The 144,179-nt window shown below is 37.7% G+C and overlaps 1 protein-coding gene across 1 annotated transcript; it reads left to right on the top strand.

Annotated features, from left to right (window-relative positions):
* The first annotated feature begins 43,534 nt into the window (after nt 1-43,534).
* LOC131065747 (phosphatidylinositol 4-kinase beta 2) lies at nt 43,535-106,610 on the top strand. Its single transcript, XM_058000370.2, has 16 exons — nt 43,535-45,508; nt 47,100-47,285; nt 47,466-47,514; nt 71,482-71,614; nt 71,817-72,345; nt 81,143-81,223; nt 81,388-81,510; nt 83,716-83,785; nt 91,309-91,406; nt 91,498-91,602; nt 94,573-94,626; nt 102,473-102,616; nt 102,714-102,767; nt 102,861-102,935; nt 105,096-105,179; nt 105,361-106,610. The coding sequence occupies exons 1-16, from the start codon at nt 44,249-44,251 to the stop codon at nt 105,460-105,462; spliced, it is 3,147 nt and encodes a 1,048-aa protein (XP_057856353.2). The 5' UTR covers nt 43,535-44,248; the 3' UTR covers nt 105,463-106,610.
* The last annotated feature ends 37,569 nt before the right edge of the window (nt 106,611-144,179 follow it).

A 144,179-nucleotide genomic window follows, 5' to 3' on the forward strand; every position in this document is an offset into this window, starting at 1 on the left:
TGCATTTATTTATCCATATTTTATTTATACATAAGATCAAAGCAACTGAATTAACATACATTCCACTGACATAATATTACAATATCCATAAATACATGGCTTCCAAAAATACCACAGAATCCAAAAGTTACAAAATCAAGGTTACATAAAAGTTTGATACAATGACCACAAGGTCTCAACTAAACAATAATCACGAACATGAGTTGGTACATGAACCACGAACCAAGAAACACCAGCGAAGCCTTTCCTCACCTGAAAATACAATTCAGAACATTCGATGGGAAGTGGCACTACCATCTGACCATGTGATCCTGAAATAGAACCACCCCACCGTGCTAGGAGATAGTAGAAGACCCTCAAGCAAGCAAAATAAGACAAGTATGATAGAACTACATGACTCCGCAAACATCCATGTGACTCAACTCACAAACACTAGTGACTCTAAGGAGAGAGTGTCATCGCATGGCTTACGGTGGTTACCCTGGTAGGCCTCCATAGGTCCCGGCCCTCATCCTGGGTTATCCTGGCAACCTCTCCCGAACCTCTGGCTCCATTTAAGTCTCATGCGGACCCTACCAATCCTTTCGTGAAGACAAGGTGGTAAGTTTTCCATTCTAGGCCTTCTCACCACATCTTGAGCCTATACAAGCACTCAACCATGTGCGAGGCACATTATCTTAATTAATATTTAATCTACCCACCCCCTAATCAATTATTAGGTTATCACTTCTTAACTGACTTTCGAGGGGTTGTCCTGCCATCCACTTCGGGTGTGGCCCCTGCTCGAAAGCCACTCTCTCACATAGGACACTAACATGAAAGGTCGCTCTACAAGAACTCTATGGTGAAACAGGCAGCCATATCTAATCCTGACGAACCACAGGTGAAGGATACACAATCACTAACCCAAGATTGACCATTTGGACAAAACACACAATGGCTCACATCTACGAGGTTATACAACAACATCTGACCAAGGAGATATAACAACATATGACATAACGACAACTCAACCAGAATTGCAACGAAATTAAGCTTAACTGCAAACACCATTTACACAAGATCCTAATACAGACAATCTTTTCTTTAAACATCCAAAAGCATAAAATACTTGCAATTGAAGATTTTCCAGAAAGTAAGAAAATACAACTATATTAATACAAGAAAATCAATGTTGTCATTTGTCCAATAAGGTTAAATAAATTCACATATGAATTAATCTCTTAATATGTTTCCAAGCATAAATATAAAATCTAAAAATTACAAGCTTTTCTAAAAATACCCAAACTTTGAATTAATATATATATATATATATATATATGAATACATATATATACATGGTATATATATTATATACTTATAATCATATTACAAAATATATATGTAAACTCATGAATTAATTTTCACAGTATTAAAATAATACTAAAATAATATAATGCCCATAATAAAAAAAACAACTTATATATAAATATATATATAAATACATATTATATATATAATATTTTTAATTAACAAAAACCAAATTATACATCCTTGGCATGAAAACCGAAAGTGCCCATGTCCAAAGTATACACAGGGAAAAGCGAAATCAATAAACTCCCTGCTACCCTACGGTAGCATGTGCTACTACCGGTAGCACTGCTACCTTATGGTAGCATATGCCACCGCCGGTAGCATACTACCGTCGGTAGTACTGCTACCGTACGGTAGTCGTACTACCGTCGGTAGTTGCTACCTGCCCTAACCTCTTTTTTTTTTTTTAAGTTTTCAATAGCATAAAACTTACAATGAATTTTCTAATTCAATAAAAATTATTTTCCAGAATTTAATTAAAACAACTTTTCCCCAAAAAAAATTAAATAAAATAATTTCCCCATAACTTATAAAACCCAAATAAATTTAATTAAAATTAGATCTATTACCATAGTTACTAAATAATTACCCAAAGATTACACAAATATTGATAGAACATCCATAGCCAAATATCAAAACTAAACCCCAACAAAAAGGGAATATTTTCTCTGGGAATATTTTCTACCAAATCTTGCAACTATTAAGCACAGTAAAACATCTTGACAAAATTTTGCCAGAATAATCCTTCCAAAACCTCACAAAAATTTAATCTACAAACACCTAAGAAATAATCTCTTTCCACAAACTAAAATTAATTTCAGGAATGAATTTTAATCAAGAACACGAATTAACTAGATAAGGGTTTTGGATCTGACAAATAATATACACACACATCATTCAGAAAGAGGGAAGAAATAAAAATATTTCCTTTTAAACAAACAATCAAAAGAAGCCACCCAACCTGGTATAGCTTTCCTGGAAGAAATTTGTAGGAGAGAATCAATCCTTCAACAAGCCTACAAACAATTTTTCTTCACCAAAATCTCTGAATCTTTTCCCTGTCCTTCCTAAAATAATGGATATCTTCCCCTTTTAAACTAAAATTCTAGGTTGCATATATTTTTTCCAACACCCAATATTTAATTTTAGTAATTGTAGACACCTAAAATTGCCATGTCTAATTAAATAAATATTTTATTTATTTAATTATCTAAGCTTAATTCTTCTATTAATTAAATAAATCTTTATTTATTTAATTAATTCATTTATCCTCTTCTAGCCTTATTTCTCATTTAAATAAATACATTTATTTATTTAAATTATCATTTTCCTAAATTAAATAAATATCTTATTTATTTAATTATCCTACTTCTTCTATTAATTAAATAAATCTTTATTTATTTAATTAATTCATTAACCTTTTCTACCTATGACACATGTCATTCATCTCTTAATTCATATACTACCTACCCCTCTCATTATTTTATTATTTCTTTTACCTACCCTCTAATCATAGCCGACCTCCTTTTTACACCTCTCAATCTTATCCCTCCATTTCATATTGTGTCTTCTATTTAAGGAGATGTCTTCTTCATTATCAAACCCTAATCGACAATTTGGAGGACTTGACTACACTACGATCCTACTTGCAACCACATTCCATTCTTTGTTGAGCTCTTGTGCATATAAAATCTGAGAGCAAATATATCAAGCAAGATCAATGGAGATAGGAAGAATGGAGATCAAAACCCTATTGGACATGTGATGGTATAATCTTTGTGATTTCATTTGATTTGCATTGTCTTAGGTAATCTTCATATGTTATGGTGGATCTTTGTTGTTGTTAGGCTAGGGTTTTGTGGTTGAATTCATTTAGCCTTTCAATCTTGTTATTATTGTTATCCATTTTCACCATATACATTTTGGCACGCCCGGTGGGACTCTTATCCCTTTGCATTTAACCTCCTTGTTGCAGATTTTGTGTTTTTGAAGTTGCAGATCGGACATTTTCGGCAGCATTTTTTTTTTTGGTATTTTTGCGTCTGCGCACTTTCGGATCGCATTTTTGATTTTCAGGCGCGTCTGAGACAACTGGATTCGTGTCTATGTTTTGGAAATATTTCATTTTGCAGGTTCCGGGAGAGGCACGTCTGTGTCTTTTTTATCCACGTCTATGTTACAGAAGCGCGTCTGTGTCGTTTTCACCCGCGTCTGCGTACAGAAAGCGCGTCTGTGGTCTTTAATCGCGCCTGTGTCTCACAGAACCATGTTTCTATTGCGGAATCGCGTCTACGTAGGAGGTAATCACGTCTGTGTATTGCCTATTTCAAAATTTTGGAAATTTTATTGATTCGGTTTTCGGATTTTGCATTTAGGGTTTTCAGATCTGGTTTATTTTTGGACTAACATTTTCAGATCTAGCTAACACAATTGGTGCAGCTTGCCTTGGAAGCTAAATCATTTGGTTGAAGGCCCCTATTTTCACAAAGTCTTTTGGGTTTTAAAAATTTACCTAACTTGTGTGCTTGCAGGAAGGGGTGATCATTTGAAACAACCCAAACTACTAACAAATCTTTGGTGCAGGTCCTTGGCAAGGGTTTTTGGATTTTTATTGTGTGCCTTGTTTTCATAGACTAGCAAACACTTCCATTGGTGCACTAAAATTGAATCATTGTCTTTTGTGTCTTGAGCAATAGGCTCTTTTTGTTTAATCTTTAGAGGGCCTGTCTTCCCGTGTGGTCATTAGGACTACTAGTGAGAAGAGGACGACCCAAGTGGTAGCGAGGAAAACCCACCTCATCCGAACCACTATAATCAAATGTATTCATGGTGAAAACTATGAATAACGTGTGCTGATTAGTTCATACCGACACTATGTCTCCCCATAAACCCGTTTGATCAAATTTATTTGATCAATTGTAGGACGTAACCCCTACCGGCTGGGAGCCTTCTGTATTTACAGAGCTGAAAGTGCTGCATGTATGGCCACACGAGCGGATGCCCTTACTAGCACCATTTTGTTTTAGAGGCCCAAATCCTTCTAGTTGTTGGGGTAGGAGGTCGGACCTCTGGTAGCGGCCCACACACATACGGTTCTTAGTAGAGATACAAAGTTTGCCATGGGGAGTTTTCATGGGGATTGATGCTTGGCTGACCCGAGAAGTGAGTGCCGAGGGTGGAGCCAATGAGGTCAAGCATCTAAGTATCTGCTCTGAATAGCGTAGCCTCGGGGGTAAAACCCCATTTGGGATCAACAACTATTGTCTTGGCCAGCCATAAGAATTGTGCTTGACTTATGTTAAACATTCAAAACATTCAAGACCAAACAGCAAAACATTGTGTCTTTTGTGTCTTCAAGTGTATGCAAAACATTTTTACATCAAACAACACACTTTTCTTGGAGTCATTTTGGAGTCTAAACACTTGCAAACATTGAGTCCTCATCAACATTGTGTCCTCTTGTCACAAAAAACAGTCAAACAGTCAGATTTGGTCACAACAAAATGACTTCACAGATTGGAAAAAATTGCACAAATTTTACAGAAACGCGTCTGTGTCTGTTTTAACCACGTCTATATTGTATAGGCGCGTCTGTGAAAGGTAGAATAGCGTCTGTGTTTATAACAACGTCTGTGTTGAATAGAAACACGTCTATGTCGGGTAACCGCGTCTGTGCAGTATACAGTCGTGTCTGTGTCCAGAATTGAAAAACTGTTACAATCCAGCAAACATAAACAAGAAAATCTTAGAAGCACGTCTGTGTTAAACAGAGTAGCATCTGTGTCAGGAAACCACGTCTGTGAAGTATACAGTCGCGTCTGTGTCCAGAATTGAAAAACTGTTACAGTCCAGCAAGCAAATACAGTCAGTTTCGGAAATCTTGAGCTTCTTAGGTCATCTCTCTAAGGTTTCATTTAGCATTCAACCTGTCCTTGGGTCTCACAAAGTCCATCATTGCTTTACACCTTACATTACATTCACATTTGTCTAAACTTGAGTCAAAAGGTCACTTGCTTGTCCTCATCATACTTTGTCAACACACTACATACAACAACACTTTGCTAAGTGGTCCCTCATCAAGGTTTCTTACCTTTGGATCTCATTTGGTCTTACTTAGGGTCAAGGTCAGCTTACCTCATCAAGAGAAACTATCCTCTCTTTGGAAGTCACACCTACTCTACTACATACATACTTGGTCTTACACTTTGGACATTGCAAGTACACTTCAGACTCATTTACATTTCATCCAACTCTTGGTCTTCCATACTCTTTCCATTTTTCATCTAGTCTCACACATCTTGGTCAATACCTAGTTCATGGTTGAAACCCGTCTTCAAAATTCTAGGAGAGAAACTAAAGAGGCTCAAGAGTCTGCAAACATGAGTTCTTAAGAGTATGACAATGATTTATTTTTCAATACTGATCACACTACATTGCCGGACATGGATGTCTATAGAAACAATCCAAATGTTGAGAACATAGACACTACAAACAACAATGCTACACACAATGACAATGTGGACAACTTTTCAGTACATTCAGCAGATGTGGAAGAATCCATTATGAATCCCCATTTCAATCGATTGGTTGAGGAAATAATGAGGAGGGATAGACAATACTTCTTACACATGATGGCACAAAGTGGAGCCAAGATACCTCATGATTTTGACATGTCTCAAATAATGGAACATAGACCTTTGCAACAACCTCACTCCAACATGGATCAAAGGAGACCTAATAGTGGAGGAAATAGAGGACCACACATGGTACCTAAATCACCATCAGCTTTGCTTCAAAAACCAGAGGTCCCACATACACATGGTCAAACATATGATACTCACCTTCGCAGACCATTATGGAAGTCTTATGGAGAAAAATATACTCAATCACATATCAATGCTAAGGATCAACCACCAAAGCAATGGGATATTCCAAGGCATGCTCAAAATTTGGACACAAGGAAACCTCATGTCAAATTTGGGGGCAACACAATAGAACATGACATGCCTGTAGAATATGGTATACATGCGCAAAATAGATATGGGGTTCCTCAACATGAATCTATACCAAATGGTCCATATACGCAGCATCACTATAGACCTCCTCCATATGAACATGTGTATGATCAATATCATCCATATATGCAACATTTGCCTCCTCCAATGGATACCTCAAACATAGGATATGGTCCAAGAAGTCGATCTCCCCCTAAGAGCAGTTTGGAACAACAAATCAGGGACTTACAAAAGAAAATGGAGGACATAAATGCACCAAAGCCAACATACACAATGAGAGACATATGTCTTTATCCATTTGACAAGAGCATTCCAATGCCTCCATTTCCTATACACTTTGTGACGCCTAAATTTGACAAGTATAGAGGAAAAGGGGATCCTAAGGCACACATAAGACAATTTTTCACAGCTTGCATTGAAGTAGCTTCAGAAGAGACATATTTGATGAGATTATTCCCATAAAGCTTAGGCGATCAAGCTATGGAATGGTTCTCCCAACTTCCACCTGGAATTAAGTCATGGGGTGACTTAGCAGAGGCATTTATTCAACATTTCTCCTCTAACATAGAGACAGACATATCAGTCACTACTTTGTGCAACACTAAGCAAAAAGAGGGAGAATCTTTTGCATCATTTTTACAAAGATGGAGAAATCTAGCCAGCAGATGCTCTTGCGAAATTCCACAAAAACAAATGGTAGAAATGTTCACCCAGAATGTTAACAAAGACATTGGTTATGATCTAAGGAAAGCTTGTTTGTCCACCTTCAAGGACGTCATTGAAAAAGGCTTAGTGACGGAAAAGGTCCTAATTGAACAAGGAGTCATTAAGATATTCAAGGAAAACAAAGATGACTTTAAAGGAAAAGACAAGCCAAGATTTTGGAATAAAAATAAGAACAGAGTCAATGATGGTGTTGTTGATGCCAACACAGTGCGACCCAAAGTCATCTTTTCAGGATCAAGTTCTACAAACAATCAAGTGAATACTCAAACAACTTCCAAGTCACGAAGGAAGTACACTCCTTTGGGAGAACCACTTGAGTCAGTTTTCAAGAAGCTAGTGGCAAACAAAGTAATCACAGTTCCAGATTTTCATCCATATGAACCAAAGGTTAAACCAAATTGGTGGAACAATGATGAGTATTGTGAATTTCATAAAAGCAAGGGTCATAAAATAGGTAATTGTCATCGACTGAAGAATATTGTGCAAGATCTCATTGATAGAGGTGACATTGAGATTGAGGGATACTCATCCAATCAAGAACATGAGATGTTTAAGGAACCATTCCCAAAGCACGACAAGGGAAAAGCTAAAGTCACAGATGATCAAGCCAACTATACTAGAGCACCTTACAACTATGATTCAACTATCAATAACATCTCGATGGACAATTACGTCTCTACTATTATCATCAAGGACAAGACATCTGAGAATTCTACTCAGAGACCCAAGATTGTCCTAAAAGGTGTTGGATCTTCTTCCGAACCTACCTCTGAATGTCACGTTACAACCCGTCGAGGTAAAATTACTTTGCAAGGTGCTCCAGCTAAAAACACCACTTCCTCATCTACCAAAACTGAGTATGACCTTGTAGAACAGTTAGGGAAGACACCCGCGCTCATCTCCATCCTTGAGCTCTTACGCATATCCCCCACTCATAAAGCCATTCTTGATAAAATCTTGAGAGACACCGCCGTTCCTACTGATCTGAACGTGGACCAGTTTCAAGCCATGGTGGGATACCTTTCCATTCCACACTCCCTTACATTCACGGAAGCTGATGACGCCTCTGTAAGTCAGCCACATAATGCACCATTACATATTGAAGCCTTTATACACAAACATCGAATAAAGCGAGTCCTGATAGATGGAGGAGTTGGTCTAAACATTTGTACATTGAGCACCATTAAACAATTGGGATATTCCGATAAAGCTGTGAATTCAAAAAATCAAATCACCATCAAGGCATATGATGATGAAGAACGCTCATCCAAGGGCACGATCACCTTACCTCTAAGAATTGGGCCAGTTACAAAGGATGTGGTTTGCCAAGTCCTGGATTTAGATCTCACTTATAATATATTGCTAGGACGTCCTTGGATTCATGAAATGAGGGCAGTCCCATCGACATATCACCAATGCATTAAGTTTCCTCACAATGGAGTCGAGGTAACAGTTAATGGCGATCCTAATCTGTTCATATATTGCAATAACTTGAGATCACATACTGAGATCATCATTCCCAGTAATCGTGAAGTTGTTCCTTCTTCGGCATACATTGACCCTGAGTCATTGAAACCTTCGACATCAAAACAGGGTGAACTTAAAGGCAGATTTCAGGACAAAGGCATGGGAGAATACACTTTAAATCAGACCATGTATTTATGACAAGTCATGAGCTCTCCAAAAGAATATGGAAGGCCACATCCTAACAAGCAAACATCCATCATGATGCTCAAATGGGACCCTACTACCTTTCAAAGATGGGGCGAACTAGAAGAGGAAGGTTTATATAAAATGCTCTACAAAGACATTGAAGATGACACACAAGATCAGATCAATATACCCTGTGAGAAATATGGCAAAGGCTTCAAGATTCTACAAAAATTCGGGTATGATGGAAAAAGCCCCCTTGGGTTACGAAAAGAAGGGGTTATGGAGCCCTTACAACCTGAATTGACTGTTAAAAGGGAACGCTCGAAGGGACTTGGTTTTCTGACTTCCAAGATCCACACTAAAAGGACAGAAGAGGCATCACGAATCAAAATTGCCAAAATTCAACAAGAGGATCGCTATTCCATAGACTCCAACGAATGGGAATGGGGTTCAGACAAATCCTCCAGTGACTATGAGCTCACTGAGACATTCAGAGAGCCAGGTGAACCCACAGAAGAGGAGGAGTTTTATAATAAATTCAGAGTTGGTCAAGAAACAACCCATGAGGAGTCTACACAGTCCTTGTCTTAAGGTTTTAGGTTGAAATCACATAAGAACATCTCATCACATAGGTACACATGCATATAGTTGCCACAAAGATGAATCATCTCATATATATATATATAAAGTGTCATGATACAATGATGTCAAAATCATATGGCTACAATCACCCGCAAGTGTCTACAATACAAAAGAATGGTACAACACTGATACAATGGGAGCCCTCTAAGGCTATGATGAACTCCCTCCCTCGGAGCCGCTGGCCTCGATGGAATCTGAGCCCCTGAAGGACCCGCCCCAGGATCATCCCGCCTGTCCCCTCTATCTGGTGGTGGTGGAGGACCCATGACCCCACCACTAGATGTCTGCCTCCTCCAACTCCCTCCCGTAGCTGTCGCTGTACGCGACGGTCTATGGAAGCTCCTCGCCTGCTGATCTGCTGGCACTGCACCGTAGTAGAGGTCCCTCCAGTACCCTATCTCCTCTTCGGCTCGCAGGACATATGCATATCCTGCCCTTGTGTCCTCCGCTGCCTGTCTCCCGGCCCTCAGCGCTGTCTCAGCCTCTGTATAGCGCTGGATAGCCTGATCTCTCTCCCGCTCAGTATCTCTGAGCCTCATCCTGAGCCGATCCCTCTCCCTCTCCAGCTCCTGTATCTCATCTGCCTGGCCCTGGCAGATCTCCCTGAGCTCAATCAGCTCATCCTCCTCTGGGTCAGCCCCCTCTGCCTCTGCCTGTGGCTCCTCCTCTGCGGGTGCCTGCCCCTGTACCTGTACCTGTACTGGTGCCTGTATGGGTACCTGTCCCTGTCTCCATCCCTGCTCCTGTGCCTGTACTGGCACCTGTCCCTATACCTGTCCCTGTCTCTGTACCTGTCTGGGACCCTGTGTTGCTGGTACTTGTAGGGGCAATCCGTCGCGACCCCTCACCACCCGAGCCTACCTCTCCTCCCCACCCTCCCTCCGAGGTGCAACTCGCCTCTCTCCCACTACTCCCCTCCGCCTTCATTGGCCTCTACCCCCATCACCTCCACCATCATCATCATCGTCCCCACCTCCATCTCCATCCAATAGCTCCCCTGGATCTGTCAATCGTGGGAATGGATGCTCTGCCCAATACGCTGTATACTCTGCATCCATCCTGGCATCCTCAATCTCAGGCCACATGTCCCAAGGAAGAGGTATCATCTCCACCAACTGAGTCACTGCCTGATCATACGACAGTAGCGGCCCAAACTGTGTCTGATCTCTAACGGTGTGGGCATACATGCCTGATCCTCGGGGCATCCTCTAAATCCGGCCAAACTGTCGACCAACCCTGTCCACCAGCTGCCTCTCTAGCACATAGGGCGTCCACCCAATCAGGTACCTGCTCCGGAAGGTGTAGGGCAGCTCCACTGCGTCATCCTCCCACTGCTCACAGCCTAGATAAGGTCGTCATATGACCTCATCAATATCATCTAGCACTCGTCGCTAGTACTCTAGCCTGCCAATCCGTGGCCGCAAGGTGATCATATCATACAGGTGCACAAAACTGCGTCTATGTCCTCGGCCTCTGAAGTGTATCGGCCTCGTCACTGGCAGATGCTCATAAGCCCAAACCTGCAATAGTGTCACCCCGCAGCCCAATCCAACTAATCCATGATATACAAACTGATGCAGCTCATAGTACAAGTGTGCCAGCACACACGGTCCCCAGGCATATCTGGTATGCTGTGTCATCAGCATCTCCGGTGCTCCCCCCCAGCCCACAGCCAATCCCCGTGTCGCCCTATCTGGACACAGGAAACCACTGATAGCTCCTCCGATCACCACCGGCAATGCTAAACCTGTGGCTGTCATGGTATCCCAGGCCATGTGTCCTGCCCTCATCTCCAATCCAGGGTCCTGAAACACCCGCCTCAATGCCTCTTTGTCACCATCTCGATCGTATGGGATCAGCTCCCCATCGATCGGCACCCGCAGAATCCTATATACATCCTCCAGGGTGACTGTCATCTCACCCATCGGCAAATGGAATGTGCACGTCTCAGAGTGCCATCTCTCAGCCAGCGCAGTCAGCAAACCCATGTTTGCCCGAAACTTAGGCACATACAATATATGTCTCAGACCCATCTCCTCGATGGCAGCTCTATCCTGAAATGACAACTCAGGTCGCAACCGCTGAGTCGATGGGAATCTCTCCCGTGACTCCAACATAGGCAAATACTCCTGCAGTCAAACAAATCACTCATGTCAGTTATAGTGGCATTCATTATTTATCACAAAATGCTACTCGCTATCCAAATGCATATGGCTATCTATCCTAGTGACACTCACTGTTCATCACAAAGTGTTGCTTCTATCCTAGTAGTACTCCCTGTTCATCACAAAGTACTACGTGTGTGACACTCACTGTTCATCACCAAGTGTTATTCATATTTGCACTCCCTGTTTATCACAAAGTGTTGCTCATACTTTGGGTACTCTCTGTTCATCAGAAAGTACTCTATCTTAGTACTCATTGTTCATCACAAAGTGCCTTGATCTATCCTAGTCTTCCTAGAGGACCTGCTTGAGTGTATCCTCTCAGCAACTTATCCAATCGACAGCGTATGTTCATCAAAGAACTGCCGATTTGACCTAGAAGACCAAAAAACTTGCATTTTTCAACGCAAACGTGCTTGACTGACACAAACGCGCCTACAGACTGCACAGACGCGCCTGAACAACATAGACGCGCCTGTTTAACACAAACGTGCTTATACTGTGCATAAACGTGACTTGGCGACGCAGACGCCCTTGACTGACATAAATGCGCCCGCATCCGACGCAAATGTGGTTCCAGACGCAGACGCGCCTGGCACCTACACAGACGCGCCTGGCACCGACATAGACACATTTCAATGGTTTTTGACATTTTTTTACTCTACTTTTAAGTGCATTTATTGCTCTATTCGACATGCATTAAGGACAAAATTAAATGCGTCAAAGTACAAGGAGGTTTGGTGGTACTTACCCGCTCTCCTGCCTCTGCTGTCCTCTGAAATCGGCGAACACGGTCGAATCTATGCACGAAAGCCATCGCTGCTGACTGCTCCTGCTCTTTTCTCGCTTTGCACTTTGATCTCATGAAGGTGTAGATGACAATGAGGATGTATTTTCCCCCGTGGTCTATCTTATAGACTACCCCTAGCCCTCGCCTTCGTTTCCAGAGTCAGTCTTCTTTATCCCGTGACTTTGTCACTTTATCCAGTCAGTCCATTCTATCCTGTCTTTCTTATCGAGAGATTGTCTGCAATCTTTTCAGACATTTTCATCCAATCTCTCAAGGGGGCATATCACTCCCATCTTGGGGTAACTCTGTATCAGTTCATCTTATCTTCTTTGAAACAACGCAACAAGCCGCATTGTCTCAAAGAGGGGCAAAATGTAGACACCTAAAATTGTCATGTCTAATTAAATAAATATTTTATTTATTTAATTATCTAAGCTTAATTCTTCTATTAATTAAATAAATCTTTATTTATTTAATTCATTCATTTATCCTCTTCGAGCCTTATTTCTCATTTAAATAAATACATTTATTTATTTAAATTATCATTTTCCTAAATTAAATAAATATCTTATTTATTTAATTATCCTACTTCTTCTATTAATTAAATAAATCTTTATTTATTTAATTAATTCATTAACCTTTTCTACCTATGACACATGTCATTCATCTCTTAATTCATACACTACCTACCCCTCTCATTATTTTATTATTTCTTTTACCTACCCTCTAATCATAGCCGACCTCCTTTTTACACCTCTCAATCTTATCCCTCCATTTCATATTGTGTCTTCTATTTAAGGAGATGCTTTCTTCATTATCAAACCCTAATCGACAATTTGGAGGACTTGACTACACTACGATCCTACTTGCAACCACATTCCGTTCTTTGTTGAGCTCTTGTGCATATAAAATCTGAGAGCAAATATGTCAAGCAAGATCAATGGAGATAGGAAGAATGGAGATCAAAACCCTATTGGACATGTGATGGTATAATCTTTGTGATTTCATTTGATTTGCATTGTCTTAGGTAATCTTCATATGTTATGGTGGATCTTTGTTGTTGTTAGGCTAGGGTTTTGTGGTTGAATTCATTTAGTCTTTCAATCTTGTTATTATTGTTATCCATTTTCACCATATACAGTAATTGAAAACAATTTTCTTTTTCTTTTCTAATTCCTAACAAAGGGATGAGTTAACATGCAATAATTAAAAATCGTTTTTCTTTCTTTTCTTTTCTCATGCAAATTGATTAATTTTCTAAATAAAGAAATTAAAGCAATACTTTAATTTTAAATAATTCTTTTATTCATTTATTTATTCTTTTATTCTTTTATTTATTTAAAATTCTAGGAAACAATAAATGAAATTAATCTAATTTATTTTTCACTAAAATTTAAATAAAATATATTTCTAATATCATGCAGCTTGCAACTTAATTTAATAATTTCTTTTAATTAATTAAATTTATAATTCTCAATGCATAAAATACATAATTCAAAAATACCAACTATGAGATAACTCCATAAATTTAATTAATTAATTAAAACCACTAAACACACGAACTGAACAAACTCCAAGCAAAGACTTAGAAAAAGTCAAATGACAATACTCGAAGGTCGAACAAACTAACAAGACGACCAACTGACGACACTCACAAGAGTGTAATTGAGTAAAATAGGGTCAACCACTACCTCCTCCACTTCCATCGGACATTATAAGGCACGCTCAGACCTGTGAAGCCAGGTGGAGACGATACCCCATACCTACCCGATACTTGTACCTAAAATATCTTGCATCACCGAACCACACATGCATATATACAATATAGAAAACACAACATACACACCGATGAAGGAGAATCATGACGTTCCTTGTCTCATTGAAATGAGTGAAGGAAAACCGTCCCCTTGCATCCAATACACTCGTAGACACACCACATATAATTTCACATTGCATAGATAAAGTAAAGTGTCAGTACATAGCAATAATCCATAAAATGTCATAAATCATAAGTACCGAAATACTGCGAATAAATTATGCATCTCATATCCAGATAGAGCATGAAATAATATCATATAAGACTGAATAAAAAATCATGGTAATGTATCCACTGAAAGTAAACAATAATAAAATATGAGTAATAAGTTCAAACGAGTAAGGGTACTACACCTTTTCAGAGCTTCCACTTATCTCTTCCTCCTGTTCAACTTCCTCCTCTTTTCCTCCAAACTCGGGGGTTTTAGAAGCTGATCTTGAGGAATCAATTTGGATAGGTCCTCTAGATTTCACATTTGAATTTTTCCTGGGCCTTCCTCTAAGCCTATGGCTTCTTCTTTGAGACATAGTTGGAGCACTTCCATGGGTTTTGATAGGTTTAGATTTCTTTGAACCGAAAAGCTGCAGCAAGAGATTTTGTGATTACAACCTCCTTTTTTTTTTTAGGAGATTTTACAATTCCCTGGTTTCTCCTTTCAAAGGTTGAAGTTTTCTTGTCTAATTCATCCTCAAGTTTTCTTTTTACACCCTTAACACTTGAGGACCCCTTTTCTTTTTCTAAAGTCTTCTTAAACTTCTGCCTTCACTTTATCTTCTTAGGGATTTTTATACTAGGGTTTTCCTCAACAGTCTCAGTTGACCTTTTCCCCTTTGCTTGTTTATCTCAACCCTGATTAACTCATCTGCCTTACCCTTTTCCTTACAAGTAGAAACCCTAGTTTTCCTAGAAATTTCTACCGGAATATTTCCACCAGTGGCTATGGGAGTCGGCTCATCATTACTAGGGGTTACCTCTGATGCAGGAAATTCTACAACAAAAACATTCTTAGAGATTGAAGCTCCAGGATCGATTTTTCTTTTCTTTTTATAAATCCTTGTCTCTCTTTTAGAAGCCCTTTTTTCACCCCTATAATCTTCTACCCTAAATTCTTGAAGTGAAACAAATTCCTCCCAAGTCAATTGAGAAACATCCCTTAATGACTTTTCAACCAACAATTTAATTAAATAATGGTGAGAGACCAAATTTGACCTACCTTTTTGAGTTTCAACGATCATGATCATCGGAAGGTTATACAACACATTCGGGACGTTCACCCTAATTCCATGCCTGAGATGGCTGAGAAACTTAAAATGAATTGAGTGCAAACAAGACTACCTCCTTTCATAGGTCAGCTATTTAATTATATGAACAACTACCGACATCCATTTGTATGGTAAAGATATTCTTCTAGCCCCTTGCTTGTCAACAATCAATGCATGATCTTCAGGTCTCATAAATTTTGCTTTGGCACTCTTGCATCCTTAGATTCTGGGTACTTCTCTCCTTCAACTGGAAAACCTGTCACTTCTGCAATCCTTTCTTCAGTGGTGAGAACTCTCAGACCTTTAACATTTGCTTTACCATTAGAGAATGTCATGGCAAACTCAGTGGCTATATCTTCATTAAAATCATACAGCTTCAGGAAATAATTCAACCATTCACTCTGAACAAATTTTTAACCACATACTTGGTCTTGCAACATAGATGTATGGACTGTAGGTTCGTATCTTATCAAAGAGCCCCCCATTATGCTTTTCAGCTCACGTTTTGCAATATTTTGTATCCCTCTGTTTCAAATTCTTACCAGCATCTCTTGTAGCTCACAATCTCTATCTTTCAAACAAAACCTTTCTAGATGAGAATGACTAAAATGAATGGCAACTAAAAAGGTGACAAGACAGTAAAATTATGGCTCATAAAGGCGGAAGGACAACCTAGAAAGGCAACTCACGCAAAGCTTCAAAAATAAAAAATGTGTTTGTTTCTTGTATTTCACATGAAATAAAATGTCACAATCAAAATCAAGAAATAAAATGTCACAATCACTTTATTCGCTTAATCCAGATTTGATTTTTATTAAAAGCGACACAAGGTATCTTTATTCGCTTAATCTAGATTTGATTTTTATTAAAAGCGAGACAAGGTATTGATGACATGGAACGTGGGAAAGTCAAATTATACATAGGAATATCAAATCACAGTACACTCCCCCAAACCAAAAGTGTGCCAAGTGTCCTCACATGGTAGAATAGAAATTATAGGAAGGTTATAAGGAATGTACATTGGAATGATAATGCATCTAATGAATGATTCTAACAAGAAATAATTTAAGCATTAATTTGTGACATACCTAGATTGATGTGGCGTCATGCAAGTTGTAGTCCGCTTGAGCTCACCTATAGTTAACTTTATGGTAGTGCTTGAAAAGAGGCAACATGTGAAGTGACATGGAGTGAAACAAAAGATATGAAGGTGAAATGGAGTGGAATATGAAAATTATTATGGAGAAATGACTTCCAAAAGTATGGAAGTGTTTATTATGAATTGTAATGGTTGACTAGTTAGAAGGAATGAATGAGAGCCCTCCTGCATCGACTATAGGAAACCTAAAGGGTGAAGTTGTAAGAAAGTTGGAGGTTGAAGCAAACTGATGCAGGAACTCTTCTTTGGATGAGGGTTTTTATACAACTTCAACCTATGACCATTGACTAGCAATTTGAATGTTATATGATCAATTGTTGTTAGCTGAACAACTCCATTTTCAAATACCTATGATACTGTAAAGCGGAAAATCGCGATCGAACCCTAGCTGCTCTCCCCTCTTCCAACTCCAAGGAGAGAGAAGGGAGGTTCGCTAGGATTCGATGGTTTTCACTTAGGGGAGAGACTTTACATTCAAAAGAGGGGTTGAAACCCACAAGATCCAATCCCACGCAATGCAAGATTGGATGCTAAATGAGTTTCAAGGGTTATGACAGCAAGGCTACCCTCTTTTGTAAAAAATGTGCATAGAAGAATTGAGCTAGGAATGCATAGAAAGTGACAAAGATTTGCTTTATAAACTGAGATAGGGATATAAGATGAAGCTGCGGACCTGGAATTAGCAGTAAAATGTCGATACGGCGTTGTCCTGCAAATTTGAGCAAAAGTTGTCGGGACGATGGCGCCCGGCGCCACGGTCCTCCGAAAAATCCGCAAAACGAAGGGGGATCTGTTCGTCTCTGCACAAGGATTCTAGATCTTCAATTTCAGCCGCGTACCTACAACCTACACACAGAAAAGCGAAGACGATTGGGGGGTTAGGGATTAGGGGTTTGCCTTTAGGTCAAACCCCGATTTTGGAATTAACCAAGAAATGAGCAAGAGCTGTAAATGTAAATGACTGTAAAACAAGTACTAATACCTTGTTCTAAGGATGTTTGTATCCTTATGTGCGAAGGTTTAGATGTTGTATGTTGTATGTTGTAGTAGTATGTGATCTCCTCTTCAATGGTTGAATCCTTGTCTTGAATGCAACACTTAGCCTTGAATGGAGACTTGAAATGATCAATTGCTTGAAGGAATGCTTGAATGCTTGAATGCTTGAGTATAGTTTCCACGCCTTTTCCATCATATCGAATGAAAGAGGAAAATGTAGTTTATATACTTGTCAATTAGGGCTGATAGACTGATTTTCCTGACCTTAGGCCGACCAGGAAAGTTTATTTTCCAAATTGCAAACAAAAAGACCCGAAGTCCAAAGGAGACCGGGCCCAAAATAGGACCCAGGGACCAGGGCGCTGGGCGCTCTGGTCCCACCTCCCGGGACAGCAGGGTGCAAGGAGGTTCAGGCCAGGGTGCTTGAAAAATGCAGTTTTCAGTGTCATAATCAGGTTTCGGGGTCTCCATTCAGGTTGCGTGTTGCGTCGCCATCGTGAAGACCGAAATGCAGTTGAAATTGCAAGTGTCGCAATTTTAGGACGCTACATTTAGCCCCCACTTTAGCGGGAGTATGTATGCTCATACTTCCAGTAAAGTACAAGGAAACAACATTGAAAGACTTTCACCACGTCAAGGAGGCAAGACACACCAAGCCCCCAGTGGACTAAGGATCTTACGACTTCGATTGACAAAGTAAAAGGGAAGATCACGAGGGAGAACCATGACTGTCAGTAGTAAGGTTCCCTCACTATGAGTCATGCAAGAAAGATATCAAAAATTTTCAAGGCAAAGCTAAATTTGCCAAGAAATTCTCAAGTATCTTGAAAAGATATGAACGGGATGTATGCCCCCCTACGTTAAAGCGATCACACACGCCTCACCGGGGGTGATTGTTTTAACGTAGTGATACACATAAGAATGAGAAAGGAAAGGAGCACGTTATTGCAAGGATTTAGCCCCCAAGTGTGAGATAAGCCCAAGGATAATAGACACAAAACACAAAGCACGAGGTGACTTCGCTTTCCTTGGGGTCAGTATGTTGTATGATAAGTCATGTATATATCATATGTATGTATGCATAATTGTTCTTCATTCCCCAATCAAGGAAGGTCACCTAGAAGAAGGGAACACATGTGTCTTTTGAGTCAACATGAGAGAGATCGAGAGATCTCAATGCTTTGCATCGTCCTCAAGTAGACAACACTAAGGACAAAAAATAGAAGAATGAGAATAACATATAGAAGAAGTAACACAAGAGAGGAGGAGAGAATCTGTTATGCTAATGTAACTAGTCTAGCACGTCATCTACCCCCCGATCTTGCTGGTCAATGTTTCGGGAAGGCAGGGAACACGCTAGAGGAGGAACATTCAACACAGCAGATGGAGCTATCACAAGATCCAAACAAGGGCTATGTTCATGTTCCGAGCCACATTGTTCTTGTCTAGGAGCTAGGATAAGTGCTTTAGAAAATTCATTAGATAAATGGTTATCAATATCAACAAGTTCATATTAACTATCAGAAGCAAGAGGAGTAACATTTTCATCATGAATAACATTTTCATCTATATCATCATCAAGATTTATAAAAATAGGATTTTTAACTCGCACAGGATCAAGACCATCATGCATCTTATGTTTAGGAGATTTAGGCTCAATGTCCGGCTGAGGAGAAAATGGAATAATGCTTGTTGAAGGTGTTTTTGGAGATTTCAAAGTTTGAGAAGTAGCTGCTTGAGCCCTAAGACGACGCTTTCGTCGGCGTTCACGTGCTAAACGATTTCGTCTAGTCTTAGTAGGAAGTGAAGAAGATTGAGGAGGAGGAATGTTCTCATCCCTATCACTTGGGTGTTTAGGTTGTGGTCTCTTAGGCTGGATAATAGGAGAAGAAGAAGGTCTCTTCTCTCTATAAAAGGAAGGGGGAGGAACTGCTCCATATAAAGGAGGAATTTTTGGTTTAGGAAGGAGACCAAGTCCATCATGACGAGGAGGTATAGGTCTACTTTTAGGAAGTTTATTAGATATAGACATAGTCACATCCATAGGGATGGGTTGGGAATCTTCTTGAGGAAAGACATTAGTTTTATCTTTCAAAGGAAGAACTTCCTTCTCAAGAATGATAGGAATGTCAAGTTTAGGTGTTCTAGGTTCACTTAAAGATAGGATCATATCTGTTTTCCACTTTTGATAAGATTTGAAAAGATGATCACTTCGCGGAGGAAGAGATTGGAATTGTTTAGGCCAAAAGTAATCAATAGGAACGCTAGAGGTTCTTTCAGCTGGTTTAAAGAGACTATGATTGACAGTAACAACTTCATCATTATAGGGAAATTTCAAACACTTATGAATAGGAGAAGCAATAGCTTTCATGGAAGATAGCCAAGGATAGCCAAGCTTCACACGAAATTGTTCGGATGAAGGAATAATAGCAAAGTTCACATCAAGGGATTTGTTATGGACCTCAATAGGCAATGTAATAGAACCAATTGCAGGAGAAGAAAATGCATCAAATAGTTTCACAATCACATCTGTTTTGTCATATATCACTTGATTCAATTGCAAAGTAAAAAGAAATTCTTCAGTAATAACATTAACCATGCACGAAGGATCAATAAGCACTCCACGGCAAGGTGTATTCTTGACTTTTGCAACTATGTATAAAGGACCATCAGGTGCCCTAATGGTTTCACTGGAATCAAATGTGATGGAAGGTTCTTTAGGGTTTTCTTGCTGCTCTACGAAGTTAATCACATTCGGAGTCATAGACACAAGACCATCAGATGAAAAAGAGGAATCATTAGTCTCAATCACATTAGAGGCATGAGAAGGTAATGGATCAGTGAAAATCTGAAGATTTTGATTAGGAGGAGCTACAGATGTATTGCCTTTATCATTCACTCCAGAAACAGAAATAGTATTATTATCAATCAAATCTTGAATTTTACCCTTTAAAGAAAAACATTTTTCAGTATCATGCCCAGACTGATGATGAAATTGACAAAAGGCTTTGTTATCAAAATAAGGTGAAGTAATCTTTGCAGGATCAATTTGTCTTATAGGAGGAAGAGTAAGCACATTTTGTTCCAATAACTTATTCATAATACTATGCAATGATTCATTCAAAGGAGTATACTTTCTTTCTTTCTTGAAAAATTTAGAAATAGGAGGCACACCTGATGCTGCATTCACATTGTTGTTGATGATGTTTTCATTGAATTTGATGGAGTCTCTGTTCGGTTTAAACTTCCCAAATGGTTGTTGACTGCTATCACCCTTATCACTCGGAGCCATAGGATGTGATTGTTCCATTTGACTCACAGTCAGTTGATAATTGTGAAGAGTGGCACACAACTGTTGGAAAGAAGTAAACTCAAAAAACAGAAGTTTGTCTCGAATATCTTTTTGTAAATTAGAAATAAATATTCTTTGAATATCATTGTCAGGCACTGGAAAAGAAATTTGAGCATACAAATTCTTATATCTACCAATGAAATCAGTCACTTTTTCTTTAACACCTTGTTTACAATGCATTAAATCAATCAAAGTAACTTTAGGACTTATATTGTTTTGAAATTGTTGAATGAAAGCATTTGCAAGTTGTTCGAAAGAAGTAATAGAATAGGAAGGCAACGAGCAATACCATTGTAGGGCTTTGTCTCTTAATGTTCTAGTAAACAATTTTGCAAGCAACCTTTGGTCATAAGCAAAATCAGTACATATTGTTTGAAAAGTCTTAACATGTGTTAGAGGATCACCTTTACCATTATAAAGTTCCAAATGCAGGATTTCAACATGTTTAGGGGGAATAGCTCAAACAATGTCAAGAGAAAGTGGGCTCGCAACATCAAATGTGGGCACACTAAACTTAGATTGATTCATAGAGGCAATTTGTTGCTGTAAAGAAGAGACAGTTTGTGCAAGATTGTTAATGGTCGCTTCAGTCGAAGAGTTCATATTAGATGTGTTAGATTGAGATGGAGGTGTTATGTTATTGAAAGAAGGCAAAGAGTAAGGAGGTGGGACTCTATGATAATTAGTCATAGGAGATGATTGGACAGGAGGAACACTACAAGGAGGAATGGAATGGTTACACAAATTGCCCCCTTGCGTCATGTTCATTTGTGAAGATGTAATAGGAACACTCATTGAAGGAGTGAATGAAGGAGTCAGATTGAATGAAGGAAGAGGGTTAATTGAAAAGGAAGGATTGCCCCCATGACTAGTGATCACAAGAGGAATGTCTTGTGTAGAAGTAGCCATTATGTTTGATGTAAAGGTAGGTATGCTAACAATAGAAGTCATCAAAGGAATAGAATGATTGACTTGAGTAGGAGGTTGTGTATAACCTAAAGTTTCGGCACAACTCTTCATAGGCATCACGTTTGAATTCACAATGTGTGAAATACCACGCAAAATATCAATTCCATTCTTATCACTTTGAAGCATACGTTTTAGACCCTCAATTAAAGGAAGAGCTTGACTATCAGGGTATTCTTGAGACATCCATTGTCGAAAATCGTCAAATTGGTTATCCAATTTCGAAATTTGTTCTTTAGAAACCTCATGGAGAGCTTCTTCATCATTAGGAGGATTAGAGGAATTACCCATGTCCTCGTTAAAAAGGCTATTCAAATTAGGTTCCATCTCCTCGGTAATTAAACCTCGGAAAGACTTAATTCTACGGCTTCGTCTAACGGGAATAGTGTAAGTAGGGCTTATTGTTGTAAAACTCATGCACTAGAGAAGGAGAGAACATTTTGATTTTAGAGGTAGCAATTTTCAGTAAAATCAGCCAATCTTCTGGATTTAAGCTGTTAAATGCAATCACGACAGTCTCCCGAAATTTCGGAAAAAATGCCCGGGACTGTGGCGCTTGGAGTGCAACACGGTCCTTGCAACTTTTTTCGAAATTTGCAGGGATGAAAGGTATGATGATTTTAAAGCCAATCTGAAAAAATTGAGTGATTTTACGATCTGTAGATAGGCCAAATTAAAGTTGCAATCTCAAAATTGAACCCTACCCAGATTGTCGAAAAATGCAAAATTTGAATTTTGAAAAAGAGAGGGAAACTGAAATTTTGAATTTTATGATTTTAGAGGGAATGTCAAGAGTAATGCAAATTTTGAAATTTAAAAATTGACTCAATTTCATGCAAAATTCAATTTTGAAAGCGGAAATCAAAGTTGTTGTAATTAAGCACTTAATTTCAAAAGTCACAAAATGCAAGAATTTGAATAAAGCACTGAAATTTTTAATGAATGTTAACGCACTTTTCAGATTTAGGACAGTAAGAACACAATTTTGACACAAAATTTCAGTTTCAATGATTTTTGAATGTTTAAAAGCCTTAATCCAAGCAATTACAAGACCAACTTTGACTGTAATTTTGAAGGTGTTAAAATTGATAAAATCAGCCAAAATTCTGGATTTTAGCAGGAAAATACAGTAAGATCTTGCTCCCGAAATTTCAAAAAAAATGTCGGGGACGATGGCGCTCGGCGCCACGGTCCTCGCAACTTTTTTCCAAATTTTCAGGGATGAAAGATATTGTGATTTTATTGCGGAATCCAAAGTTACAGCTGATTTGGAGATGTTTTGATCAGTGAAATTGTCGGACAAAGGTTGAATCAAGAGGGTTTCAAAAATTAGGGTTTTGACACTTAACCACTTAATTTTCAAAATTAAAGCACAAATATGAATTGATAATTTGTAATAGAAGGATAGATCTGAAACAAGCATTAACAATTAAATATTTCACAAGTTTAATTACTAAAAAGAAATTTTAGGGTTTTTATGCAATCACCTCTAAAATTTTGCAAAAGATCAAACATGGAAATGTAATCAATTTTTTTTTTTAGATCTAAGCATGAAAAATCAGAAAGGATGTTCACATCGGGTTCACCAAAATGTAAAGCGGAAAATCGCGATCGAACCCTAGTTGCTCTCCCCTCTTCCAACTCCAAGGAGAGAGAAGGGAGGTTCGCTAGGATTCGATGGTTTTCACTTAGGGGAGAGACTTTACATTCAAAAGAGGGGTTGAAACCCACAAGATCCAATCCCACGCAATGCAAGATTGGATGCTAAATGAGTTTCAAGGGTTATGACAGCAAGGCTACCCTCTTTTGTAAAGAATGTGCATAGAAGAATTGAGCTAGGAATGCATAGAAAGTGACAAAGATTCGCTTTATAAACTGAGATAGGGATATAGGATGAAGTTGCGGACCTGGAATTAGCAGTAAAATGTCGATACGGCGCTATCCTGCAAATTTGAGCAAAAGTTGTCGGGATGATGGCGCCCAACGCCACGGTCCTCCGAAAAATCCGCGAAACGAAGGGGGATCTGTTCGTCTCTGCACAAGGATTCCAGATCTTCAATTTCAGCCGCGTACCTGCAACCTACACACAGAAAAGTGAAGACGATTGGGGGGTTAGGGATTAGGGGTTTGCCTTTAGGTCAAACCCCGGTTTTGGAATTAACCAAGAAATGAGCAAGAGCTGTAAATGTAAATGACTGTAAAACAAGTACTAATACCTTGTTCTAAGGATGTTTGTATCCTTATGTGCGAAGGTTTAGATGTTGTATGTTGTATGTTGTAGTAGTATGTGATCTCCTCTTCAATGGTTGAATCCTTGTCTTGAATGCAACACTTAGCCTTGAATGGAGACTTGAAATGATCAATTGCTTGAAGGAATGCTTGAATGCTTGAATGCTTGAGTATAGTTTCCACGCCTTTTCCATCATATCGAATGAAAGAGGAAAATGTAGTTTATATACTTGTCAATTAGGGCTGATAGACTGATTTTCCCGACCTTAGGCCGACCAGGAAAGTTTATTTTCCAAATTGCAAACAAAAAGACCCGAAGTCCAAAGGAGACCGAGCCCAAAATAGGACCCAGGGACCAGGGCACTGGGCGCTCTGGTCCCACCTCCCGGGACAGCAGGGTGCAAGGAGGTTCAGGCCAGGGTGCTTGAAAAATGCAGTTTTCAGTGTCATAATCAGGTTTCGGGGTCTCCATTCAGGTTGCGTGTTGCGTCGCCATCGTGAAGACCGAAATGCAGTCGAAATTGCAAGTGTCGCAATTTTAGGACGCTACAGATACTTCATATGGGCCTAACCACCTTGTATGAAGTTTGCCCAGATTATCTTTGTACCGGGAATCATATAGGAGAGCCCAATCTCCTGATTGAAATTTATTCTCTTTAATGTATTCATCATGCCATTTGATTCGTTCGTTTTGTAAGATTTTTGGGTTTTGTAGGGTTGTTGTCCTAATTTCATCTAACTCATTCAACTACATTATCCTTCTTTGTTGTGCGAAAGTGATATTTATACCCAATTCAACTACTGTTTTGATATTTTTATGCTCAAACTCAATGGGCATCATTGCTTTCTTCCCATAGAGAATCTCAAAAGGAGTGAACCCTGTTATTGTCTTCCAAGATGTTCTATATGCCCACACTACTTCCGACAATCTAGCTGCCCAATCTTTCCTATGAAGATCTACAATTTTGCTCAGGATGCTTTCAATTTCCCTATTGTTTATCTCTACTTGACCATTTGCTTGAGGATGGTATGGCATATATTTTCGATGTCTGATATTGTATTCATTGACCAATGTTGTAACAAGTGTTGATGTGAACTGGGCTCCTTGGTCTGTGACAATTTCTCTAGGGACTCCATATCTTGTGAATATTTCTTCATACAGAAACTTGGAAACCTTATTATCTCTTGCATGTTTCATTGCCTTCACTTCTACCCATTTAGTGACATAATCAGTACAAACCAGAATGTAAGACTTACCGTTAGAAGGTGGACCAATTGGTCCTAAAAAATCAAGGCCCCACTTGTCAAATGGTGTTACCACTACTTGAGGATGCAAGGGTATTTCATCTGATCTTGTCAGTCTTCCCATCCTCTAGCACCTATCACATTTCCTTGTGTACCTAGCTGCATCTTTATGAAGTGTTGGCCAATAATATCCTGCGTTAAGTATTTTGATAGTTGTCCATTTTGCTACAAAATGTCCACCATGGGGTTCATCATGGCATGCATGCAATATATCATAAGTCTCATCTTCTCTCTCACATCTTCTCATAACTTGATCTAGACCTGTATAGAATAAGCATCCTATTGTCCATGTGAATTTGAAACTCTTCTCAACAAGTAGTTTTCTTTATTTTGGAGGAAAATGAGAGGGTAGTTTTTGAGAAACTAAATAGTTGGCTATATCAACATACCATGGTGTTTGAACAACAATAGAGAATAGAGGCTCATCCGGGAATGAATCATCCATAATTGGTGAATCTTGATTTGTTTTTAATCATGAAAGAAAATATGCAACTACATTTGCCTTTCTCGGTCTGTCTATAATTGTGATATCAAACTCTTGCATCAAAAGAATCCATCTGGCCAATCTTCCTTAGATTGAAGGTTTGTTCATGAGATATCTGATTGTTGCATGGTCAGTATGGACAAAGACTTTATACCCAGTTATATAATGTATGAACTTATTGAGAGCATAGATGATTGCTAACATCTCCTTTTATGTTACTATGTAGTTAAATTTAGCGCCCTGCAAGTTTTTGCTAACAAACTACATTCTATGTTCCACTGTTGTCTCTTTTTGTCCTAGGACAACTCCAATTGCATAATCAGATGCATCAGCGTGTATATGGAATGGAAGTTCCCAATTAGGACCTTGAAGCACTAGTGCATGACTTAATGCTTCCTTCAGTTCAGAGAATTCTTTGCTGCATGAGTCTGTCCACTGGAATTTTTCATCTTTTGTGAGGAGTGTATACAATGGTGTTGAAATTTTCCTGAAATATTTGATGAATCTCCTGTAATAGCCTGCATGGCCTAAAAAACTCCTTACACATTTCTATTTTCCAAGTATAGGCAAGTCATAAATAACATCAATTTTTGTTGGGTCCACTTGAATTCCTTTCTGAGAAAGATAGTGGCCAAGGACAAAACCTTCCTGCATCATTATAAAACACTTCTCACTGTTTAAAGACAAGTTATGGTCTTCACATCTTTGCGAAGTCTTCTCTAGGTTACTTAAAGCTTCTTCAAAAGTGCCACCATAGGTAGTGAAGTCATCCATGTATATCTCCATACAATCATGAGAAATATCTGAAAACATGCTTATGACTGACCTTTGGAAAGTAGATGGGGCATTACACAAACCAAATGGAAGCACAGAGTAGGCATAAGTCCCCCATGGGAATGTGAATGTTGTCTTCTCTTGCTCCTCAAGTGCTATTCTTTTTTGGTTGTATCCACTAGAACCATCTAAGAATGAGAAATATTTATTTCCTGCTAAGGAGTCCAACACTTGGTCAATGAAAGGGAGAGGGAAGTGATATTTCTTGGTCGCAACATTAAGCTCCCTATATTCTACACAAACCCTCCATTTTCCATTTTTCTTTGGAATAATAACCATAGGTGATACCCATTCACTATTAGAAATAGGATATATGAATCTTGCATTTAGCAATTTCTACAATTCCTGCTTAAGTATTTCCCTTAATATAGGGTTGATTCTTCTCTGAGGTTGCCTCACTAATTTACAATTTTCTTTAATGTAGATTCGATGTGTGCACAACTTAGGATGTAATCCTTTCATATATGTGTAGTCCCATGCAAATGCTTCCTTATGAGACATTAGTACTTTTGTTAGAGACGTAGTTTGATCTTGAGTGAGGCTATTATTAACATTCAACCATTTATCTGGAGCCACTTCAACTTGTTTAATCGGTTCTTTTATAGATGCTGCAAGAAAATATGGCACTTGTATTTCATGTGGCGATAGTGTATGCAGTAGGTTTGTGGCTATCGGAGATCCTGCAGCAGAAGCTGGCAGTAATAGTTGTAAGGGACATGTACTTTCTGCATTATAACCTTCAATTTTATTAGGTATTCCATATTGATTTTGCAAGATATTAGAGAGCACATTTTCCTCTTCTCGAAACTGCAGGAAAGGGTCTCTTCGTATCATCATCAACTGTTGTATTGTATTGACTTCATTTGATTCTTCCTTTATGTTTGGCCAAACGGGTTGCTCTTGGTCAAGTTGGGGTTGTGCACGTGGGTATAGTGCCAAATTTTTAGTTTTCATTCCATCTGAGATGGTCATATCCTCTGATATACATCCTATGAAGGCATTTGTTGTGGCTAACTAGGGTCTACCCAAAATGATAGGGTACCCCCCTAATGTTGCTTTAGGTGAGAGGATAACAAAGTCAGTTGGATATTGCCAGGAATCCAGGTCTTCCACCATACCATTTGGTTTAACAGTAGAACTGTCTACAAGCTGCAGAATAGTGGGTGTGGATCTTAGGGTAGCGATGTTGATTTTCTCTATCACATCCTTTGTCATGACATTTATTGCTGCTCCAAGGTCAATAAGAGAATTCTAAACTTGAATTCCATTAATGACTACTCCTACAACAAGACTTCCTGGGTTCGAATACTTAGGGACACAAAGTTTTCCTAGCATAATATATGCTAATTGGCCTACAACATGGACCGTCTGTGGGTCTTTCCTCTTCCTTCCTGGCTTTTTCAAATAGGCTTCCTTAATTGTCTTTCTATATATTGGGACGTATTGTATTGCTTGAAACAAAGGAATCTTAACACACATTCTTTAATTGGTCCATAATATCAAACATGGGCTCTTCTTTCTGTTTTGTTGGCTCTACTTCCAATCTTCGAGGGAATGGAAGTGTAGTGTCTAATTCTTGTTGCACTGGCCTTGATGGAATGGGTGAAGTTATCTCACTTTGTTGAATGGGATCTTCAGTAGGCATCTCAGTTATCACTGGAGGCAAAGGTGCGGGGAGAGTTGTTCCTGACCTTAAATGGATGTCACTCATACTAACAACATAGGCAGGGTATTGGTCTGGATCAGTAGTATAAACCTGTTGTTGCTGTGGTTGTTTACTGTTAGGATTAGGCATAGGCTGAGCTGGAAACTGAGTAGATTTAGGTGGAGTAGTAGCATTTTGATTAGATGGTGGCATTAGAACTTGTTGTTGGGGTTGTTGAGGAGGTTGTAGGAAACTGGTGGACTGATTTGGCCATTGTTGTCCTCCTCTCCACTGAGGTATTTGTTGCCAGTTTCCTTGAGGTGGTTTCCAACCTCCTTGATTTTGCTACCAAGGAGGGGAAGGGTTTTGGTAATTGGTCCATGTATTTTGGGAATTATTTCAATTTTGCTAAGGGAAATTCCCATAACGAGATGGATAAGGATTTCGCCACTGATTATTAGGACTATATGAATTTGAATAAGGACCATTAAAAGATAATGGATCAGGTGGCATACCTTATCGTGGAGTCCATGGTCTCCTTTGAGAATCATCGAAGATTTGGTCCTCCTTCCTTTCAACAGGTTTGAACTCTAATGGAGCATGCTGGTTGTCAATATTTGCTACCATCTTGCACATGCAATCTCTTTTCTTTTGCCTGCAATGAGGGCAATATTCAGCTAACATTGCCTCTCCCTCCTCTTGCTTCCTCTTTGCTTGAAGTGTGTCCAGCTGTGTGGCCATGTTGTTGATAATATCTTGCTTGAAGTCAAATAGTAAATGAGTAATTTCCACCCTTGAAACTCCATTGGAAGATTTCCCCTTTGTAGCTTGATAACCTCTTCCCTTCTTTACAACTACTCGGGAGTAGTTCTGGCATATCTTCTTAATATCATCCCAAGGAACTTGAGTGATGTCTCCTCCTCCTATCAGGTCTAGGCCATCAGTACAGCTGTCATTAATTCCTTTGAGGAAAATCAACTTTTGGGACTCTTGATTAAGAGTATGGTCTGAATTTTTCTTTAGGCAGAACAAGAACCTTGAAATGTAGTCCCCCAAATTTACTCACATCCTTTTGCTGCATCTTGAAAATGTCATCTCCCCTATTACCACTTCTACAATATTCCTTGTATTTCTCAAGAAACTTGGTTTGCATTGCTTCCCAACTGTCAACAACATCTCTCCCCACACTCATAAACTATCTCAAAGCTCCTTCTTTCAAAGTAGCAAGAAACAACTTGAGTCTATGAGCATCAATGGTGTAGTCATAACTTCGACAAAGAATGTCAAATTCAAACATAAAGGTATCTGGGTTCTTTGTTACAAGCCCATAAAACTTAGGGAGAATTGAAGCAGGGATATCTTGAGGTTGTTATTATCATGTTGGTTGGTGATAGGGAATTCAAAGGTAGCTTGGTTAGGCTGATTTTGTACAGCACCAGCCATCCTCGCCTGATAAAGTATCAAATAAAATGGGTTTTCAAGAGGTTCTGGGTCAACTGGCTCCTCAATATTAGCAAATAACTCAGCTAAAGGGTTTATGTTTTGGTCTCCATCTATAAATATATTATAAGCTTGCTCAAAATGATTGGCAGGATAAGGGTCATTAGGAAGAAACCTCCCCAAAGCGTCTCTTCTCCTAGGCATGCAGTGGTATTCAGAAGTAATTATGTGTCATTACTTTATGAAGTTAAATGAAAATAGAACTTTTAACTCCTGAAAACAAAGTACAATTATCAATAACTGCAAAGGTTTCTAGTTTGACACTATCCCTGGCAACAACGGCAAAAATGACTGATCTTCCCAATGGTTCAACAACTGGACTTTGAAGTCATACCTTAGGGATTGGACATCCAACTAAGTAGTTATCTTTCATCATGAAGGTTAATTTAGTTACCAACCCAAGGAGTGTACTTTAAATGGGTCTGCAAAGTATATGCACTAGAAAGACTAAAACAATCACCTTTCCTATTGGTGGAAATGAAATGTTACTGAAGAAAGATGCTAAAAGAAAGTAGCTGAAATTATTGAAAAGGAAACTAACTAACTTCTAAGAATCAACTAGGAAAGACAAGACTTTATCCATGATCAACAAATGAGGTTCTACTTAGTTTGCAGTGGCTGCAGGAACAGTCAGAGGAAATATTCCAGTGGCTGCAGGAACAATCCTTGATCAAGATAATACTAAGTACATAGTGAAAAGTAACTAATAAAATAAATCAAGGGAATACTCACTAAGTGGGCCCCCTTGGCAAGCATCCAAACAAATGAAAAAAATGCATGTAACTTAAAGTATCATCTTTATTAATCCAAAAGTACTTGATAACATAACAACATATTGCTGGAAGTCTGTCTCTTCAACTAAATCAAAACTGTATTACAAACTCTGAAACTATTCTTTTTCTCAACCACCGTACAAGAGAAGGTGGGAGATTATTTAAATCATGAAATTCCTAACTAACTAGCATACCACTCCCAAAGTTCAAGGAGGATGCTTTTATTGAACACGGAGAAAAAGAAGGTAAAGTTACAAGCGTTGAGAATAAGTCAAAGTCTATTGGAACAACAAAGAGAATCTAGCATAAACCCTTACCTAATTTTACTCCTATGGCAAAGGAAATCCTTTAAGTCTTCTAATAAGTCATAATGAACCACCTCCAGCCATTAGTTGACTCTTTCAATGACAATCCTCATTGTCTCTTTTACCGGCCAGCAACTCCATTAACTTTATCGCTAAACATCTTGGACTGGTTCAACATTCTTCTTTAGTCTTGCATGAAATTGTTAACGTGCACAAATATTGGCCTAATTATCCCTATTAGAGTAACATTCAAATCTACGTGCAACATTACATGGATACTCCTCATAGAATAATTACCTATTATATTGCATCAAAAAGGAACATATATCAAATGAGTTCATGTCATATGACCCACCATCAAAACATTAAAGTCTTATTACTTAGAAAAGGTTCTGAACTCAAAAGACATATCTAGACTCCTAATGTCATAGTAATGACACATAAACATAGATAAAATAGAGCCATTCTTTTGGCTCATCAGAAGTCAAGAAAACTACCTTTCAACTCAACTCGGACAAGGTCCTTGGGTCAGATGGATTTCCTATATCCTTTTTATGAGTTTATTGGGATATTGTTGGTAAGGATCTCCATCTGGCTGTGGAAGAATCGAGAAGGAAGATGACAATGTTGGGGTCGATAAATCACACCTTCCTAGCCCTAATTTGTAAGAAGAGATTTCCTCAAGAGATGGGAGACTTTAGGCCAATAGCCTTATGCAGCATAGTCTATAAGATTGTTACAAAGATCATTGCAAATAGATTGAAATTGATCCTCAATCACATCATCTCGAATGAGCAGAGTGGATTTGCCCCAGGGAGATCAATTGTGGAAGGAATCATAACAACCCATGAGATGCTACACTCTATAAGGTAAAACATGAATGCATGTATGATATTAAAATTGGACATTCTTAAAGCCCATGATTTGGTAGATAGGCAATTCCTGTTTGAAGTATTGGAAAAGTTTGGTTTTGGGGGTTGCTGGATCAAGTGGATTATGAGTTGTCTGACAACTCCCAAATTCTCTGTTTTAATCAATGGGGCTACCCACGATTTCTTTTCTTCTACAAGAGGTATTCATCAAGGGGACCCAATCTCCCCCTTTCTATTTATCATAATGGCAGAGGCTCTTGGTAGATCTGGCAAACTCTATCAGGAAGGGCTATGGCATGGAGTAAATGTGGCAAAAGGAGTAGAGCAGACCACTCACCTCCAATTTGCAGATGACACAATTCTTTTTGGTGTTTCAAATAGGAGTGAGGCCAAAACCATTAAATCCTGCTTGGATGACTATTGCAAGGCCTCGAGTCAAAGTATTAACCGACACAAGTCTGAAGTTTTTTTCCTTAACACCCAACCTAGACTGCAAAGGGTTCTCTCTAGATTCTTAAACTTAAGAGTTGCTAACTTTATTGGTAGGTTTTTGGGCACACCTTTGTTTTGTAGGGCTAAATAAGATCAACTATTGGGAGACACTGGTGGAGAAATGCAGAAATAAACTATAATGTTGGAAAGGAAAGTGGCTTTCTTCGACGGGGACTTACAATGATTAAATCGGTCTTGTCAGCCATTCTAGTTTTTTCAAAGGCCTTCCTGAAAACCCCATTGACAGTAGAAGGGGAGCTTATTCAGATCATGTGTAACTTCCTTTGGAATGGTGTTGGGGAGCAAAATAAAATTCCTTTAGTAGCATGGAAGAAAGTCGGCCAACCAAAGTATGCTAGGGGTGCAGGAATATGCCAATTGTCAATCATGAATCTGGCCATGGGTGCTAAATTGGTTTGGTCCCTTTATAGTGGAAGGGACTAGAAGTGGATCAGGATACTCAAAATTAAGTATCTTGACTCTATTGAACCTAAGAGGATCCTCGCAATTCTCAAACCACCCAAAGGATCATATATATGGAACTGTGTGGTTGAATGCAGGGATATCATCAACAATTATGTCACCTGGGAAATAGGGAATGGTCAGAATGTGTCCTTTTGGAATGATTCCTCGGGAGGAGGGAGATTTTGAGCTCACGCCGAAATCTAAATAAGATCAAGGATGCAACAATCGGGCTATGGGGGAGCAAGGTTAGTGACTATGGTGAGATAGTCCTCCAAAACAGAGTAAGTAAGTGGGTGTGGCGATCCCTACAAAACCTAAACGTAGATCAACAATAGAAGGATACATTGAGTAATATCCTGAGTAGCCAAATGATTATTCTATCGGGAGGTGAGGATACTATTTGTTGGTGTGGGTTTAAGGATGATAAATATAAAGTTGGTCTGGGTTATAAAATTAAGGAGGCAGACATAGCAAACCAGAATTGGTCGACAAATTTGCTTTGGAACAAGCATTGCTTGCCAAAAGCGGGTGTTTTTGCTTGGATGGCGTTGCAAAAGAAAATTCTAACCAGTGATAGGCTTATGAGAATTGGCGTTCAGGGTCATAGTAGATGTATTCTTTGTGGGAATGATTTGGAATCGGTGGACCATTTGCTTCTAACATGTGACTATGCTAGCAAATGTTGGTGCCATTTCATGAGAAAATTGAATTTCATTTGCCCCTTTCCCTTTGGGATTGACGATTGGTTCAGAATGTGGCCACGAAATTCAATGAAGGCCATTTTTGGTGATTTGTGGCAGATTCTTCCTTCGTTGCTTATCTAGGAGGTTTGAAAGGAACATAATCAAATAATTTTTCAGGACAAGAGTATGAATACTGTTAGACTATGTAAAAATATTGAAGCCCAATTGATTGACCTTGTCAACAAAGAAACCAAATAAAAAACCCTTAAGTAGAATACATACACTAGTTGGGACAATAAAATTAAACTCACCTTCTCTAATCTCTCAATTTCAGCCTTGTTCAGTAGCGATTGTAGCAAAAATTTGGTCAATCCTAGATCCTTGGTCCAATGGTGTGCGTCTGAACCTGGATGGGTTAATGTTAATTTTGACGGAGCATCTCTAGGAAATCCTGGTGCCCGTGGCATTGGCTGCATCATCAGAGATGAGCATGGAAACTCTTTGGTAGAAGTGGCAGAGCATATTGGAATTGCTACAATGTGATGAAATTTTGTGCAACATTGCGTGGGCTCCAGATAGGAATTGAATGTGGGGCTCAGAGAATCCACCTGGAAGGTGATTCTTTGAATGTGGTAAATGCGATAAAAAAGAATGAGACCCTAAGTTGGGTCCTTAATCAAATGCTCCACCCAATCAAAATCTTGTTGCACAGTTTGGAGGATTTTTGAATAAGCCACATATTCAGAGAAGGTAATGAGGTGGCAGATAGGTTGGCAAAAGTGGTGGCACTGACATAAAATCCATTACTCATTTGTACTGTTGGTCACATCGGAGGACTTTGGTATGGGAATTAATCATGATTTTCTATGGTATTAGCCTCCCTGTATTTGTGAAATGCCTATTGGAAAACTACAATTATTATCTCATAATCCTTGGTGAGGTGATTATATGGAGTTGGACATTTAAGGTAATTTCTCATTGCAATTTTAAGCCTCAGAAAGCATGGTAATTGTGTGGCACGAGAGAAGCAATTAATGTTTGTGGGAGATTGGATGACTTGCTTAATTTTGGCACTCATGAATTGTCAAGGAATAACTTTATTTATAGGCTTCTCGACACTTCATTTTCATACTTCATTTGGTCTTTGAGTGATAGCTTGAAGTAGAAAGGCTGTGAGATTGTGTGCATGCATAAATGGACACACCAATTATGTTGGAGGCAACAAAACACCAGATGGCATTTCTGGGGGAGATTATGAAGAAGCGTCTGCTAGCGGCGATGGCTTCTAAGCACCCTCTCATTCTGCATGTAGTTAAAAGGGTGTTGGGTGAGGAATTCCTCATAGCTTATCACGTTACCAGGTTAATTCGGACATCCTGACTATGTTTGTTGCCATGTTGATTTATATCGGGGTCAGTAAGCCGAGAGTCAAGAAGATTACACAAATGATTTTCAAGCACTTTCTTTTTGGGAGAAATTGATTCTGTTTTGGATAACGTTGATGACAATTTGCGCACCCCCCTTCCACAAAACTACTACATGTCTATAGGCACTGGGCTTGAGGTGAAGAAGTTTGTGGTGGTTCAATCCCTTGATCAACAAAGTTTGGTTGCAAAATGGGAGGCTAAAGACCACAACATTTATTTTCTATTGCGTGTTATTGGTATTCTTCCTAGGTTTGGTAAAGCATGGAAGAAGCAATATGTTTTTGTGGAGGGTTTGTCTGGATGACAGGACATTGGTATTATGTAAAATGGTGATGAATCCCCTGAGAATGAGTGGGGTCTCGGGCGTGGTGACGAATGGTTCTTGGAAGACTACTGTCTTCCAGAGGAAATGGCAAATTCTGAGGTGCATGTTGATTGTGGCTAGGAGTGTCCAGTGGTGCTAATAGCTGTTATGGCTTAGGAAGCGAAGGAGCTCGAGCAGGATTCTGAGGAGGAGGAGGTCGATGACCCAGAAGCCCTCAAACCAGAAGATGCTGATGTTGGTGTGGTTTGAACTTGTGTAGGTCTCCTTTTGTATTTTGATGTTTCTTTCAGCAGGACTGACCCCTTGCATTTTGGTTGTGTTATGGTTGTAGTTATGTGTCTGTTTTTTCAGTTTCTTTCATGAATAGGGTCAATTAAATGTCATTTTTGTTGGGTAGTTATTGGCAGATTTTGGTGATGTTGCCATTTAAAGCATGTATGTATGTGACCTATTTTGTTCCCTGTAGGGTTGTTAGTTGTTAGGTTTTGGAGGCGGTTTTCAATATAGCTAGTCCTGCAGACTATATCTCTATGTGAAACTTTATTATATTAATATCAATGGGTGTTGCCCCTACAACTATTTACCTATCAAAAAAATAGAAGGCTTAGGATAAAATAATTAAATATATATATTTTTAACTTAATTAGGCTAGGACAATTTTAAGTGTTTATAGTAAGTGTTTAGAAATTAATTTCCCAATTTTGACGACTTTCTCAAAATCTACATGGTCTTATATAATTGTGGTTTAGAATCATGCACAGTGAGGTTGATCTCACGTAGCATTCACTTAATTTGATGTACGAAACTAATATGTGCCATGCAAGATTAATATGTGGGAATGTGCTCTTGAATTTTTATTCAAATTTGCCTTTCGAGTAATAAGCTTGTCATGAGAACATTTAAGGACATTCTTCACTTTTGCCTTTCTAGAAGATAAACTTGTCACGATGTTGTCCAAGGAGATTTTTGATCTTTTGCCTTTATTTAATTTATTTTTTAAACGATGAATTAATTGCATACGAAATGTCTTTAAATACAATGACATGCTAACATGTCTTACAACACACATGTTAAGTTGATTCATAATAGCTAGTAGAAGGGAGTGAGGAACTTAAACTTTGAATTGGATAATTTAAATGTTAGGTTCATTCTCATGTGTTGTGGGATTGAACTAAATCAATGATACATTGCCTATAAATGAATTATGGGGCTAGAATAATAATATCGAGGAACATATTGAACTAGGTGCAAATGGAGGTACAATAATTAGGAAGAAATGACAAATGTGTAAAAAAATACAAATAGAAATGAAATAGATATAAATAAAAATCACACAATGAATGAATCCAAACACAAAAAATATACTTTTTTGATTGTTACCAAAAGGAATCAAAAGTTTAGCCCAACGACCCAAACCTTAACTCTTTGATAGGGCGTTCCCCTTGATAACCTCTTGGGATGATGAACTAGGCTCGAACAAGCAATTTGTTAGGTAAACCCAAGCAAAGAGAATTGATCTTGGGACCTGTTGGTTCCCAAAACCACATATTGGGAATCAAAAGGGCTTGCCAAATCCCTAACTGATCCAATCAGCCTTGGCCAACGAACAGGAATGGTCGAAGACCAAATTCCTCTACACTTTAGGCTCCACTAAACCTAGGTGGGTATACCATAATCTCGAAAGCATAAGGAGATTTCTTTATAGTGAATTTAAATTATTGAACGTAGTTGTTTACAGGACTGGCAAACAATTTCCTATAAATATGCTTTATTGATACGCTTTTAACTTGTTTTAATTTGAAGAGTTGAATATAATTGAATATGAATAAAAGTTATAACATAATGCTGTTGGAACTTAGAGTAATTATGAAAGAATAAGGCAAGTAAAAACTAGTAATGTATTTCTTTGGTGAAGACTTTGTGCACATTTAATTTACTCACAGGAAACCAATAATAGACTAGTGCCTTATCTGACAATTTACATGTCACTAAATGGACAAATATTTGTAATCTTTGGAGACAGCTTGAAGAAACAAAGACTATCACTGCAATGACTTCAATGTATGCTATAAAAACAAAAAATATAATTATGTTACCTTTATAACAATAAATGATAAAACATTGCAACAAACCTTATTCAGATTTATCCAGAAGATTTTGAATCATTGACATCATATAACATGAAATGATCTGAAGATGAAAACAACAACTCTTATATATTAATTTCTTGGAACAATGGGTGTACAAAACTCCAGACTCACAGATACTTCATGATACACTTGCTCGCATAAAATGGATTTTCATTTCTACAGACCTGCCTTACATAATACCACCAGTTCCAATAGACAATCTTGAAGGTAATCAATCCCCACCCTTTGGGATACAAGATGACTCTCTATATATATGTAACTCAAAAGATATGGGTGAAAGGACACACCCTTTCATTAGGACAAACTTAGACTAACAAAATCCTAACTACCACTCTTAACTATTATAACTAAAAAAAACATTACAATGACAAAGACTAATTCCTTCCATCCAGCCGCTGACCACATTTATGGATATGCCGAAGATATCCTTCATTTTTATATGTGTAGGCATTGAAAATGATGTCTCTGATCGCTACCTCTGTTGTAACAAAACTTTCAATATATTCTCCTGTTTCATTCATGTCCAATACATCCACACGGGCAACACTAAGGGCTGAACTGAGTAGAGATTTACATCCGGTGATCCATTGATGCTTATCCTTCATAACCCCTGTATCATCCACCACACTTGGAAATCCATGATTGACAATCCCTTTACATTCCTCATATTCAGTATTCAATTCTGTTGTGAATCCTTGATGAGTATCAATTAGCTTTCTGACCTTATTTACCCTCTTGTCACTCAATGTCTGATCCTGCAGCAGTGCATTTAACTTGTCAAGGATCCTCTAGTGAGACACCGTGTTATCCATGTTTATCTGATAAACAATCCATAATTCCTCTAGTATCTTTTGCAGATTTTCAAATCATTTAGTCAATAAGACACATGATGTCTCTGTCCTCATGCTCTGCATTCTTTCCTTCAATTTTTTATTTTCCCTATGCAACTCTTCACATTTCTTTCTCAACTTGGATTCATTTGCTATCTGGGGTGCAGGTTGGCCCCTACTTCTCAAAAGTTCCTTGTACATGGCTTTCTATTTTCCTATTTCTTTCATCAGCATCTTCATTTGTGCTTTATTCAGTCTTGAAATATCCACTCCCATATCTGTCGTGACCATGGGATCAACCTCACCGACCTTCAACTTCATCATGTGTCCAAAAGCCTTGTCCACATCTATGATCTTTGGTCTTTTATTTGGGGGATAAAGGGCCCACAAATGCATTGCTTCATCATCTGGATCATATCTTGATCCAATAAAAATGTCATCTACGCCTTGGATGTCTAACTTGAAATCCTTCTTCTTTGAATGCAATAGGCTGTCAAAAATAAAGGATGCACTAAGATCCCAACCTGGAAAGAGGGTAATTCCTGCCTCTATAAGGAGTTGCCTTCCCCTTTGAGGATTCATGCCTTCTACTTCTGCATCAATATCAACCTTTAGTTTCCTAAGCATCTCTATCTCATTTTCTGGTGTTATATCAAGCATTGCTTCTATTAGTCTTTTTCCTTTGAAATGATACAGGAAGGACTTAAATTCCTTTGATTTGATGAACTCATCATCAGACACAAAAGAGGTATGCTCCTCTAACCTAACATCTACATCTGCATTCATTCTTGCAACAGTTATGTCATGTGCTTCAGGCTCCTCCTCCCTCTCAGGCCTCTCGAATCTAGAAACAACCTCATTCTCACCTGACTCGCTCTTAGCTTCTTCTTCTTCTCCCATCTCCTGCAGTCTTTGCCTTTTTTCTTCTAGTTTCTAGTTCAGATCCTGAACGATCTGCATAGCCTCATCGGATTCCTTGTTCCTGAAAATATCTCAGGCTTCAACGTGCTCATGGAAATAATCAACCTGATTTTGCTTTTTTCTGCTCTGGTGGATATAACCCTTTGGGTCATAATTCTTTTGGCCTGTATGCTCATAGAGGTTATAATCTTCTATTAACCTCTTATCAATGATTTCATATGCCTTTGTAGACACAATAGTGAAATCACCAAAATGTAAAGTCCTGGGCAAGAAAACCTGCTTGTGTGCACCCCCAAAATGCATGGCATTTGAGACACTCATTTGCCTTACAATCTCTAGGTAGGCAGTTCTATCAGGTGCAAGCTTCGGCAACACATAAGGAGCTCCCTCGAATCCAAAAAATCCAACATACGTGAAATCCTGGCATACATACCAGTCACCCCAATTGTGATTTACCCTGGTATCCCCATACTCATGGGGTCTAAGGAATCTTTGATTTCCTTTGAAAATGACCCCTCAAAAGAGACTCCAAAAGCTCTATATAAAGGTTGCACAAAGAATTCTTCAAATTTGATATAGTGGGATCTCATGAACCGAGAATCCCATAGTGACACCCATAATTGTATAGGCTGCTCTTGTCCATCCTTACCGTGAACATTTAGCTTTAATTCCTCAAGCCGCAATCCCCTGAGTTGTCCATAAAACAAGACAATATGCATTAACAAAGAATAAAACTTAAAAGATTTATCAGGGTTATTATGAAGGCTTAAGAAACCCTCGTGCATCTTCTCAACAATATAAGTAGCATAGTCGAATTGTCTCGGCTCATGCATCTGCGTGTCAGCAGCCAGTACCAAAGGTCCTACCCGAGCCGCATTCGAAACTTCAACTCCTCCCACTTGTCCGCATGCCATATATGTATACTGCAAATAGTGCCTGAAAAATATTGATATCAAACGAGGGCCTGTCCTCATCTGTCAATTTTCCTTTCTCAGCCTTATGTATGGCCAAATTCCACCCATTGTACACAATGTCCATCTTTGTATACTCTTCTTCTAGTTTTTCAAAAGACAGAGGTATGTCAGATTCAGGACCAAGACCAAAAACCTCCTGAATGGTGGCCACTGAAAGGCAGATGAATGCTTCGCCATTTGGCAATTGAATACATCTTTTTGTGGCATTGTAAGCCCTAGCCAATGTTTTCATCAACTAGACATTCACGAAGACGTTTGAAACCACAAGTTTACCCAATCCAGTTGTCCATGGGTTTGAGATTGGGGTTGGCTTATTCCTCCTTGAATAATGATACAAGAACAACTCATGACCTCTGACTCTAGTCTAGATATCACCAATTTCCCTGAAGTCATCCTTTAGCTGGTCACAGATGGGCAAATTTGTCTTAGATCTCCTGGATTTGGCTCCTAGTGAGCTCATTTGGTCAATCATATCCTGGTTCAACTTTCATTTATGCACACCTTCTCCACCTTTAGACTTCTTCGAAGCACTTTCAGAGACCTTTGTGACCTTCCTCTTACCCTTGGAACTAGAACCCTCCATATTTGAATCCTTCAAGCTTTCTGTAGTTCAATTCTCTGTAGTTTAACTTTGCTTCAATCTCTCTGTTAGCTTCAAACTATTATGCAAAATCCTTGTACCGACTCTTCATATATGGATTTGATGGATTAGAGCATTCTCAATTGAAATGCCGCTATGATTTGCCTTGTGCAGACACCAATCTACCTGTTCTATGCATTTAATAATGATGGGTCGATCTGTTTGCAATCAGATTTTGCAACGGCTAATCGACATAACTTTTTCGACAATTCAATCAGTTGGCGCCACCCATCCTTTCGGTTAGCTGGCTATGTTCTGCTTTCACCTTTATGTCACATCGACGTATGTCATTCCGATATACCCTCCCTTTATTCCTCCGTGGCATTCTGCCCATCGGGTTTCGACATAGCTCCAAATATGTTCCTCCGATAGTGAAAAGTTATTTCAATGAATCCTCCTTGGTAATCCGTATCTCATTTGTTACATCGGGTCACTTTTATCGGGTATCGGAACAACTCATTTTATGTTTCTCCGATGACCCGATGACATTTATCTCATGCTTGCGCTTCCTTTTACCTCTCCGGTCTATTGGCATATGATTCCCCGATGAAACCTCTCTCTTGTTCATCGTGTTGCAAAACTTATCGGGTGTCGGGACAACCCTTCCTGTCTTTCTCCAATGACCCAATGATATTAGGCTTCGACCTACTTTTTTTTAGGTCCATTAGCTTATGCTTCCCCGATGAGGTCTCCTTCTTGTTCATCGTTTCAGATTCCTCATTGTGTATCGACGTAGTAGAAAATGTCTTCCTCCGAAGAGCCGATGTCATCCTGATGACCTCACCTTGTTACTCTTTTAGTCACTTCTTTCGGTGTAGGCTATCTCGATGAGACCTCATTTCCACCCGCCATGATATTTACCCTATCGGGTATCGGGGTAACTTTTTCTTACGTTGTTCGATGCCCTGATGACTTCAAAACATCCGTTCCACATTTTCCTTCCTCGGTGTAGGTTATACTGATAACCTCCTCCTCTGTGCCCGACCTTGTCTTCCTCATCAGGTATCGGCGTAACCCAAAACTCTTCTCACCGATGACTTAGTATTTCTACCTTTTAGTATTGCCTCATTGGAGTAAGTCATGCCGATGATACCGCCTTTGCCATTTAGCCCATCGGGTATCGGGGTAGCACGAAATGACATTTTGCGACAACCCGATGATATTTCCACTGTCTACTTTACATTATCCTTCATCGGTGTAGGTTATACCGATTAGGTTCCTTCATTATTTATGCTAGTCGGTCTTGTCGGGGTAACTTACGCCGATAACTCAAACCTAACAATTATGCTAATCAAGATCCTCTTCATATATCATTTGCACTTGCAACCTTTTATGGAAACTTAATATGTGCTAATAAATGACAAAGGCTATCACATAGGCCTAGAGAATGCCTTATTAGAACCCAATATTGTCATGATGAAAATTCCTCATGTAGTCCCTATTTTAGTGCCAACCCTTAGCATGCCCTAGAGGTACTTGTCCAATTATGAAAAATAGGTCACAGTAGGATTTTTCTGATATTGCAGCATACCTCCTGCACATACAATCCAACAATAAATGCCCTTGTGATGAAAATTTATATATAAAACATAAAAAAAATAACTCAAAATATTTTGCAAAAATATGTGCTAACAGGACCTAAATAGAACAAAATCAAAGCTCTTAAACAACTACACCACTTGTTTAGACTAAAACAAACAAAAAAAACTTATCAATATATTATATTACAATATAAAATTTCACTAAAATATATACAAAACTAAAATGGGATGAATATGGCAATTTTAGCATTAGAACAGTGTTCCAAAAATATTAGCGTTCAAGGTACGTGAAGAGGTTCCATATGTTTATCATATGGCCATGGGGTATTGCTTACAACTCGCATCAAACAAGGTCACACTTGTTGGAGCCTTGCCACATGTCATGACCTTGAATGTTACGTGCATGTATTGATGCAAACATGAAAAATGTTTTACCTAGCTTGAGTCTATTATTAATTATTTTTTCCTAACTATAATCTCACCTTCACCCGAGGACACTAAGGAATGTTTTGCTTAACTATAATCACACCTACCTTTGAGGACATTAATAAATTTTGCTTTTCAATTTCTTCTTAGACAAGCAAAAACCTTATGAAAGCATTATTTGCTAATAATCGTTGTCTTCAATGAATTTGATTTAAAAAATCTTTTCTACGATCCCACTAATAAATCGAGGGGCATTGCATTGTGAGTTGCTTGGTGGGTGGGGGAGATAGTATTCAAAATTTCATCAAACAAAATAAAATATTATAATAATAATAAAGCTAGGTTGAGGAGAAATCATATTCATGCTTCACATTTTGCCCAAGATTTGCAACAACTTTTGGATAGATTTGATCATGATTTAGTCCATATACTTACAATTTGATGCTTTTTTTTTGTGTTTAGTTTCGTTTATGGCTTGATTTATATTTTCTTTTTATTTTTTAGTTTTTTTTTCTAATTATTGTATCTTCATTTACACTTACTTCTTGAAATATTATTATTTTAGATTTATAATCTATTTATAATTGATATAAAATTAATCTAATTCAATCTAAGAATACATAAAAATAAACCTAACAATTAATTTATAATATTTTATTTTGTTTGATGAAATTTTGAATACTGTCTCTCCCACCCACCAAGCAAGTCCGCAACGCAACGCCCGTCCACTTATCAGCGGAATCGTAGAAACCATTTTTTAATCATTTAAGACGACAATTATTAGCGAATAATGTTTTGATGAGGTTTTTGCCTGTCTAAGACGTATTTGAAAAGCAAAATTTATTAGTGTCCTCAGGTGAAGGCGTGATTATAGTTAAGCTAAAATGTGAATTAGTGTCCTCAGGTGAAGGCGTGATTATTGTTTAAGCATTTTGCCCCAGATTTGCGACAGTTTTCGCACAGATTTGGTCGTGATTTAGCCCAGACACTCACAATTTGGTGCTCATTCAGCTACCCCTGACAAATTCGGTGGAGATTAATCCTTTTTCATGATAAAATCGGCCACGATTTATCTTCTCTCGGACAATTTTGGCGGGCATTTTGAAGAATTTGGTGAAGGTAGGCCGAGATTAGATTTATTTAGAATCTGGTTTATATGTTTCAAGTTTGTGTCCTGCTATGCAAAAGTGCGAGGTCTTTCAGAATTTGATCGGCATAAGGCTGTTGTTAGACAATTTGGTCGAGATTGATTGTAATAAACATCAGATTTTGTCAGTCCATGAGATTATGTTGTAAAGCTTTTGGGAAAATTGTCTGTCAAAGTTTTGAATAAACGTTTGTGGATCACACTCAGATTAAAAATATCTGAGGGTGATCTGGAGAAAACCTTGTGCCGTGGTTTACAAGTTAGGAGAGGAGATCGGGGAAGACGGTGATGGTTGGAGATTTGCAGGAGTTATAGATGGGGAAGGTGAGCGTTGGTCCCGAGGTTGATAGGGGACGAAGACAAGAAGAATATTAGTAATTTTAGGATGGCGAGGCTTATAGGTTTAGGGAGGGCAGAATCGGATGAATTGCCCCGCGAGATAACTAGAATACCGAGTGAAACAGGAGACAGTGGGTGGCTTATTCGATTTTTTGACTCGGCATTCTTCTGTGAGTGGATTGCGATAAGCTATTTGTACAAACATGATCATCAGGGCGTCAGAGACTATCTTTGCAATAGAATGTACTCGTTGCCCCACTCTGGAATTGAGAGCTATCTGTTTCAGATATGTTACATGCTTGTGCACAAGTCCAGCCCTTCATTGGACAAGTTTGTAATCGACATGTGCTCCAAGTCTCTCAGAATTGCGCTTAAGGTGCATTGGTTTCTGATGGCAGAGGCGGAGGATTCTGAGGATAGTGAGGGGATTAGCAGAGTGCAGGAGAAATGCCAGATTGCGGCCACCTTGATGGGAGATTGGTTGCCATTGATCAGGCCTCAATCCAGTCCTGCGAGCCCCGGGAGTAAGAACCGAGTGCTCAATAGATTGTTTTCCTCCAAACAACGCCTTCTGTCTCTGACTTCATCACCTCCACTGCAGAAGAATCAAGCTTTGGCATCGCCGCCTCCCTCAAATGTGAATACTGGTGCTACCGCTCAGGAGGAGAACAAAATAGGTGCTGCAGATGAATCGGAGATATCCCTGAAAGTTCTGAAGAAACTCATGCCTGGCTCAAAGGTGAGAGATGCTCTGTTCAAGAGATTCACAGATAAGGAAGACGAAGAAGCAGATAGAGCCAAGGAAACCTCAAAGGAATCCGAACAAGAAAGTTTTTTTCGGAGGCTACTAAGAGACAGTAAAGAAGAGGAGGAAAGGACTGTACGCAATGAAGAGCTTGCAAGTTCCGATGGATTTTTTAAGCGCCTTTTTCGGGATAAGAGTGATGCAGAAGAGAAGAGTGGGGTCAAATCAGGGGAAGAAGATGAGAAAGATAGTTTTTTCCGCAGGCTTTTCAGGGAGAAAAATGAAGATCGTGAAAAGAGGGACGGGCAGGATAAGGCTGACGACGATGAAAAGGGCAATGCAAGTTGTGATGAAGAGGAGGGGTCTAATTTCTTGTCATTTCGAAGGTTATTTAGAGTCCATCCAGAAGACGAGAAATCCTTGTCAACAGCTCTTGAGAATTGTTCCTTAAATACTCCTGAAAGTAGTCCTGGCACCGAGAGCTTTTTCAGAAGATTGTTTCGGGACCAGGATAGATCTGTTGAAGATTCAGAATTATTTAGCCTAAAGCGACATAAAGAGGTTAGTATGTACTTTATAGCAATTTCCTCTGTTGTGTTGATTGTGAGAATGCTTATTTGATGGCTTTAATCTTAATGTATATTTTTGATGGCTTTAATCTTAACATGTTGTTTCAACACATCAAAAACAGAGCTCTGATACATTCTTGATTGGCACCTATTACAACTTTTCAACATAACAGAGCTCTATGCTGTTTACATCTTGCTTGACTGGATTCCTCTACATTAATTGCTTCTAGAGATTGCACTACGATTTGCCCTACACTTTCACATTCTGGACTGCATAACCATCCTTGCTTGTCACTGGCACTTGTCTCTTCATTGTTTACTTGCACTTTCATGGATTTCAATAACTTCTGTTTGGCCTTTTTGGACACAGTTCAAAATTTCTGTTGGTCCATACTTTAATAGGATTTTTTTTTTCTCTTTGTGGACATTATAGAATCCCTACACTTAATCAAAAAAATTATTCATTTATGGTAGCACAAATGTTCATCCCTGGTGGCATACAACATTATTTCATTACAATACCATCACTACAGAATTAAGACGTCAATGATGAGTACCTTCTGTGACATTTTCAAATTCTGGCATAATTCAAATTTGCTACATATGATGTAAAATAAAGGCACAGAATTGAATCAGAAACCTTAGTTAGTACTTGAAATCGTTATACATGGCACACTGGGTCTCTGCCGACGGTTACTTCCAATATCCTTACATCACAACAGACCGGCTTTCTGCTGACAGTTCCTTCCAATATCCATACGTTGTGACTCACTGGCTCTCTGCCTACAGTTTCTTCCTATGTCAGCATATTGCAATGCCTCAGGATTATAACTATTTTCTACACGATAATGACCACAAGTTGGGTTTTCATGTGTAATATGACCAAAAATCTCAATTATTGTTAGTTTTTAGAGTATATTCGTCAGTTATATTGTAATGGTTTTGTTAAAGACAATCATATGAATCGGGTATTAGTCATGAAAGTCTCTGTATTCCTTTTTTTGGACTTGTGTAGGTTTTTTGATAGTTGTAAGTCAGTGAGTGCGTCAGAGTGCATCAGAGCTATTGAAAATTTGATTTGTAACGTTTAGGGCCAAAAATGTTGTCATAAGAAGTCATGCTTTAGTGCTTTGTAACGTAAAACATTTTGCTTAAGAAACTTTTGATATCTGAACATAGAGTGACAAAGCATGATGGTGGAAAGATGGCAGTTTTATAATTTGTTTATGCTTTTGGACAAGAGGTGTATGGTTTGATTGACTTGTGTCCATGTAATATTACAAATTTGCTTTAAAGGTTTTAGATTTTCATGTACATAATATCATGTGTGTGGATACAACTTTTAATGTTTTTTATTCTGACATTATGTGTCTCTTTCTAGACCCCTCTTCAGGGAAATTTATATTTATTTACAAATGGCACTTCTGATTCTATATTGTTTTTATTTTTGTTGGTTTTGTAAGTTAGATAAGTTTAGTAGACTATTTTGCTTTGGGTTGCTTAGGGTGTCTAGATTCTCAGATAATTTGTAAGTTTGTTTTTGCTGTTTCGGTTGTAATATAAATTTTTACTTACTGATGCAGAAGCGGCCAGGGTCCCCAAAGCGAAGTGATAAGTCATCTGCTAAACCGCCTTTGCCAAATAACGTTACATCTCAAATTCGTAAAGGAACTTACCACGCATCTTTGGATTTTGTTCAATCATTATGTGATACATCTTATGCTTTAGTTGATCTTCCAATGGAAGATCGCAGGAACTCCTTGCATGAGGTGTGTAGATTTGTTCCTGTCCCTAGATAAATTTTGTGTTGGTTGTTAGGGTATGTGGCACCATGATGCTATGCAAGGCCTTTAGGTTAATTTGTTATTATGTTGATACTTTCTAGAAAAGATATTTTAGTATACAGGGAAGAATGATTTTCATTAAGCTGTTGCAACATATTTTTGCAGTCATTGGCGGAGATCAATTCCCACCTAACAGTTTCCCAAAGTAGTGGAGGTATTCTCTACATTCTCTTTGTGAGCTTTAGTTTTGTATGATAATATATAATTTTTTTTGTCCATGTTATTTTGTCTTTAGACCTATATGGATAGGTCAGCTTTATCTTTTTCTATTCATCTGTTATTTAGCTGAATGCTAGCTTAACTATTACGTGTAGACTCTTATGCTATTTGTTTAGAAATGACCTCTAGGTTTATATTTCTCTTCATATATTGGAAAAGGAAACCATTTCACCAATTTTGGTAACTGGACATTTTTAGGGTAATGTTTCATTTACATTTTGCTTCATATATTGGAAAAGGAAACCATTCCACCGATTATGGTAACTGGACATTTTTAGGGTAATGTTTTATAACGTCAATGCTAGTGAATAGTTTTAATCATAAGTGCTAAATGCCTTGAATATTGGGGTAACTAACTGCCAGTGCTAGGAGAGTTGTTGCTTATTGCTCCAATAACTGAAGTGTATTTTAGGAGGACAAAGCTAAAAGGGATATTGCAAACTGTCCATTTATAAGACAAGTATAAATTTTCTGAACTGGAGCAGTTCTGAAATGATTCCTTGAAGGATTATTGACACAGGTTCACATTGAACAGGTATATTAACTCCAAGCAAGCGAAATGGACGCCAATATGTGGAGGTGTCAATAGACACCAAATAGAAGAATTGCTTAATAATATAAGAATAAAATTCGAATGAATTGGTTGAAATAGTGAGAGGCATAGCCTCTAGTAATACACCAATCAATCATTTGATTTAAGGGTAGGACAACTAATGAAGGTACTAACTCTCATATAATAAAAGGAACTTACACATGTAAATGCACATTTATAGTCTCCTTGCACAATGTACAGTAGATTTGTATAAGAAACACATAACCCAATTATATACCACCGGCATCAGTAATTCAAAAGGGACCTGACAGGATGCGCTTTACAAGTTCCAAATATACTTCCAAAAATTCAATTTGTGAGGCCAAAAAGAAGCTGACATTCAAGTTGATCCTTCTGAGAGAGAGAGGCTTCAACATCCACTCTAATTAGACCTTTTGATATCCCAAGCAGTTCCTGTAATATTTGCTAACTTCATGTTAATGAGGGCTTTCAGGAATGTGTCTGTAGCTTGGTTATCAGTTTTCACAAATCTGAAATCAAGCATCACATTCTGAACACATTCACTGATCTAGTGTTGACTAAATCAGTATGCATTGTTTTAGCATGATCAAAATGAATGCAAGCATGTTGGATGGCACACTGATTATCTCTATAGAGAATAGTTCTCTGCACTTGTGGAAAACCAAGCTCTTGTAGCAACTTGCAAGTCTTTGTCACTCCATTTGCTGCAACGAATGCTTCTCAAAGTAGTAGATATTGCAACTAATTCTTTCTTTTCACAAGATCATGAGAGAGGACTGGATTTAAGATAAACCATATATTCAGAGGTGAACCTCCTCTCACACACAACGCCTGCCCAATCTGCATCATTATATCTCACTAGGTGCCTGTCTCCACTTCTAATGTCCATACTACCAAAAAATGGTAGTGTGCACTAGCGATAACATATCAAAATATCTTCTTGGTAGCTTCTAGTGACTCTGGTTAGCCTCCCTGAATCTAAAGAGAGGGCCAACTGTAAAGGAAAGATTAGGATGAGTCAAGTATGATGCATTGCCTACAAGTTCTTTGTACTGTTGAGTATGTCCCTGAGAAAAAGGACATTATGTCAACATTGTACTGTTGAGCATTTTCCTGAGACAAAGGACATTATGTCAACAACTTAACTCCAGGCTGATATGGTGGAGAAGCAGGTTTGCACTTCGGCATGTTGAATTTTTTCAAGATAATCAAGTGTATGTATAGGTTGAGAAATAAAGATCCCCTCAGCTGACTGCAAAACTATAATTTTAAGGAATTGGTGCAGTAAGCCAATATTATCTCAAAAACCTCCCTCAATTCACTTTTCACATAGTGAATTGGAAAAGTACTATCGCCTATAAGAATCAAGTCATCAAAATTGAGGGCCAAAATCTACATATGATGATCTATTTTCTTCACAGATATTTTGATTTGCCTCAAATGGTTTGAAGTCACGTGAATGTAAGAATTTGTCAATCTTCTCATACCAGCTTTGGGAAGCTTGCTTCAACCTACAGTGACTTTTAAAGCCTCAGGCGAGATCTCCTGAAGATCATCATGAAAAGTTCACTTTTCAAATCCATCCAGTCCACTTCCTATCCAAATTATTCTGCTAGAGAAATAACTACATTTACAGACTCAATCTTGCCCAGTGGGCATATGTCTTCCAATAATCCAAAATCTTCTTCTGAGAATATCCCTTTGCCACAAGCCTCTCCTTGTACTGCTTAGGCAGGGATCCCATGGAGGGGGGCTTCCTAAAAAATAGAGTTGGAGCTGCTGAGATTTTTTAGGAAAATTTTAAAGCTGCTGATCCCACGAATTTTGTAGTGGAGTTCAGCTTAAAAGTTTAAGCTCCAAAATTTATGGAAGCTGGTGGTCTCATGAATATAATGCCTTTGTCTTCTATACTATGTGCAGAAATGAAACAAGTAAAATAAATTCATTTCCCCTCCAAAACATATTTTTAATGAAATTTTTTAACTTAAATGTTTGACAAGTGGCACATAACATCCTTAAACTGGTGGGGCAATTTCTAACCTCACCCAATTTTCATCCACCTGTTGTGACCGTTTCACACATCGCCCCATTGGAATGGGGACCCCCTCTTTTTCGCTTTTGTTTTGCCTGTTCTTCTCTCTGCTTTTAGGGTTTTGAGTGAGTGAGTTGTCTGTCTGGGCTAGGGCTAAACCTTAGGGGTTTCTTTCGAGTGTTATTCAAGCTGAGTCCAGTCAAATTTTGAAAGTTATTAAGTGTCCTCCCGAAGAGTTGAGACGATTGAAGTAAGGTAAGCCTTTCAGGGGAGTCAAGTAGGTCTTAGGTTAGGTCTAATCAAGGTTTTTTAGGGTAAAATCCAAATTTTGACTAAGTGTTAGCATTTTGAGGGTGAAATTGTGTGTTCTTGCCTAGGTAAGTTTTGATAAAATTTTGGAAGTAAGATGATGCCTGAAACAGAGAAATTGCTCCTGACCCTTACTGAGGGCACAGGGCGAAATTTATCCTGAGTGCAATTTCTTGTTTTTGATAGGCTTGCTAACTGGTTCTTGATCTTGAAAATGACCTGACTCTGCCTTGTGAAGTGATTGGAGACTTAAATTTTGAATAGTTTTGCCAGAAAGGGCAAAATCGCTCCTGACCCTTGCTGAGGGTCCAAGGCGAAAATGTTATTTGAGGTATATTTGTCACTGACTTTTCTAATTTGTTTTGTGGAGAGTCTCCAGGAGGGATGATTGGACGTAGTTTGATGCTTTTAAGGCATAAAAAATGATGAATTTTGAAGGATTAAGGGAAAAATCGCTCCTGTCCCTTGCTGAGGGCCCAGGGTGAAATTTTGATTTCCCTCATCTTGCAGTGAAAAGGAACCAAGTGTTGGACATGAATGGAAAGTGAATGACTTTCTCCACCCACCTGAAGTAGTTTTAACTCGAGATGATGAAGGATCTTGTTGGAATCATCAAAATCGCTCTTGACCCTCTCTGAAGGTCCAGGGCAAAAAAACTTATTGGAGTCATTCCTGACCTTGTTTGGTCAAATTGAGATATCAAAGGCGTGGTGGAGGACGAAATGAGCATGATGAAGCATCCAGACTTGATTGAAGATAATGAAATGATGGAGTTTTGCCCAAGAAGGGTAATTTCGCTCCTGACCCTCTCTGAGGGCCCAGGGCGAATTTCTTGTGGACACACTATTTTATCCTTTGTTGGACATGAAAACCTATTCATAACATAAAACAAGGTGAAGTCTTCCCTATCAAAGAGTTTTCAAAAGAAAAGGTTAAGCATTTTTTATCTAAATAACAAAAATCGCTCCTGACCCTCTTTGAAGGTCTAGAGCGAAATTTTCAAAAGGCACGTTTTCTGGCAAAGACAAAGTGATTTTTATAATTGGAATAGATGAAGGCAAGTGTGTTTTACCCATTGAATATAATTTGGACGATCAACAAGGAGGCAATCAAGCTAGGTTTGAAAGGTCGCTCCTAACCCTCTCTGAAGGTCCAGGGCGAATTTCTAAGTTCCTCTCCTTTCTTTGAAAAATTAAGACAAAATCTTGCTTGAATGAATGAGGAAGGGCGTGTTTTGCCCGTTGAAGATAATTTGGAAGGCTAACAAAAGATGGATAAGCTTGAATTTGCAAAATCGCTCCTGACCTCTAGTGAGGGCCCAGGGCGAAAAACCTAATATCCAACCTTTTTCTCCAAAATTGAGCAAAGCTAAGCCCAGGCACAAGGTAGAAACGGTGTTTGAAATGCCTTGAAGTGGAATTGAGATCCTAGGAGTGCAAATTTTGATGACAATAGGGAAAATTGCTCCTGACCCTCTCCAAGGGTCCAGGGCGAAATTTCCAAGTGTGCCCATTTTCCTTGCATTTCGAGATGATATTTTTGTTCTCAAGACTCAGTAGGGAGTGAAGTATGATGTTCTATGCCTTGAAGGTAATTTGAAGTTGAAGTGATCTAGAATTTGTGCAAAAGACTCAAAGTCGCTCCTGACCCTCACTGAAGGCCCAGGGCGAAATTTACAAAACCAACAACCTCCCTTCAAGTTTGCGCTAAGGCAAGGTTGTGCTAGGGTGGAAGGGTCCTCCAAAACGTGATGAACAAGGACTTGCCTCCAAAACTTGATGATCCTAGCCTAAATTACAAAAGTCGCTCCTAACCCTCACTGGAGGCCCAGAGCGAAAATCTTTGGAGCACCTATTTTGCCTTGCAAAACAACTTAAACGTGTATGGAATGGATAAAGGAGATCATCGCTTACCCCACAAGGAGAATTGGCAATTAAAGGATGAAGGATTAAGAGCAAAAGTGGAAAATCGCTCCTGACCCTCTCTAAGGGTCCAGGGCGAAAAGGTCCTAATACATTTTCCTCCTAAAGATCAAATGAAATCAAATTCAAAACTCTAATAAGAAATACCATTTAAATGCCTAGATGAAGTTTTGGACAAGAAAAATGAGGAATGCAAGGCCTAAATTGAAAGTTCGCTCCTGACCCTTGCCAAGGGTCCAGGGCGAAGTTAATAGCATTCTTTATTTTTACCATATTTGAGCATTAATATCCTCCAAATTGTATTAAATGCCAAAATTGCTAACTTCGAAGCATTTGAAAAAATTAAATTAAATTGGCATTTAATAAAAGACATTTTGGTATTTAATAAATTAATTTTAAGCCTTAAAAATCGAACTTCTATCTTGGAGGCATTTAAAATTAATTTTGTATTAAATCAAAATTAAATATGGAGCGCTTAAGGTCTTATTTTTATTAATTTTGCCAAGTTGGCCCCTCCTTTTTGGAATTTTATTTATTTTTTAAGCCTATTTTGCCAAGTCGGCCTAGAGGGAGCAAAGGAGGTGAGCGCTCTATATATTGGAAGTGTTTGATCAAGTTTAATCATTCATTCAATCATCCTTTTAAGTGCGAAATTGGAGAGCTGATTGGAGGTGCGAAATAGAGTTTACTTGGAGTGAATTTCTTTCAAGTGTTGGAGGCTAGAAGGAGGTGGAGTTGATTCTTGTGAAGGCTAAAGGAGGCGCATTTTATTCAAGGGAGAGCTTTGATCTACATTTTGCCTAGCGAAATTCACCTATTTTTGCATCATTTCTTAGAGTTAGTACTCAAGAGGAGGTACGGCGAAATCACCTTAACACCACTGTTGAAGATTTGAATTTTGAACTTTGTCTTGAAAATTCTAAATTTGGCGTAGTTAATTAGGAAATGATAACTCAAGATTTATCATGAAGTTTACTAATTAAAATCTTAAATCTTCCTTTCTACCCTATATTTCTATGCTTCAAGATATATTACTAATTATGAAATGTTGTGTAGGTGTCAAGATGGCGACTCCAAAGGCAGGAGCATCTACTAGTCGTCCAGCTCTCATGAAGGAAGATCAGAGGAACGAAGAATTGGAGACCAGGATCGTGTCCAAATGGAGCAATATCGGAGATACCAACTTGGGAAACTTCAGTGTGAAGAAGTTTCGAGAGGTCCCCTACATTGCCAAGCCATCACCTGTCACAAAGAAGATAATTGAAAGTGGCATCATCAAGGCGGCCGGTTTCCCTCCAGCAGTCCAGTGTCATGAGCTGATGATCGAGTGTGCCCGCCATTATGACTCACAATCGTATCCAAGGAAGGAAACACTTTGGCTTACCTTTCAGAGGAGGCTATAAGTGAGGCTCTCCATCTTCCAGAGCATAAAGATATGATTTACAAAAGTTTAGAAGGAGCCAAGTCAATATATGAGGATGATCCCGACACTTGCCTGAATCTCATCAATAAGAATTGGTTGCTCAAAAGTCGTCCTTGCCTGAGCAAGATTCCCAACACACCACATAGGATCGACTTCCAGGAGGAGTACAGAGATTTGATAACTTTGCTCAATCGAGTTACAGGGGCTCCTCAGGCCTTCTACTTTGAAAAGTGGATGTTCTACTTCATCCAAGTGACAGTCCAAGGAAAAGGAACGATTCATTGGGCTAGAATTATTAGCCATTGTCTGGATGTGCAGTTGAGAAGGCTAAGACCTACTAGATCATTCCACATGAGCTCATATGTCATTTATGCCCTGATCTGGAGTTTCAAATATGCTGGCTACCTCACAGAGGAGTGATCGGAAGAGGACCCAGAGAGGTGAGAGTTTGTGACTCTTATGTTCATTTGCATCATCCTCCTAGAGGTGACTACAAGTTAGTCAATGACACCTTCACGATGAACATCACTAGGATATTGCAAGGTGGGATTCATAATCGACTATCTTTGGATGCACAAGAACTTGTGAAGAAGTATGGTGCATGGTTCATCCAGTTTCAAAAGTTTACATATATCAGAATTCATGGGTGTCCTTCACCTCCCTACATGTTGCCGAGGTATCCGACAGACAGGATAGTGCTACTTGAGGTGACTGACAGTTAGCAGCTTATGCAAAGGCATCCAGACACAAGCATGGACATGGAGTTCCCGTGCCCATCATATTGGGGAATTCAGTTGAGGTATGTCCTAATACTCAGGCCTTGGAGGATGCAGAGAAGGAATTGGCCTTATATTCATTCACATTCTTTGCCTCGAGGGAGAATTTTGATCCTCATGGTTATATGGAGGAGACAGTTGGTAAGAAGTACAAACACAAATTTCAGGTAGAGGACTTTTGGATGAATCTCTCAAGTGATTTAGAGGTTAAAAGAAAGATGCATTCCAGGCTACCCTTAGATCTTATCAGGAAATGCAAAGTTTATAGGGTAGCTGATCAAGCACAAGATAGCGGTAGACATCTCCAGTCATCTTATGACAAAGAAGACAAAGCAGTGAAGATAGAGTGGAATGAACCTGAGGTTTTGGACTTGAGAGCTTTGATGGCTCCAGTTTTGTCATGTACTCGTAGATGGGTGGATGTACAACATCAGAAGCTAAGAGAGCAGAACATACCAATGACTTTTACTTTGGAGGAAAGACCAGAGGAAGGAGGAGCGAGCGTAAGTGAAGACAATTCTCATCCTAGAGGCGCAAAGAGGAAAGAAAGACCTAAGAAAAGAGAACCCTCCAAGAAGAAGCAAGAGGCCAATCGAGATCGCTCATCAGGCACATCTTCTCAACATGGAAAGAAGGCAAGTCAAGCTGAAGGACAAGAGAAGACGGTGCCTGAGGTTGATGAATCTATGGAGTCCATGGTACACAATGATAAACTTGAAAAGGGGCAGACACCTCAGCATTCATCAAGTCAATCTCCCCAAGTTGATGAGCTACATGAAGAGAAGAATGATGATGAAGCGACATCTCCTCTCCGAGAAGACGAACCATTGCCTAAAGAAATACAAGTTAGAGAGACGAGATCCGCCATTCTAGATTGGTTGAAGGAGAAATTGACGAGGGTGATTGTGATTGAAGATGAAGATGATGTAATTGACTTAGAGAGCCTTATAGGAAATTCTCAAGAAGTAACGGAGAAGAAGGAGGCCACCAAGATGTCCAAGGTGATCAGAGATGAGGCAGGATCTAGGAAATTGCAAATAGCTACACCAGTAGTGGACAAGTATGAAGGTGAAATTCTCGCAGAAGAGTATGATGTAGAAACGTTTGAGCTTGGTCCGCTCACTACTGAACAGGCAATGGATGAGGCAACCAATTCATTTGAAGCACTCAAGGGCAAACTTAAAGAAAAAATGGAAAAGAATAGGAAGCTTGAGAGAGAGGTCGGTGCTTGGAGAGGTTACTTTAGCCATCTTAATCAGCCCTTGGGACGTCAGGATCCAGTAGTATCTCCTGTGCAAGCACTTCCCCTTGAATCAGTTGGCGAGGCAGAGAGAGTCAAGAGCTTGGTTCAGCTTATGAGTTCTTGGATTGACAAATCCCACACGGTAGCTGTTGAGTTTACAACAAGAATGATGAAAAAAATCCACCGAGCTATCCAGGTCCTTGAGATCGTCCACAATCTAATGATAACTGTAGCCGCTTTCGCTCACACTAGAGATGTTATCATTCCTGTTTTGCAAGTAATTAGGCAAACACCAAGGAAGATCCTAGCACAAGAAAAGATAATGGATGGAGGAGCTCATAACCTACTTCAGTGGTCAACTCTACTCCAGATCAAAGAAGTTATTTTCGAGGACATCAGCACCAGATGCAATCAAGTTGAAGGCGTCATCCATCCAATTCAGGATAAGGTGTTTGAAGTGTTGTGTACCATTCTTGGCAGGAGGATCGAAGTTGAGATGGATGTGGACCTTCAAGAATTGGAATAAAGAATCAAAGTCATCTTTTGCAAAGATGAGAATGTCATCATAGATGAGCAACGGGATCTAATGTTCACTACTATGCTCCTGATTGAGAAGATCAAAGAACTCGAACCTGGATGGGAAGCTGCTCTTCTCACTGCCTTTGATCAGGTTATCCACTTGGAGGAACGCATGAAGAATCTTCCTGAGATTCCCATTGCTGAGATTGAAGGAATTGTGTCCAGATTCATTGCATATGCTAAGAAAGAGCATTGGAAAGGGAACAAGGTTCTAGAAGAAAGGTTGTTATAGAATGATGTGGCATCTTAATTATCATTGGTCTATGTTTCCTCGACTTTTGTGCCAATTAAATATTTGGCTATGCATTTAATAATGTTCATCTAAAAAGGGAACTTTTTGTAACAAACCCTAATTAGGGTTTAGGTGTCAGAATCTCAGCCGTTGATCTTCTTTTGATCTGGGCCGTTCATTGTAATTGAGGATGCTATATATACCCTCACTCATTTTCATTTTATCATTAGAAATTAGATGTGAAGGAGATAGATAATAGTTAGAGCTTTGGAGAGAAGAAAGTTATTTTGTAGCAAGATTGAGTAGTGAAGAAAGAATTTCGAACAATTGTTGTCTATTTTGGCTTTGAGATCAATAAAATATTGAAGTTATGGTGTTTTATTGCAATTCTTGTGGCTATCTTCATGGTTGTTTACTTTCTTGAATCATTCTTAGTCGAAGTAGTATTTAAGTTTGAAGGACTAAGTGTCGTGCTTGATCTTTGGTGAGATTCACGTTCCAAACCACTAGCTTCTTACTGATTGTAAGGATGCCTTGTGTGGTCAACTGGAGATATTTAGATTGCTTGAACTTTCAATCATTATTGAACTATTGATATGTATCTTTATGGTAGTATCTATAATTCTTGATGATTTGAAAATCATTAATCACCTTAGAAGATCGCATCAATTCTAGTAAAGTTGTAATTCCTTGGCAATACTGAAATTGGTAGAATCTTACCAAGCCTAGCCTACATTGAGTCATTCGTAGGATTAGATTAGAATTCATCTCTTGCAAACCCTATCTTTTGATCTTTTTTTGAGAATTTGTTAGTATTAGGAAAATTCCTGTTCCTGCAGTTAAGCAAGAGTAACACAGACCAGCTTTCAAAAGTGTGTAAGACCCCTTGAAGAAACAACATTCACAATGACCACAAAGAGCTTATCCACACGTAGAGATCCTACAGCAAAGAACCTTGAAGTCACCCTGATTGATCCTTTTCGCCATATCTTCAGCATTCCGAGGCTTTACTCAAGAGAGGATAAGGTACCCTTGGGTATTTTATTCTGTGTTTGATAGTGTACAAAATACACATCAACACCACCCAACTATTCAAGCCTAAAAAGTAAAAAGTAGGAGCTTCTATTTTTTAGGAACAGATATCAAATAATCCCGTAGCAAAGTTTATTTTTCTTCATGGGACCTCTTCCTAAAATATAGAAGCCTAAGGCCCCCCATGGGACCACACCCTTAGTGTACCCATCTAAAGTGAATTTGTCTTTTATACCCCACTTGCACTTCACCACTGTCTTCTCCTTTGGATAAGGTACCAACTCCTGACTATTGTTCTTCATGAAGGAGTTTAACTCTTCCTTCCTAACCTGCCTTGACCTTTGCTTCAACATAGGATTGTGGATGTTAAGTATTCATCACACTGGTCATGAGAGCAAAGTTGGCTTGCAAATTTTTCACTTTGGGACCTCAATGGTTGCATCAAAATCCCTTATCCTCCTAAAATTAGGAGTTCTTACGTGTTGAATCAGCAACATGTGGCATGGTGGGATCATCGCCCAAGTTTCTCTCCACTGAATCTACAACGTATGCTTATTTTTGTGAAACAATCTCAACATCTGAAAAAGCCTCAAGTCACAGCTGAAGGATTCCTTAAAATTGTATCTTAATGTGTTGACCTCATCTGCATTATTACTTTGGATGATATGAGAATGGATGTACTAAGTGCATTCACAACTGGAGCCAGGACATTTCTACACGTCATTAAATACTGCAAATTTGTAACTTGTAGGTTTTTAATCAAACATATCATTGGTAGACACCTGAGATTTGCTGTCCATGGTCTTCACAATAAACTTTTCAGGGCAGAACTCAACTTTGTTGCCTTGTTCCATTATTTGAAAAGTAGTTAGCAGATTCACACTTACATCGGGTACATGGTGAACATTCCTACTCATGCTATCTTCCAGTGCAACTTTACCACTGCCAACATTGGAAAGAACTGAATCATCTACTAAATAAACCTTGTCTTCATCTTCTTTCCCAAAATTCTATACAAACTACCATTGTCAACCATATGATAAGTGCAATCAGATTTCTTGCTAAACTCACATTTGGAATTTTGTGCATTAAACGCATGAGAAGTATGACTGTAACAACGTAACTGTTGTGCTTGCTCTGAATCTTCTTGTGGTCCTGCATTTCTTGTATCAATTTTTTTAATATTTTGAAATAGGTGTTCTCAACATGCCCAGGCTTGCTGCAGCGGGTATACTATTTGTGCATTTTTTTCTCCTGACCACTTGCAAACATTGTCATAAGACCTCTTCTTGTTCTCATCACTGAATACTTGATTTTTTATTTGATGTACATCTCTATCATGGTCATGGTTTTGCCCAGGCTTGCCGCAGTGGGTATACTATTTGTGCATTTTTTTCTCATGACCACTTTCAAACATTGTCATAAGACCTCTTCTTGTTCTCATCACTGAATACTTGATTTTTTATTTGATGTACATCTCTGTCATGGTCATGGTTTTCCCAGAAATTCTGCTTCCCTTTCCCCTTAAATAAGTTTGCTGCTTTGAACAAAGCACAACCATTATGGCAAGCTTCTCCCATTCAGAAATCAATAGAGACCACATGGTGATACTCCCTCACCCCATTCATTGTTTTGGGATATGTGTAACCAACTTGTGGCTAGTATAATCCTTAATTGAGTCATTTACAAGTCGATAAGTATAATTATGGTATGCTAAGTCGGCTTCATTGGAATTGGGACACTAGAATATTCCAATGATGCCTATATATAGGAGGTAGTGAGTAGTAGTTAATCATCATATTGTGAATTCTGTTCTTGTTGAAGACTTGTGGAGGTTTGCCCCCTCGAAGTGGCAATAATAATCAACTATTTGCAACATATTTTTAATATATCTATCTTTTGTGGAAGTTATTTCATTACAAGTAGTATGAGAGCATGATCTGGCAATTGTAGGGAAAGAAACACGACAATGTTTTCCTTATTGGGGTCAGATTGTGAAGTGCACATCCTCTTCAGTTTTAGCAATTTTTTTAACATTTTGGAGGGTTGATTAGAGACATATTGAAGCTGTTGCAATCCATATTTGAGACCATTTTAAGCAGTTTTGAAGGGGGTATTGCAAAATTAGGATTTTCATCAAATTCCATCCCAAGGCTGTAAATCAGTCAATTTTTTGGAGTTTTTTCTCAGAAAAGCGAGATCTAGCCCTAGTTTAGTTACAACAAAAATTTCAGCTTATTTAGTTTTCTTTTGGTGTTATTTATTGCAAAATTATTTTGGCCACACAATGGCAGTGGCTTCAACAAAAGGCAAAGGAAGGAATCTAATCACTTCAAAGAAGACTCGACACCGACAATCCAATAGTAGAGGAGATGGATCTCATAACCACCAAGTTTAAGGAGGCAACCTTGTTAGAAATGAAAGAGAAGATTGACACAATGTACAGACAATCAACTTGTCTCCTAAGTTCTATAGACTCCTAAAATGCTAATTTAGACCATAAGATTTGGGATGCAAACGTGTCTTGAAAGGGACATGAAGCTTTTTGTTTTGATTTTGATTTAAAGCATGGCCATTGCATAAATAATTCTCTCACCCACTTTAGGCACTTCATGCCAAGGATGTAGATGTGCAAGTTTGATGGCAAGGATCTAGTGAATTGGTGATGCCAAATGGAGTAGTTCTCTGTTTGTATCATGTTCGTTGTCAACAAAAGGTTTCAGTGACATCATTATATATGAAACTTGATCAACTCATTTGGTATTGTTGGCTATTTTATGAAAATGAAAATAAGGGATCTGTTGTTAGGTGGTTAGTTTGCAAGAGGAACTCACAACACATTATGACAATAGTCCTATGAATAGCTACGTAAGCTAGATCACAAATTTAAGGCAAATGGGTAATATTCAAAGAGTATACTCATCAATTCTAAATCTTGTCATTAAGAGTGGATGATGTTGCAATGAAAACTTGAATGAATAATATATAGGGGGTCTAAAGGACCACAACAAACATGAGGTATGCATGTTCAATTCAAGTTTTGTCTCCCAATTAATGAATTTGGTAAGGTAGGTAGAGGAAAATTTTAAAATAACAAAAGAGAAAAATTTCCTTGTAACAAAGATTGGAGGACCCTTGCATTGTTATTTCTTCAACCTATAAGATTGATGCTTCAACAAATTGAAGAAAAAAGAGCCAAAGGGTTATGTTTAAATTGTGATAGCAAATGTAGTAGAGGATATAAATGTGCTGAAAAGTTGTTCTATATTGAGGGCACCAATGATGAAGAGGTATTAGTGGTTGTAGAAGATAGAAGATCTCCAATCATCTTTTGCCATGCATTATTAGGTTTTAGCATGCCACAAACCCTCAAGGTATTGGGTTTCCTTATAGAGAGAAGATGACAATATTAACTCAGGAAATACTCACAATTTCATATATAATATGTTGGCAATGTGATTGAATCATTTTGTTTACCCAACTCTAAAATTTCATGTTACAATTGTTGATGACGGCACAGACAACCGTTTAGGGAAATGCCATGGTATTAAACTCACCATGAAAGACAACATTGCAGATTGACGGTTTGACCTTTGTTTCCTATTCTAATAGCTAGAGTAGACATTGTCTTGAGAGTCCAATGGCTCAATACCCTGGAACAATTGACATGAACTTCTAGGAGATCATGCATTTTCACTTTGACATCTGAAATAAGGGGATTGCATGCATAGTGTCCACACCTAGTAAGCTCTCACCAAATGTAAAAGATGCTTAATAAGGGGACAAACAAGGGAGTGGACCAATTGTTTTCATTAGAAGTGCAACACTCAACGAGTTCTACATCAGTTAGTCCACAAGAAATTATAGACGTGCACTCAACATTTTTGGGAGATAGGCCAAATGGACTGCCTCCTAAAAAAGATATTTATCACGTTGTTCAATTAGTACGACAATACCATTTATCATACATCACCTCTTCTTTAAAGGTACCCCAAAAGGTTAAAATATTGGAAGAACACATTAAACACCAACAAGACGTTCTGTAGTATGCTGCCACTGTTGTTCTTTTTAGATACTATGTTAATTTTTTTTTTGGTGTGATCTTTCAGACTAGACAGAAGGTGCAGAAGGTTTTTTTTTTGATGGATCAGCTGGAAACAATAATAAATTGCAGCAAATACTAATTCTGAAAATAACACTAATAACATGCAATTTAGGAGCAGAATGGTCCAGATTTAGATGCTGATCAAAATATTGGATTTTTCTACAATATAACAGCAACCTAGTTCATTAAAAACCCTTACATATCAAAGCCAAACATACTTACAAAAAGTTGTAGACTGTGAAACACTGCTTTAATAAAATAATACTTGCAAATCCTCAGATCTGGGTGTCACACCTTCAATTCTGAGTGCCAAATGCCAATGGAATGATGGAATGATGTTTGCAGCCCCTAACCACCCAGATTGGTATAATCAAACCCTTCAAAACCTTGTCCAATCAGTTTTTACAAATCTGCAACAACCCTTTTATTGAATGAATTATTTATTCTGTTGAATCCACAAGTTGCCTGTAAAATAGTAATATCAGATCTCCCAGACCCTATCTTTTAACAGCGTAGAAGATGTCATCAGGTAGGGGTTTCGTCCTCACCAACCCCAAAGAAAGCCTCTAGAGAAGCTGCAGTCAAAATCTCAAAACATGAATAACCTCGATGAATTAATAAAGTCCCCCAAAAAGCCTTAAATAGGGCACACCTCCAACGGTAATTCCCACGTCCAAATTGGAGGCAAAATCACTTTATTTTTAATTTATTAAAACTCCTTATGCCTCCCTAATCCTAACGCCCAAAATAGATAGGAATTCAGGTTATTTTTTAATATTTTATTGAAACCCTTATGTCTCCTAGGCCAAACGCCACCTTTTGTCTTCTCCTTTTAATTTATTATTAACACCTTATAACTACCCATCTTGGATGCCACCTTAAGTTTCTTTTATTTTTAATTTATCAATTAAGTCACCTCATGACTCCCCAGGTGTCCCCTTTTTTAAAAACAACTTATGATGATGGTACCCTCAAATGACTTCTTTATAATAATTAAATAACATAAGTGAAATATTTTCATTTAAACTTAAGACTTCATGTTATTTAAAAATAAAGTCTTGAACCACATAAAATATAAAATTATGCCCCTATCCAAGTGGAACGCCTTCAGGGTTCCTTGTTTCGTTACCCATTAGTCTAAGGGAACTTGATTGACTAGGCTAATGGCTCACACTGTTGGCTAATTAGGAAGGGGACATTACATGTACTCTCTAGTCTTAGGGAGATCAAGGCAATGACACAAAATAAAATCAATCAATAGGTTGATTGGCATAAAATTTCAACCTTGTTAGAGTTATCAGATATTGATGCGAAGTGGAGAATCATGGTGGAACTTGAGGGAATCCTTCAAACATGCACTAAGTAGTTGTAGTCGATGGCGATTATAGAGTATTTGATCAAGTGGAAGAATTTTCCTATCAAAGATGCTATGTGGGAAAATGAAGGCATATAAAAGCATCCATAGTCAATTTGTGTTGAGGACAATGCTTTCCTGAAGAGGGGCATGCTATGCTCTTAACCCATTTAGTTATTCTGATATGGGTAGCCGACTTATGGTTAGTATATAATTATTGTATACTAAATCAGCCTCATTGGGAGTAGCACTAGAATATTCAAATTGTGCCCCTATAAGTAGGAGGTAGTGATAAATAGTTAATCATCATACTGTGAATTTTTTTCTCGTTGAAGACTTTTGGATGTTTGCCCTCCTCGAAGTGGCTTATTATTGTCAATTATTTACAGCATATTTTTATTATGTTTGTCTTTTGTGCAAGTTATTTTGTCACGCATGGCATTAAAAGATAATCTTTTTGTCTTGTCTCATAACAATCTTGGTAGAGAAGAACATTGAGAGAAACAATCAAAAGGTGGCTTTAAAAGATAACAATCTCTTTCACATTATTGTTTTGCTATGTGGGAAAATGAAGGCATATAAAAGCATCCATAGTCAATTTGTGTTGAGGACAATGCTTCCTTGAAGAGGGGCATGCTATGCTCTTAACCCATTTAGTTATTCTGATATGGGTAGCCGACCTATGGTTGGTATATAATTATTGTATACTAAATCAGCCTCATTGGGAGTAGCACACTAGAATATTCAAATTGTGCCCCTATAAGTAGGAGGTAGTGAGAAATAGTTAATCATCATACTGTGAATTTTTTTCTCATTGAAGACTTTTGGATGTTTGCCCCCCTCGAAGTGGCTTATTATTGTCAATTATTTACAACATATTTTTATTATGTTTGTCTTTTGTGCAAGTTATTTTGTCATGCATGGCATTAAAAGATAATCTTTTTGTCTTGTCTCATAACAATCTTGGTAGAGAAGAACATTGAGAGAAACAATCAAAAGGCGGCTTTAAAAGATAAGCAATCTCATTCACATTATTGTTTTTCTTGTATTCCTTGCTTCTTTGCTTCAACTGAAATAGATTCGTGACATGAGACAAATAGTCCTCAATACTCCAAATTACAATGCATCAAGCATAGATGGCTTGTGGTTCAACATGAAATCCATTCACCAATTAGCTTTCCCAAACAAAGGCTTCAACTTGTCTAACACCTCCTTAGGAGTTTGTGGTTTCTTGAGATGAAAGCATAACTTGGATGCAACATGGCTTAATGCAATACCAACGACCTCATCTACCTTCTTCTAGAATTCATTCTTCTTTTCCTTTGTAGAAGGGATTTCTTTTTATTCCCACACACTATTTCACACAAACCTCTAAGACTTATAGATTTCAGTAGAAGAAAGTGAAGATTGATAATTGTATCTTAACAACACAAGGATCACCAAATGACACTCCATCTTTAGAGAAATTAAGTCTATAGATGAATTTTGCAACTAACAAAGTGTATACAGTTGCCAAGAGCTCAAAACCAATTTTCCAATGCTTATAGAATCCATAGGCAAAAGCTATATCCTTTATAAGATCAAGCGTGCAAAGTTGTAGATGACAAGATAGTGGTTATCAAATCTAACCACATGGAAAAAATTCAAAAACCACAGAAGTTTAGAAAATGATGGGAAATAGTTGATTGCATTATGTGCAGAATTGTTGATTATGCACTGACTATGTGGACTGGACTGCTCCTAATAACCATGCATTGACTGATATAGTGATTGGATTGATGAAAGGCAGTTGACCAGGCAAACATTTATAAATAAGAAAACCATTGGTGTAATGATACTTTGACACGTGTCAACATTTCAACCCAAACTTTTGGATTCTTTTGGAATTTCACCCTTAGGATGTAAGAATGGTATAAATGAATTAGACATTGCCATGTGTTAATCATATTATGCCAAGTCACATTTGATGCCATTGTTGACACATGCTAAATTGTCACTATTGACACCATCATTCAATGTCAAACAATTTGCAAATTTCAGCAAAACCATCAAGTAAGGTTTGGTAGAAAGTCAAACTTAGACCTTTAAGGCTTTAATGGCCTAACACAAGGTAGGTGATTGTTATGGATACTTTGCATACCCAATAGAAATACAGCATAGTGGTGTTTCAAACAACCCCATTGAGAATGTGATATCTTGCTTTGTGCTAGGCCCTTGATTATTCATGCCATGTGATGTGACCTATCGCTAGCATTTAGCGAGCCAAAATATTTTGGGGCTAATTTGAGGGTTTAAATGAATTAATAATTGAGTGAAACAAAATTGGACCCATGATGTTTGTTTGCAAGGAATTCAAAGACAATCAGATCAGATCCATGCAACACCTGAACGAGACTTAACTTATTATATGATCAACCATTGGCTTCTTGATGTATTATCATCCTAAGTAGGAGCTTCACACATATGATCATGATGTGAATTTGATAAACCTCCCAATGATGGCTTGCCTTTTGCATCCTCGTATGCTGCTACATCTGCTGTCCCTCTCTCCAAATCAGCTATATCATCAGCACTAAACACTGGATCCACAACTTAAGTAGCCCAAGTTGAGTATGGGTTGATGTTATTGAGGTCAAGTGTTTCATGTTTTTTGCCCCTCTGCCTTATTTCCATGCAACTAAAGGTTGTACCATACAAAACAAGGTCATTCAAGTTCGTTTGAGTGCACCTGTCGTGCGTTTGAGTGCGCACCTGTTGTGCTTTTTTGTTTGAATTGTTTAAAAAATACTTCAAAGTGTTACATGGTTGGGACAAAATGCAGATGGAAAGTTTTTGAAGATTAGGTGTTGTTGCACCAAAATCTTCTTACTGCAAATCTGCATGGACAACATACAACTATGCAAGAATTTTAGTAAACTTAGCAAATAAAATAATAAACTAAAATTCAATATATATGTTATTTGATTTGGCTGTAGATTGGCTCTTCTTTGAATGCATAGAGGTGAAGAAAACAACCTCCCATTAGTGCCCTTAAAAATTTGTAACTCGTCATGTATGATGTCTTTCATTGGGACCATTCTCACCATACACATGTTGAGGCCATCCATAACCTCCTCATCTACTTTGAATGAAATGAAGAAAAAAAAACAGTGTTCAAGTAGTAGGCAACAACATGAATATTATGCTGATGGACTTGTTGATTCCACATCCCATCGATGATACACTAGGTGGGTTCATATTTGTTTATAGTTGACCCATACATACTGACTCACCGCTTTGGCCTTATCCATGACCTCAATAGACATACCCCATGGGGTTTTAATCCCCACCCATCAACCATTGACAATTTAAACAAGAGAGTGTTTAAAAATGAAATCAAAAGTAAAAAAAATCAACAAATTAAAGTATTATAAGTTTACAAGATCAAAAAATTGTAGCATCATAAAATTGAAAAAAAAACTTTTTTATTTGACTGAAAACTTACTTTGACTATCTCCTCCATGTTCATTGCAAACGTATCATAAAAAATGGTTTTCACAACCCTGTCCACTTAGGTGTTTTTGGAGTAGGGATACCTTAACCATCTAGTGGTCACAAACATGCACTTAAGACATGGGAGTATGGGACTATACAAGCTCCTTGTTGTTCTTGTGCTCTTTCATGAGATTCATGACCCACATGTATTTGCAGATGTATTTTGTCACATTCCTTGCATTGTCCACCACTTTCTTCACTCAAGTTTCCCAATATTGTGAAGGAGAAGGTCAATACAACAAAAGAGAAAACAGTATCACGGGATGTCAATGGCTTGAATATGCAAAGTTGTTATATGAGCGTGGCCAAGATAAATAGGAACCCCCCCCTGTAATCAATGTCAATACTGAACTTATTACCATTGAAGATATCAAACAGGGCATAAGGAGGCTTGTAGAGGGAAAGGCATGGGACATAGATGGGCTGCAAGCAGAATATCTAGAATGGGGCATTGAGATCCTTGCACCTCATTTCAATTGCATCTTGAACAATGTCAAGGGTTTCTCGGAAAATTGGACAACCAGTGTCGTGATCCCTCTTCACAAAAGCGGTGATATAAACAATCCATCAAATTACCGCACTATTATGGTCAACCCCCTTCTTGGGAAGTTGTTTGGAAGCATGATTGAACGCAGGATTAGTAGCTGGGCAGAAATAAGAGGGAAAAGAGCCAAAGGACAGGCTGGTTTTAGATTAAAACATTCTACTATAGACCATGGTGTTACACTCAGATTCTTGGTTGAAAAAATATGGAATACTCAAGGGGCGAGGCTCTTTGCTGCTTTGTAGACTTTAGAAAAGCCTTTGATACGGTACCACAGGACAAACTATGGAATAGGATGGAAAAATTGGGAGTTCCAAATGTGCTTAGGGCTGCAGTACAAAGGCTATATGAGCAGGTCAAAGCTAAAATCAGAACCTCAGATGGAATGTCAGAATGTCTTGGCAGCGATATTGGTGTCAAACAAGGTTGCCTGCTTTCCCCAACGTTGTTTGGGTTATATATTGATAAGTTAAAAGAATGGCTAAACAATACTAGAAGAGAAGGAGTCCGGTTGGCTAATTATGTAATAAAGTTACTTCTATATGCAGATGATCTCATCTTAGTTGCTAAATCTACAAAGGGTTTGAGAGAACACTTGAAGTCGCTCGAAGGCTTTTGTTAGGAAGTAGGGATGCGAGTGAATATTAGCAAGACCAAAGTTATGATCTTCTCTTTGAGAAGAAATAAAAAGACACAAAATAATTTTTTTTTTAAGGTGCTTGTTGGAAGTGGTGAACAAGTACAAATATCTTGGACTCGATTTTCACAACAAGCTTAGCTGGGAAACATGTAGAGCAAAAAGAATTCAAGGTGGATAGAAAGCATTGTCCTTGCTACAAAATAGGTGTAGAAATGCAGAACTTTGGGATTGGAAAAGCAATAGAATGCTTTTTGGTTTCCTAGTCACTCCAGTGATTCTATACGGATGTGAAATTTGGGGCAGCAGTATGTTAGACCAGAAATGAAGACAACTGGAAAGAATTCAAAAACATCTAATCATAACTAGTTTTAAAATTAAAACTGCTGTTCCATATGAGATGCTATTGGCAAAAACTGGCACCTATCCCTTGGAAGCTTTAGTGATTGTTTGTTTGGTAAGTTATTTAAAAAAGACTCAAAATATGGAAAAACATGGTTGGCCTAAGTTGATTATGGAGGAAAGACTAGATAGAAAGAAGAACACATGGATGAAACAAAATGACAAATGGATGAAAAAATGGGACATAAGTATACAAGAATGCCCAAACACCAATGAAGAAATAAAAAAATTTGTGAAGGAAAAATTCAGGAGCAAGTTATAGACAAAACAAGATGGACATAAAAAAGTCTATTATATCACAAAATTCAACCCCACAGGAGATCATGAAGAAAAAGCCTACAGAAGAGCAAATATTAAATGGAAAGCAAAAATGCTAATGGCTCAGTTAAGAACTAGTTCTAATCACTTGAGGTGTGAAATAGTTAGATGGTTGATGCCTAAAGAAGAGTGGGAAAAGAGGATGTGCTTATTTTGCAACACGAGCAGTAGAGACGGAGTGACATTTTGTTATGGAATGTCCGACATATAGTGACATTTGAGCCATTTATGAAGATACTTTGAAAATGGACAATTTAAACACTTTGTTTGAAGAAACAAAACTCGAAAAAACAGCAAATATGTTGATCAAAATTCACTACAGAAGAGAAGATCTTGAGAAGAGGTTACATATGGATTAAGCTCTCGGTGCCCTGATTTTTTGGGGCATGTGCTGTTCATGGGTTCCATAGGCTGCTTTGGCCTCGTGGATGTTATTAAAACCCTTCATTTCATTTCATGCAGTGGGTGGATTAAGGGCTTCAACATAGGGTAGGGTGCCTCCCCTTCAGAAATCTACATGCTGTCACATATGCAGCCGCATTGTTTGTCACTATCTACACAACATTCTCCATTTCCACCTCCATGACCAGCTCATCCAACAAGTTGTACAAGGTCTACATTTTTTATTTTTGTCAGAGGCATCAACTGGTTGCAAGAACACTAATTATCCTCTTGAAGCCAATAGGAAGTTGATAAAGGTGTAGTTCCTACCAGTCATGCACCCCTTAGATAAGATGCTACAACCCTTCTTTTTCCAATTGTTTTTTTTTTGTTCATCTACTTGCAGGTATGTGTTTTTTACTATATCCTCGAATAAACGCCCATTCTTTACATGAGGGCTTGGTCCCTTGAACCCTTTACTAGTTATAGTTGTTGTAGTACCAAAAATTGGTACATGCCAACTTGGCCTCAAGCTGCATTTTTTGATTCCATGCACTACCTTGTAATGAATGTTGCACACCAGTAGTGTTACAGAAACAAAAAAATTGGAACTATAACTGCTTGGACTGTCTAATCCTTGTATCTGCGGCTCAATGGAAGAAGCAGCCCCCTATATTTTCCTTTGACCTTGTAGAACTGATGATAGTTGCAATGCCTTTGCTTTCCTTTGTTTTGATCAAAAGATGCAGGAAGAGCTTTCATCTCTCCCTCAGCCTCTTGAGACGTTGCATCACATACTAGAACGTTTTGACAACTGATCCATGCAAGGTGATATTTGAGGTGATTTATGCCTCTTTCTCATATACAATCCATAATAATTTCAGATTACCATTCTTGGCATAGTAGCTACTATAAACTAACATATAAGCAGAAATAAAATAATAAATAACTAAACCTTAGCACTAGAAATTTAGAATGAAGGAACAAAAAAACCATAAAAGTTTTACATGTCAAATGCAATTGATAAGTTCACTAAATTTGATCGATGTTCCTTCTCAATCTCCTGCAAACAAATGTACAATGCTCCAATATGTTGAAAATCTTGAATGCTTGAGAAAAATGATGCATAAAATGATCAAAATGAATGTTTTTTTTGAGGTAGACTGATCTTTTTAGTTGCTGGCTGAGGTTTTGATTTGGGCTTGAGAGTTTTTGCCAGCTTATTTGGCAATTTCTCGCCAAATTTTTTGTAGTGAGTTACCTGCCAAGCTGCTTCAACCCACAAGCTCTCATGAGTTAGGGGAGCACAATTCATTAGGTTTATAAACTATGCTCAACATGATGAAAGGTGACTTATACATGTAATTGCACATTTACATGTGTAGGCTTTAAATACAAGATACATTGAATCCATATAAGATATACAACTTAATGCTATACCACAAGCATTGGTAACATAAAGGGACCTGACGTCATCACTGGATGAAGGGAAATGTTGAGCAGTGAAGGGTGTTAGCAGTCAACAAATGTTGGAAACAATAAGTAGCAGCAAGAAAGGAAAAGATGTGCAAGTAGTCTTGCTGAATTAAATCGATTTTCTGAATTTTACCTGAAATGGGCTATATTGTTTTTTAGTTTTCAATGACTTTTCTTTTTCGCTAAAAGAGTGGATGTGCTCCTGCATAACAGCCTCACTTCGGAATGTATTTATTTAAACCAATGAAGAATGTCAGTTATGCTATCTCTATGAACTAGCTTGTGAAGTTGTTTTAAACAGAAAATGTATTTAATTTGATCTATTATGAATATTGTGTAGAGCACAGCTATTCCCCTAAGTGCAATGTGAAAAAAAACCCACTGACAAACTTAAACAGCAATGCACAATCATTGTTGAACAAAGCTTTGTATAGAGAAATGTTAGTTAATCCAATCTTCACATAGGAAGGTTGATGGAAATCAAATAACATTATTAGTTGTGGTTAGGCAAAGAATCAAGGTATTTCCTTACAGCTTTCTTTCCTTTTCATATTTATTTTGGAGGTGCTTTGCCACCAGTGTGGATGTTTAAATTCTTGTCTTTTCACAATCTTGAACTCGCATGTCAAAGTTAAGACAATGTACATATGACTTTGGTAATAAGTGACTACTATTGTTACTTTTTTCACTCCTAGTTACTACATATGTTCTGGTAAAGCTTAAAAGGTAAACAAAATGCTGAAGCTTATGCCATAGGGGTTATCTATTATTATTTGCTAGGTCTTCTATTTCTTGATTTTGTTTCTTGTATTCCTTTTAATATTTTGCCTGTTGGAGCTGCCTAAGGTTACAGTTAGTTTGTTTTAATTCTATGGCAATAATACATTTGGCAGTTTCTGTTTTGAAAAATTTGAGGCAGACATGATGTGATCTTAACTAATCTGTTTTCACATGTTGGAAAAGTTTTATATGCATAGGTAACTAAGATGAGTGATCAGATCACACTATGTAACATGTTTTAAATGACAGGTGTCTGTTTTCCAATGGGAAAAGGTTTGTACCGTGTGGTTCACATCCCAGAAGATGAAGCTGTTCTCTTAAACTCCAGAGAAAAGGCACCTTACTTGATTTGTGTTGAGGTTCTAAGGGGAGAAAACCAAAAGTATGTACTGCAAACTAATAATGCCATAGTTTTATCTGAGAATTTGTGATCAGTTGTACTTGAATTCTTATAATATGATATTATCATACAACAAATGGGGTTTTAAGTAGCAAAGCTATAGGCAAACAATTATCTCATTTAATAAAGTTGCTATGTGGTGCTAAATCATTTGACTCCAGAATACCATTTCTGTGGCTTGCAGCTTGACGTCAGAAAACAAGGACAGTTCATCTCATAAGCTTTCCCGTGGTGGAATTCCATTAGCAAATGGAGATGTGCACTTGCAACGCCCTCCCCCCTGGGCTTTTCCACTGTGGAATCAACAGGATGTGCATCGCAACAGTACTGATCAGATGTTGAGATCAGCTTCCCAAGCCATTGATCAAGCAATGACAAATTTATGGGAGACAAAAGTGAAATTTGTACATGTCAGCCTTTCTGTTAATCAACAAAGTCATGATGTTCAAGGTTATCTAGAGAATAACAAACCTGGAAGCACACTTGAAAATCCTACAATTACCGATCTTAATAAGGACAGTGAAAGCAATATGACGAAAGATGGATACAAGTTGGGAGATACAGGCATTGTTGATCAAGGTGTGGAAGAATGGATTACAGTTACTTTGACTGCAGTTCCTGGTCTGAATATGGAAGATGTAGAAGATCAAGAGATAGCAGGAAGAAAGGACCATCGCCGTGTACCAAGTACAATTGCTATGGCTGAAGTAAAGGTGGGCGTGTAAGTGGAAAGAAGAAAGAATTCAATTCTATTATTTGTTGTTCATTGTCAAATGTAGATTTGATTATCAGGCAATATTTATTCCAATTGCAGTGAGGCTTGGAATTTGACCTCCACCTCTGTTTGTCATCCAACTTTTTGTCACGGTGCTTTTATATTGCCCTTACATTGGCAACCTATACTTACCTATATTTGACTAATAGGTTGTTTAATTGTATGTGGTTACCATATTCAAGTCAATAATCTTAGTTCTTTTGATTGCAGTCCCTTTAAGTTACTTTTGCTCTTGACAACCATTCAATTTTTAGAGACTTCTCCCCTTGCCTGCAACATAAAATCTATCTTTCAGGATGTTGTCGTCAATCTTGAATTCTATAGTCAGACTACTGCTAGCTCCTAATCTGTCCATGTTCAACAATATGAATGGGGAATTCTACCCCCGCCTCTGTTTGTCACCCATTTTTGTGTGATGGTGTAGCTTTTATATTGCCCTTTACATTGACAACCTATAATTACCTAATAGATTAACTAGTAGTTTGTTTAATGTATGTGGTTATCATATACAAGTCAGTAGTCTTAGTTTCTTTTGATTGTAGTACCTTAAGTTACTTTTGCTCATGAGAACCATCAAATTTTTGGATAATTCTCCCCATGCCTGCAACATAAAATTATCTTGCAGGGTGTTGTCATCAATCTTGAATTCTATAGTCAGATTACTGCTATGCTCTTAAGTCTGTCCCTGCCCAACAACGTAAGGGAATAGCTTTATGATGTCTTGTTGCAGGCTGAGGTGTCCATTTTTATTTTTATTTCTTTTAATTAAAATTTAATTATTTACTTTTTTTTTATATATATTTCTATTAGTGATTATTAATGTGTCTTGTTGTGTTGGGAATCAATTTTTCAATGACATGAAAGATCCTTATCTTATCTTTCAAGACCAAGAATTGCTGCTAAGGCTTCTTCGTGGTTGATCGGTTCCAGCTGCTAAATTTCTGATTGTATACACAATATTTTTTCTCAGTTCATCATTGGGAAGCTTAAAGTTTGACTTGGGCTCAGGACTCCACAAATATTGGCATATAAAAAAATACATGAATTTGTAAAATAAACTTAGTAATTTGTAAAATAAACTTAAGTAGTGTGTGAGAAAGAAGTATAAAGAATGAATCTAGAGAAAAATTAAGTCAGTTTTGATGATAGGAGCATTACTTGGATTCAAGATGGACTGGAAAGACCAAAAGTTTAAATCTATGCTCCAAGCGATGCTGGGGACGGGTAGGAAACATCCCTACCCCATTCCCTTTTTTTCAAAATTTAGGAAATTTCCTAGATACATCAAAAACTTTCGAAGGGATGCCTGAGTATGGCAGGGGCTGGCTAGGGGACATTGACCGCCTTTAGGATGGATAGCACCCAATGGCCTCAACTCTTTTTGGGTGCTTTTTTTGTCAAAAAAACCACAATTTTGATTTAGAAAAAGGATGGGTGGGCCCACAAGGAACCCCACACCCCCTTAAAATTAACTCAAACCTAAGAGAAATACTCAATATAACTAAAAACAAAAAACAACTCATTTGTAACATTTTCCAACTTGTGAAGTAGAGGAGAGAGAAGGAGCAATATTGTGAAGAGAATACAAGTGGAGAGAAGGCAATATAGCATCAAATCCATGTCATTCGGCGTAAGTTTACCATCTATTATGCATTGTTCAAAATCATTGCCTTTTTTTATTTGGAAGTTCCAAACATATAGCAAGGGTTTTTTGTTTATTTATTTTTTATATTTGTACTTGCATCTGTGTTTTAAATTCTTAAATAAAAGAAACAATGAGTAGCAGTGGGAGTAGTGAGAGTGAAGAGATTGAAGTTGAGATGCAACAAAGGACTAAAGGTCATAGAAGTATTGCTTCCATAGGGGATTCTTTTCGGAGTGGGAGTGTAACAGGGACTGCAAGTTCAAGTAGTCCAATCTAATGTTCTTTTGAACTTATTAACTACTATGCAAAAGACCCATTTAACACCCAAAAACCTTTCTTACGATTTGCAGGGGGGGGGGTGGTGTAGAGTATGGCTATGTCATTTGTGCAAGAAAGACAAGAGGGGTAGCCATATGAGAATTGATTCTCATCTTTTGTGCACAAGTGGATTAGGGATAAGATGTTAAGAGGCTATAACTTTAGTTGAGAAGGCTGAGGTAACTAGGTGAGCCAAGAAAGAAGGGAATTCCAATGGAGAGTATGCAAAATAGTCTGTCATTGCCTACTGAAACCATAGATGTTGGAATTAAAAGGGGAGAGGGTTTCATCTCTACCAAGGGAAAGAAAAGAGCTACTAGTGTTGTAGGGCTGTTTGATACGATAGGTGGCCAAGTCTTCCATGGCTAAATTTTCTTATGTTCATGCTGTACCATTTCATGTTGCACGTTCTCCCTATTTCAAACAAATGTTCAAAGATGTGATTTTTGTTGGTCCTTGATAGAGAATATTGTAAGGTGAGTGTGTTGATGGAAGAAATGAGACAAACTTGGATAAGAGGTTGCTGCCCCATCATCATGAATGGGTGGACCGATATCAAACATTGGCCACTTATTAATATCATTGTCACATGTTCAATTGGCTTTTAAATTTTAGAGCTATTGATTGTTCAAGGAAGACTCAAGAGGAAGCATGCAAACTTCCAATTTCAGGTTTTGAAGGATTCCATAGAAGAGACTGGAACCTCTAATGTTATTCAAGTGGTGACTGATTCAGCTTGTATATGTAAATTAGTTGGCATGACACCAGAGGATGCTTACAAGCACATGTTTTGGACCTAATGTAGTGTTCATGCATTGAACAACACATTGAAGAACATTGGTAAGATATATTGGGTGAAGGTAGTGGTGGTAGAAGTTGGAGATATATAGAATGTTCATTTGCAACAACCACACTTCACTTGCATTGTTAAGAACCTCGAGCCCATTGATACAAGCTATACTAATTACCTCATTTTGTTAGAGAGGTTGTTTGAGGTGCACAAGCCCCTACGATAAATGGTGGTTAATTTAGAATAGGGTAGATGGTTAGAGGCAAACACACCTGAAGTAAGAAATGTGAAACAAAAGATCCTTGATGATGATTGGTGGTCCAAAACGAGCTAAGAAATTGCTAGTTTCATTATTTTTTAATGTTTCTAAGTTGTAAATTATTTTCATATAGCATTCACTATCATTTGAGTCTTAAATTTTTAGTTGTTTATGAAATTTTATTTTTTGTAACTTGTTTGTATTTGCAGATATCTTTGCTCCATTGAACCTGTTGTGCAAGTCATAATATTAAATATATGTTGATATAGACTTTACTAGCATTGGAGAGATTTATGAGACCTTTGATAGCATGCTTGGGTAGATGAATCAAACCAATTATAGTAGGGATCCTACTTTGGAATTTTATGAGGAGCATATTAAGCCTATTGTGATGCAGTGGTGGAACACTATGATTCTCCACTTCATATGGCAGCTTATGCTCTAAATCCCATATGGTATGTAGCTAGGCTTGGAAGTATGCTTCCATAACATGATGAAGAGGTAAAATAAGGGCTCATGAAGGCCCTTTGAAAAATCTATTCTAATGAGGAATCTTCTTTACTTCACGCACAGTGGTTTGTCTTTGTTAGTCTTTGTGGTCCAACCTTTAGCAAACCAGAGGTGAGGATGAATTTAGATTAATTTAAATTGTCTCTTTTGGATGCTGGATGTGACATGGAAAGGATGCACCAGAGTTGAGGATACTTGCCACATGCCTCCTTTCATAGGTTGCTAGTTCCTCTACTGCAAAGAGGAATTAGTCTACATATAGCTTCATCTAGTTAGTCAAGACAAACAATGTTACCTCTAGATGATCAGAGAAGTTGGTGGCCGTATATGGTGTTTGATGGTTACAACATCAATAGACCCTTGAGTATTGTCAAACATAAGCTTAATGTTGGGATGTTGATTTTGAAGATGCTATATAGGTTGATGAGGAAGTGAAGGAGGGATTGGTTGGGGTTCCATTGCATGAGGTGGCCCCTCATAGTGGTAGTGATTCGGACTTAGAATATGATTTGGATGCTGACCTATTTGAGGTTGATGCTAATTAGGGACAGCTATATATTTTCTACATTTTGACATTTTGGAGTTGAAATTTGTAGCTTTTGGGCATTTCTTGTCATTCTTATATAATATATATGCAGATTGACACTGAAAGTATTCAAATTTTGTTAATTTGTTTGTGAATTCTTAATTCAAGTTTAATGTTATGTACTAAGGTTATATAACGTCTATGATGAATGCTTTATCAATGTCCTATAATTTCTTCCTTTTTTTAATAGTCATCCCATATAAAATGGTCCCAAATGAATCTATGCCTAAAACAGGTCTCCCTATCCCCTACTATCCTTGTTCGGGGAACTTGGGGAGCATAGGTTTAAATGGACTTTGATTAATTAGGATTTAGTTGGGAAAAATCGATAAACTACCATAAAGTGGAATATCATAAAAATAAGGAAAAAATGTTCACTTATTTATTTCAAACCAAATAAAGGTAGAAAATGCTGCTTCTGTGCAGCCAAAAATGGTTTAAAATTAAAAAAAAGAGCAAGGATTTGGGGAAAGTACCACCTAGTGGGCTTGAGGAGCAGCCCACTTGATGTGTTCCTTGGTGATACATGGTGGCATTGAGGGGTGGAGTTGCCATCACTAAGCCCAAATTAAAGCCTTTGAGGCCGCAGGGACCTTCATGGCACATGCCACTTTTCACAATTTATCACTTTTAACCAACCATTGATGCATTGTTGGTAAAGAGTCAAAGGCACAATAGCATAAATTAGAAAATGACAAAAAATGATTTTTTTTGTGTTTTTTGCCTGCTGCTTGGTTTTTTCTGCTGGCAGATTAGTTTTCTACACCTACTTGCAGGAACTTGTGAGTTACCTGATGAGTACATTCCTGAAGCTTGTCACCAAGTTTTCTGGAGAGTGACCCATTGACCCATTGGGCCTTATGGATTTGTTTGTACCATGAGTTGGCAAGTATCTCCGTGTTTTTGAACTGTGCTTGAATACTTCCTCTTAATAGTGAGAGTAGGTCCTCAAATCATAACGTTTTTTTTTTTTCTCAAAATCTGCATGAGTCAAAAGGGGAAGGTTTCACATATTATCCTAAAGTGATCTGATCTGATTGGTGAGTTTAAGTTGGCAATCTATTTCGTATATATAAATAGAGCCTTTTTCTTTGCTTTTCTTGTAAGGAACTTTTCTTTTTATTCCTTCATTGACGGTACATTTGTCAGAGGTGGCTAAGCAGCATATCATAGATCACATCCCATTTCTGATATGAATATTTGTATGGAGTGTATTGAAGCTTGAATATTACTTATCTCTGTGCTTTTTTTAGTAGCTATTATTTTCTCTATATATTCGCACTTTCCGTGATTTGCATGTCTGCTTATTTTCTTTTTTCATTAAGTGTTACATAGGGCCATTGAAAAGTTGTGTGATGCACATAAGCTCAGATTCTTCAACTTTCCCTACAAATCAGAACTCTATTTGTTGATTTGTAGGGAGGGAGGAAAGGGATTTGTTCCTCTTTTTTACATGACTATTGATTTTAATATATTTCTTTTTTAATTTCCATCTCTGAATTTGCGTTCTTTGTGGATGCTATGATGATTCACAATCCCAGTATGGGAACCTCCGACAAGTCCCAGTTATTGCATTGCTATACTTTCATTTGACTCTATTTGTTCTAGTTTGGCCAAAAGTTATTAGGAGTCCAATACCATTTTTGGATCCTACAATTATTTTTATTTATGATAATTCTGCGTTAATTTTGACTTGGTCTGTCTAGACATTTCTTGTGAAATTGAGATATGATTTCATCATATATTGTTTGACAATATATGAGCAGGGCTTAAACATGGAGATTGGGTTTGTTATTATAGAGCTTTTAGAGAACATGGATCTGAAAAATTTGTTGAGATTTGAGAAGTTTTAGATCCTTTCACTTGATCTGCCCTATTTTTAAGATTAGCTGTCTTTTCTCCTTGCAAGCAGGAGATTTTCTGATCATTGTAGGTACTTAAGAGAGATCCGTTACAAATTCTAATATTTCAGGGAGAAACCAACACTTCAAGACCTGATTATTATTTGTGTACATGAGATTTTAAAATTGATTTAACACATTTCTGCAAAGTAGGTTTAGCCAGTTATTTCAGAGTTATCTAGCTTAATTTTGAAAATTCCAATCAGTGATTGCTAGTTTTTGTGGCAGATGGAGATGCCTAGGTGCTTCAAAGGCATGAAATAACTTGGTGGTGAAATAACATATTATGGGGATTGATTTTCTTCATTTTTGCTACTGACGTGCCATCTCTGCACAGTTGTGTTAGCTAGTTATTCTAAAGTCATCTAGCTTAATTTTGATATTTTCCAATCAGTGATTGCTAGTTTTTGTTTTGCCACTTTTTGTGGGAGATGGAGATGCCCAGGTACTTCAAAGGCATGAAATAACTTTATGGTGAAATGCATGAGAAAGACACACTTTCTTTTCATCTATTCCCCACTCCTGAGGCATATATATGTATTATATTTTGCCACTTGAAAGATTTAATCTGAATCATCACGCCATTTCAAAGTCTGAATCAGTTTTGAGTTTCTAAAATATTGAACTCATGCTCTTTCCCAATTGCTTTAGCTGAGAAAGTATTTATCATTTTCAATGGTTTTATATGGTACCTGAAGTGTAAATGTAGTTCAATTTTTACATTTGCAGAAGATTTAAACCATTGAAGCAGAAAGAATTGCAATTAACTGAGAATTGCTGCCGGATGGATTTTTTCCGAAATTGTGGTCAATGATTTTGACCATTTATAAATTTTTTTTGACCTTTTAATTTCACTTGCCTGTGATTTTTCTTTGTTATGGTTTTTTGGGTGATATAAATACGTTTTTAATTTTTTTTTTTTTTTTCAATTTTTTTGGTATTTCAAAGGTGTATTTTGATTATGCGGCTAGAGCTGTTGTTGATCTGAGTATGCATATGAGGAAAATAATGACAAATAGACAGGTTGAATCTCAAACTAGAAGTTTTCAATGTCCATGACTGAACATAAATTTTACCATTATAATCTTTGGTATAAAACTTGTCTGGTATTTCTTCTCTTCCTTATTTTATCTGCTGAAAGTCCTTAATCTTCTGACTAATAAAATAGATTGGTTGTTTTTTATTTTTTATTTTTATTTCAATTATATTCTGAATGTTTTAGTTTATTTTAGTCTATATTTTGAATATTGTGAAGATGTTTCTAGCTAAACTTAGCAGTTTGTTGGATTTTTTATTTAAAAATAATTCTATCATGTTTTAATCTTGTTTTAATCTATATATTTAATATTTTAATTTATTTTAAGGGATATTTTCAATATTGTGAAGATGCTTCATTCTAAACTTATTTGGGTGGGATACAGCTTTTTAACGTGTAGGCAGAGGTAACAGTATTAAATTTTGGTCTTTCACAGATGATAGTAGGCTACTCTACCCTCATCTGTGATTAAATAATCCTTTAGTTGCAGTTAAGAGAAGTAGAAGAGCTATATTATTGGGGGTTCTAGTGCAAAGTTCAATAAACAACTTAAAAAATTTGATGTTTTGAACTCTGAACCTGACCAGCTTTAAAAAATAGGGAATACTAAGGAGATTATATGTCATCCCGTAATCCATCGCAGGATTTAAAGGTTTTCATTTTTTTGTAAACTGCACCATTTTTTTCCCACTTAAATCTCAATATGGTCATAAATGACAGAATTCTGTATTCCACAATTCATGTGTTAAATTCTCAATTTTATTTGCTCTCTATATCTCTATGTTATTGAAATGCCTTAAAATTTAAAATTTCTTGTGTTTTTGGAAAATCTGAGTTTTTTCTGATTAAATCCCAAATTTTTGAAAAAATCTTAATCTTTTTGGTTTGCCGATTTTTCTCCAAAAGATTTTTCTGCTATGAAATTTATAATCAATTGGGGAGTCATTATTACTATGTGCGATGAAGATTCAAACCCATTTCTTGTAGTTTCAATCTGTCAGACACACACATGCTCAATTAATATGCGACTTGAAGTTTATTCTAGGATCATATATTAACATTAGTAATTACTGTCTTTATTTGATTTCAATTATGAGTTTACTTAAATGACTAGCAAAATGATTATTTTCAGCTATGAATAAATGCTTAGGCTTAGTCAAGATCTTCTTCACTGTTGTAAGTCTGAGTTTTCTGCAAATATTAGTTTTCTCAGGCATTACATGCATCTACTAAATGGAAGTTTACTCTAATATAAAAGACAATAATGATGCACCCGCAATCACATCATTTATTGATGAAATTTTTTGATCCTTCCTGTTAGAATGATTTGTCTTCCTTGATGTCAAGTCTTTCCTATCATTAGATATTTCTTGGAAGAAGTTGTAACATCGTGTAAGATGCATGGCAGGTCCTTACTGTTGTATAATGGTAATTAGTATTGCTACAGAAATTCTTTGCTGTATAGTTCTGTCTTCAGTTATTATGGTCCTTTAAAGAAGAAATTCTGGCTAAGGGCTGTTGACAACTTAATTGTTATCTTACTAAGCATAACATGTTTATTCTATTATTTAATTTTATTACTATCTGCCAGATACAGAAGTGTTCGCTAACTGTGGTGCTTGAAATCTTTGTATAGTCAATGATTAAAAAGCTTGTCATTTGTCCTAATCGGTTAGCATCATTTTTTCAGGCTGCCGCCGCCAAAGGAGAGGCTCCACCAGGACTTCCTGTTAAAAGAGGCATTCAGGATTCACTGAATACACGTTCTGAGGTGATTGTACTAGGGTTATAATTCTCTCTGTTTTTTAACTTTCTCTTGATCCTTGTTTTCTGTTTTAAGATTTTCTTGCAATCAAATGCTTATTATTGTTTACCATACATATATGTTTATTTAGCTGTGCATACAGATATTTATCTTATTGCTTTACTTGGCAGGCTATCAGTATTAGCCGACCAAAGGCAACAGATGCATTAGCAGGGGAGCTATGGGAGGTGAAGAAGGAAAGGATCAGGAAGGCTTCTATCTATGGCAAATCAGCTGATTGGGATCTTCGTTCAGTAAGTGGAAAGTTTACTCATGTATGACTGAATGAAAGCTTACACAAATGTTTAGAAACCTGATATTACCTTATTCTATTTCCTATCTCAGTTGAGCCCTTGATGACAAAATTGAAGGAGAAAACATAAAACATATTCTTTAATGGGGTTGTTAATCCAATATGTAAGTCCTCATTATATGACATATGATGATGGTGTGCTTGTATATTAGAGACACGCAATAGTATATTTAATCTATTGGAGATTTGATCTAATTTATTTTTAGGGTTATATAACAGTTAAATATGGCATAAAGCTACTTCTAGTCTCTCATGCCATCTTTCATTGGTTGAGATATTATTGCTGATGTTCATTAGATTGAGGACTTTCTATTAGAGAGTTTTTCTTTACATTGTAATTCTTCAGAACTAACATATCAAAACAATGAAAATGTATGCTAATGACCCAATGCCTGGCTGCTTTTTGTTGCCAATTTCAAATATATGGCAGCGAAATTGAAAGGTTTATCCAATCCTATAGAAGACAAATTTTCCATGGCGCAGGAAAGTAGCTTGAATCAATGGAGTGTCTTGAGATGTTTATTAAAACATAAACAATATGAAAACTAGAAAGTGTAATAAATTTTTGCCTCCCAGAACAAAACTTAAGAAATGCTTGTGTATGATGGGGAATAATTTGAAGAGAATAAATCTTGGTTGCTATGCAACGTTTTAGAGATGATGGTATAGGGTTTTTATTAAGTTAATGAATTGTCACAACATGGCTTTGCTTTCTTATCCTTGTGAGTTCTTCAGATTTAGGCTGGCAGTTGAATGTGACTATTGTATTTGGTGCTATAGTGCACTGTAGAGTGCACATAGAAGGAAACAAACCCATTAGTTGAACTTTGAAGCACAATTTGTGTACAACATGGTTCACCTGATGATAATAAATACTCAAGAGATGGCACTCTCTTACAATTCTTAAAGCACGTATTATTTTATTTGGTGCTTGTATTGCATAGAATTAGAATCAAACTAAGCTAGAAATTGAAATAACAAATGGCTTCAAAGAAGGATTTGATCCCATACCCAATCTAACAGCTGCATCACGGTAAGAATGGGGAACCATAACAATGAATAAAATAACTAGAGTCCAGGCAGCACATAACTCACCACCAGAAGAAAACAATGGCTAAAAATGGGAGGGCCAAAGCAGAGCCAGGTGGCTGCTGGGCTTGCTGCCTAAACCCTAAGATAACATTTTTCTGCAGAGCCTCTATTCCAAGATACCAGAATTCTATCCTAATGTTCAACTATAGTTGAACCTCTTAATGTTATTGCCAATTTTTGTTCTGTCACCAAGTTGCTATCAAATGACTTCAACTTTTGTCAGTGCTAATAATTTACAGCTTTATTCTGGACATCCAAATTGAATCATATATATTACTACGCATTAGTAAACACTTGATGGTGATCACTAATCAGACTATTCTAGTTGAGGCTTATCCAATGGAGTAAAGCCTCAGAATCTTACAGAATTACCTAATGGGTGTTTCTGGTAAAGAGCACCTCCGGCTCCCACCTTACATTTTCTCACCTAAGAGGAAACAGTACAGAATTATTATCTTATATGCATTTGCTTTTCGTGGCTGTCATTCACTAGCAGACCAATCAAATATAAGAATGAGATGTTAGAACAACACGAAAATCAAGAATTCTTATTTTGCAGATCTTAAAGTTGTTTTTTCAAGGTTGTTGCCCAATTTTTAAAATCCACAAAACTCTTTTTAAATATGTACTCACTTGAAAAACATTTGTTGTTCTACAATTTAGACAGCCTAGGGATACACAAAAAGGAAACGTAACAAAACTTTTTTAATTCTATGATATGGATATGAAATTGAATACATTACATTTGCCATGTCATTCCTTAGACTTTTAAATTGCACGACCGGGCTAAAATGTCTAAATTTTTGGTAATGTTACCTCTTAATGTTGCCCTAAAAAGCGGGTATACAGAAACGTATCTGGTTGATTTACAAGCTGAGGAATGTTTCACATCATTGCTTATCTTTGTTATTAATTTATATTTGTGATTTGTGATTTCTGCCTTTGGCATTGATTGTAATTACATTGAGGTTGCTTTGTGCTTTATACCTTCAAGCTTCTGCAGTTCAGTTCTAGATGTTTGGCATACTGATGATTTATTCAAATTAATTTGTAGGTTATTGTCAAAAGTGGGGATGATTGCAGGCAGGAGCATCTTGCTGTGCAACTTATTTCGCATTTCTATGGTAAGTAAAATTATTTAATTTTCTTATTATTAATCCATAAACTCAGGTAGTTATACCACATCAAAGTCATCAACTTATAGAGTTAATTCTGGTTTAAGAGAGTGTTAAAAGCTTGAACAACAGCTCATGAAAATAGGAGACAAAATATACCCTGGGGAAACTCACTTTGCGTGAAAACTACGGTTAGCACATGAAAATAGGAGATGAAATATACCCTGGGGAAACTCACTTTGGGTGAAAACTCTGGTTGAAATGTGAGTAAGCTCTCACAATGAACACCGATATTGCAAATACAAGAGGTTTAAGCCATGTACGCTTGTAAACAAAGCATCTACACTATTGCTCTTAGCTTTTTCAGCCCCCACCTCTGCTAACATAGTAGTTGTGAAAACTTGGAGAACTGTCAATTTAAACTCCAATTACATCAATCTTTGAAAATGCTTGATGATGAATGCTTCACGGATGCATGGATGATATCATTGATATTCTCCTATTGCTTATAGGTCTAAAATGAATTGATAGTATGTCTTTATATAGGGTTCCCTAGGTAATTTACTGATTAGGCCGATCTCCAACGGTCATGTCGTGGAGATATAGCACCTACCCCATTTCAAATTGGGGCCCCTTTGAGAGGGACCAAGGTGTTTTGGGGCTCCTTGGTCTAGACCAGGGTGTTCCTTCCACAAACAGGACCAGAATAAGCAATCAAGGGGAGGGTATCCCATGGTAGAACCAACCAAAGAGTGTACATGACATCAAAGCTGGATAAGCAGGTCTGAACGGACCTAGAGAGGGGTGGGGATAGGACATGCTAAAGTGGGAGCACAAACATGAGGTGTAAATTGGATTGGTGACAATTTATGACGCTACACATACCATCCAATACATTTTCTAGCATTTAAGAGACAGTCTCTTGTTCCAAAACATGCCAATAAATACAAAGATCGGATCCTTTTATGGATCAATTATGCTTTCATTTTAAATTTAATTGAGTTTATCCCTTCCAAAGAGTTAGGTTGTTGTTGATCTTATAGTGTGTAGGAGATTTGGTATATTACTTTACCTTATTTGCCGAATTAAATCTCGCTAATTCACTGTTAAATCAGTGCTGTAAAAAACTTCAATGGAAGAGATTCTGAAGTTTGTATGCTATTAGCATGTTATGCTCCATGATTTTGCAGCTTTATGCGTGCATCCATATTTCTGGTTTTAGGATGAGACTTATATTGTTTTATGCTATATATTTTAATAAGGAGCATTGGTTATTGATACCTTTATCCTGTGTCAATTTTCTACTTTTATGATTACTGAGTGCTTTCTAAAATATTGACTGGGGGCAAATGACTATGATGCTTAAGCCTTGATTTTTGCTTCAGCTTTGGCATCCACTTCTATTCCGAACTAACTGAGACAAATTTTGAGAATTGGCTACCTCTTGAAGCTTGTTTTCTTTGTCGTTGCATCAATCTACAAGACCCTCAGTTTTCTTGGTCCACTCCCTGACTAAGTTGCCTTCATCTACTACTTTTGTTTGGGTTCGATGCCGTTAATTATTCTTGTTAGTGTTCCACGACTGTTGGGGATGGGGGGACAAAGGGCCTAAGTTTGGGGACGGTTGCGGCGGGGGGTGCTGGTGCTGATATAGTTATACATATACTTATAGTACTTGAAAAACTAGTTGTGAAAAGATGTATAACAGTATAAGAATTACATTTCAAATGAAACTATAGGAAATTAGTAAAATACTAAAATACTAAATAGCAAAATTTGAAATACCAAATCTAAATATGAAGATTTCTTGAATGCTAATTGCTAAATAAAATTTGACAAATGAAATTATCAAATTGGAGATTTCTATTATATCGAAAATATGAATATCTGATATGAGATATCACAAAGTCTATAAAGATAATTACATGATGCATCATTACAATGAGTAGCAAATAGCAATAGCATTACAAAAGACAAAATGCCACAATGTCAAAACTCAAAATGTAGTGAAGGATGGCCTCTAATCATCTGCTAGTGCAAACTCCTCATCACTGGAACTGCTGGACTTCCACAGTCAATATCCCTTAAGCTCACACCAACCAGCCCTGCATCTTAAGTGGTAGGATCATCCTCATCAATTTGTGATGGCTCCTTTGGCTCTACATCCCATCGTTTTGCTAGACTCTCCTTGTACACAAGTGTCTTGCGGTCCTTGAGACGCAAAGCACTATGTACAACCACAAACTTCTCAACTCTCTTAGAGGTAAGTCTATTCCTCTTAAGAGAGTGGATAAAGCTATATGCAGACCAGTTCCTCTCAACGACTGAAGGATTGGAAACCTGGGATAGCATATAGATAGCTAGAGTGTTGGTCAAAGATTTAGGGCCATGACAATTCCGCCACAAAAGTGGGTCCTCTTGTGCCATAGTTTCTATATCCATTTTTGCCGCATTTGAATAGCCTCTAAGAGTGGCAAATCTTCCTGACTCAGTGCGAATTATGCCAGCATCACTAGAATTATACATCTTCTCTATGCAACTAAAGAACCCTGCCTTCACCTCATCATCTTGAATCGGTGTCACTCTACCCTGTCTAGCCTTGTACCACTTAGGGTTCAAGGCATAAGCAACCATATGCAAAGGAGCCTTCAGCTTGTCCCATCTGTGCCGAATGATTGGCCGGATGCGCTCATTTTAGATTGCTAGAGTGGTGTCCTTCACTCGCACAATAGCCCTCATCCGGTCAAGCATAGAGTCGATGCACTCATACACCTCTTCAAGGTTAGGTGCATCCCCATCCCCATATCTGATGACGTGGAATACTGGAGAAATTATGGAGACAATGTATTTCACATCAGTTCAAAACACATCACTCTTTACCATCTCCTTCACCCTTCTCCCTTGCTCTAACTTGGCCTCGGCCCACCTATTCCACTTTGTAGTCATAACCATTAGTTGCAATGCCTCTTGCAACTCAATCATTCTCTCCTGGTTTCAAGAACTTCTTTTTTGCGAAGGTCTTGAAGAGTGCATGTGAAGTGTGGTGGTTGCAGATAAATATCTACACATCTCTCGCATCGCTGACCACTCCTCTAATCTAATCAATCTTCCCCATGTCCTTGAGTGTATTGTTCATGGCGTGCATAACATGGGGTTCACAAATATGTCTATAGGCTGCCTCAATGAGTTTCCCTGCTGCTCTACACACATGGGCTGCATCTGTCACTACTTGCACCGCATTTTGTGAACCCCTTTACAATCAACTGCTCTAAGGAAGTATGGGCCCTCTGCACATGTGGGCATGATGTTGATGAGTGGACTATGGCTAACGTCCGTCCACCCATACATAACTATGCTGTTGGCATTTTGTCATCGATGTCATTGTTGGAGCTTGACCAACTTGACCTGCTTGTGTGTTTGCTTGATCAATCTGTGTGCCTACTTGTCTGCTGTCAGCAGCCTAATCAGATTCTATGCCATGTCATATGCTGAATATTCTACTTGCTTTGTTAGCGTTGAATTGTCAAAAGGTTCAAGTAGTGGAATCGAATTTCTTTTTGGCATTTAGTGGGCAAGCTCATTTTTTCTAAGGTTGCCATTTTTTTGGGAACTCTACACCGTGGTCTTCAAATTTCATAAAGACGATAGCCTTGCGTTTTTATTCAATGCAGGAGCTGGACGTTTTGAGTATCTGAAGACACGAGTGGAAATTTAAATATTCGATGTGTATTCAATGGGGGCAGACGTTGTGGGTAGTAAAGGAGATGCGCTGAAGCTTTTATTCAATACATGAATTAATGAACTGTTTCTCTGTGCTTTGTTGGCTATTTCTAAGGCCACGATTTTCCTTGTATGTCTATCGTGGGTGATAAGGAAAGGCTCTATCTTTTAAAAAAAAATTGAGACGATGCTGGAATTTGTAATGAATATATTATGTGGGCCTTTTTTGATATTGTGGAATTAATGGCAGTGGTTTTTCAAAAAATATGAGCAGAGTGCGTTGTGTATGAGGCAGTGCTGAAGTTATGGAGATTATATGTTTTGCTAGTAATGCCAAGTAAAAAAAAAAGATGACTTCGGTATGTAAGGTAGTGGGTGGGAGATGAAGTCTCAGGTAGACGATGCTGAGGTTGCAAAAAAAAGTTTTTCTGCAGTGTTAATTTTTTTTTTAAAAATATCGTGGATGTGACTTTCAGAAGTAGCTATCGTGCTGATATTGGGTATATACCTTTTTAGGCGGCTGGGTGCTGTGTTTGAGAGTGTGTTCACTCATAATTTTTTGAACTTTGTTTTATTGATCAATTAGCTGTGTGGAAGTATTGCTGTTCTTGCTATTTTGATGGTATCGTGTTTTTTAAGTAATCGCTGGATGTTGCTTGTGAAGCTGGTATTCTCCTAAGAAATGCACTGAATAAAAAGTGGGTTGTATTTCCTATAGCAGTTCACTTTACTTCATTTGCGTTATTCGATTTGGTGCTTAGCCATTTCTTGGTAAAATAAGAGGTCATGTTCTTGAAGAAGTGTGGAGTGCGTATCTAGAAAGATTTTAAAAATAAATAAATTAAGGAGCGCTCTTTTTAATTGGTTCAGTTCTTAAGGGCTGTGGAAATAAAAATGAAATAGCGTAAGAGGTGCACACTTGGGTGAAAGTAATCACAAAAATTTGAATATGCTGTCTGAAGATTGGAATTTCAGTGTGTTCTTTTGAGCTTAATGGAGCTAAGAAATCTTTGTCTATAGAGGAGCTGTGCGTTCAAAATTTTCTGAGTGCTGCTATTTCTATATGTGGGTTGTGCTGTTGGATGTAAAAGAAAAATCTGGTTTTGTGCTGTGGCCTTCAATTTCAATAATCATTTGTAATAGAGGTTGGTGCCTCATCTTGCTGGAGTTGGTGCCCATACAAGTTAATGGAAGTCTTTTGATGCCGTGGTTTTTTACCCGAAAGGGTTTTCCACGAGAAATATTTGTGGACTTGTCTCTGTGCTTTGCTTGCATTTCTATATCTTTGTTTCAAATGGTTTCATGAGTTATTAGAAGTTTTAAAAAGTTTTAAATACTGATTCACCCCCCCCTCTCAATATTTGCTGTGTGCTTCTCATATGCTACACCCCGATGCCACCCAACATGCCTTCATCTTCTCCATCAAAATATTGATCTTGGAATGACTCTTATCCAAGATCGAGGTACTCAATTTCGTCTCACCTGGTGGCACATATGATGGTCCTCCCTTCGCCACCAGAGACATCATCTCCCTATAATAAGGAAACTGTGCAACATGAAATGGGATGCCATTGGCAAAGAAGAACCTGCCAATGGACTCATCTATTTCATCCTTCAGCTGCACATTAAACAAATCAGCTATGGGGTTAGTCTGCATCTTGCGTTTCCCTGTCCCCTTAGTCTCTCGTGATTGGGGCATGGCACTAGAAGTGGAAGTGGGTGAAAGTCTAGACATCATTCCTCTTGTCTGCGATGAATGAGGAGAAGTATGTTGCACTTGTTGGCTCTGCTGAGGGGCTGCCCTAGTAGACAAAGTAGTAGGGACTAAAACTTCTCTATCATCTAGAATGCCCTAAAGCTTGTTCATCTCAATTTTGTAATCTATATTTTTAGGTTTCGCCAAAAACTTACAATGGTCCACACCTTTTCCTTAGCAAAAAAGGAAGTGTGCATTCACTCTAGTGATGCTACCAGATCATCCAACCCCACAAATATTGCACTGCCACTTCCTTGTTCCCCCACTTGTACGTGATATGCCTTATACACTTGAAGCAAACTATCTTAGAGGAGATTTAGGATCATAAGCACCCCTAGCATACTGTGCCAACAACTCTGAAGGGCAAACTAACTAGCTGGTGCACTCGCTATGGAACTAGATTGGGCTCTAGGATCAGCCCCATGGTCACCCCCTCATCCTCAGGTTAAAATTCTGAATTATTTTTACTATGAGAATGGATTTCCATCTCATCCTCACTCATGTCATGGGAGCTCATTGTGATAGTGAGGCTGCATTTCATAAAATAAAAATAAAAATAAATTCAGCCTAGTTTAACAATTTGAAATTTTAATTTTGAAAACAAAATTAACAATTTATAATTTTATATTATTTAAAATAAAAATTTGATGTTGAATCTTGAGGGCAAAATGATGAACGATTCCTTCATCATTTTGCCTTCAAGATGGCAAAATGATGAATTATTCCTTCATTATTTTGCCCTCAAGATTCAACATCAAATCTGATTTTGAGATGAATAAAAAAAAGCAAGTTTAAACAAACAGAGAATTGAAAATCAGAAAATAAAACAAACAAAAAACAATAAAAACCCTACCTTGTGCTTGAAAAATCTCTCCAAAATGTTGTAGAATGTTCTTCCTCCTCTTCTTCTTGCTCTTTCGCACTCTTCTCACACTTGCACTCACTCTTTTCACTCCTTCAATCAGACTTCTCCAAGTTTTTGCTCCTCTTCAGCTTGCTGGAAAAAAAATCACTAAATGTGGTGGTTTTGTGTTGTTTTGGGGGAAGGGGTGGGGCCCACGTCAAATAAGGGTTACCCCCCAACCCCCAAAAGTAACTCTTTTTTTTTTTAAATTAAAAAAAACTGTGCCTTTTTATGGTTGGGCGACGGGAGACTTTTGGATGTCTCCCTGCCCTTTGAGAAATGCCTAGGCGTCTCCCCAAGGAGACTTGGAGACGCCGAGACGTTTCCCTGTCTCCGGCGGAGCACCGGTGGCGGTGGCGGGACGGCGGGAGACGCCACGTCCCTGTTTCCCTGTCCTGGAAACATTCCTGTCTCGGAAATGCGGGTTTGAGGGGGTGTGGGGAACGCGTTTCAGTGGAACACTGATTCCTGTACTGCTGTAGAATATTTTGTTGCGCTGTTTTACAGTCCAGTGCAACATATAGATCTTGCTAGATACTGTAGTGCCTTGTCAGCAATAGTAAAAGTACAATTGGTGACCAACTTCTATTTCCACTCAACTTGAACCTGTCCTGATTTTGCAAAAGCAAAAGTGCTAAAAATAATTACAAAAAATGCTATATCACTGTGTTACACCATACAGAAATTGAATGACATACCATGTTACAACAAATAATATAGAGAGAACAATAGAGTTGTTCAACAAGATGCTGTATTGGACAATGCAATACTTGGGTATAGGGAGGATCTGTCATATTAATGCCCTTATACTGATTTGGGACTTTCTAGTTATTGGTTGGTTGACCAAAAAAGTGTTGGTTAAAGACACAACTGTCGATCCATCTGTTCATAATCTTAACGTAATTATTGCAAATCGAAGTCAGTATTGATGAATGAGACAACGAAATTGGCATCAAAAGCTGCCTTATCCATGTGTTGATTACAGTACATATGAGAACATGTTTAGTGACAAATTATATATCTAGATAGAGAGTTCTATTTGTGGATACATCTGTATATTCTAGGGAATTTCTTTTATCCTCCTGTTTTTTAATAATATCCATTTTTTTACCTTATGTGCTATGGTTGAATTAATTAGAATTACTGTGGCAGATATTTTTCAGGAAGCGGGCCTGCCACTTTGGTTGCGTCCATATGAAGTTCTTGTTACTTCTTCATACACGGCTCTCATTGAAACCATTCCAGACACGGTGACTGTTAATGTTGTGATAGTTAACTTCTATCTAGTTTAATGTGCTGTCTCCATATTTCTTTGTACTGACTTGATCATTGCTTGAGCAGGCATCAGTTCATGCTATTAAAAGCAGGCACCCCAACATTACAAGTTTGAGGGAGTTCTTTGCAGAGAAATACGAGGAAAATTCTCCAAGCTTCAAGTTTGCTCAGGTAATGATACCTATTTTCTTGGATGAAAATTGAGTCAGAAGGCTTCTAATGCTTTGATTTTCCTTGGATAAAGGTGACAAAATGCAGAATCACCCCACTAGATTTTTGAAACTATAAGCATAATTGCTTCATGCAGCAATGTTAAGTTGTGAATTGTGATGAATAACTTAGAATGAATGATGCTAGTATATGATCAGTTAAAGATGATTCAGCTTGAGGTTATAGGCTATCCTAGTTCATCCACACACTTTAGTACTTAATGTGCTGCATACTTAAAGATTCAGTGTTGCTTGATTCATATGTTTTTTATTCTTCTCTATTCATCTGGAATAGTTTTAGAATTTTTCTACTCACATGTTATTTTTCTTATGTCAAATATCATTTTGTGGCATGACCCTATTAAGTACAGGGTTGTTTTTATCTGCCACTTCAGTCCAGTCGAGTTTGCAGAATATAAAGGTCTTTCTGTGGATTCTGTAACTATTATTTTTATTAGTACTTGGTTGTAAGTACCTAGGTTTGATTGCAGTGTACATTTGCATAATAATCAATCATAATTACATAGCTGTGTATATCCAAATTCTAACAGATCCACTTAGCATACCCCTGAGACCTGTAGAATGTTTTAAATTTTCTCATGTTTAATTTGCACAATCCTGCAACCCTGCACTGCATAATTATCAATCTTAGTTCATAGGTGTGCATCTGAAGTCCAACAGACCCCTTTAGTAAAACCTCGTACAATGTTTTTATTACACAACCCTGCACTCAAGTATCCCCGTAGTTCTACTCTTTCTGAAGCTATGCTGCAAAAGGTTGTTGATGCACTTGTCAATGCGTTTATTTGAGATTTTTGAATTTGAAATGAATTAGAACTATTAGATTAAGAAAGAAACACAATTTATAATCTATGGTTATATTATGTTCTTTTTTCCATATTCATTTATGAGGTATTGTCTAAAATTGGCGTTTCTTGTACTTTATCTGGTGTTTTTTCCATTTCTTGGTAACTATAGATTGTAAGTACCATAGCATTATAGATAGAGATGCTCCTCTGAAATGAGTTTCCTGTATAATTAAGAAATATGTTGAAAACATCTTTCATTGCCCATTCAATGGTGGTATTTATGGAAAATGATGTTATCTTGAAAAAATGTGAACAATCATCTATATGAAGCATAGTAGGATTCCAGTTACATGGAATTGATACGACGTGTGTTAAATTTGAACCAGAATAAATAGATAGCAGAAAACTAAACTTATAAACAACACAAACACAAGAACTTATCGTGGGAAAACTCTCCACTTGAGGGTGAAAAACTCAGCCCATTCAAAAATGAACTTTATTATATCTCTGAAAATGAATACAACTGTTGATAGTTTCAGATTACTATCAATCACAATAAGATAAGATAAGTTTGATTCTCTACAAATCAATCATGACAATGAAGTCAAATGATACATCACATATACATTCTATAAACCTTCATAAGTCTGAAAACTCTGAACACAGAAAATATTACTGATCTGACAGACTCCTTACACATTATTCTCAACTTGCTACAAGACAAAATTGGAAGCCAGCAATATGACTATCAATCTGCCGAAGAAGAAGACCTACGAAAATGGAAGATCGATGAATATAAAGAATCGAATAGCAAGTGAAGAGACTCCACGATGGAAGAGGAAAAGTCACCGACAGCCAAAGACATCTTCACCGACAGCCAAAGACATCTTCACCGACAGCCACATAGACATCTTCAACGACAGCCAGCAAAGCGATCATAAAAGAAGAATATCGAAAGGAAAAACAGAAGCCAATGAAATGAATCAAGATAGAAAAAGATAACTGAAGCCACAAGTAAAATAAGGGACGTTGCATCTTGAATCTCTATTGCAGCTATAACTTCAACAACGTGGCAAAACTGTAAATGGAAATCAATTACCCAGGTTTAAAACATGAAAAGCTAGGTAAAAAACTTGGGTAACTGAAAAACGAATATTATGCAATAGAGAAATTTTGATTTTGTTTTTACATGTCAAATATAGTGCATAGAAATTAGAATTAAACATGATATATAATAAATTCCAATTATTAAGAAGATAAGTAGGATTTTTAAATGCAATTATTTTACTTTTTCTGTAAAGGGTTTATGTAACAAAAATATGTCTGGTGCTGAAATAGTAGGTAAGTGCTGCTGTCCTTGAACACAGCCGATTATGTTAGGAGCAACCCAATATTTTATACCAAATCCTCGTTAGGATATAATTAAAAAGAAAACCCATCACTACTATTAATATTTCAACTCCAAATTAAATCTATTCAAAGTTCAACTTGAAAAGTTAAAATGCCCTAGCCTTAACCTGAAATTAAAACTTTCCATTCCTCCTGTGCTTTTCTTTTTCTTCTTCCGAGTGTAAAAATGAGCCAAACAAGGGAGGAAATACATAATTTTTTTTTTCTTTTTCCAAAACTACTATTTGAAATTATTGGGAAACAAGCATGGCAAATGAGGTGGATGGTGATTATTTGGTTAATTGTTTGGTCGGTAATGCTTCTATGATTTCAAGGTCCTTATCAATGTCTGGGTTTTAACTTTTGACTAATTTGCACATCTTCTATTAGAAGTCCTGGACCATGGATAAATAAATTTTTAAGGCTTAATGCATCCCATTGCCTCATACATTTTTAGGATCTTTTGCATTTCAATTTATGTAATTACAGGTAGAATTTAAGCAAGTTCCTTAGATCCAAAGTGCTGGTAGTTTGGTATAACTAATCTTACAATATGTCCCTCTACTTGAGCAAGTTTCTTCTATGGGAAAAATGATGCTGTGGTTTGTTTGTATTTTATTCATGTTCATAATAAAGTTAATTTCAAATTTGGAATATTTTTTTTTTTTTTTTAATCCTGCCAGATCAAATATGCCTGCTTTTATGACATCATTTTTACTTTTGTTTTTCTGCAGAGAAACTTTGTTGAGAGCATGGCTGGATATTCCATTCTTTGCTACTTGCTTCAGGTATTTCAATTTATGATAGCTTATTAGTTATTAACAAGACAAATATGAATTGCACTCTTTGGATGTTTTATTTTGTGTATTTACCGTGGAATGATGGGTGAATGAGAAAAAATGATGACGAAAAATTGGGAAATAGGGAAATTGCAATTTAAGACATAAATTTTGAAGCTGTGTTGAGTGATGGAGGTCTAGCTGGGTTCTTTCAATAAAGAAGTTGTTCTGTATGCAAGGGCATTGCATATTTGAGGCAGTCTAGGGAATAATACTTAACTGATCATGTTGGCCTGTTCATTTTCATTTTTTTAGCTCTTTTTTTATAGCAAAATAATTTAAACTATTTAATCATCAATGATTAATAGAAGTCCTTGAAAAGAATAAGCTGTTGATTAGTGTAGGAAACTTCTTACAAAATTGATAAAGCATCTTGAACAAAAAGCAACACGTTACTTGATGGTATTCCTTGAGGGCTATCATGCTATCAAATCCTTGCAACATGGAAACACAAGCTAGTTTGAAAAGAAGAAATTAGAGTAAAAGAACTTTGGATTAGATGCATGCTAAAGTGCTATTAGCTCTCCAGGTTCATTAGATGAGCCAGCTTTAATTGGCCTTTCAAATAACCAAAGTAATCTGCAGTTTCACTTAGTATAACTATGGACGATACTCAAGAATAAGCTAATAAATGGAATTGTTGCCCCTCCAAAATTGGTGTCTCAGTTTTGAAGACCATTTATTCTAATGGTTGTACCATACAAGAGAGGTGCAATGTTTTAACATTGTGCATCTCATTTCCCTCTTTTTGTATGGCTATCGATTGCAGAATGCATTTTGTAAAATTCAATCTAGTTCGTTATTTTTTCATCCTTAAATCTTCAAGGATCTCATTATGATTCCACATAATTTATTTTTCTGAAATATATGGTAGCTTGTATGGATTCGCAGACACATCAATTCCTCCTTCGAGCAATTTTATTATGCTGCTATAATAAATTTTTTCTTCCGTAAATCTTTGCAAATTGTCCCATTCTTAATACTTTCTTGTAAGCCCAGCTCTTGCACATTCATGTGCTCCAGTTCAGTATATTTGACTTTCGAGTGATCAGATTTCAAAACAGAAGGTGATTCCATGATTTGAAAATGATATGCCATCAGTGAAACCCTAGCCAGCAAATGCCATAGATTTGGAATAATCTTGGTGACTTGAACCTGGTAAAATCTGCTGTTTTGGAACCCTAAACTTTGTCAAAGACAAAACCCTTGATGTCAAAGCCCTTGTCTTTCTGTAGAATGTCTTTGATAATTATTGGGAATACTAAAAATACCCCTTAGACATTTAGAAAACCTGCTTAAAAATCCTTTGATAATGGTGGCTTAAGGAAGATTGAATGCTGGAATTACTGTAAAAACCTTTGATAGTGACAACAAAGGAAAATTGTATACTCAAACACCTTGGAAAAAGTTCAACAAAGTGCTTCAATGGTGGACAGTGGCCCTCTAACCTTCTGAAATCTGCCGAAAGTTTTCTTGCTTCTTATGAAATAGATATTTTTGAGCGAAAATGAAAATAACAAGCAGCCTAAAGCCAAAGTACCCTTATTTAGATAGAATGCCTCCTTATTTAGAATCCTTTTCTTTCCTCATAAGGCCATGTGGATCATGTTAAAAATGGTGTTTTAGTGACTTGTAATTTCTAGTTAGAACATGACAGTTATATGCTTAGGGCATGTGCTATAGGATGGATCACCCTTTTTTGAGTTTTAATGTTTTTAGACAACTTAGTGGGGTGGTGTGTGCTTGAGGTTTATGCTGCCAAATTATTCTCAAAGAAAACTTGGCTTTTCTTTGGAAAAGTGAGCACCTTATAAATAAGGAGGTGCTATCGTCTTTGGTTTTTGCTTACTTCTGACATCCATGTGTCCCGGCATGCACCTATGGTCTTCTCAACCAATTTCTGTGTTTCTGACATTTTCGACATGCTCATGTAATGGCAAATGGCTGCGTACATCTAGTTGACTTTTTTGTTTCAAGTTTCTATTCACATTGCAATGGAAGGGCATCCACCATGGGTCTTGCCTACCATTTTTATTATTACCAATTGTTGTTATAAAAAGTCAGCTCTTTACTTGCAGTTGTCAAAATTTGCCTTTGGAAACTTTTTTGACACATCAATGGGCAAGTGTGTGGTTTTAAATTGATTGCCCATTTTTGCATTTTTTTTTACTTTTTCTGGCAAGCCCCTGGATAGGTGTGTGATTTAGGGTCTTTGCCAATTTCCACTTGAATCTTATTTTGGTGGCCTAGTGGGAGGGCACACACTTACTTCAGTGGCCTGCCAGTTTCTGTGTCTTAGACATTTTATGAATTAACTTTTGTGCTAGGGATCCAATTTCTGCCTCATTTGATTTGTTGGAAAGCATTTTTTGTTGGCTATGTAATGACATTGATTAGAGATTAAAAGCACAACATTCATGAACATGGGAGTTGAGGATTCCTTAATGACTAACTACACAAGAAGCACATAGTGTTTTTTGTATGGGTACAACATAATGATATCAAAGGGTTTATCCCTTCACTTGGCAATGTTAACTTTAAAGATTAAGTTCGAAAGGGATGTTGATTAGATGTTAAAATACTTTTTGCAATTGTCAAATCTGATTGGGTAAGCCCGGTCATAATTCAACCGAAAAAACTGGAGAAATTTTTGTACATGGAGACTAGTGAATTTTGAATAATGCCTATGTCATTGTTATGTGCCTATCTTCTCAAGAGTAGTTGCTACCAATTTTTGGGATTTTATTCACAATTTTCTAGAAGTCTTTCTTAGATTTGTCGATTGGAATTCTTTTTGTTTATTAGGAAGTGTCCATCCAAGTTAAAATTGGTTTTTAAGGTGTAGAGAATTGCAAATTGCTCTTAATTTGAAAGTGTTGGAGCATGCAGTATGTTGTGAAGCTATCTTATTCAGTCAGTCTAAGACTAACTAATAATCCTTGACATACAACCACACCAACTCCTTTGTAAGTGTAAACATTCTTAGTCCACACTAGTCATTATAGACATTTTGCAAGAGCACCCATGGAGGTTCTTCCATGCATACAATAAATTTCTTTTAGCTCATGAATGCATGTCCTCGTTTTTTCAGAAAGTTAAAAGCAATACTACTATCAACACCAATTATTGTCTTTCAAGATTGTTTGAAGACTTTTCATGTATATGGTGATGCAATCTTACACATTTGAGGGACAAAAATATTTATCCTGCTTTTTCAGCCAGGTTAGTTGAGCAATGTACAATTGGTATTCACAATGTTTCTTCAAAATGACGGGATACCATACCTTTGCATAGAAAAAGAAAGAAAGCTATTTGTTCTACATAAGCTGGGAAATGATGAAATATTGTGGTGAGTTACATGAAAGAGGTAAGATTCTAAAACCTAGGCTTATGAAGGACTATCTAAAGGTCATTTGGCAGGAGAACAGAAAACAAGGTTCTACAACCTTGGATGAGGTGGTCAATAATTTTAAGAAACACACACTGGTCTAACAATTCTACTATCCAAAAGAAGCAGGGTTGGATACATCATCACTACTACAAATTACATCCCCAAATAAGTTGAAGCTGTATCAAATTGTATTGCAAAGGACATTGACAAGTTTTTATATCTAATTATCACATTTCCTCTATCTTCCTATTAGTTGAAAACCCTAAAGGGTGATTGAAGTGAAATTCATCACGTTGAAAACTGGAAACTGTGGTTCAATAAAGCGTTGTGGTGCAATCAGTAAGTGAATTGAAATGAGAACCCAGCTTTGTATAAGGAAGAAACAAGGAAAGTTGCAGAATGCCCAGTAGAGCAGAGAAATATCATGGATTAGTTGAAACGGTCTTGTGATGAGATGATAGTTCAAATCAGGATGGTTTGTTAGGGAGATTTTGTGGGAGATTTTGTGTCAAATTTATGTATTGGTCTTGCATCATTTCTTTCATATGGTTAGATGTTGTGAATGCAGGTTTAATCAGGGTTATATTAGTTAGATAATGAATCATAGTAGTTAACAGATATTTGGGAAGCTGTAATGTCCCCTTTTTGTGAATGCCCTAGTTTTTGCCCAAATTGCAGTTATAATACCAAGTTTCTGTATTCCTGAATATGACTGCCTTGAATCAGATCTTATCCTCATCGATCCCTCTCTTGGACTGTTGGGTTTACTCTTTATATCTCTCCTTGGGTGGTAGAAGGTTATGACCTCTCCCCATGGACACCACCGTTAGAGGTAGAGGTGTCTCTTCACGTGTTGGGTGATGGCCTTTCATAACCGCTTCCTTCTTTAACTTGGGTTAATTTATTTATTTCCTTATAAAGTTATCTTCCCTTGGTAACCAATTAATAGGTGGGATCGCTGCTTTTGAGGGGATGATCCAATAACATATGTTTGGTTAAAACTTGGTAATTTCCCTTACATAAGACCTGCTGTATAATGTGATTCTTGCAAGGTGTGGCCATTACTGAAATTGTTAAGTCTTACATTCGTAAGACAATTTCATATTATAGGTTTGCTGTTTGTCTGATCAGGTGCATGACAGTCCGCCCTTCCTGAAATTGCTTGTCCTCAAGCATTGATAGTTTTAAAAGAATCTTGTTCAATGTGAGGATCCCGAAACTAATACCTATATCTCCTTGTGACATATTTAGCTTCTGCTGTGCGACTCTGATATTATCCCAAGGCATATATCTTTATCTTTAATTCAATGTGACTAATGAATGGAAATTTGCAAGGTTTGTAATCTTGAGACAAGTTTTCTCTCATCAATTGTAAGAACTGTTCTAGTTGGTCCTATAGACAAATCAAGGGCGAACTTTCCATATATTGAGGAGAGGATTAGAAGCATGACACACATCTATCACCTTAAATGCAATGTTCTTTCCTAAATAAATTCATCTCTCTTTTGGTTCACTCTTGTTATTCTCATATCCTAGATCAACCAAAAATAGAAATCTCATGATGATAGAAATATGTTTATGGTAATCATAGATATTTATGGAGTAGACCTGCCAAACACGGAACATACACATAAGAACACATAGCATACACATGAATATATGCAGACACAAAGCATACATCAAATACATGTATTGTTAGATCCTTCTTATTGACTAGAATGCATCCATAGATTTACCCTAGTATCCAAACACATTAGGGTTTGGGGAAGGAAACATGAGATGTCCGCCTGAAGCCACTCTTACATTAAGCCCAAGAGCGTGCAATCATCCAATCATGGCAACTCATCTCATATCCCACAAGCGGCAGGAACATCCAACTATGACCACTTCCATCCCTTGGGGTAATCATTATTCCATAAGCGGCAAGAACATCCAACTATGACCAGTTTGATCCCTTGGGATAGGAACGTCCAACTATGACCAGTTTGATCCCTTGGCATAGGAGTGTCCAACTATGACCAGTTCAATCCCTTGGGGAAGGAACGTTCAACTATGATCAGTTCCGTCCCTTGGGGTAGGAACATCCAACTATGACCAATTCCATCCCTTGGGGTAATCATTATTCCACAAGTGGCAAGAACGTCCAACTATGACCAGTTCCATCCCTTGGGGTAATCATCATTCCACAAGTGGCAGGAATGTCCAACTATGACCAATTCCATCCCTTGGGTAATCATTATTCCACAAGCGGCAGGAACGTCCAACTATGACCAGTTCCATCCATTTGGGTAATCATTAATCCACAAGCGGCAAGACGTCCAGCTATGACCAATTCCATCCCTTGTGGTAATCATTATTCCACAAGTGGCAGGAATGTTCAGTTATGACCGATTCCATCCCTTGGGGTAATCATTATTCTATAATTCACGATAAATCTCTTCCACAAATCTGCTATAGAAAGGATCCATAATCTCTTCTCAGAAGTCTGTTACAAACTCTTCATATACTTCACCTTAGATCTTCATATAATATTCTCTCTTAATCTGGTGCATATATTATATACTTGATTGTCTTCTAAATCACACTACCATTAGAGGTAGAGGTGTCTCTTCACTTGTTGGGTGATGGCCCTTCATAACTGCTGCCTTCCTTAACTTGAATTAATTTGTTTATTTCCTTGTTATCTTCCCTTGCCAACTGATCAATATGTGGGATTGCTTCTTTTGAGGGGGATGATCCAATAACATATGTTCGGTTAATACTTGGTAATTTCCCTTGCATACGACCTGCTGTATAATGCGATTGTTGCAAGGTGTGGCAATTACTGAAATTGTGAATTCTTACATTCATAAGACAATTTCATATTATAGGTTCACTGTTTGTGAGATCAGGGGCATGACAGAAGCTGTAGCTGACTAGCAGAAGATATGTCTTTGACAAATAGACTGGGTCTCACACTGATAAAGGTTAGATGCATGTGGGATACATGATAGACATGATGTACAGAGTACAGATACATGTATGATTCATGACTCAATAAAAATCTATGATCTATTATGCTTTTTACCTATATTTTGTGTTGCAATGGATGGAAGTTGAATGGTAATGTGTCTGTTCTATTTCTGTTTAATTTTTTTAAATGCCTAAAGGAATGATCCGGTTCTTAGATGTGTAGTTCTCAATCTTATAATATCAAAATATCAAGTAAATCTGATTTCGATAATGAACAATCATGGACTACAACTTTTAGCATGGCTTTGATAGCATTATTTTGGTACAAAAGTGCTAACAACCGATAATTGAAAAGTTTGCTAGCACCAGTAATCCAACTGTCCCCGCAACTTCTAGGCATCTCCCATGGCAGGAATGAGAGTCAATATTTTTTAATTGTCAGTTAGTGTTTTTGATTTGTGTGCTGCAAACTGTAATCCTAATGGTCTATGGGCCCTACCCAAACCCTTAGGACTCACAAAAAACTTATAAATAGGCATCTAAGCCTCGTTTCAAATCACTCCTAAGTTTCAGAAATATTAAGGACCTGGCATTGCAAAAAAAGTGATAAAAATTGGGAAAATGGCATTCACCATGAAGGTTTTTTTTTTTTTTAAGGCCTTAATTTGCACTTGGTTGTGGGGGCTCCAATCCTCGACCCTGCCCAATATTGCGACAAGGAACATTTGAAGGACATTATCCCTTATCCCTACTGGGGGTTCAATCCCTGAATCTCCACCCACCATTGTTAATGTTCAACACAATCATCACAATGTTTTTACTATTCAGTAGCTTGCTTAGTATGCCAATGTTTCATTTATAATTCTTGTACTTATTCCTTATACATCTTTTTATAACTATTTTTTTTGAGTACTATATGTATTTGTGCCACTCCCTTGCCACCCTGCTGCTCCACCACTGCCATTGCCTGGCTGTTTCCAAACTTAGGTCCCTGGTCCCTTCGTCTCCAAAACCTGCACCCACACCCCCTGCCCCACCCGGTCCCCTAACATTAGGAAACTTTGTGCAAGATAGGTTAGTACTACTTTTTACACACCCACATAATAGTAATTGCACATTGTACAATGAATCTTTGAATTTATCATTAGATTTTGTGCCTTTCTAGCACAGAGATTCACCAAATAATGCTTTTCCTTGATTTGAGTCGTAGTTCATTTTGTCACTGTTGGTGTATAAGTTGGGTTCAAGTTTTGCAATATTCATCAGTAGTTAAAATAAGTTTGAGTTTGCAATTAACTTTTATTTGAAGAACAGTAACAACATATCTCTGAATATTTTTCTCCAACCTTTTCCCAACCTTTTCTTTCACCCTAGAAATAATGTAAGCTGCAATTTTTTGATTGTGTATGTTATATCTATTCTTCAGCAATTTAGTGATTCTGAATATTTTAGGTGAAAGATCGGCACAATGGAAACTTGTTAATGGATGAAGAAGGGCATATCATACACATTGATTTTGGTTTTATGCTGTCTAATTCTCCCGGAGGAGTTAATTTTGAAAGTGCCCCATTCAAATTGACACGGGAACTTCTAGAGGTAAGATGATCAATAATAATATTTATTTCTACATATTGGAGCTTTTTATGAAAAGTCATAACTCTTGACAGTTTTTCTCAACATTTTGTGTGGTTAGGTGATGGACTCCGATGCAGATGGTGGTCCAAGTGAGTTCTTTGACTATTTTAAGGTAATCATTGTTTTGCTATTTTTTATTGACAACCTTTCCCCTTTTCTTTCAAGTGTTTAACATGCTTAGTTTTTTTGTCTATGGTTTTCGTAGGTCCTATGCATTCAAGGATTTTTGACATGTAGAAAACATGCTGAACGTATTATACTTCTGGTTGAAATGCTGCAGGTAAACTACAAATTTTAAAACTGGTTTTTTTTTTTTTTTTTTGTAGCAACACACAATATGCTGCATTATCTTTTTTTTTTGCTCAAGATACAGTTTAGTGTGATCTATTTCTAGAAGAATTTGTTTATCCTGCCGTTTAATATTTTTCAGGATAGTGATTTTTGTTTATCATTTACTCAAAATGATTTCTGTATTAACTGTTTTGTATGCATTGGTAATGTCTGTTAATTTATACTAGACTTTGAATAGTTATATTGGTTAAAACAAATCCTGGTCAATTTATTCAGAATTAGATCTTTATAATTGTGGCATGCTCTTTTAGCAATTAGTTTGTCTAATGTTACTGCCCAAAGCTTTTGCCCATGTTTCTTTCTTGTAAAGGCCAAATGCATAATTTGCAATCAGGTTCTGAGTCAAATGCCTGTTTTGGTTGCACAAAAAATGTAATTATTGTTTTTGTTCTTCATTTTTCCTTGATTTGGTAAATTGGTGTTTTGGGGTAACCTTCAGCTTGGATGCTACAACCAAGGGTTATATCTTCTGCCAAAATATTTCAGGACTTGCAACTGGTCTCACCCAGCCGGTTGGATGTGGCATTTTAATACAGTGTTCCACTGGGACATGGCCCCCACAAGAAACTCTGCATTTTTGGGATCGGGGGACTTGGGGGCAAAGTTCCCCCGCTCCACTGCCACCACCTCCACCACTTCGTAGACACAACTCGGACATTGGGGACTTTTGGAGGTCCCTGAGATTTCTGGGCCCTGGGGGACTCCTAGGAGTCTCTTGAAAGTCTCAGGGATGCCTAGGAGTCTCTCTGCACTCAAGGCCGGACTCTAATGGCCTATGGGCCCTACCTAAACCCCACAGACCCTATAAAACACACTCAAATACTCTTTTTGGCTCACAAAATAAAATTAGCAAGAAGCTGATAGTGTGAGTGTGAGAGTGAGAGTTCCAAGTACAAGGTGAAAGAGTGAGAGTGAAGTGCAAGAGGGTTGAGGAGGAGAAAGAAGAGGAGTGACCATATGGAGTCGAGTAGTTCTAGTGATGAGGAATTCTGGGATGATTAGAGGCATCACTTCACTCCATTTTGTTATTTTGAAAATTTGTAATCGTCATTGTAATCATTGTAATCATCATTATGAAATCTTGAATATAGTATAAATCTTGAATTTGACATTTTCATTGTTCAATGTTAAATTGTTAAGTTTCTCTTTGAAGTTTAGTAGTTTCTAAGTTTCTAGTTTGCCAAAGTTTCATTTGTAATTCTTATACACCTTTTTAGAACTATTTTTTCAAGTACTATATGTATTTCAGTGTTGCCCCCCAGCGCTGTCTTGTCAACGTCCGCCTACCATCCCCCAACTAAGGCCTTTGGTCTCTCTGTCGTGAAACTTGTTCCCACATCCATGTGTCCCCCCATTAATAAACTCCGTGGAACTAGGCATTTTATACATTTTCAATTCTATCATATCTTTTGGAGATTTGAACCTGGGCTTGGATTTGGAACCCTTGATATTTTTACCTTTTAAGCTCATCCCATTTGATAAAAATGTCACTTGAATTCCCTTATTACAGAAAATTCTTGTAGTTGGTTGCCACTTAATTGCATTGCATATTGTTTCTGACCCCATAATATATTGTGTCAGTCCAAAATCTGTGATCAAATAGTATCTGGCTTGATGCCTTATCTCCTGCCAAATAGTGGAAGGAGACACTGCAGCATAGTGTTGAAATATATCATTTCCTTGTCAAGAAACAGAGGCTTAGTGATGCTTTTTCGATATATTTGGGATTGATTATGGTGAGCATAAGAAGTCCTATTAGATTCTGTTATTGTCTCATTGTTGGACGGTTGTAGATACTGTGTACTAGGAAAGTAGAACTCCTCTATGGTCATATTGTTTCATTGCAAATATTTTGTAATCCTGTTTTGTGTTTGAAGACTCATGTATTCAGTAGAATATTTGGGTTGGTTAAAATCTGCCTTATGGCAAGGACCTGAAAGTATACAACCCCTTATATGGACATGAAAATTTAAAAATATATTTGACCTTTTATCCCAAAAGGTTAATGCTGACATCAAGCTTGTTATTTGCATTTTGATAATGTTGTTTAGGCTCAAATTAATAAGATTGTTTTCCATCTGGATTGCAGGACTCTGGTTTCCCATGTTTTAAAGGTGGACCAAAGACGATACAGTATTTGCGAAAGCGCTTTCATTTAAGTTTGACAGAAGAGGTCGGCACATTTTTTTTGGAGGTTCTTTGCTGTATAATTTGAGATATTGTGTTCATAGTTAAATTTTGACAAATGAAATCTCTCTACTTTCAGTTCATTTATCATTGGTATTTGATTTAGATTGCTTTGTTTTATAAAATTTGTCATACATCTTATATTTATTTGTTTTGCTTGGAAGCAGCAATGTGTATCGTTAGTTCTTTCTCTTATCAGCAGCAGCTTGGATGCTTGGCGAACAAGGCAGTATGATTATTATCAGCGGGTGTTAAATGGCATCTTATGAGAGTTCAAGAACATTTCGTTCTTTGCAGTTCCGTGTTTCATTTTCCTTATTTGTTAAGGAAGTATTCGTTTACCCTCACAGCATGGGTGATTGTACTATATGATTTTAGTCAAGAAGCTTGATGATATGATTTTAGTCAAGAAGCTTGATGGAGCCTTGACTCACAACATTGTATACAAAGTAACATGAGAACAGAATTTGAAGAGTATGAAAATACATTCATGATTCTTCTCATAGCTCGCAAAGAAGGCAAAATGGCAGACAGAGGTTCTGGAAGAACAAAGGTCGAGCTGTTCATGTGTAGACTTTATATCATGTTTATTGCCTTCATAGTATTACTTGAATGCGGAACGAGGTCTCTGCATCGGTTATGTAAGGGATTACATTTTTTGGGTTGTGAGGAGGCAGTTTTTATTAAGTTTGGCATTATGATGTTTATTTTTCCCATTAACAGAATATTTGTTTTGTTCAAGTCCAAAATCAAAACATATCATGCATTCTATTTCGACGTGCTGACTGCCCTAGTCACAAATACATAAAAGTTTCATTGGGCATTTACTGCACCGTACAGTTCTTACAATATCAAAATATGCGAAAAAAGGGTTTCCCAAAATTTCCTTGCTGCTCAGTCATGGTGGCCACTGGCATGGATATCACACCATTTTAAGTTTGGAAATGAAATTGCAAGAGTAAATGTGCTAGAAATCAACAAAATGCAAGTGAATTTTTATCTGGATGGGGAAAAATATAAGAGTACCAACAAAATCACTTGGAAGAGATGAAATGGAAGTTTGTTTCTCGAAAAGTAGGTATCATGCTGTAGATGGATCATGGATGTTTGTAAGGAAAGACAATTTTGCTGGTGTTTTCCACTAGAAACTTTATCCTTTACATGGTTTGATTTTGCAGGTTTTGAATATCAAGACGAGGCTCCAATGCTTTTGTGACATGTATCATTGAATCTATTAAATATTACTTCCCATTTATGGGTGTTCCACACAATTTTTTAGATGATTAGAATGGCACAGGGACCAACTTTATGCAGTGGCCAAGATCAAACATTTATTTTTTTGATATTCTGCCTACATTTGTAGGATTGGTTGGTAGCATTTTTCTTTTCAGTCACAATGGTAACATAAATTATCCTATTGGTATTTAATATTTTCTTTTGAATTCACATCATACAAGTCTGGATGGAGCAAAATATTGTTACTTTTGGTATCATTCGATCTTTGTGGTTGTATTCTCTCTTCAACTATTATGTGTTCTCTCCATTGATTGGCAATCTGCCATAACCGTGGCTTAAAAAAGTTTCAAGTCAATATATCAAATCGGAAAATTCTCATGATATTTAAATTTGATATTAATATTGGGAATTCCTTGACTACCAGGGCCAAGCAGATGTTATATGGGATGATTGATTAGTGTAGGGGGGCAATTCGAATCACGTTAATCACATCAAAGTCATTGAGATCGACTGGCAATACAAGCTGAGGGTTTTAACAGAGCTTCACTGTGGGCATCCTATTTTAAGAAATGGGCCAAAACCTTGATTTCTAGCTATGAATGTGCTATTGCAACTAAATGAATATTACAGATTACAATTTTTAATGCATTTACAGAGGCCAAGAAAGAGGAGGGGTGGATAAATGCAGATTTTGTGGTTAAATGAAATGACGATTGCAACTTAAAATTATAACGTATACATAGATTGGCAAATTATTAAGGTAAATGTAGAACTCGCCAAATCTTCAAAAATGATGAAAGCATAACATATTATGGAGTGACTATTGCAGACAAGAAGGTAAATATGTGCATACATTAGCAAAAAATGAACGGGTGGGGTAAATGCATAATTTGTGGCCAAATGAAGAGTGACAGTTGCAGAACTAAAATGTGTAACATATATATGGATTGACCAAAAAGAATAATAGAAAGTTGTGTTCATCTTTAAAAGTGATGAAAACAAAGATTAAAGAAAAATCGTATAGGGACTGATGACAATCTCAAAAATCATGTTATGAGACGTGCAAAAATGGGTTTGTAAAAGAATTCAACTCTTAAGAAGTACCGAATTTTGTTGCTACAAAATTGTATCACATAGAAGGGTTTAATAGATTGTAATGATATCAGACAATGCACATGAGGCTATTTAAAGCTGCAAAATGGTAATTTTTTTTTGACAAATTCTGTGAATTATTATTTTACAAGAGACCACTTTGATTTGTGACTAATATCAACATGCTACTTTTAGACGAGCAACATAATTCGTGTGGAAGGGGTCATTAGATTAAGTATGGTTGGATTCTGTTTGAATAGGTTGGTCATTGAGATAGGCTAGACGTTTTTTAAATAGAAGTGAGCTATTTAGAAATGGTAACTGGCTGTTTACAAAGTTCGAGAATTGTTTTTTGATTAGCTATTAGCCACCAATTTGGCCTACATCTTTTGCCCCATTATGAGGGTGAAGGCTATTAATAACTCCAATTGTCGCCCATCGTGTATGTGAACTCTTTCAAGCTAGGAGGAGCCTATAACGACTTTGATGGCATTCTCCAACTCACTAGAGCCTACGGAGAACAAATGTCTTAGCTTAGCAGAGGTATCTTCCCCATTATTATAGCAAAGGGATGGTTGAAGCATGTGACAACAATGTTGCTCAAGATAAACTTCGACATTGAAAAAAAAATCCATGGAGAACGTGAGAAATCGTTGTCCCTTTTGACATTTAAATTCCTTCAATCATTCCCAATCTCTGGATTAATTGAAGTTCAAAATTGTGTCACAGCTTCTTGCGCTGTTTGACAGTATCAAATCTTCATCCTGATCACATGTGCGACTCTAGGAAGTCAGCATTATGGTTGGTCTCCCTGATTGTGTAATTGTCTAGCCTATCCATCATCAACCAAAAATTCTCTTTAATTTCCAATCAGGTACCTTCATTTGACACACTACATCAATGGAAATTAATGATTTCCCTTCAATGTCAATGTTGCAAAGCTCTTAGTGCATGTATAGATGGAGACCTGCTAAGAGTGACTGTAATTCTACCTCATTATTAGATTCACACTTAAGCTCCTTGGAGATGGCCCATACTAATCCCCCTTTCTCATTTTTGATTATGCAATCGGCCATAGAAATGTTGAGATTGCTTTGAGCCACTCCATCAAAACTCAATTTAAGACAACCACTAGGAGGAGGGCACCAATTAATTTTTTAGCCCTTTTGGTTTTTATAGAAGGTTTGATTCCGTTAGCCCTATGAATGTGGATTAATTTGACGTTGTATCGACAATGCATTAATCTCCCATCTAAGTTGGAGACGGTGGAAGGATTTTGTTGGGTGTTCTAGATATTTGACATTAACACTTCTCAAATGCCGACTCCTGTTCTTTTCAACTCAAAAGATATGCTTGTTGCATTCTTTCTATGGTGCCAAATAATGGAAGGACTTGAAAACCATGCACCAACCCACTATGAATTGTTGAATCTCATCCAACTCTTAAATCAATTAGGGAGGTCATTTAGAAGAGCACTCTTCTAGTCCAAGCAGCTGCACAACCATTGCCAACATGCATTCGTAAAGGGGCAGTTCAGCAAGAGGTGATAGATAGTTTCATTTGATTGCTTACACAATATACACTACGAAGGACCACATATTCGAATTGTTTTGAGATGATCCCTAATTATAATTCTTGAAAGCTCCTTTTGGAAGGTGATGTTTATTCCAATAAATATTTGGTACGTGATCATTGTCTATGGAGCAATTACCCAAATTTTATTATACTTTTGATTTAGCTTTTGTCCCTAAGATTTTGTCATATGTTTTGTTTGTACTTGCTAGTTCAACTTGAAGGGAATGTTTTTGATCATTCAAAAGAGGATTGTTCAAAATTTAGACTTTTCTAACCACTCTCCTACATCTCCATATCCCAGTAGTCTATTACCTTTGTATCCCATAGAATTGAAAGAACCTCCATGCATTGAAACAATGTTGCTATATTTTTTAAAGGGGATAACCATTCCACGAGTGTCCGTAATAGAGGACTACAATCATTATTAATGACTTAGGAAATATGATCATTGATAAGGGAGTGACATTAGAGCATGAAGTTCTAGATATAGGAGCCGATAGGAAGATTTGACATGGACAAGAATTTAACTAGGTCGAAGGATTCTAAATGCTTGTTTTGTAAAATTTGACTCCAATTTGTCTCTCAAGATTCAAACATTTTCCAAATGAGTTGTGCCCAAGGGCCATGGTTTGGTTCCAAAGCCTCCTTATCCAAAGACCATCATCTTTTTCTCGATAGACCATTTCCTAGCCAATGAGAGAAATTCCTTTGACCTCATTTGACCGTTTTGAAAGGATTTTTCCCATTAATCCTTTCATGCTATTGTTAACTTTCTTCATCAATGGCATCATATATATTAGAATGGTTGAGAGGACAAATTTTGTCATAAGGATTTTCCCAACTTGAGTGAGTCAATCTCCCCTCCTAGAATTTGGATTTGGATTTGTAATTATTTATGGTTTCCTCCTAAAGAGACGATCTCACTAACCCTTTGAATAAAGGGACATCGAGATACTTTTCATGTAGAGTTCGAATAAAAAAATAGAGTTGATTGAATTCTTCTTTGAGCACTCTTTGTTATAGTAAAGAAGAACAAGGCCGCATTGCTACGAAGTTTTGTCAAATTGTTGCAAAACAAATTTTGTTCTTTGATAGTAGACAATTTGATTTTTTTTGGTTAATGTGATAATTGTATTGGTTGGCTAAGAAATCTAGTGTCTCAATGATAAAGTTATAAATTTAATTTATTTTTTAAATAATATTTATTATAGTTAATGTATTAATTTGAAAATAATTTAATTTGATATTTAAAAAAAATTTAAAATATTATTTTGATTGAGTTTGTAATGTGGATTTTATTTTGGTGGCTCTTTGTGGGCTCATATAATGGGATGAGCTCAAGTGATAAATGCATTAAAATTTCTAATATATGCTCGAATTTGAATTTCAAGGAGAATGTTAAAATTGCTCAAAATTGTTAAAATTCAATAATCAAAACATTGGGTACGGTGAGAAGATAACTACCATATTGATATGAATAATTAATTTAAAATTTAGCATCTAAAGGCTACATGAAAAGCTGAAGTATGGAATGACCTTGGAAATTTAAATTAGCATGTGGAATATATAGTAATTATAGAAGTTGATGATCAACCACATGAGCCGATATTCATTTGCAAGCAAAACACCTATCATACAAAAGCAATCAAGCAAAGGTAATATGCTCTATTAGAACTAGAGAATTTTGTATTATTACATAAAACAATATTGGAGATACAATTACAATGAATGAATGAATTCTTATAAAGGATGAATGAAACCTTAGGTGCAAAAACTAATGCTAAAATTAGAAGAACTAAAGCAATGCATAGTAGGAGCTAAACTAAGCTCAACTACATCTACAACTAAAGCTAGAAAAGCAAAGTCTAAATAATAAAAAGCACATAAGTTTAGCTTAAGTGATAGTAATTAAAGGACCTAATTAATAAATAATTAGATACTTGTCCTAATTACTCCGACACCCCCCTTTAAGATTAACTTAGGGATAAGCTAAAGAGCTAATGATGAATGCAAAATGCATGCATGAATGAGTCTTGGCAATGAGGCCTAATTAGGTACTCATGTACAAACCAATGTAAGGCAACACAACTCACACCAATGAGATTTTCCTAAATGAAGAAACAGAGTAAAAGCACACGGGAAAAAATCCCTCTCCAAAAGCAAGAGATGCAATGAAATAAAAAAGGTACTACATGTGACTAAGATGAAGGAATCCAAGTGGGCTCCCAAGTAAAGAGTCAGTCACATAAGTACAATCAATTTCCCCCCATAGAAGAGAAAAGAAGAGACAATGTATCCCCCCCATAATGAATAAGCTTCAATGTCGAAGATGAAGGCTCAAGGATGAATACTGTTGAAGATCCAAGAACGACAAACCACGTTCCTTCTTTTATGAAGAAACAAATCAAGTGGCCAAGGTTGAAACAAATCCATGAAAGGAGATGGAAGGAAAAGTCTCATGATGCATGCCATGGAAGATTGCTCAATTATCGAATTGTTTGAATCGAAAGATGCCAAACCAATTGAAGCAAATTCGAATTGCAGTGAAGATACCTGTTGAACAACCTTTGAAGGAACTGAAGATGGGATGACATAAATGCTCAATTTGCCATCAAAGAGAAATGCCATATCCTCAATCATGTCCCCAACATCTGGAGTGTGTGATGTATCAAACAATGCTACAATATCTGGCAAGTACTCATTCCACTTTGCTAAAATTGGAAGGGAACAATCAACCTGTTGAATTGAACTTATCTTTGAAGAAGCAAGAGGTGGAGGAGGATCAACACAACTCCCAGGAACCATTGTGGATGACTGAAGCACACATAGGTTCAAGTGACCAAACCTCTCCTCAAATTTCTGACTCACTCTTGATGCATTAGAGATAGGACCAAATGCATGCTCAAAGGGATCAAAGTGAGAGAACTCATACAACTGTGTTGTATGATCAACACAACTAACTGCAAGAAGTTCTCTAATATGAATATCTTTGATGATGATTGAATTAGGGGTGAACTCGATTGTCTTACCTGTTCCACTATGAGTAATGTGATAGATGGAAAGAAGGCTGGAGGATAATCCAGGGACATAAAAAACATTATTGAATGTGCCACCATCAACCTCAAAAGAACTACTCCCATTAACACTCATGTAAGTGTTATTACTCAGATCAATATCTATGAAAATTTGCAATACTCAAAAGAAGAGGACATATGCTCTGATTATGTCATATAATGTGAGGCTTTTGAACCAAGAAGCTACCTAGAGGATTGAAGATGTGTTAATGCAAAGAGAGAATGACCTTTTATTTTGTCTTCACCACGTGCCATAGATGAAGAAGAACCAAAATGTTTAGGTCTTGAAGTGTTGGAAGAGGATGCACTAGATGAAGGCGGTTGAATATTATTCTTCCAAAGAAGTTCTTTCAACTCATCAATCTACTTCGCATAGCATTGATGCTCATCATGTCCTGACTTGGTGCAATATGCACAATTAGGTTTGTCCTTCCTATAGATGAAGAACTCTTAGAAGAGGTGGAAGAATTTGAATCATGTCCATGTGACTCTGAAGCTGATGGAGTATATTGTGTACCCCCGTTCTTTTGCTTCTTCTTTTGTTTCCTTGTAGATGTAGTAGTTTGAACAACCAAGCTTTGAGATTTAGAAGTAGAAACTGAATCAAGCTATGATAGATTGGCTTGCTCCTATGTCAAGCGGTCATAAAACGCCTCAAATGAAGGCATGGTGGATGTAGTACCTAAAGCATCCTCAGTGGAATAGAATGATGAAGAAAAGAACTTAAATTGGCCTTGAAGAAAATAATAGTAATTCCTTCTTAAAACTTAAATAGCACATGCAAGTTTTAGCAAATAAGTACGCCGAATAACACAAAATTTACTTGGAAACCCTAGCGGGAAAAATTACAACAAATCAATGCTTTTATATTTCTTCTTTTACAATGTTTGTAGGCACCAACCTACTAGAGGCACTGACCCCTAACTTTTTTTGTGAGCACCAGCCCACTAGAAGCACTAAATCCCACTTTGAGTTTGTAGGCACCAACCTAGTAGAGACACCAATCACTAATTCAATTTGTGAGCACCAACCCATTGGAAGTACCAACTCCCCGCAATATGAGACAATAAACTCACCAATATGAATTTCCACCTTAACAATGTTTCTATCTCAAATGATGATGGACAATTGCAAACTCCTCCACAAACTGTTGTAATGTCTCTTCCTTAGGCATCTTAGACTTTAGCGGAGGTTGGCCTACTATTAGGGTCCCATAGTTCAACAATGTGGTTTGGGGACCCAACCGGGGGCTATGAAGCTCAATAGGAAGCTTTACAAGCCTTTAGATTGGAGTTCTAGGGTTGAATCCGCGATTAAATTGAAATGTGAAGTTGGCCTTATGTGAATAGTAACAAAGAAACATAAGAGGAATAGTGAAAAGTTCCCCCCATCCTAGTAACTTAAGTTGTTTTTAAGAGGGGGCCAAGTTCACAATGATGAATTAGACCCTCAATGTTATTTTATGATTTTTAGGCCAAATAGTTGTTGGCCATTTCGAGGAATTGATTATGTGTTGCATTGATGTCAACACTAGCTGTTTTGGATGCTTTACCGGTACCCTTTTGGTCCCGGTAGGATGTGTGGTTTCTGGTTGGTTTGGATCCGACATGATCCGATATGCTCTGATATGATTTGGTTATGGAATTGGCTTGTTCATGCTACTCATGTTCATATTCAGTCAGTTGGTTTTGGCCTGGTGATTGGATGCTATCCTATTTGCTTGGAAGCTTGGTTTGTGGTTTCGGCGAGGGTTTTACTGGCAGAGCTTTGATGAAGATCTTTGATGATATGCATAAGTGGTGTTGGTGAAGCTTCTAGTGGAGATTCAGGATGCTTATGGTGATCATGTTCAAGACTTGACGGATTAGGATCATTGCTGTAGCGTGTGGACCTATATTGGGTCCCAGTTGATCTAGGTTATGGACCGGCTTAATGTAAGGTGTGGATTGAGGACCTCTCGATGTGTTTCCGGGATGTCTTATGGGTTGAATATTATTTGTTTGGTCTAAAGATGACATGTTTTGTAATTATGTAATTGGTTTATTGTCTGGTGGCCGACTTGATTGTTTATGGTCGAGGGTTTGTATATATATGATGTAAGATCTCATTGTAGATCATGGTCAGGGAATGGGATATGGATATATGATGTGCGAAAAATGTAATATCATTCAGGCAGAGGATTTGGTCGATCATTGTAGATTGAGTTGGGTTTATATAAGAGGATTTATTCCTCGGGTATTGAGCTTAACCGGAACTGTACTCAGGCATAGAAGATGCTATCTTTGCAGTCCATTCATTCTTCCAGATTGTAGTCTGGATTTCTATGTAGTCAATGAGAGTCCTTTTGTGATGAGTAGTGCGCTCTAGGCCGTTGGCCTTCCTGCAAGTGCAGGCCCCTCAATTGTAATTCACATACTTACTACAGAAGTATTATTTGACTGTGGGAAGGCTTCCCACCGTGGTTTTTCCCTTTACCGGGTTTTCCACATATAAATATTGGTGTTATGTGGATGGTATTTATTCTTTGATTATTGTTTATGCTTAATTAGTTTAACTGCTATTCCAGTATTTAGTTTAACCATTCCGGTATTAATGTTTTGGGTTTCGGTAATAAAGTTTTAATTGCTAAATGTTCTTGTAATCTTTGACAATTGATTCACCCCCCCTCTCAGTTGTCTTCCAGTTATTTGAACTATCTAACAATTGGTATCAAAGCTCTGGTCCTCTCTGCAGAAAGCTTAACCGCTTGAGGAAGATCCTATGGCGATCACAATTCAAGTTCATCTACTTCATCTAGAGCTATCTTTCAAAGAGATATTCCTAGGCTTGATGGAACAAATTACACAGTATGGAAGATTCAAATGGAGACTCATCTGAGATGCCTTGGCAAGGAGATTTGGGAGATCACATAGAATGGTATTACACCTCATAATTCGGCATCTGGCAATCCTCCTTCGACAAACTTGGATAAGGAGCTTGAGAATGATTGTAGATCAAGAGAAGCCATCTTGTGTGCACTTTCTGATAAGCAAATATTGGGATTAACTGACAAATCATCTGCAAAGGTTATACGGGATAAGTTGGAGACTCTTAATGAAAGTGACCCTACCATGAAGATTTCTAAACTTGATGGTTACCGGGTGAGATATGAAAATCTGAAGATGGAAGAAGATGAAAGGATTACTGCATTCATGGAAAGGGTAAATGAGATTGTTATGGGAATTCAATGTTGTGGTGGAACTTTGAGTGAAGATGAAATTGTTTCTAAAATTATGTGAGCCCTACCACCGGCTTACAAGATGAAGGCTAATGCTATTAATGAGTTGAGAAAAATGGCTAATACTTCTGTCAACATAGATACCTTGGTTGGGAAATTATCTACTTTTGAACTTGAAGAATTTGGAACTTCCGGAGCTGTGAAGTCTGAACCTTCTTTTCATGCATCTGCATCATCAACCGGTAAGAAAGATTGGAAAGCTTTATATGCAAAGAAATTGGATGATATGAAGAGAGATGATGACGAGTTTGAGCAACTTGAAGCACTATTTGCTAGAAGAGTACCTAAAGGACCAGTAGGAAGTAAGTATGAAGGAAAAACACCTTTTCAATGTTTTGCATGTAATAAGATTGGTCATTTTGCATCTAGATGTCCTGAAAGGAATTCAATATTTGAAGAGAGAGTTAGAAAATATTTTAAGCCTAACCCTGGATATTAGAACAAGTACAAGTATAGGAAAAACAAAAACAAATCACGCTACATAGCAGATGAGGAAGGTGTGACTGACTCTGATGATGAACTAGCAGAAGACTCTGCTAGTGGTTCTGACAATGGAAAGGAATGGGTGTTCTTGGCTATTCAGGAAGATGTTCTGGCACTGGAAGACAATGTACCTAAAGAGAAGGCACTTGCTGCTAAAATTAAAGATAAAGATGAATGTTGGTTGAAAGCTATGGAAGAAGAAGTAGACCAGATTGAGAAGAATAACACATGGAATTTAGTTCCCCGACCTAAAAATAAGAATGTTATTGGAACTAAATGGGTTTTTAGGAATAAATTTAATGAAGACGGTCAAGTTGTAAGGAATAAGGCTAGATTGGTTTGTAAAGGATATTTTCAGAAGGAAGGAATTGATTATGAAGAGACTTTTGCACCTATAGCTAAAATTGAAGCTGTAAGATTATTCCTTGCCTATGCTGCCATAAGAACTACAAGCTTTATCAGATGGATGTTAAGTGTGCATTTTTGAATGGGGATCTTGTTGAGGAAGTTTATATTGAGAAACCTGATGTTTTTTCACTATCAGATGATAAAAAAATGGTTTGTAGGTTAAGGAAATCTTTATATGGATTGAAACAGGCACCTAGAGCTTGGTATGCAAGGTTGGATAAATATCTTTTGAAGCTTGGTTTTACTAAGGGTAATGCTGACATTAATTTATATTATAAGATCACTGATGATGATATACTGATTATTGAAGTATTTGTTGATGACATTATTTTTGGAGGTGAAGATAAGTTATGCATGGCATTTTCTAAGAATATGGAGAAAGATTTTGAAATGTTTATGATTGGGGAAATGAAATTTTTCTTAGGTTTGCAGATTACTTAGACTGACAAAGGTATTTTCATCTGTCAAACTAAGTATGCTAGGGAATTGTTGAATAAATTTGGTATGGGAGATTCTAAACCGGTAAGTACTCCTATGGTTACAAGTGAGAAATTGACAAGGAAAGATGTTTCTGCACCGCTAAATCCTACAAGATAAATCTATGATTGAAGGTTTGCTTTATTTGAATCAGACTAGGCCTGACATAATGAATGCTGTTTGTATTGCATAAGATTTTAGAGTGATCCTAAAGAAAATCGTGAGAGTGCGGTGAAAAGGATTTTTAGATACTTGAAAGGTACATCAAAATATGGTTTGTGGTACCCTAAGGATGATGACTTTACTTTATGTGCACATACAAATGCTGATTGGGTTGGAGATGTGGATGACCAGAAAAGTACTTCCAATGGTGCTTTCTTTCTTGGAAAGAAGTTGGTTTCATGGATCAACAAGAAACAATCATGTACTTCTTTATCTACTGTTGAAGCTGAGTATATTGTCGCTGCTACTAACTATACACAGGTTCTATGGATGAAGCAAATGTTGAAGGATATCAAAGTGCATCGCACTGGACTGATAGTTATTCACTGTGATAACTCTGCTACTATTGACATATCAAAGAATCCGATATTTCATTTTAAGACAAAGTATATATCTATCAAGTATAACTTTTTGAAGGAGAAGGTGGAAGAAAATGAAGTTAGATTGGTTTATGTGAACACTAAAGAGAAGATTGCACATATTTTCACTAAACCTTCGCCTAAAGAATCATTTGAGTACCTGAGAGATAGGTTAGGGGTTTCTGCCCCTCCGACCTGATTGATGTGTTTTGGCATCAGTCCGGTATGTATTATTAGAGATATTGTTCATTCTGGCAATGAGGTGGGGATGCTACTGTTCAGGGGGAGTAGTTAGCCTTGTGTTTCAGTGGTTTTTTTTTTTGCTTTGATATTTTTGTCAGATTTCTGGCATTGATGTCAAAGGGGGAGAGATATTGATGTAAAAAAATTGAGTTGTATAAATTAGGGGGAGAGATATATGTGTAATTTAGAGCTTTACAAAGATATTATTCAAAGGGGGATTTTGGTCTTTGTTTCAGAATTTCATTGCTATATCTTTATGTGGGAGATTGTTGGCTATCTTCCATTGGGGGAGACTTGTTTGGCATTTCTTTGTACTTAGATGTTTTTCACATCTAGTGTTGTGCCAAAGGGAGAGATTGTTGGCCATTTGGAGGAATTAATTATGTGTTGCATTGATGTTTTGTGATTGATGTCAACACTAGCTATTTTGGATGCTTTATCGACACCCTTATGGTTCCGATAGGATGTGTGGTTTCTGGTTGGTTTGGATCCGACATGATCTGATATGCTCTGGTATGATTTGGTAATGGAATTGGATTATTCATGCTACTCATGTTCATATTCAGTCAGTTGGTTTTGGTCTGTTTATCAGATGCTATCTTGTTTGCTTGGAAGCTTGGTTTGTGGTTTTGGCGAGGGTTTCACCGACAGAGCTTTGATGAAGATATTTGATGATATGCATAAGTGGTGTTGGTGCAACTTCTAGTGGAGATTCAGGATGTTGATGGTGATCATGTTTGAGACTTGGCGGAACATGATCATTGATTTAGCATGTGGACCTATATTGGGTCCCGATTGATCTAGGTTATGGACCGACTTAATGTAACATGTGGATTGGACCTCTTGATGTGTTTCCGGGATGTCTTGTGAGTTGAATATTATTTGTTTGGTCTAAGGATGACATGTTTTGTAATTATGTAATTGGTTTATTGTTTGGTGGCCAACCCGATTGTTTATGGTCAAGGTTTGTATATATAGGATGTAAGATCTCATTGTAGATCATGGTCAGGGAATGGGATATAGATATATTATGTGCGAATAATGTAATATCATTCAGGCAAAGGATTTGGTCTATCATTGGAGATCGAATTGGGTTTATATAAGAGGATTTAGTCCTCCGGTATTGATCTTAACTGGAACTGTACTTAGGAATAGGAGATGCTATCTTTGCAGTTCATTTAATCTTCCAGATTGTAGTCTGGATTTCTATGTAGTCAGTGAGAATCCTTTTGTGATGAGCAGTGTGCTCTAGGCTGTTGAGCTTCCTGCAAGTGTAGGCCCCTCAATTGTAATTTACATACTTATTGCAGAAGTATTATCTAACTATGGGTAGGCTTCCCACCGTGGTTTTTCCCTTTACCGGGCTTTCCACGTATAAATTTTGGTGTCACGTGGATGGTATTTATTCTCCGATTATTGTTTATGCTTAATTGGTTTAACTGCTATTTCAGTATTTGGTTTAAGCATTTCAGTATTAATGTTTTGGGTTTCGATATTAAAGTTTTAATTGCTAAATGTTCTGGTAATCCGTGACAACTAATTCACCCCCCCTCTCAGTTGTCCGATTATTTGAACTGTCTAACAATAGTTACCCCAAAATAGATCAAACTTTCTTGGAGAGGGTAAAAGATATTTTGTCTATCTTTTGGATTCATTCTTATGACTTCATTTTGTAGAGCAACAACAAACTTGAGGGTTTGAATAGCTTGGAGCTTTCAGGAACACAAACTTCTGGGATAATTTGGAGATATGGACGAAGACCCATCTCTCCCGGTAACATGTTTCAACATTATATAGCTTTGATGTGTAGTTGGAAACATTATTTGGGGTTCTAATTGTAGATTGATCAGTTTGAGGGAAGATCCTCTTTAACTAATTGCAAATCAGACCTTCTAGAGGCCTCTACAACTCATTTCCAGCATTATCTCAACTAGGCGTTCCATCTTGGAAATAAGGGCATCAAACCATAGGTTGTATTTGGAGTTTTAATCTAATATTGGAGCTGATCTTCATATTTGGTCAATTGGAAATTTGTATTAGACCTATATGCTCAACTAATGGTATGTACATCAACCATTTAAGTGAAAGAAAGTCATCTTATTTGTTCTTTGTGTGTTATGCATTATTCTATTTTGTATCATCAATTTCTTTCATTTAGCATTCAAAAAACATTAAAAAACACTCAAAAACCAAACAAAAAAACAAGAAAATCAGTCAAAACCATTTTTATGATACATTGGCCAAAGACGTTATCAACAAACAAACAATTGCAAAAACATCAGAGTTTGGATCAGGTTTGGTAAAGATTGGGTTTGGGATCTTTTAGTGGTACCATAGCCATGACCTTGCGAGCTTGAGGGTTTTGTGCTTTATTACATGAATCATAGATAATTTGGACCCTACATATACTACATCCTCAACAGAGGACAACATCAGTTAGCCATTAATAGCTGGTGTCCCAACAAGTGCAAACATGGGTGATCATTAGGAGGGTAGTAGGAGCCCTAATCATAGACAAAATCGACCAAATCTTGATGAGCTACTTAGATCTATTGCAAAGTCTCAGCCATGGATTGCAAAGGCCTTGGATAGGCTATAGGACATGCTAGACAGATTCAATTTGAATCGGTATAGAGACATGCATGGTAGATATAATAGGCATGGCAAGTCTGTTTTAGTTGCAGGTAGCCACGGGAGTAGTAGAGCTCCATCATCGTTTGATAGTGCTTGTGGTTCCCATAGGCACAACAAAGCTCATACTCAAACCATTGAAAAACCCATGTAAAATTAATACCCTCCTAGGGATGAGCCACCCCTAGTTGACCCACATGAGGGCGTTGCATTTCAAGATGTGGTGATGACAGCTAGTGATGTGTGGGCTCGACTACCTGCTCATGTGAGAGAGGTATTCCCTCTCCATTAGTATTGTTCACAATGTGGAGACTACATGAGAAAGGATGATAGACACCCTTGTTAGCAATGGAACAATGACCTACAAAGGGCTATCAACAATATCTCTTTTCTACTTTTGATGGTAGTGGTACGATGAGTGCACATGCCTGGGTGCACACGTTGGATACATACTTGTCACTTAAGCCTATGCTTGAGGATGAGGCCATACAGTTCACAATGTTGTATCTAGAGGGTGTGGCTTATAATTGGTGGCACCATGGTTTGGTCACCCAAAACCATGGACTTATACACTCTTATATTGAGTTTACTGAGTAGTTGATTTCTAGATTTGACCGCAAGGATGTGGAGTTGTATTACAAGGATCTAGAACTATTGAAACAGATAGGCCACGTTGAAACTTACACCAATGAGTTTCAACACATTTCATTGATGGTTCCTGTTGTCATTTTATGACACCCTTGGTCCATCAGTGAGAACCGATCAGAGATATGTTCCATGGACCAACGCTGCCCAGTTGATCAAGGAGAAAAGCAATGAAATCATGGTTTGAAGTGTTGCCTTGTCAGAAGTTCCTTGGCCCTCTCTTTCTCTTCTCCGAAACTCTGGAACTCCGGAACTCTGAGGTTCCAAGTTTCTTTGCCTTAGCCTCTTTCTTCCCTGCTCCAGAACTCCGAAACTCTAAGGTTCCAAAGTTCCCTTCCTTCGCTTAGCTTTTCTTCTGTTCTCCTCCTCTGGAACCCCTAGGTTCCCAAGTTCCTACCCCAGAACTCTAGAACCCCTAGGTTCCCAAGTTCCTAGTTTTTCAACCTCGGAACTCCGAAACCCCCAGGTTCCGAAGTTCCTAGTCTTCTACCCCAAAACTCTGGAACCCCCAGGTTCCCAAGTTCCTAAGTCTTCTACCTTGGAACTCTGGAACCCCTAGGTTCCAAAGTTCCTAGTTCTTCAACCCCAGAACTCCAGAACCCCCAGGTTTCGAAGTTCCTAGTTCTTTAACCTCGGAAATCCGGAACCCCCAGGTTCGGAAGTTCCTAGTCTTCTACCTCGGAACTCTAGAACCCCCAGGTTCCCAATTTCCTAAGTCTTCTACACTGGAACTCCGAAAACCCCAGGTTCTGAAGTTCCTAGTTCTTCAACCCCAGAACTTTGGAACCCCTAGGTTCCAAAGTTCCTAGTTCCTCTACCCTAGAACTCCGGAACCGCCAGGTTCCGAAGTTCCTAGTCTTCTACCCCGGAACTCTGAAACCGCCAGGTTCCAAAGTTCCTAGTTTCTCAACCCCAACTCCAGAACCCCCAGGTTCTCAAGTTCCTTGTTCTTCAACCCTGAAACTCCAATCTCCGAATTTTCCCCAACTACGGTGACCTAGGTCTCCGAAGTCTTCCAAACCTACTTCCGACTTGCAACACTTCCAAATGGCGTGATCAACACTCAAGGCTTTAAATGCTCTGACAGTTTTGGTGACTTATGCACTTTTTTTGTGGATCCACAAGGGTGCATTTAATGTTTTTGGTAGGATTTCCATCAAGGGAGGTATGGGGCCATGCTTGGTGACTTGTGTCATGACTGCATACTCTAACTTTGGAAGGTCAGTCGATCCACCTTCTCAGGGTTTCCCTTTGTGGGTATGGCTAGGTGGCTTGCATGTAAAAGCTAAGTGCATGCACTTCCTTGCACTTCCAGACTGACATGTAGGGGTCATGATCACCCTTGTGACCATTTTCTATATAATGGATTTTAAGCCTCATTGTAAAGGGCTCTCTCCCTGCTGCCTTGAGCTTTCCTATGCTCTTTCTCTTCTCTTGAAGATTTGTAATTAGTTTTGCATTTCTGCAACTGTAAGATTGACTTTTGGCGTTATGATTAATTGAAAATCTCCATTCTTGCCTCCCTTCAACTTATGTACGATGTGTATGTGTTCTTACCTCCACTATAAGCGTATGTTTGTGGTTTCCTTTCACATGTATGTTGTGTTAACTTGTTTTCTAAGTGTGACTTTGTGGAAATCCTTCTCCCCTCTTGACACTTAGAAAATTCTAACCTCCACACGTGCATTTGGGTCACTCATGCAATTGAAGTTTGTGTATCTCTTGGGATTTTTAGTTGATTCCTTGTGCCATTTCGGGTGGGGAGACAAACTATCTCTTCTTGGTGCATCACCTCCTTTCATTTTAAGCAATTCTCTCTTCCTTTTCCTCTGCAAGCTATTAGGATAGGTTTAAAAATAAGTTTTGAAGTGTTGAGTTGGTTCAACACTTGCACCTGGATTGAGAAGGAAGCCGGACTTCTCCAGAGATTCAACCCCCTTGTGCAAGGTCCCACACTTTGAGGTTGTTTCCATGTTTCACAAGGTTGTTGAGTTGATAGCTTAGCAAGGGTGCAATCTTTTGTGATAATAGTTTTTGGCACACTCAGTGGGACTTCATTCAATTCACATGCTAAGGATTTAGTGCTAATTCTTAGTGTTTTAGCCTTTAGAGGCAGTCATCTTCAAGCACTTGGAGAATCTTCTCAAGATCAGTCTATTGCACACAATTATTCCTCACTCCAGAACCCTAAAAATCCTAGGTTCCCAAGTCAGTGAGGCCATCTTACCCCAGAATCCTTGAACCCCTAGGTTCAGAAGTGCTTAGACCTGGACACCCGAAACCCCCAGGTTCTGAACTCCCGAACTTACTCACTCCGGACCTCCAAGCTCCTGAGGTGCCAAAGTGGCCATACTTTGCAACTCTGGACCTCCGAACTTCCGAGGTCGATTGCGGATTTCATGCCCATAATTCATACAAGGGCATCTTCTAGAGGCAGTTTTCAATTCATAGAGCTTCCATCTGCAGGCTCTAGAAGGAGGAGAGGCAGATCTTCATTATCACCAGTTAGGGGTGTCAAGGTCATAAACACTCCATCTCCTAGGTCTCATTCTACTCCATTTACAAGACCATTGCTATCAAGGGCTCCCACCACTCATATCAATAGACCATTGTTTCACATGGCAAGAAATCAAGTCTTTGTTACCTTCAATGGGGGGAGTCCCCTTGTTTTGACTCAATGGAATGACATACCAGTGGCTACATTGAAGAGTATACCATACTTCACTGGTGAAACAACTACTACACCCATCGAGCACATTCAAGACATTGCAAACATCTGCTCCATCCACAATATCACTCAGGATGATGTTGCTATCAGACTCTTAGCCGTATCTTTGAAAGGTAAAGATTTGTAGTGGTATAGAGGGTTGTTGTCTAGTTCCATTCACAATTAGGATGAATTGGGGGAGAGGTTGTGCACCCATTTCGAAGACAAAAGTGATCACCTATCACTTGTGGAGTAGTTAACTACGATCAAGAGGGCACCCCACGAGTTCATGGGAGACTTCAACTTTAGATTCCATAATACATGGAATAGGATTCCTGCTCTAGTGAAGCCATCCCCAAATTAGGCCTTCTTGTATTATCTTAGAGCTCTCAACAACGATATAGTTGTCATGGTACAATCGATGGGTGGAGCCTCTCTACCGGGTGCATATGACAACCATAAGAGCAAAAAATTGTTTGATTCAGGCTAGGAAGATAGCTCCAATGCCTCCAATGCCTCTCTTCTCAGAAGCTCCTACTCAACAACCCACCGTGGCTCTTGCAAGTCAACCATCCACACCATCTACATCCTCTAATGAGTTCCATGAGGTCAAGGCTCTATTATAGAGTTTTGGAAATGAGTTGGTAACACTAAAAAGGCAACAAACTTAGTATAGTAGACCTTACCAAGCACAAGGTCAGAATTATCAGCAAAATAGGCCAACCTTCCAAGGGCAAAACCAATGGAGCAATGCCAGGCCGTTGAATAGTGTGAACCCCACAATTGCAAACAACTCAAAGGCGATAGTTCCAATGCAAAATAACCTTGCCCAAGGGCAAGATTGGTATCAACCATGCAATCAACCACACAACCAAGGTGCATGCGAAAATGGAGGGTTTGTCCAAACCTTAGTGGTGAAGGATGATCCAACCACTTCTGGCCAGCAATATGACCCAAATCAGCCTAATGTTGGCACTCAGGCTCACTTACAAGGGGATTCCACCTTTGTCAATTGGCAGGAGGTAGAATTCTGTGGTTTGAACCAAACAAATGGTGAGTCCATGCTGCAGTATGCGAGGTCAAAGAAGAGAGCAATGGAGGATGCCTCACCTTCAACATCAACCCAAGCTCCAACACCCAATGTAGCTATCCATGATACAAGACAAAGTACCATGCAAGGGAGTAAGAGGCAGGAGGATGTCCAAGTCGTCCAAAGAACAAAGGCAAACCTTGTAGCTTCAAAGGGGCCTCTAAAGTCAGTTGTTGTTCCTTTCAACATAGTTGATCAAATGAAGAAGGCCAACCTCAACATCACTATGTGGGAGGCCCTTTCAATCCCATCTCAAAGGGATTTGCTTAAGGAGGCACTGAAGGATGTCAATCAGTTAGGTAATGAGACAACAATCAATGAAAAGGCAGTCTCCGCCAGCTTGGTGCAACCCAAGGAGGAGAAAGGTTCAAGCAAGATCAACAAGCCTCCCCCTTTCTATATCTCCTTAATCATATGAGACAACTTGGTTCACAACTGCATGATAGATTCAGGAGCTAGTAGCTCAGTCATGCCTAAGAAGGTAGCTGATCTTCTTGGCATAGAATACGAACCTGTGACCAAAGGGGTGGTCTAGTTAGATGGCACTTCTATTAAGATAGTAGGGGTGGTAAAAAATTTGAAGTTAACCTTGCATGCATGCCCTGGTTGCATTGCCTTGCAAGACATATCAATTATCGACATCCCTGCCTTCTTTGCCATCTGCCTGTCTAGAGACTTCACAACTAAGATAAGTGGGTACCCATCTTCTGACTGGTCCCATATGCTATTTTGAACAAGGTATGGTACCAAGGTCACCATAAGGGAAAAGCCCATTGCCCAAAACCACATTGAGCCCTACACCCCCAACCCTATAAATATGAATTGCACTTTGCATGAAGAGGGGGAGGAGTGTGCTGTCCATGAGCTTGCCACTCTCTTGCAAGAGGTTCCTAATTGCTTGCTGGATGAATGGGCCAATGATTTTTAGTTTGATCCATTAGTTGAGACTGAAGAGACTGGGCTTGACACCTATTGTATCCATGAAGAGTATACTCCTATTCCTAACCTCATCAAGACACAAGGAGACTCAGAGGGGTTATGCAACACATTTTTTGGTGGTTCAAGAAACAAGAATGGTCCAGGTGCTGGGGTGATGCTTGTTTCTCCTGAGCAGGAGAAATATTTCTTTTCCTTTAGGCTTCAGTTTGGTTACACTAACAATGTCGCTGAGTATGAAGCCTTGATCGAAGGTCTCCAACTTGCACAAAGCAGAAAGATCAGATCTCTGCAAGTATTTGGAGATAGTGAGTTGGTTGCTAAACACATTCGAGCCCAAAGTGTAGCAAAAAACAACCTACTCAAGTCATACAAACACAGGGTTTGGGACTTGATTGAAGGATTTGAGGCCTTCAATATCCAAAGCGTTCCTAGGGGTCAGAACAAACATGCTGATAGGCTTGCAATAATTGGTGCTCAATTCAACGTACCAGAGCATGTTGCAAGTGAGAGGGAGCAACACATCAGGGTTGTTGTGAGGCCTGCTGTCCCAGACAATCAGGTGAATTGGCAAGTGTTTGAAAGTGATCAACAGATCGTCAACTTCTTGCAAAATGAAGCAGAATTTTCTGCTAAAAATCAGCCTAAGTTGCAGGACCAGTATGGAGATCAAATCATGCAGCTCAACTCCAACAAGTTGCCTAAAGGTCTAGTTACCTTGGAAGGCATTTTCAACTTAGATGATTAGTCAAAGAAGAAGATGAACCTGGCTGCAAAGAGGGGTGATTACAAGCCAGTTGCTATTACTGAGGGTAGGTCCTCGAACTTGGGCAAGGTGTGTTCCTCAACTGAGCAGGAGGGCTTTGTTAAGATTTTCCAAGAGTATGATGACATAGTTGCTTGGACCTATGAAGGTGTGAAGGGTTTTAACCCTAACTTAGCCTGGCATACCATAGAGATAAACCCAGATGCAAAGCTAGTTAGGCAAAAGAAAAGGCCAATAAATCCTAAAATTGAGCCACTAATGAGGAAGGAGTTGAACAAGCTCATAGAAGCCAATATCATATTCCCTATCAAGCACTCCTCCTGGGTGGCCAACCTTGTCCCTGTAAGGAAGAAGAATGGAGAGATCAGACTATGTGTAGACTTTAGGGATCTCAATAGAGTCTCCTTTAAATATCACTATCCCCTTCCCCCTATGGAGCAGATTCTCCAAAAGGTCAGTGGCTCAGAAAGATTTTCATTCTTGGATGGGTATTTAGGTTACAATTAGATCTTGGTCCAAGAATCAGACCAATACAAGACTGCATTTACTACTAAGTGGGGTACCTATGCTTATTGTAAAATGACCTTTGGGCTAACAAATGCAGGTGCCACATTCCAAAGAGTGATGGACATGGCTTTCAAGGGTGTATTAGCAAAGTTTGTGCTTGTATATCTTGATGACATAACCATTTATTCGAAGCATACAGCTGACCATCTTAATCATATTGAGAAGGTGTTCATGAAATTCAAGGAGTATGGTGTGTCTTTGAACCCTATCAAGTGCGTATTTACTACTGATCAAGGATGATTTCTAGGACACATCGTATCCAAGGAGGGTTTGAAAATTGATCCAAAGCAAGTGGAGGCTATTCTTTCTCTTCCACTCCCCAATCACAATAAAAGATTGCAAATTTTACTTGGTACGATCAACTTTGTGAGGAGGTTCATTCCCAACCTTGCCACCATGGTAAAACCCCTCACTTCCATTTTGAAGAAAAACTTGGCTTTCAATTGGACCAAGGAGGGAAGGGCCGGTTTCAAAGAAATCAAACAAGCAATTGCTCAGGCCCCTACCCTTGTCAATCATAATTATGAAAGGAATTTTATCCTCTATACCTTCGGAGGAGAATCTAGCATTTCAGTTGTCCTAACATAGCTGAACAATGATAGGTTAGAGCAACCTATTTCTTTCTTTAGTGAAGGGCTAAAAGACTACGAGCTTAAGTATAGCTATGTAGAAAAGCAAGTCCTCACCGTCATAAGGGCATTAAAAAAGTTTAGACACATGTTGTCCAACAACAGGATCCAACTCTTAGTTCCCCATGCAAGTGTTAAAGATTTTCTTCTAAACAAGGACATTAGTGAGAAGAGGGCCGAGTGGATAACCAAGGTCATGGAGTATGACATCAACATCAAGATCACCAATCTTGTAAGAGGCAGGGGCTTATGTGAACAACTTGTCTCATCTTCTGAGACTACTTCAGAGGTCACCCTTGTGTTACAAGAAGATCAACCAACTGACAACAATACTCAATTCTGTTGGGTAAGTGACATGACCACCTTCTTAATAGAAGGTAGATACCCCCAAGGTGTGGACCGGACCAAAAGAATACACTTGAGGTTACAGTCCATTCCCTATACCCTAGTGAATGACACTCTTTTCTGAAAAGACTCCAATGGAGTCTTACTAAGATGCATCAAGCAAAACCAAGTCAGCAGACTGTTAGAGGAATTTCATGATGGCTCTTCAGGGGGCCACTTCTTTGCAAGGACTATGATTATCAAAATAATGAGGGCTGGTTATTACTGGCCATCCTTATTCAGTGACTCACATAGATGGGTGAAGAATTACAAGAAATGTGCTTTGTTCTCTGGGAAGCAAAGATTAGCTGCCCTACCTCTTCATCCCATCCAAACAGATCAACCGTTTGCCCAATGGGGTTGAGACTTCATTGGCATGATAAAACCACCTTCTAGTGTCGGCCATAAGTAGATCTTGGTCGCAATAGATTAATTCACTAGGTGGATAGAGGAAGTTGCATTGAGGGATGTCACTGAGGCCTTAGTGTTAGAATTCCTTGAGGGAATTGTGACAAGATTTGGTGTTTCCTCCACCATCATATCAGACAATGCCAGGGTATTTGTTGGAACCCAAATCAATTCTTGGGAAGTTAAGAATGGCGTATATTTGAAGACATCATCCAACTATTACCCTCAGGGTAAGGGCTTAGTTGAATCTTCCAACAAGAACCTCATCAGGATAGTTAAAAGAACAATTCAAGACAATCAAAGGGCATGGCATATTAAGTTGAAGACATCCTTATGGGCTGATAAGATCACACCCAAGAGGGCAATTAGTAACTCTCCTTTCATGCTAGTATATGGGAAGGAAGCAAGACTCCCAAATTCCCTAGATTTACCCTCTCTTGAACTAGCACATCAACTGGAATTGATAGAAAATGATGCCATGACAGTAAGGCTAGCAGAGCTGATGGAGTTAGAGGAGGTTAGAAGTCAGGCTATGCATACACTTAAGACTCATCATGAGCAGGTTAAGAAGGTTTTTATCAAAAAGGCTACTAATAGGGTCTTCAAAGAGGGAGATATAGTTCTCAAGTGGGATGTAGACAGAGCCAAAGTTGGGCAACACTCCAAATTTGATGCTATCTGGAGTGGTCCATATGTCATCACTAGTTGCAAGTAGGCCAATGCATTTCATCTCTCCAAGCTTGATGACGAAGTTCTTGCAATCCTAGTGAATGGGATTCATCTCAAGCCTTACTTATAAAGAGGGTGTTGATGACTATGTAAATATTAGACTAGAGGTTGTTTTGATTTCATAAGTGCTTATGCACATGCCACATTATCCTTAAGAGGGTGTATGCTCTAGTTTTCAGTTTTCCTCCAAGTGATGGCACACACATGTTTGGGTCTTCCATTACTCAGTTCCCAATGGATGTTTAAGGCTTTTGGACTTCATGATTAGTAGGCAAGCATCCCGCAGAAATCGCCAAAAATGTTGTCATTTTATGACACCCTTTGTCCATCAGTGAGAACTGATCAGAGATATGTTCCATGGACTAGCACTGCCCAGTTGATCAAGGAGAAAATTAGTGAAATCATGGTTTGAAGTGTTGCCTTTTTGGAAGTTCCTTGGCCCTCTCTTTCTCTTCTCTGGAACTCTGGAACCCCGAGGTTCTGAGTTTCTTCCCCTTAGCCTCTTTCTTTCCTGCTCCAGAACTCCAAGGTTCCAAAGTTCCCTTCTTTCCCTTAGCTTTTCTTCTGTTCTAGTCCTCCGAAACTCCGAAACCCCCAGGTTCCTAAGTTCCTACCCCAGAACTCCAGAATCCCCAGGTTCCAAAGTTCCTAGTTCCTCAACCTCGAAACTCCAGAACCCCCAGGTTCCGAAGTTCCTAGTCTTCTACTCCAAAACTCTAGAACCCACAGGTTCCCAAGTTTTCTACCCCGGAAATCCAGAACCCCCAGGTTCTGAAGTTCCTAGTTCTTCAACCTTAGAACTCTAGAACCGCTAGGTTCCAAAGTTCCTAGTCTTCTACCCCAGAACCCCCAAGTTCCCAAGTTCCCAAGTTCCCAAGTTCCCAAGTCTTCTATCGCGGAACTCCGGAACCCCCAAGTTTTGAAGTTCCTAGCTCTTCAACCCCGGAACTCCAGAACCCCTAGGTTCTGAAGTTCCTAGTTCCTCAACCCTGGAACTTTGGAACCCCCAAGTTCTGAAGTTTCTAGTCTTCTACCCCCAAGTTTTGAAGTTCCTAGCTCTTCAACCCCAGAACTCTAGAACCCCCAGGTTCTGAAGTTCCTAGTTCCTCAACCCCAGAACTTTGGAGCCCCCACGTTCTGAAGTTTCTAGTCTTCTACCTCGAAACTCTAGAACCCCCAGGTTCTGAAGTTCCTAGTCTTCTACCCCAGAACTTCGGAACCCCCAGGTTGCAAAGTTCCTAGTTCCTCAACCCCAAAGCTTTGGAACCCCCAGGTTCTCAAGTTCCTTATTCTTCAACCCTGAAACTGCGGTTTCTGAAGTTTCCCCAACTATGGTTACCCAGGTCTCTGAAGTCTTCCAAACCTACTTCCGACCTGCAACACTTCTGGATGGCGTGATTGACACTCAAGGCTTTAAATGCTCCGACAGTTTTGGTGACTTATGTACTTTTTTTGTGGAGCCACAGGGTTGCATTTAATATTTTTGGTAGGATTTCCATCAAGGGAGGTACGGGGCTATGCTTGGTGACTTTTGTCATGACTACATACTCTGACTTTGGAAGGTCAGTCAATCCACCTTCTCAGGGTTTCCCTTTGTGGGTATGGCTAGGTTGCTTGCATGTACAAGCTTAGTGAATGCACTTCCTTGCACTTCCAAACTGACATGGAGGGGTCATGATCACCCTTGTGACCATTTTCTATATAATGGCTTTTAAGCCTCATTGTAAAGGGTTCTCTCCCTACTGCCTTGAGCTTTCCTATGCTCTTTCTCTTCTCTTGAAGATTTGTAATTATTTTTGCATTTCTGCAATTGTAAGATTGGATTTTGGCCTTATGATTAATTGAAAATCTCCATTCTTGCCTCCCTTCAACTTATGTATGATGTGTATGTGTTCTTACCTCCATTATAAGTGTATGTTTGTGGTTTCCTTTCACATGTATGTTGTGTTAACTTGTTTTCTGAGTGTGATTTTTTGGGAATCCTTCTCCCCTCTTGACACTTAGAAAATTCTAACCTCCACACGTGCATTTGGGTCACTCATGCAATTGAAGTTTGTGTATCTCTTGGGATTTTCAGTTGATTCCTTGTGCCATTTTAGGTGGGGAGAGGAACTATCTCTTCTTGGTGCATCACCTCCTTTCATTTTAAGCAATTATCTCTTCCTTTTCCTCTGCAAGCTGTTAGGATAGGTTTAAAAATTAGTTTTGAAGTGTTGAGTTGGTTCAACACTTGCACCTAGATTGAGAAGGAAGCTGACCTTCTCCGGAGATTCAACCCCCTTGCACAAAGTCCCACACTTCGGGGTTGTTTCCATGTTTCACAAGGTTGCTGAGTTGATAGCTTAGAAAGGGTGCAAGATTTTGTGATAACAGATCTTAAGAGGCCCACCAGACATGTGGTGATGTTATTTGTGGAGAGATTACATGATAGATTATGGGGACTAGTCAAGGCTCTTAAACCTAGTACCGTACATGAGGCTATACAGATTACCTTGGACCTAGACACCACACCACCACACACTTCTTATCACTCAGATAGGAAGTTTTCTAGAGGCTCTAAGCCTAACCAAAGGTTTTATAGACAACATAGGGGTACACAACCTCCTCCTAGGATGGATCAAGAGACACAAAATGAGTTGAGGAGGAAGAAGATTTGCTTCTCGTGTAAGGAACCTTGGGAGCCTGAACACAGATGCCTTGGGAAAGGTAAAGCACATCTCATAAAGGTTTATTCAGACGTAGATGATGAGAACACACATGATATAGTATTCAAGGACAACCATGGTGATGATGAGATGGAGGTTCCATGGATAGAGCTCAGAGAGGATGAGACTTTAGATAAGTCCAAGGTCACTGTTGCTACACTTTTGGGAGTCCCTAGGATCCATCCCTTTTAGTTGAAGGGAGTGATTAAGGGACAACGTGTGACTTGCCTCATGGATAGTGGTGCCACACATAATTTTGTTGACAAGGGTTTGGTTGCTAAGCGTGGGTTACAAACAGAGGATTTTTTGGGTTTTAGTGTGACAATTGTAGATGGGTTTTCTATGCTTTGCACTAGGAGGGTCCCACAACTTTGTATTCAGATGGGTGATTACACTTTGATCAATGACTTCTATGTTGTGGGTCTTGGTGAGATTGACACAATGCTTGGCATCTAGTGATTTCAGTCGCTTGGCAGATATGTTTAGGATTTTAGGCAGATGGAATTGGAGGTCATAGTGGATGGAAAGAAGGTCGTGTTGAAGGCTCTCTCTGATGGTGGACCTATTGCAGTTTTATCACATAGGATGGAGTCTATTTTTCAGGTATGGGGATGTTTATTGGATGACATAGTGTTTCATTTTGTCTAAGTCACCTTCTTTAGACAATAGACTAACACTGCATGTAGATACCTAGATAGTGTTGGACAGGCACAACATAGTGTTTGGAGACCTTCCTTCTAGTAGACCTCTCGACCAAGGGTTTGAGCATGTAATATAGCTAGAGGAGGGTTGCAAACCCATGATTACTATCCCTTATCGTCACCCTAAGGAATTTAAGGATGATATAGAGAAGACCATCTGGGAGTTATTAGTCATGGGATTCATTGGGCCTTGTTCTAGCCCCTTTTCTTCTTTTGTAGTGTTGGTGAAGAAGGATGGAACTATGCACACATGCATTGAATATTGCGCACTCAATAAGAAAATTATTAAGAATAGGTATCCAATTTTGCGCATAGATGAGTTACTAGATGAGCTCCATGGGGAAGTGTATTATTTGAAGATTGATCTTCATTCAAGATACCATTAAATCCGTATTCATGAGGAGGACATCCATAAGACCACATTCAGATGCCACTATGGATACTATGAGTTTTTAGTGATGCCATTCGGTCTCACTAACACACCTGCTACATTTCAATCATGCATGAATCATGTGTTCAATTAGTAGCTATGTACGCATGTCCTTGTATTCTTTGATGACATTCTGATATATAGTAGAACGTGGGAGGAGCACATGAGGAATTTGGATGAGGTTCTTGGTATTATGGAGGCTCAGTTTCTATTTTCCAAGATGTCCAAATGTGAATTTGGACTTACAGAGATACTATACTTGGGACATGTGATTTGTGTAGATGGAGTGAAGGTTCACTAGGAGAAGATACATGGAATGCTAGATTGGTTGCCACCTAGGAATGTTTAAGAGTTGCATGGTTTCCTAGGATTATGAGCATATTATTAGAGGTTTGTGAAGGGGTATTCAAAGCTAGCTTCCCCTTTGATAGATCTTACATGGAAGGGTTCTTTTAGTTGGACAAATGAGGCATAAAGTGTATTTGATAGGCTCAAGTAGGTTATGAGCATATGTCTTGTCCTAGCTCTTCCAGACTTCTCTTAGCCCTTTGTTCTAGAGTGTGATGCATCAGGAGGTGGCATAGGAGCAAGACTTATGAAGAACCACCATCCCATTGCATATGAGAGAAAGAAGTTGAGGGACAATGAGAGATTTTACTTCACCTATGATAAGGAGATGCTTACCATCATGCATGCCTTGGTGAAGTTTCAACAATACTTAGTGGGTGGGAAGTTTTTGGTGAGAACTGACCACAATAGTTTGAAATAATTCTTGGAACAAAAAGAACTCAATGAGCACAAACAAAAATGGGCCAATAAGATTCAGGAATATGATTTTGACATTAAGTTTGTCAATGGGAAGAAAAAAGTTGTTGTTGATGCACTTTCCAAGAGGCCTTCAGTTGTTGCCCTTTATTCCATGAGTGAGATTTTAGCTGATTGGAACTCTCAACTTTTAGTTGAGTATTCCAAAAATCAGTTCACATGTGAGGCTATGAATGGATAGGTCCAGGATGATAGGTACACTGTGATTGATGATGTGATATACTGCAAGGATATAATTTATTTATTTCCTAGATCGAAGCTAAAAAAAAAGATTCTACGTGCCATTCATGATACACCACTAGCAATACATCTTGGGTACTCTAGACATAGAAGCAGGTTCACGAGAGATTCCCATGGAAGGGTCTCAAGGATGATGTCCTATTCTATGTTTGGGAATGTGTGACTTGTTAGCAAAATAAGTCAGAGCATAATTTCCGAGCTATACTTCTACAACCATTGCCTATTCTAGAGTAGAAGTGGGAGGATATATCGATGGATTTCATTACGGGGCTTCTGAAAGTTTAAGGGAAGGACTAGATATATGTGGTTGTTGATAGATTGATGAAGTACACACACTTCTTTCCTATTGTATCCAATTTCAAATCCTCATAAGTGACAGAGTTATTCTTTCATGAGGTATTCCATCTCCATGGTCTTCCCAGGACCATTGTCAGTGATAAGGATAGTAGATTCATGAGTATATTTTGATAGGAACTATTCCAACTTACAGGTACAGAGTTGACCCCTAGTACTAGTTACCACCATCATATTGATGAGAAGACAGAGACTATCAACAAGTGGGTTGAGGGATATTTGCGTAACTATGTTTCAGGTCAGCAAAGAGCATGGGTACATTGGTTATACTTGGGTGAGTATTGTTGTAATACTACACATCATATGTCTATTTCCATGACTCCCTTCCAAGATTTATACAATTATGATACTGTGTCATTTACAAATTTGGCGCTAGGTGATAGAAGAGATCCTAGAGGTTGAGAGTGGCTTTAGGACAATTAGTACATCCTTAAGGCACTTAAGGATAACATTCAACATGCACAAAATCAACAAAAGCTTTATGATGATCGAAACAGGATTGAGAGGACCTTTGAGGTTGCTAATATGGTTTTCTTGCATCTACAACCCTATAGGCAGAGTACACTCAAGAGGAGTGGGGTTGAAAAGCTTAGGCCTATATTTTATGGACCATACAAAGTTTTGTGGAGGGTTGGAGAGGTTGCTTATGATCTTGAGTTACCTTCAGAGAGAGAGATACAATTTTTTTTTATGTGCCTTGTTTGAAGAAGGCTTTGGGGAAGCATGTTACTTCATCACTAGATTTGCCTCCATTGGATGAGGAAGGCCAATTGATAATTATTCCTACAAATATTCTTGATATGAGGGAGAGGAAGCTGAGGAGAAGAGTTATCAGGGAGTATTTGGTACGATGGAAGGACTTGCCATTAGAGGATGCCATGTAGGAAGGCGAGAGGATACTTTAGCATCCAACTTTGCAGTTGCTTGGGGGAAAGAAATCATAGAAAGGGAGGATTGTAATGTCCCTTCCTTAGGCATCTCAGACTTTAGTGGAGGTTAGCCTACTAATAGAGTCATGTAGGTCATTAGTGTGGTTTGGGGACCCAACCGAGGGCTGTGGAGCTCAACAAGAAGCTTTACGAGCCTCTCATATTGGAGTTTTGAGGTTGAATCCATTATTAAAATTGAAATATGAAGTTGACATTATGTGAATAGTAAAAAAGTGAATAATAAGAGAGAAACATAAGAGGAATAGTGAAAAGTTTCCCCCATCCTAGTAACTTAAGTTGCTTTTAAAAGGGGGCCAAGTTTACAATGAGGAATTAGACCCTGAATGTTATTTTATGATTTTTAGGCCAAATAGTAACCCCAAAATAGATCGAACTTTCTTGGAGAGGGTAAAAGACATTTTGTCTATCTTTTGGATTCATTCTTATGATTTCATTTTGGAGAGAAACAATAAACTTGAGGGTTTGAAAAACTTGGAGCTTCTAGGATCACAAATTTTTTGGAGAATATGGAGATGTGGACGAAGACCCATCTCTTTCGGTGACAGGTTTCAATATTATCCAATTTTGATGTGTAGTTGGCAGCATTATTTGGGGTTCTAACTGTAGATTTATTAGCTTGAGGGAAAATCCTCTTCAACTAATTGCAGATCAGACCTTCTAGAGGTCACTACAACTTATTTCTAACATTATCTCAGCCATTTAAGTGAAACAAAGTCATCTTATTTTTTCTTTGTGTGTTATGCATTATTCTATTTTGTATCAACAATTTTTTTCATTTAGCATTCAAAAATCATTCAAAAACATTAAAAAACCATACAAAAAAACAAGAAAATCAGTCAAACCCCTTTTTATTATACGCTGGCCAAAGACTTTATCAACAAACGAACAATTGCAAAACATCTTTGGATCAGATTTGGTAAAGATTGGGTTGGGGACCTTTCAACTACCTTCTTCAATGTATGACACAAAATATTTCTCTACCTTCATTAAATTTCCTTCTTATTACCTTGTTAAATCTACTTAAAATCTCTTCACAAGTCTTCTTAAAAATCTCTTCTCAAATGTGATATCAAATTTCTCTTATACCTGCTTTGAAACTTCCCCAAATTCTCTTCCTAACTTGCTATCAATATGCTGAATAATATCTTCAATCTTTTTATCTAATGCATTTATTCGAAGACCACACTGTTGTTCCCCTTATGCACATCAAAACAATAAATTGAATATCTTTTTATATCCTTCATATAACCTTTTATAGACAAGTTGTGTCTTTTCAACAACCATTAAATGGTTGTCTCTCCTTTTTAAAATTAACTTTTAAATCAAATATTTTATTTTAACCACAATCACACCTTTCAAGATAACATTTATTAGTATCTTTTAAAAAAAATCACACCCTTTTTACTTTTCTTACAAACCTTTTATTGACTCATTACTAATTACTACATTAGATGAATTAACATTTGCTTGCTCTCAGAAATGATCATTTCTTTATCCTTCAATAATAAGTCTTTGCCTTGTATTAATTTCTACTATCCCTCATAATAATCGTTTTATGCATTTGCAATTAATAATCATTGCCTTGTTCTTAATATAAATCGTCACTTTTGATTACTTCTTTTATGCCACCTTCACTTTTGTTTTTTTTCATTTTTGTCTTATTCAAATTTGCCTTTTGCACAACCTAACTAATCACATTATCACAACCTTTTTATTTTATGCTACCTTTTGCCTTTTGTCTTATTTAATTTGTCTTATCTTATGTGACGAATACATTCAATTATTTTTTGTCTTATTCAATGCTATTTAAACTGCTCCTTGTTTATTAACTATTGCTTCTTATTGTAATAGTGAAAATATTAGGGTTTTCACTATTAGAGTCGAGAAGACCGCTAATATTTAGGCTTAGGGACAATTACATTAAAAGAAGGGTAAACCCAATAGATCTATCCCCAAATCAGCAAGGATAGGGTTAAAATTCTTTATTAGGTTTACCAGATTTGAATTGATTGCCCTCTTTTAGTTGAATTGTAAAATGCTGAAATTAGGGTAAATGTGCCGAAATTGAAGTAATTATGCGTGAACAGTGAGCTATAGTCACCGGATTGAGCCACAAACTTTGATGCAAGCAACGTAAGAATATTCAGATTTGTTCCCAAAAGGAGCTCTTGAAATGTTAGTACAAGTATGCTCGTCGTACTGATCCTCCACACTTTTCATCGTCCAAATGGGAACTTGTTCATCACTATAAATAAAGCTAATCCTGAAGATCATAGCTTTGTACTTTATTACTACACACAAAAAGAAGGGGAAATAGGTTGGGAATAGGGGTTTGCCTAAGTCAAATCCTAATTTGGGAATAACCTTGAATGAAATATTGCAAATACTGAAATAAAAAATGGAAAGATATACCAAACCCAATATCGGGGTGAATTATAAGTTTCAATAAGTTCAAGGGAATACTGATTCACCCCTCCCTTCTTAGCATTCTAGATATTCAACAATTGGTATCAGAGCCATGTCCTTTAGAAGATTTTAACCACTCAAAGGAGATCCAAAAAGTTGAACTTATGGATTTGAATGATGATTTGGGAAATGCTCTCGAAGAACTTGAGGCAATAGAATATGAAAACAAATATCTAAAGGAGAGTGTCCAACTAGCCAATGAATGCATCAAGAAACTAAGAGAGAAGATCCAAAAGTTTAAGATAAGGCACAAAGAAGTTAATGAGGAGCTCAAGAAAGCAAAAAACAGTATTACAAATCTAAGAATAAAAAATGAAGACAATGAGAAGACCAAGGAATACCTGAACAAAATGGTGAAATACAAATCGGAAGAATGTGAGAGGCTAAAGAAAGAAGTAACATCTCTCAAAGTAGATTTTGAGAAAACAAAGAATCAATAGAGCAATATTGAATCCGGTAAACTGGACATAATGACAAATGCAAAGGAAGCTCTGAAAAACCAAGAAAAAAGAAAAGGATGAATCTGGTGGATGTTCTCAACCCAAAGAAGATTCACTTTCGGTAAAAGCAACAACCACCAAGGAAGAAAAACGTAAGTCTTCAGTCGAGCAACAAGTAAGTATGAAAACCACCTCCTTTAAAGGTTCTTGTTACAAATGTAACAGATTAGGACATAAAGTAGTAGAGTTTAAAAGTAGCATAACTCAAACTCCTAACCTATTTTCAGGTAGGTGTTACACATGCAATAGATATGGTCATAAAGCTAATCAATGTAGGATTATGGTTATACATTAGAATATAGACATAATTACTTTAGAGAAAGATGTTATACATGCAATATTTTTGGACACAAAGCTAACTAGTGTAGGTCAAGATAAAATCTAGTAAATATCAAGTGTTACAACTGCAACAAACCTAGAGACATAGAAAAGTAGTGTAGAAGAAATGAGATCCAAAATTAAATCAAACTGGAAAAGAAGGTCATTGTGGAGGATATAAAAGATGAAATGAAGAAGATTTGGAGAAAGAAGGAGACCTTAGACAAGGATACGTCTGCACCTAACTCCGGTGCAAGCACCTCATCCGAAAGTTAAATAGTTTGTGGCTTTGGCCCAGGGGGAGTAATCTGATAACATATTATTATCCCCTGCCAAAGTAGTAAGAGGCCACAATTTTGATAGGATAGAGGATGAAGAAGTCCGGTTGTCAATATCATAACTCATCACAAGATTTGGTAGGTTGTTATGTAAGTCGAGAATGTGGAAGAAAACTCATGCACATTTAATGCGAGACTCTTAACGAAGGAATATAAGGACAGTTCCCTAATAAATTTCACTTCACCTCGAATTAAAGAAGTTGTTAAGAGTTGTAAAATCAATTAAGGCAACCAGTGAGCTTAGGGTTTGTCCAATGAGGTTGGATCAGGGTTAATAGTTTGCAACATTAGTGCTCATGGACACTCACATGATTGTTGATATTGCCTCTGAGCTCCGACCTATATTCTTGAAGATGCCGTACATAGCGATAGAGATTGATCCGGTTGGAGCCTTTTCAAACATACCGATTGGGGTTGTTCTGGCAGAAGATGGTCTAGGTCCTATGTTCATGTCAAGATGGAAGAGTTTAGTCATCATGGGAAGATGCTAGATTTATGGACCGAGAAGTTGGCCAATCGGCACGACCAGGTAAAACCTGAATTTGCTTACCTAGTAGAGAAAAAATTGAACACCTGGAATAATTTTCCTAATTTCTCCCATGACGAAAAGTGGAATAAGTTAGCAGCCATGAGCAGGTTTCATGACGAGTTTGTCTGGTTAGATCAATTTCATCTCATAACCAAGGATGTGATAAAGGCCATGGTCTGAGTGATTCTTGTGAGATTCCTGGACCACTGTCATCCAAGAACAAGGTTATTATGGACTTAACCAGTGTGACATTTGACAAGCACTCTTTGGAAATTGATAAGGTCAAGAATCCAACGGTCAAATATCTGTCGATGATGGTCGAAAACAAGATCTATTTTACAAATAGGGAAAATTCTATCTGTACTACAACAATTCACATGGCATATGAGATGGCGAAATAGAATAAGAATTTTGAACTTTGTGAAATCTCGCGTCAATAGTTTTTGGAGAACTTTGTTCAATGTAGGAAAAAGGAACACTTGTTCAAGTTTGGTACCCTATCCTTGTGCATTTTATTCTATTTCACGCAACAATTAACCGGTCATGGTAGGGTTTTCTAGTCTCTGGACACTTCGGTAGCCCATCAAATTTTGGACAAGCTTAAATGGTTTATCAGTGAGAAGGTGAGAGAAGAAGAGTTTGTATCCTTCTTCACTATTTTCTAGATGAATATGTAAAACAAAGACAAAATTCCAAAGGAGATTGTTGTTAAATATAATAAATATATTACATTTGTGATTGTGACCGTCAAATGCTATATGGAAGCAGTGGTGCCTAGAAAAGTTTGGAACCCTCCATTTGGATATGAGGTGACTCCTGATATACTTGAAGGCGCAAACAAGGTTCTTTTGGAAAGTCCGATTGATGAATCTCAAGAGAGATTTGGGACTATAGATGGAAAAGATTTGCAAGTCCGACTGGAGCATACCAAGAAGGACCGTGAGAAGGAAACAAAAAAGGTGATTCAAGAATCCATAGAGAAATAAAAGCTGACCAAGGAAGAATTTTCTGAAGTCAGGCATTCTAGAAGGCTTGGTGTAGCTAAAGTGGCTCAAAAGAAACTTCCCTCATCGAAATATCCAAAGAAGAAAATTGAAATCAAGAGGAAGACCATTTTTCTTGAATTTGAGGAAGAGGAGGATGTAGAACAGTACCAGATATATGTTCAAAAATACAAAAGAATGAAAGTCAAGAAGCCGTTTGATCCAAAAAGCTTATGTGAATCCCTTGCTCAAGAACAAACCCAAAAGAGGTAGGCAATCTATTCACTGAGGCTAATGGTGAGGATCAAAATAGTATAATTAAAGCCTTTATAATGTATTGTGTGGAGTATGATGCTTTAATCGATCAATTTAGAAACACTATTCCAAATGAATTATATGATGAATTGATGACGATTAGGCAAATTGCTAGTGAAGTGGAACAAAACATTAAGGATCATGTATTCAAGTTAGTCAGTTTATCTCTTTCTCATGATAATAAAGATACTTTGATTGATGCATGCAAGACTAAATTAACAACCAAGAAGACTTTAGATAGTCTTATGCTTGGTGAAGTCAGTACCACAGAAAAACTTCAGAATGAGATCATGGAAATAATCATGCTAGTTGCTAAGAACCTTTGTGTATTCCCTTCTGTTGAATTTGGTATCTACCGACTTGACTGAGAATGTGCTAGTTGATTCTGTTGATGTCTCGGTAGATAATCCCTTTGATAATCCTATTAATGACCTAGTAAATGATGTGTCTGTCATGGAAAATACTATGGATAATGCTATGGATAGTAGTATGGGTATTACTGAAACCTATGAGGTTCCTCCAGTTAACTCTGAGTCTGAAAAAGGCAAAGAGATTGAAGGTTCTATTGATAATCAAGTGTTTGATAATATTGAAATAAATGAACATGAACTTGAATGCAATATTCCATCAAAAGTTAAAGTAGATATTTTGACAACGGAGTCCAATGTGCAGGTATCTATAATTGGTACCAATTTTGGTTCATCTAAAGATATTTGAAAGAAAATATTCTCTGCTCCTTTAATTCTTCCACCTATATCACCATCCATGGAATCAATTGAATTTTCTAATGTTGATCTGGTTCAAAAGCTTGAGCTTGGAGAAGCATTCATTTCATTCGCAGACCAAGATTTTTGAAAGAAGGACAAGATTGTGGAGGATCCATTGGTAGCACTTCATGTTGCAATGCTTGAGTGTCAGTTAAATCTGAACACTCCCAATGCAGAGAAATTTAAGATATTAATTAGTTCCTTTGGTAGTCATGCCGAGAAAATAAGAGAAAAGTATGAAAAAGAAAAAGTTGATGACAAAGAAAAGCTCTTGCAGGAATTCAAAGCAAAATGTGAATGACACATCTTCATCTTTCACAACTTGTTTCTCAAGGCCAATCTTACTTAGAAAATGGTGTTATTTTATTTGCTTTCAGTTTGCAGTGGTTGGATGCCACCAAAAGCATTAAAGATGAAATGAACATTATTGAAGATAAGATTTGACAAGCACATGCCAATTTCAAACTATCTAAAGACTTGTCTAGATCTGATAAATCCAAGATTGAGGAACTTCATGAAAGGTACTATGAATTGCAACATCAAAGGGAGAACATCATTATTTCCTTGAGTAAGCTAAGAGACTTGAGAAATGAAATTGTTTCCTTTATGCATAGAGATTTCTCTGGAGTAACTCAGTTCACATACTTAGTTCTTGATTCCATCCAAGAGGCAAAGCAGTTGCATGCATCCCTGTTAGTGCACATTGAGTTTCTGCTAGAAGCTATTTCTCACTAGGATAAGCACAAGGATGCTTGGACCACTCATGCACATAATATTAAGCAGTCCTTTGGTTGATAGTGATTATCCCCATTAGGGGGAGCTTCTATTCTATTCTTTTTTTCGCTTTTTGACCCTTTGTCATTGTTGTCAAAGGGGTAGTAGTAGGGGTAATAGTAGGTGCTGATTATTTTTATGCAAAAACTTCAGACAAGTAGTTGATATTTTGGTTTTATTATTTCAACAAACTTATAATATATAACGTTACATTGCCATCAATGACAAAGGGGGAGATTGTTGGCCTATTGTCATTGTTGTGATTGATGTCATGAATGTTATGCTTTTTATCCAGTATGTATGCACATGGTTTCATTTGGAAAGTTTGCTTCATATATGCAATATTTATTTGTTATGCAAAGTATGTATGCACAACTTTGAGATCCAGTGTTTTCTCTTACCAGAAGTTGGTATTGGGTCCGGTACCATCCAGATGTGATGAAAGCAGTTTTTCTTGAGAAGGTTTAGATCCGGTCCTATCCGAATTTGTTAAAAGAATGTTCTACCTATTAATATATGATGGAAGATGACATCGCATGAAGATCATTCAATTGTTGTAGTGTGTGGATAAGTCTGGTCTCACGCCTTCTAGTTGAGCCGATTTGTCAGTTAGTTTGGTGTGGATATTTATTGCCATCAGTATTTTTATGTGTTAATGGCATGGTTGTTGAAAAACTTCTATTTTATGTACTATATGTTTATGCAAAAAATATGTGGATGTGAATATTGGTTTATGAATTAAATACTGTGAATATATGAGACAACTTGTGTACTTCAAAGGAACTATAACATGCATATATTAGATGCAGCTACAAAAGTTCAAATTCTTGTATACTTCATTATCCCTTTATAAGCCATTTTTGTATTTTGTCAATGAGCCAAACTGATAGTGAGCCAAACCTTGTACTGTGTAACCAGTTACATATTACATCATTCCTGAGAGTACTATCTCTTTGTGGTTTTTTCCATATTGGGTTTTCCACTAATAAAATTTGGTGTTATGTGTTGTTTGTTTATTGCATTTGCTACATTTAAATTATGTTATGTCATTGGTTAATTAGGTTTTAATAAGTTCAAGGTAATATTGATTCACCCCTTCCCTCTCAGTATTTCGGATATTCAACACCCCCATCCTATATTTTTGTCATAGAAAGAAGAAAACCTTAACAACTAGATGGAAATATACAAAGAAAGATTATGATAGAGGACCCAACTCAAAATGTGGCTTAATTGATGCAATTGAAAGAACTCATTATAAGTTAAAGCTATCACACAAGTGAGTTAGGTTTCAATTAAAATTTCCTTTTTTCTAGGCATACTTTGACAAAACTTGCAATTATTACAAAACATGCAAAAAAGAGAAAAACTATGTTGGAAATGACTGCCCTCCTATTATGTATACAATGTGCCAACGAAACTTGTTCCAAATAAATATCCGATCAATGTGGATACCCATACAATAAAAGATATAATTATAATTCATAGCCCAACATAAAGGGGGATTAAAGGGGTGTACGATTATTAAGAAAATTTCCTGTATCATTAAACAATAGGTCTTTCACCTTGGCCAAACAATAATTAAACTAGATATGCCTCCATTGATCAAAGTTAATCGCTTAGTTTGAAACTTGAATCAACAACCTTGTTAGCTTCGCTATAAACATGCACAACCTTAGATTGAAGAAATCTCCTAAGGATAAATTTGATGTCCTTAGTAATGCATCTGATATTCCACAAACTTCCAGTAGTCCCATTGAAGATATCCTTAATAAGTTTATAGTACTCTTCAAGAATAACTTTCTAATAATTAAGATCGTTCAACCTTTTCAACCCCCATAAGCCACAACTACCTC

This window comes from Cryptomeria japonica, chromosome 7, assembly GCF_030272615.1.
Source record: "Cryptomeria japonica chromosome 7, Sugi_1.0, whole genome shotgun sequence".
Lineage (NCBI taxonomy): Eukaryota > Viridiplantae > Streptophyta > Pinopsida > Cupressales > Cupressaceae > Cryptomeria > Cryptomeria japonica.

Coding starts and splice junctions, on each gene's coding strand:
- LOC131065747 (XM_058000370.2), top strand. CDS start 44,249: ATGGCGAGGCTTATAGGTTTAGGGAGGGCAGAATCGGATGAATTGCCC. Junction 72,346..81,142: donor TTGCTATGGCTGAAGTAAAG/GTGGGCGTGTAA, acceptor TCATTTTTTCAG/GCTGCCGCCGCCAAAGGAGA. Junction 83,786..91,308: donor ACTTATTTCGCATTTCTATG/GTAAGTAAAATT, acceptor TTACTGTGGCAG/ATATTTTTCAGGAAGCGGGC.